Consider the following 144,179-nt stretch of genomic DNA (forward strand, 5'->3'; position numbering starts at 1 on the left):
ATTAGATTTCAACTACTGGCAGCTGCTTTCTTGAAAGAAATTCCTTCAAGGAACTTGATAATCCTGGTACTTAGTTGGAAAAGCTTAATACTGCAAATGCAGAGGCTAAAAATTGCCTCTTAGTCTTGCATTTCCATTACAAAAGTCCTTTTCACTCTTCCTATACATGGTGCTGGAACAAATGTAATGTAATGCCAATATTTTATATAACAAACTAATGGCTGGGGGAGAGGAGAGGAGAGGAGAGGAGAGGAGAGGAGAGGAGAGGAGAGGAGAGGAGAGGAGAGGAGAGGAGAGGAGAGGAGAGGAGAGGAGAGGAGAGGAGAGGAGAGGAGAGGAGAGGAGAGGAGAGGAGAGGAGAGGAGAGGAGAGGAGAGGAGAGGAGAGGAGAGGAGAGGAGAGGAGAGGAGAGGAGAGGAGAGGAGAGGAGAGGAGAGGAGAGGAGAGGAGAGGAGAGGAGAGGAGAGGAGAGGAGAGGAGAGGAGAGGAGAGGAGAGGAGAGGAGAGGAGAGGAGAGGAGAGGAGAGGAGAGGAGAGGAGAGGAGAGGAGAGGAGAGGAGAGGAGAGGAGAGGAGAGGAGAGGAGAAGTGCTGTAGGTATTCAAAGAACAGTGGGGACATTCCCATGGCTGCAGCTCCCTGGACCCTTTGTGGCTTTTAGCCAATAGCTCCTGAAAAATGATTGTTTAGAAGCCTTAGTTTAAATGCTTTTAAAGATGCAGGCTCTGCTTACTCTTTTCTATGCATGTTCAGCATTTTAAGGACACATTTTGTTTGTGCCATTGGACCAGTTATTGTCATAGAGAAGGCAGAGAAGGTGAAATAGCCTCACACATGCTAAAGCGGCCCATGTACTTTTGTGCCAAAACATAGTTTACATCAATTTTCCTTCACCATCTTTTCTGTCCAACAGATACTTTTTAAACTATCTGTTCCTCAGTATTTGCTTATAAGCTCACGGCAAGGGTTGTTTTCCTGTCCTACAGCACAGCATGTTCCGTATTAGTCCAAGGACAAAAAAAGGATAGTCAACTTACAACTTGCCACATGATGCCAGTATTCCATTGAATTTCTCTCAATTGGGATTGCAGGTAGAGCAGATGATAAGTGGCTTTATGTATTTATTTAAATGATACATCATTTTTCCTGTCATTGTCATGCCAGCAGAACCTCTGCAAATGTGAAACTTCTCACTGCAGTCCTTATGAGACATGCATTTTCAATTCTGCTCCTGTGAGCACTGGCACCTGCACATTAAGCACATCCTTCAACCTAGCCCTCGTCAACAAAACACTTAAGGATTTGACTGAGTGCTCTCCTCAACTGGGGCCCTCAGCTCCAATTCTGAGCTCATTGCATTTGGTGGAAGCTTTAATGAGAGCTGCAACTTGAGCAGCCTCAACCTTCCAGCTTCAGTGAATATTTGAAGTGCCCTTAAAAGTTTTTATTCTACTTTCCTAACCTTTACTGTTAATATCTCTTCCTACTGCAACTCTCCTTAAAATATGGAATTTTTCATGCCTTATTTGTTTTGGTGTATTAAGTGGAGGACTAATGTAGTGTTGTGGGAGAGCATTCTGATTCCTTTCTGGGGAGAGTATTTGTTGGGTAGTTGATTCTCCTCCAGATGGAAGCAGAGGCCCTACAGGTGCCTCAGCAGAGCACTGCACAGCCCTGCAGTCCTCACACCCAGTATTTGCAGCAATTGTTCTATCACACTTCCAATAATAAGGAAACACCCTTTCTTTCTCCTACTCCCCTATTTTACATCATTTTCACCAAGCACTGCAAACTCTTAATTACACAAAATCTTCAGGAAAAAAAATTAAGTGTTTATACAGCTACAGATTGTTTTCTCTATTTTTTAAAAATATGAAATAGTTACTTCTAGAGTTCTTTTATTATTGAAGACTGAGGGTGACTCATGAAAGGAAGTAAACACAGACCTGGACCAAAACACTTATAAATGGGAATTGAGCACGTGCTCAAATAAATGCCTTTATGATTAAAAGCTAAAATAATGCCCCATCAATTGAGTTGAACTTTTCCTCCAGACCTTTGAACAATGATTTTTGCAAAAAATTAAGGAAGGAGAGTAGCATGGCCTCCAATATTAAAGATAAAAGCACTTTCAACTTGCATATATCTAAAAGTGCATTTTAATTTAATTCCAGGGATGTTAGTTCTTTCAAAAATATGACTTTGAAAAGCCACTACTCTTTGAATTAATTGTCTACTGTATATTTTTAATATGTGAGTCAGATCAAGTGCAAATTGCCTTTTAGAAGTTGCCAGATCAAAAACTTGTTTTATCTAGGGCTGACTTTTCCCTTCAGGTTTAATATCTTTCTACTCATCAAAAGGTGTCAAAGTTCCCCTTTTCCAGTACAAGTATAGCAAGAAAAACCATCATTTTGTCTTTCTTGTGCTCATTGCCATTGAAGCAGTATCTACACAGCAGTATTTTCAGCACTGAATATAATTAACAATGATTTACATAACATTTAATAACATTTTAAGAAGATGAAATTTCATTACAGTTATTGAATTATTTCCCCACTTTCAAGTTCTGCATCACAACTGAACTGATTTTTTTAACATGCAAGTTGCATCCTAAGAAACGTATTTCAGTCAATTAGTATTGGTATTCTGAGGGTACTCTCATTCTACATCTCTCTGCTTTTATTCCAATTTAGAAGCAGCAAGAGGTTAACCAGGATTTAAATGAAATACAATAGACAATAATTCATTCTATTGCATGCCTGAACCATTTGCAATTATGAATAGTATTGAATTTTTGTAAACTGAATTTCTAATTGAATTTCAGGAAACATTTGCGTTCATTACATTTTATAAAGGATAAGAAGTGTTGCAGAAGGTTCAAATTTTTTAAATTAACTATTAAGCAAGGTAGGCAGTGTTACCTTTCAATCATTGATAGAAGAGGCAGCAAGAAAGAGAGATTAGCAAAGTTAATACCAGCAATAAACCCTCCATCTCAGAGGTAAATAAGATACTTAGGTAGATAAGATGTTTGTAGCTCTTCTAGACCTGATGATCTCCATTCTTTGACAGAAAAAGCACTTGCTAAAAAGATGTGGGAGCCAGCAGCAACCAGGGATTGCTCTGGGGATTCAAAGAGGAAATAGATGAAGCATCATAAATTGATCTCATAATTTTTGCTTTCCCCCCTTTCTTTAGAAGGAGAAAAGGTGAGGAGGAGCAAGGGAGCTACATAGCACTCAGCATAACTTAAACACCCAGAAAAACTCTGGAAAAGATAATTCAGCAACACATTCATAAGTAACTAGAAAATTATGAGAATAGTTGCATAAACTCTCTTCTTGACTGACTTGTAACATGTAACTTGTTTTTTGCAGATCCAAGTAACTCTTTTTACAGTGGAATAATGGCATTTGTGGGTAGAATAGGAGTGTGAATATTTTACACCTGGTTCTTAGCAAGGCTTTTCATAATGTTTAACATTATATTCACAAGTCAGCTACAGGATCATCGTTTAGATGAAAGAACCCTAACCTGCAAGCAAAACTAAGCTCGAGAAATACTTTTCAGCACTTTCTTTACAAAAGGGGAAGATATATTTATGCAACTCTGCAGGATTTTGCCTTCTAGTTTGCTTTCATTGGTGGTCTTGGTAAATTAACAGATAGGGTGCATATATTAAAAAAAAAAAACAAAAAAAAACCACCAAAAAAACAAAAAACCACACAAAATAAAAAACAGTAGGACTATAGCTATGCTGCAAGGCAGAAAAAGGAAATGGAGAAATAATCTGAAAAAATCTACACATTCAATAGAACATCTGGAAAGTGCTACACACAACCAGATATATTCTACTGAACTAAAAGGGAATGGGGAGCACAGGACTCCAGTCTCCAATATAGAGAGACTGGAGCCTTGAGCAATCATTGATGGTGTGATAGTTAACAAGTCCAAATATTGGCAACCCAGAAGGCCACCAACGTCCAGGGGCGCATCAAGCTCAGCATCACCAACTGGACTATTCTGTTCTACAGAGCCATTCTCCAGGGAATACCCTGACAATATCATGTATTTTGAGCTGCATGTGGGTCTGAAAGAAATGGAAGTACTATTCTGGGATGTATAAACTACAAGTACAACCAACACATAGAGCAATCCTTTAATTCTGCTTAGTAATGCTAAGACCCCTGTTGTAATCTTCAGTCAGGTTTTCAGCAGCATTTCCAGGAAAGAGAGGAAATGTTTCTGAACAGGCTGGAAAAGCACCTCCAGAGCAACTGTAAGGCATGCAGATGCACGTTTGAGAATCTATCCAGAAATACTTCTCCAGGCTTTTCTGAACAAAACCAAAGCACAGGAGATTATACAGTACATTCACAATTTTAGCTTTGTGTGTATTTATTTTGTGTTTCTGCTTCAAAATTTAGCTTAGTCAAAATTTAGTTTGATCCATCTCCTCATGAAGTTTAGATGTTAATGAAATATAGGAAAGAAAACACTTTTTTTCCCTTGTTCTTTCATTTTTGTGGATGAGGTTTTCCATATGGTGCTTTTGAACAACAAAATCAAATATATATGCTCATTGGATACACTCACAGTTACTTCTGCTTAGCTTTTGTTTTTGTGGTAGTTTCTTCAACAAATACAGGTTTATTCTTAATAACATACTGCCATCAACTTGAGGGGTCAAAACTGAGAATTCTGGATTCTAAGAAATTTGAAGATAATCCCCTTTCTCATAGGACTCCCTTTGGCTGTGAGACAGAAGAGTAGTGTTTTCTTCTGTTTACAAAGTTTTGCTGTGAAAATTTCTCCTGAATCTTTTCTATTAATCTACTTTCTTGGAAAGAAAACTCCTATTGCATACACTGGGTTAATCAAAAATATTTTGGTTTAACTGGAACAAATTTCTGTTTCCAAATCCAATTAAAATAAATTTGAGACTAATTTTAGATCACTGGCAATGTTTGAAGGGAATATGCAATTATTTTATCCTCACATAGAATTTGTGTATCATTTTTTCTCAGGTAAATGTCAATGGGCCTCATTTGTGCAGAATGTTCAGATTAGTATCTTTTAGCATGAAAAATATATGCTTCATTTCTATCGAGTTTGAGATCATGCAGAAAATGCTATTCCTTAGGTGTCAAATTTTTTATGTCACTTAGTCACATATTTATGCCACTTCTCTTCTGAAATGAGACATGGTATTTAGAATACTGCAGATGGAAGCAATCTCTAAATCAGTCATGCAAACTACTAGCTGTTTTATCATATAGGACATAGATGTGAGACCTTTTCAAATCCTCTTTTACATGTTAACAAAGAAATTGGCCTTTAAAAAAGTGATAAGGAAATGGAGTTCAAAAATATCTGCAAAATATCAACTGGATGGTGTCATTTTAGCAGGATTCCTGGATCCTTCTATGGTGTGGGATGCTTGAAATCCTAACATAGATTTTATTTATCTGAAGCCTTACTCACTCTTCCGTCAGCATCGATGCTGCCTCAGCAATCACCACCTGGCTCTCTGCAATGGGGAAAGAACTGGTTGCCTCCCGTGTTTTGCCAAATCTCGTGCTAAGAATTAGGGCACCAGAGGGGTTGCAGCAGGTGTTCAGAACCAGCTGAGCATTTGCTTGTTCCACTTTGGGAATACAGAAGAAAATGTGAAGCTGAAGTGGCTCTTAATAGTAAGTATTTCATATTTTTTTTTACATTGACCAACACACTGAACAGCAAATGTTTCTTGAAATGGAGAAGGGTGAAGCCAGCCTCTTAAATCTTGTCTTCTTTCCCCATATCCATGGTGGCAATTAGCAACGTGGCTCTCTAGGTTCAGCAGGCCATTACTTGTGCCCAGAATGGACTACAAAATGAACTGTCAGTGTGGCAGATTGTCTCTGACAAGGATAAAAGGATGAGATCTCTCCCAAGAGCAGAAAGGAGGATTTGGAGCCCAGGTTTTGAAGGTATTTAGGAACCTGAGGATGTAAAGAAACACTTGGTGGTTTATCCATGGTATCTGGTTCGTTATCTCATTGCCTGATAGCCTGGCCCGAGCCCTAGAATTAAATACTGAATGTGAATGGGATGTTGGCATGTCATATGTGGTTCACAGGGAAATGAACTGGTTTGGGAACACGTCTTACTGCATAGTTATTCTTACTGGATATCCAGGGAACTCATCTTGATGTGCTGCACTGTCAGTATGAAGCTTCCTGGTGGTTTCCAGGAGTCACATAGACCCCCTTGGGACCCCATTGCCTGTGCCTGGCTCTGTCTGGCCCCGGCCGGAGGTTCCCTGGCTGTGCCCAGCCCGGTGCGGGCGCGGGGATCGCTGCGGTGGGGAGCGCAGCAGGGACAGAGCACGGGGAAACCGAGGCACGGGAATGAGGGAAGGGCACTTGGCTGAGTTGCCAAATCTTTAATGACGAAGTTGGGGTAGAACAAGTGAACCAAATCTGAACAGACTACTTTTATAGGGTAGGGGGAACACGGGGAGGACACAACCTGTGACCAATAGGAGGGAATTGGGGGAGGGGTGCAGGGTGAGGGCTCCCCAATAGCAGCCAACATGGGGAGGGAGAAAACCTTACCCAATTCTGCTTTGAGGAAGGGATGAAAGACAGGGAACACTCTAGAACCAAAGAAGCATGCTATCTTTGACAGACAGGGGTAAGACAAGGAACAAGGGAGATATACAGGTGGATTGATATGTAGATTGACATACATTTTGGTGGGGAAAACTGTGGTAAACAATTCAGGACTGAACCATTAGGGAAGCCAAATGCGGTACAGAGACTGAGCCATTACAAACGTATAACAAGGAATATAAAATCATACTACAGAAGAACCAACTGTAAAATAACAGACTACCACAATTGCCCAACCCTCCTTATTTTAGTTCTTGGCAAGGCATTCTGCTTCTCAGGAAGAGGCATGTGGATCAAGAATAGGGTAGGCTGGTACTGTGGGAAGGCAGCAATGAATTGCACAGTATTAAACAGTTGTAGCTGTGCAGCTTATATCAGTCCAGGTGAAAGCTTTGATTAAAATGCCTGCGTCTCTCTGTAAGGCTCTTTGAAGATGGACTTAGAGTCTGTAATTCCTTCCACGGAATTAGATCTCCCAACCAAACCAGTCCCTCTCCAGGGCCTGTGTTACTGACATCAATTACTAGAAATATTCATTATCAGAAGAGTAAGACCATGATTCAGATTTTTTACTCATTAGTTGAGGATCTTCTTGCCAACTGTTGAGAAACTTATCAGCTTTCTTTTTCACTCATACATCCCACTTGCATCAAAATGAAGGTTTTATTAGGTGCTTTGCATTAAAATAGAGATAAAAGGAGTATGTTTGCTTGAAGCAGAACAAGACAGAATAAGCCAGATCTTCAGCTGATATACATTTGTCAGGGCTCTGTAAAAGGTAATGAAGCAATACTAATTTGCACTAGTTAATCAGCTGAGCTTCTCTCACAGCAACTCCTCTGCAGTTCTCCTGGTGATGACATTGTAGCTGGATGGAATTCTGGCTCAGATGGAGTTAATTTTCCCCATTGCAGCCCTCACAGTGCTGTGGGTTGTATGGGTGTCTAGAAAGGTGCTGATAAAACACCAGTGGTTTGGCTACTGCTGCACCAAGACTGTCTTCCCAAATTTCTCCCCTCAACAGTAGGCCTGGACAGGGGGGAAGAACTAGAAAGAGAACCTAGCCAGGATAGCTGACCCAAACTAACCAAAGGGTCGTTCTGTGCCGTATGAAATATGTTCAACAATAGAAGCTAGGGGAAAGGAGGAGGAGGGCAACATTTGTTATTATGACATTTGTCTTTCAGAGCACTTGCTGAAAGCCTACCTTCTGCAAGGTGGTTGGACATCATCTGCTGATGGGAAGTAGAGAAAAAATAATTTTCCTTTGCTTCTGTACACGGCCTTTGCTTTTGCTTTAATCAACTGCCTTTATCTTGACACATGAGGGTTTTTTTTATCTTATTTTCTCCCTGCCCTGTCCTGATGAGAAGGGGAGTAATATAGCAACTTGGTGGACACGTGGCATCCTGCCAAAGGCAACCCTGGACAGCTTCTAGCCCATGCCTCAGATAGGTAAGAAATACTCTGAGTCATGCATCTGCTGAAGGTGGCTGATAGGCAAGATTAATTTGCAAGTAAATGGTGGAATTCTTACTCTTTTTCCTGAACTGTCTTTTGATATTACTAGGCAGAACTGCTCTCCTTTACCTTTGCCTTTAGGGCAAGGAATTTGCATTTTTTCATGATGGCTTGGAATTCATCATGTATACTTAAGAATGATTCTCCAAATCTGGCTGGAGACGCACTCCAACCTCTCTGGTTTTCACCTCTTTTCTGCTTCCTCTTGCTTCTCAATTCTTAGGCAATGAGGAGGTTTTTTCTTACCTTTTCTACCCCTTTTAGCAATCTTTCCCTCTATTTCACTCAATTAAATATTCTTATGATACCACCTGCTCAGAAAGAATCAAATATCGTTTACCTTATATACGTATATTTCTGGCTGATACTGCTCTGCCTTCTACAGTAGCAAAAGAAAATAAATTTAAATAATTTGGATTTTGAGTAAGTAATATATGTTTAAGGGATTCCATTCTGTTGTATTATTCTGAAAACACAGACAACCTTTGGCTTTCATGAGCCCACAAGCTGAATCAGAACTGTCCCACTTAAATACCAGCTGAAGCTCCCAAGTCCTTTTGCGGACATCACTGTTTAATTCATGCAAACTGGAGGAAAAAGTGATGATAAGCTAAGAGAAGTGTCCCTCCTGTTTTGCCTCACCAGGAAGTTAATACAGTTTTCATGTCTTGTGACATTATTTAGTGTTCCCACGAATGGCTGCATAATCACAGCCTGACAGCTGGGGGCACTGGGAACAGACACAAGTCCTGTGACAGCAAGGCTCTGGGACAAATGATACAAAGCAGGTAATGAAAAATTTACCAGAAAAATAGCACTTTCATTCTGCTCAGAAAATAATTTTTATCTCTTCCAAACACATTATTTTAAGAAATTAAATTTTATTTTTATTCAATTTTTGTGGATTTATGTGTGAGTGTGTGAGCTGTATGAGCTGGTTTTCCACTCAGAATTCAGTGTGGAAAATTCCTGTAGGTAGTTTTCTGTCTTTGAGTCACAGTATCCACTGAGATATAATATTCATTTCATTAGGCTCATCGGTGTTAATACTGTTCAGCTCCATCTAATGAAAACAGTAAATTAACATGTGCAGTAGTTATCTTTCACTTACTAATTGATATATGATGAAAGTTCCCTTGCTACCAGCTAGTACATCATCAAAGAGAGTAAGTACAAACAGTGGCTTAAAGGATTTTAAAAATATATGTTTGTAATTACAGTGATAGCCAGTATATGCTATTTAAGAGAAAAATGCAAAAAAAAATGTTGCTGCCATTGGATAACAAAATCTTATACAAATAATTTTCTTCCCTGGAAATTTGAGCAGCTATCGTATTTATGCAGGAATGGTCTTTGAATACATATTTCAGTAGCATTATGCACTTCAACATAAGGATTATTATTCTGAAATCTCTTCTCACAGTTAGTTTTTTTTGGTGGACTTTTAACTTTTGATCGTGAGCTTGCATCTAATTGAAGAAGTGTTTCTATGACTGACTGCTGATTGCTAGGCAGGAAAGCCTTGAATTACTAGCTGTTTTCCAGGAAGTTAAAATGGAGGATAGCAGATTCTCATCTGATGTTAATCACCTGATCTGCTTAAAATTGGAATGTGCTGATTCACATCAAAGGATGGGAAAGAAACTCCTCAAGGAAGCACTGAAGAGCACCTCTGAGTCTCACAGTACCCCAGAAGCCCAGGAGACTTTATCAGGCCTCAGCCAAACACCTGTTACCAAAGGCATCTTTGAATGTCCAGTAAGGGAAATAAATGAAAAATCATAAACTTCATCAGTACTGCCTTGTGGATGACTTCACTCTTCCTAAAAAGTCAGCAACTAACTTCCCCTTCTGTAGAAACATATGCCTACAAACCTTCAGAGGGAAAAAACGGAGACAGGCGAGAATTAAAAATGCAAAAAGGAACTGAAAATAATCCATTTTGCTGTAGGAAGTATGGAAAAGACTGCAAATAGGAGCTTGCACATCTCCCAAGTCATCATGTTTTAAAAAGGGAATGGATCGATGTGAAGAGGAAGCAGCCTTAGTCACTTTGGAGCCAAATGGATCTGCTCAGTTTCCAAGAAATCTCTGACCATGTCTTGCAGCATTAAAGGTACCCAAACACTGTAAAGGCACCAAGTTGTTTAAAAGTCATGCTCCCCTTGGCTTGGTGGACCTGCAGTAATGATCTGCTAGTGACAAAAGCTGGGGCTCCTCACTCTTGTGTTCTCCGAGTTCTCGTGTCCCAGCAAAGACCTTGCTTTCCTGAGACAAAGGTGCTGCTTGCTTCCTCCTGCTCCCATCAGCAGCTCAGTGTGTGCTGCCAAGCCACATGGCCCTGGCCATGAGGCTTTTCTTGGCAGGAAAACCCTGGGGTGCTCAGCGAGGTCACCCGAGGGCTGCTGTCCTCCCTGTATTTGTTTCAATTGGGCTGAGCTGCTGTAATGCTGCCAGAAAAAGGTCTGGCAGCACCTGCTGACACAATGTGGTAGGCAGCTTTCATTTAACTAGAAGTGAACTTTGTAAATTCAAGGTGTTTATTCATTATCCCGAACGATTTCTCACAATTATTTTTTCACAAGTATCTCAATATTGTTATACTCAGTATGGGCAAGCCAAAAATCCTGTCGCACAGACAGATGGAGCAAATGAAGGAGAAACTATTATAAATGCAAACAAAATTCTTTAACTGAAGGCTTTATGGTTTTAGGTTCTTGATTTTGTACTCAGTGGAGTGTCTTTCTCTTACATGTGATAACTCCTATAAGGCTGTGGTCTGTAAAATTAGTAATATATAGTGCAATGTATACTTACATTTCTTACTTCCTTATAATGCATTTTTTCACTTAACTTTATATGTTTGTGTTTTGCACTTAACTTTATATGTTTGTTTATATGTTTGTGGGAAGACTGTGACAAAAAAGAGATTAGTCTGAGAAGTATTTCTGAAACTCTTGTATAAGTCTGTGGAAGTATTTCTGAATTTCTTCCATAAACCTTAAATCATATAATGAGAACTATAATCTATAATTTTCCAGCTGAGCTGGAATGTGGGTTGGCACAGCCTCTGCCCCCTGCTTTCCAGATATTTTCCAGAATTTTGCTCTTTATTTTGTTCATTACAGAAGAATTTCCTATTGCCGAGGACTATATTGCTTCCATTTTTAGAGCAGTGCATTGTGTTCTTCTGTATCATTTATATTTGTTGTGGGATAAATTTGGTATCTTAAGTGATACTTCCCGTCGCTGAAGCTGAAAAGGTCTGTTTCTGGAGACTGATAAAAATGGCGAAATACAGGACTGCTTCAGTTCAAATGTTGGCTCTTCTTCACAAACTTCAAGTTGAATTACCACTGAGCAAGAAGCCACAGTGATGATATTGTGAAGGATTCATATTGTTCTGTATTTTTTGAAGAGATCAATGTTATTGTGGTAAAGGACATGAAGTAAGACACTTGTTATCTCTGTCCTTCTTTGAATGTGATGCCAGGTGTTAAGTTTTCCTTTTATTTCTGTCAGCCAAACTCCACTGCTCAGGTGTTACTGTACTGTGTTTTTTCACTTGTTGTGGGAACTCAAAATGTCTCTCAGACATTTTTAGAGGTTCCAGGCCTTGGTCAGAAGCATTCTAGACCCTGGCAGACAGCTGAAAAACAGCTGTGATTTTGAGTTTGAGCCATGGAATGAATTACCAACTTTGGAGGTGGAGCAAGCAGTCACAAAAGGTTAGATAGTATAGTAAAAGTAGTTACAAAGTAGAGGGGAAATTTTTTTTGTATTGTACAGGGGGGTTTTAGCACATGTACAGGGGGGTTTTCACTTTGTACATGAGGGTCAGAAGTTCTAAGATGGAGGAAAGTGGGCTGATCCTGTTCTTCCTCCTTCTTCTTCCTTACCTCCATGTTCTTGGTGATGTTGGCATTCACAGATTGGTTTAGAGTAGAAAAACACTTGGCAACGTAGGTAGTAGGTATTGGGGAATAATTGTAAACATGTTATACGTAATATATCTTATAAAAGATAGCAGCAGCCCTGGGCGGAGAGAGAGACGAAGAAGACAGCAGACACAGAGGATGTCAGGGTGTGTGTGTGCCTCTACCCAGGCCGCTGATCAAATAGCCACAGTCCAAGAACATAATCTGTTAGATAACTAGCAATAAACTGCCTTGAGACCGAACAGCTAAGCCTGCGGAGTTTTTCTTTGGAAGCACAGGTTGGAGGAGGAATTTCACCACCACATGTGGCCCCAAAACAAGGCTGGGGTTCTCACAACTTGTAATTAAAATCTCTAAACATGTTAGACTGGAGTGTTTAGCAGCATTCCGGTCTATTTAACTGACTTCTTATGAATTGCTGGGTCAATTGCCAACTGCCAGGCCAAAATGAAATATAGGTTTGCATTTATTTTCCTAGGCATTGTATTTAAGGTTATCAAAGGCTTAACCAATTCCCCAAGGCTTTCTTGGCTGAGATGGAAACTCTGGATCTAGGGCTTCCCTGGAATGATTTTGAGTGTTTCATCCATACCCTGTGCAGACACCTGGCCTCATCCTGCATCATTCATCTCCTGGTCTGAACAAAATGGTTCAATGTTTTTCTGTTGCCCTGGGCCCAGTCAGGCAGTGTGTAGCTGATGCTGCAGCTCACTAACAGAGTAGTAGTAAACACAACCTTACCTTCTACTGTTTTACTTCTTAGCCCACAAGAAACATAAAAGAGTATTCCTAATTGTAATTTAACTATAGCAATATCTGCTAGAAAAAAAACTAAAAAAAAAAAAAACCAAATAGTTTCAGGTGCCTCCCCTTTTCCTTGTCCTTCAGAGACTCATTCCTGGGTAATGCAACATATCCTGTGTATTCTTATATTATGTTTCAATGTATCAGGTAATTTAACTGCTGAATAAAACCATTGGTAAATGTCTAATGGGGGGGAAACAAGTTCTTAACACTCTTCTTGTTGTTCATTTTAGTAAGAATATTAGGGAACTCATGTTCTAGCATTATGATAATGATGGGAATTCTGCTCTTAAGAAATTTCAGTTATCCTCTGGATTTATTATGACCTTTTCTGTTTGTTAAGTTCTTGGGTTTTTTAGGGGGAGCACTGCTTTGCATTTTACCCCTGCTTAACAGCCTATTTCTTATGCTTGTTTCAATCCATCTCTGTGAATTGAGGTTTTTTTGACTGGCCTCAGTGCACTTGCACATTGCCAACATTGTACTCTGAGGTGATATGCAGAACTGAATATTGGATCATTAGACACTCATTTTGCTAAATTACATTGTAGTACCCTGGTATGTAAAGATCTGGTATGTAAACAATTGTATTCCTGCTCTAGTCTTATTTAGTTAAAATGGGGTTTACTGCTGGATACATGCACTATTGCTCTGACTCAGTGCAGTCATTTTTGTGTTACTATTTCTTAGGGTAAAAGACTAACTCTTAGGGTAAAAAAAAATAAACTCTTAATATTTTTAAAAATTTTTGTTGTTGTTGTTTTTCACTATCTCCTGAAATCTCAAAGTATTAGGCTGAGCATAAGAACCAGGCAACTTATCAGAACTTGGCTGGGTTCCATGAGTCTCTTACTCGTTATCCTGTGCTTTAGATGCTGAAAAAGAAACCAAAGATACCCTGTTCCTCTTCCATTTCTGTTAGGTTGCATGACCACCACCTGGTGCCCCAATGCACCTCTATTGTCTTAAAGAAGGGAGCCAGGGGAATTGCATTTAGTTCTTCCAAAAAATTTAAAGGAAGTGAGAACTGCTCTCTGTATATAAATAACTCAAGTCAGGAAAAACTCAATGGCATTATACCCATTGCTGGGCTGTGATTACAGCTAGAAACTGCATATAGCTCAGCTGATTTAAAATTATCCAAATATTAGATCAATTCTTTAATGATAGTTGGCAAACCTCAAAGAGAAGTTAGTTGGAGCCAAGGAGGGTAGCCATGGTCATTCATACCCCATCCTGACTCCCTGCCAAGACGGGCACGCAGTGCCGGCTGGACAGCCAGGAGTGCTTTGGTTTGTTGGGCTGGGCTGGCTTTGGCTGGGGTAGAGGGTTTTTTCCCTTCACAGTGGCTGAATTTGTGCTGAACACAGAATTGATAATAGAGAGATGTTTTTGTTATTGCTGAGCAGAGCCAAGGCCTCCTGTGCTTTTTGTACTGCCACACAGTGGTAGAGGGCTAGGAGGGCTTATGAGGCTGGGAGGGGACATAGCCAGGACAGGTGACCCAAACTGACCAAAGGGATTTTCCAGATCATGAGACATCATGCTTCATATAGAAAGTGGAGGGCAAAAGGAGGAAGGAGAGGACATTTGGAGCGATAGTGTTTGTCTTCCCAAGTCACTGTCACAGGTGATAGAGCCCTGCTCTCCTGGGGATGGCTGAACCCCTGCCCAACCATAGAAAGCAGGGAATTAATTCCTTGCATTGCTTTGCTTGTCTGCATGGCTTTAGGCTATTAAACTGTCCCTACCTCAACTCATGAGGTTTTTTTACTTTTGCCTTTTCCATTTTCTTCCCAATCTTTTTGGTAGGGGAGTGAGTGAGTCAGTGGTTATGTGGGGCATGGCTGTTGGCTGGGGTGAACCACAACAAGGGCCTGAAAAAAGCCACATTCACTTTAGTTGCCATGCTTTAGGAAATGAGCAGCCCTTGAGGTGCAACTTCATGTCCCAAATCACTGTTCTCTGAAGAGAATTCCCAGAGTTCACTTCTACTTTACTGTTTGTGCATCCTGTCTTCTGTGAACTTCCAGGTGCCTTTCTGATAAATTCTTTTTTGTTTAATATTGAAACTTCTTTCAAACAACCTTTAATAATAAAGCCATGAGGTAGAACTCTTTTTTTCCTATCTTTTTACTGTCATGTTTATGTATGAAGCAAATTATAATATCCAATAAATTTGCAGTCCTGTGAGTTTTTATAAATATTTAAAATAGTTGCACTCTGTAAAAAATTCCCCATGCATTAGAAATGCAAGACACTGCAAATTAAATTTATATTGCATATTTGAATATTGGATGTCAGTATATGCTAAAGTTATTTGGTCTAAAGCAAGTGAAATACCTAATACAAATGCAGTGATTTGCCTTGACACGGTGTCTTGATTCATTGGCAGTTTCTACAAGCACAGAAAAAAGATGGCATGCATTGCAAATTGTTCAGCAAAATTAACAATCAGATCAAAATTGTAATTTGCAAAATTAAATAGACTGATGTAGTCATGAAATAATATCAGATTTTGAGGCTTTTATTCCTTTGGCTTCTGTTGCTTATTTTCTTGCATTATGGATTTTCTTTCTCTGTGTCTTACAATATTACCTAGTCACTAGGTACTGGAAATACAAGATATGTTTATTTCCATCCAGACTCTCATACAAGTCATATTTCATTTGCTTCAATTTTCTGTCCTTGGAAGCAAAAATGAAAAGTTCTTCTGAACAGTCTTCAAGAAGTGTCCTAGCCACTGCTGTGTCACATTAATATTGTAGTTAATACAAATAATGGAAAAGGGAAACAAAGCAAAAGCACAATTTTCAGTGCTTAAACTCTGTCCTTCATTTCCCTTCTATTTCTTACAGATTTTAATGCTGTCTTCAAAATCATACTGAGAAATATTTTCAAATACAGCAAGGGACAAGCATTTTTCAGCCTTTCCAGTTATGGAGGTTCAGTGTCCTCTTGCCAGGGTCTCACAACCAGCAATCATATAAGAAACTGGCAATTTAGTTTCTTAGCTGTTGTCCTTACCTATTTCTTTTAACCAAAACAATTTTTTTTGGCCAAGAGATCTGCAGGTTTGAGGGCTCATAATAACCAGAAACTTGAAAAAGGCTACAAGTGTAGAAAATGAATATAGGTTCAAGATTTTAAAGAAAGAACAACTGTTAGTCTGGCTTAGCTTCCTCACTGCGGAAGTCAGAGCAATCCATGCTTTTTGCCTCATGCTGATCCACACAGTTTTAGCCCCATTTAAAACAGTGTTTCAGGAGGCATCCCATCCTGATGTGGAAGCATCTAGAGATGAAAAACCCACTTACTCAGCGAACTACCTTTTCAGTTCCCGAATGCACAGAGAAATTCAGTTGTAATTTATCTGGTTGGGGTACTGTTTTGTGTGCTCTTCCCCTAAGAGATTAGAATCTTTAATATAATACTACTTTATATCTGTAATGGTAATCTCGTCCTTCTCTGTTACAGACTGCAGAGACTGAAGCACAGTCAAAGGGGTAAAATGCAGAGCATGAAGCTGACACAGAGGCATTCTTCCCCAAGAAGTCAAGTGGACATAGAGTGACAGCCACGTGGTGCTTTGGTGCCATGCAGGGCATGGAGGGAAGAGATCACACAACCCAGACTGGTCAATCACTTTGAAAAACAGGAAATCAGCTGAGTATTATCCCTATGAGACACACGTGCAGTGCTTGATTCACAGCTCTTTTACTACAGAAGAGTCAAGAAGTGTGCCTTGGAGGTGATGTCCAGAGTTACGGATCAATTAACCTTGGATGGCAGCACATATGGCAGCACTTATGGCAGTCTCTGAGCACCTCAGGTCATCATCTCTGTGTTGGTAAGTAATGGGAAAATAGAATAGACAAAATGGAAGTAATTAAGATAAAGTGCTGGGGAATTTAATAGAAAAATAGTGTGTATTTCAGAAGCACAATTGCTGCTACCTAACAGGCACTGAGAATTCTATGCTTGTGAGAGGCCAGAAATGATCCTTAATCACCTGTCCTGTAAGAACACTGATGGCCATTGAAAAAAATTACCCCAGTTAGTAAGAGAAATGCCACATCCAAAAATCAGCACAGTCAAAAGGAGAGTTTAAATTTATTCAGCTATCAGTAGCAAGACTGGTAAAAGGTTGTTAAGTATGAGTTATGGCTCCATTCCACGTACTATAGCCTGCAGCAATGGATATTTTAATAAACTTCACTTGGAAGAAAATAAAATTATTTTTGTGAAAATACCTGAGGTGTTTTGAAGATACCAGAATCCAAAGAAATATATGGCAATCTCATGGCAAGCATCCCTATAATGCATAGAAGTGGGGAAAACATAAGCACGTAATGAATATAGAACAGGCTTGAGGAAATAAGTGCTGGTGAATTTAAGCAAACTGTGTGCCTTGAAATGTAAAACAACCAAAGTATATTTCTTCAGTACAACAGTGACTGGTAGAATATATTTATAAACTGCAGAGCAACTGAACTCCCTATCCCTAGTGCAAACCCCCTGCAGGAATCAAATGTTTTGATTGAAAAGGAATGGGGCCATCACACTAAGCCCATTAACAACCAGTTTGCCCATAAATTGCCTCAGAGCATGGTGTGTACCAGCACAACTCTGCAGCAGGCAGTGGCCACTCAGGTGGAAGAAGGAGGTGGATGGAGTGATGGACTGGAGAGAAGGGGCCATGGGGATGGCAGGGGAAAGGCTGCAAGGAAGACGTTTCACCACCTCATGTTCCAAAGTTACTGACAGAATCACTGCTTGTTGCTCCCATGACAGGCACCCCAGCAGCAGCAGGGAGGAGAAACCATTCTCAAGCACAGCAGTCTTGGAACTGTGGCAGATCCAGTGCTTCCTGGCAAAAAAAAAAAAAAAAAAAAAAAAAAAATCTTCTTTCTTTTGTTGTTATTGCACTAGGTACCTCCCTGCTTGGATTAAGTCTCAAACCAGCACCAAATTAAAGGCTATTTCTACTTACTGATATAAAGTTTTGTGAAGCACTCCATAGACAAATAGCACAAGATCCTTTCTGATGCATCAGCCTGAATGCTATAATGATATCTGTCAAATAAATGCTCTAAACAGAAGCAGTTATTTTTTTAGCACCCAAAACTAAGTTAATTAGTGTACACAAAGTTGTTACGTGTGAAGCAAGAGCAAGGCAAAATGTAACAAGGCTGCGGGCAGTTGTTCTGCTCATTTGCAATGAAAGGGTGGTCCAGGGACCTTAAGTCCTGCAGTTGATGGAGATGAGCACTCTTCATCAGCTGTTCTCCCAGCCAAGTCCATGACATTAGCTGGACTACGCATAGCTGGACACTGATTATGCACTTATTTTCCTAGGAGAGCACAGCATTTTAAAAGGTGTATTGTTCTTAGGGAGATAATTCTCAGGAAACCACTTGATATCTTTACCTGTCTTTTCCCCCTGTAAACTTGAGCAGTTTCAATGTTCATTGCTGTTGCTTCCATGAGGGAGTTCATCTTACTGCTCTAGGGACCTGGAGGATCACTTTGTCTATGCTATAGAAAATAACACTGCTATGGAAGGAAAACCTCATTTTATTTTAGAAGAAATCTTACTTCTCTCACTTTTTCCTGCTGTGTTTCTCATAAGCACCAGGACAGGTGCCTCTAGGTGGATGCCAAATCTGAGACCTTGCCATGCTGCCTCAGTTAGAGGGGTGACTGACCTTTGACTTTCTTAGTCCCCTTTAGGAGCTAATGATGCATTTTGCTTCTCTGTCCCATCCCATCCCATCCCATCCCATCCCATCCCATCCCATCCCATCCCATCCCATCCCATCCCATCCCATCCCACCTTTGTGAGCCCATGGGTTTTCCTCACCATCCTTTGGGCAGCCTAGGACTCTAGTCTGTTATTTTTCTTCCCCCTTTGACGGGAGCTGTTACTGTTTGTGTATTTTAGTTTGGGTATAGGCTTTTCCTGGCTCTCTAGTTGTCCTGAGAAATTGCAAGTAGCTGTGCTGCACTGGGATGTCTGTGACTTGTTGACTTGGTTTGAAAAGACAGGTGTTTGCTAAGGAAGGCAGGAGCCTCACCTGAAATGGAAAATGTAAACCCCCTCCCTCCAAATTATTGTAATTCTGAAATTAAGGGGCTCTCAGGCAAAGATATGGGAGTAGGAATAGCAGTTATTTATTAGGGAAGAAAATAAAAGTAAAATAAAAAATGCAGTCATACAGAACACTGACAGAGTCGGAATACAATCTGACACCCTGTTAGCCAGGGTGGTGGTGCCAGTCCTGATTAAACACTGGCTGCAGTCCTCCTGGAGTGACAGGTGTGGTTCGGTTTAAGCAGTGATCCTGTGGAAGGGTGTAGTCTTCCTCTGAAGATCCAGTGAAAAAGACCCAGCTGTTCCTCTGGGAATCCAGTGGAAAGGCTGCATCTGGTGTCCTAAAAACTCAGATTATATCCAGTTAGGAATGCTTGCTCCTCTCTCTGGGTGGAGCATTTCACAATGGGATTCTGTAACTTTTATCAGTCATGCAGAGATATTCAATAGCCCATTATCAGCAGATGTCTTCCTGGAGGGAGGATTGGTTGTGGAAGAGATGAAGAAAACTGCCCACTTAACAGGAGAGAACTGCCACACCTCTAACAGAGGGGGAGAGAATACACACCCCCAGCTCCATCTGCCAACCTAAGACATGGGTTCATCTGAGCATCAGCCTTGTGGCCCTTCTGTTCCCTTGGGTGCTCCTGCAGCCAGACCTACCCACACAGTCTCTGTTTATGCCAATCTTAATACTTCTGTTACAGTTCTCTCAAATACTCAACAAAGCTCTTCAATGACCCTTGCTCTTAGCACTGTGAAGTGAATTTTTATGAAGTGAAATGAAGGCACAGATCTAATCTTACCTGTCCTTGCAATTCCTGATAATTCAGAGTACATCATCCAGTATCTGCCTTTGCAAGACAATTCAAGATGTTAACAATTTGAAATTAAGGATATCTCAGGAAAAAAACATTAAGCTTCAACACATATGTAAGAGGAAGCAGAAAATATCTGGATTCAATTAACTAGTTAATTCACACCTTCCTTCTGTTACATCTTACAGTGGTTCTGCAAAACACCTTTGGTTTGGTATTTTTCATTATTTTTTTTGGCCCATGCAGATGAATGTGGTTTTTAGAGCTATTTCCTTTTGCCATTGTTAATTTTGAAACAGAGAATAATGTAGTTTTCACTAAGTTTTTTTTGTTTTCAGCCAGAAAATATGTTCTGTAGTGCATAACTGCAATGTGTGTCTAGCTATCCAAACAGAACTCAAAGACCAGAAGCTGCAGCATGGCTCATTAGGAATTTTTTGTAAATATAATGTTAATACAAAAAGGAAAATCAGACCAAACTTTCAAGTGTGCATGAATTAAACAAATCAAGTACACTCACTAGCTTAGCAATAGCAAAATATTGTTAGTAAAAAAAAAATATGTAGATGGAGTGTCTTCATTTTAACTGGTGCCATTCCCATACACATTTTTACATACTTATAGCTACTCTGATAATATTTTTTCCTGCCATGCTCCTGTGCTATAACAGAAAATGGCTTCTGAAATGTAATACTATACAGTCTGGGATACTATACAGAGCTGAATCTTCTCTCAATAGCACTCCAGGATGTTTGACATTAATTTAGAATGTAGTGTCATTTTCCAGGAGTTATGGGTTAATTCTGAAAAAATTAAATGACCTTCAGATACATGTTGCATAAATTGTTCTCACTCATCCATATTCAAAGCAAGACTTTTAAAAGAGTCTGCATGTAGTTCATATCTGCAAGTATGATCTCAGGGAAAAATAATTGCATTCAAAATTGTACTTACTTGACTAGAGGCAAAAAAGTTATAAAATGCCTACACTTTCAACAAATCATCTTGTATTTGAAATTTATTTTCAGCTTTCCAGGTGGTTATCTTTGGCAGAGTTTCAGGAAGAAATATAATATATATGAACCATAAGTAGTGCATAATTGAGACCTCCTATAAAGACAAACCATTGTGTATGTAAACATTTCAGTGGCGCTAATATGAGTGAAGGTGTAGTGAAAAACCTTTTTATTTCACAACAGTCTCAGATTATTGTTTTCTATGAACTTGTAAGGAATAATGTATTCCATTTCATGTGATTAAAAAATACTTTTTTTTTTTTGTTAAAAAATCATTTTTACAATGTTTTAATGCACTTACAGGTACTCCTGGACAAAAGAAAACTGCCTTCAAGTTCCTTAAAATGTCTAGACCACCTTAGAAAACTGTTGGAGTTTAACACATATTCTTATTTTATAATGAGAGTAAATAAATATTTTCCTTGTGAACAAGGAGTAGGAATTAACAGATGTCTGTTTTATAGATTAAATTAAATGCATAGTAGTACTTGTTTAGGTATATAGGCCCCTCAGATGTTGAATATGAAAACCCTTCTTTGGATGAGTGGGTTTGCTCTTTCTGCTCCTGAAGACCTTGCCCCAGACTCTTTACTCCCAGAAAAATATGTGTCTCTGGCATATTTATTTTTCTCAGGGCCTTTTTTTTCAGAAGCCAGAGCCATTGTTAAGTCCTCTGTGGGAATTTATCACACTTCTAGAACAGTTTTTTTTTCATATTTTAGCCCATTTGTGCTCCCCAACAGCTTTGACAGCCTGTGAACTTCACAATGCTGAAGAGAAGGTTGAGCCTTGTGACATAATGTTTTGGGAGGTATTTTGTTCCCATTCTATAATTTTGCAACCAGTAAAATAATTTTCAAATGTATCCTGAATTTAGCAAACACTTTAAGCTGAAATCACAGATGAAAATTGGTTTAGCCTTCTGATTTTCTTTTTAAAGCTTTTCCATTTATGAAAAGTCAAAATATTCTCACTTATAAAAAAGATCAAGGATATGGAGGTCCAGGTCATCCTAGCCTGTAAATATCAATCCCCACACCAAAACAGGGTCTCAAGAGTCATAAATCACCACTCCTTTCCTGTTATGTGATCCTTTTCAGATCCTTTTCAGGCTTGGAAATGCATGTGGCTTGGTACAGAGAGAACAGTGCTACCTGCAGAGTGTTAAGGACTGGGAGGAGATGTCAACACCTGTAGTTTCACTAAATGAAACTGTGACTGAATAAAAAAAAAAAAAAAAAAAAAAAAGGAGAGAGACAGATTCCATGTCCTTGAAGACAGAGCTGGGAGCTGCCCATAGGTTTCAGTGCAGTCTGTCTGAAGCAGCAGAGGTGCAGTCTCTGCCTCATGAATGGTGTATGGACCTTAGTCCTGGGAACATGCCTGTGTGCTGGGGAAGAAAAGGGCACTACAGATCGTTTTCTGTGTCTCCAGTTGCTTGCTGTTTTTTGCAAAGAAAGAATTTATTATGAAAGAAAAGTCTTGTTCAGATTAAAATCCACCTCCTATTTTTCCTTTCCCCCCCTCCTTTTGTCATTTTTGTGGTTTAGCTGCCATTTACACTCCCCTGTCCTTACAAAAACAACAACAAATAAACCAACAAAACCAAACTAGTTATCTGTATCTACTTGTACCTACTTTTCTGGTTTTACTACAAATGTATAATTCTATCTTGTCCCTGATGGTAGTTGTAGAGACAGAGCTATAGAGATGTTCGGATAGACCTACATGGATCTCAATCCATCTCTTTTGTTTCCTTAAGTAACTTCTCACTCAGGCCCCAGTTCCCTTTCTCTAGAGCCACATGTTTGATCTCAGTTAAAGCTGTGAAGAGGACAAACTGTAAGCCCTTCACTCTGGCTTTCTTTAGTATGACACATGTCACAAGCTTAAGGAAAAACCTATTTTAAAAAAATGAAACAATTTATTCTATAAGGCCTATTCACAGGAATTAGGAGACAGTCTGAGGCTGGGACATGTGAGTTGCCTGTACCTGTGTTTATAAGAAGAGAGAAATTAAATGTGTAGAAGAAGAGGGCTTAAGGTGTATATATCCAGAAATGCTGGGAAGTGCAGGTGGCAAGAAGATCTGGTGTATATTAACATGGTTTTCTAAAATCCTCTGTTTTCCTGAGCAATATAACCCTTCTGTCCTATGCTGGTCATTGTTTCAGGAACAAGTCAGAAGTTGTCTCCACAAAGTTGTCAAAAAGAAAAAGTAAGAAGGAGCCAGGGAAAAAAAAAATCACTACCAGAATAAAGTCTGAGACTTCACTTCTTCAAAGAATAAGAAAAATCCCATGGTTATTATTCTGATCATTTTAATCTGACAGATCAAAATGATCAGAATTAGTATTATAATATTGTTCCATCTCTGTATCTGTGGATAATTAAGACATATCTTTCAAATATAAGTTTTATTTTATAATCTTCTAATATAGCTTTTTTCCATGAATTTACTTTGCATTGATATTTTTGCACCCGACATTTACACCTGCCATTTACAAAATTTACTTAATTTGAGTGTTTATTTCATGAACTGAATTCCATATTTTCAAAAATAAATTGGATGGCTGAAACAATGCACAGTGAATTTTTCATTCTCCTGAATATAAGTTTGATAACCACATTGTTAACTGTGTTGTTCAAACACTGCACAACCTGGTTAAATATGAAAGGGCTTATTTCTGCTGACACTATTTTTCTATGGAAAATGTTTTGTCAGCCTTTATTTGAGACACATTACTAAGCACCAATTTCTGATTTATTTATTGATTTTCAAGCTGTGCTTTAGTTTATTTTCACAATATTTTCAATTTAGGATAGCAAATTAGAGACAAAATAATGTACATATCCACTTTCACAGGCTATCTCTAGATATTTCTGGGTTTTCTATTGATTCTAACTCTCCATGTAAGTTTTACCAGGAGACTTATCACCTGCCTTGCAAATTCCTAAGAACCAAAATAGCAACAGCTGTACATTGTCATTGCACTATGAGCCATCCTGAGAGGAGCAATGCACAAGGGGAGAAATAAGACAAGGAATATTGACTTCCATCTGACAAGAGTCAAGCAAAGACTGTTTCCATGAAGTGTTGTAACTATATTTTTGATCACCTCCCTGTGGCTTGAGTATAATAGTCCTTGGAAACCCTAGGCTATGCTGAATGTAGGATCCTAGCTCTCTGCAGTTGACAGAGAATATATAACATTATACTCACTAGTGGCTCAAAGTCTGCATTGTAGGTTTCATTTTTCAGTCCCTGATGGGATTGTACCTTGTACTTTTAGGAGGTATCAATTTTGCAAATGCTTTACCCTTTCTTCATCATAAATACTCTTGCTTGGATAGAAATTTCAGAGTGCTGAAGCATCAGTTTTTAGGTCCTATGAAGAAATTGTGTATACAGCCCTATACCCTGCTCACTGCAGCATTTATTTGATTTATGTGACAATGAGGTTTGCAAAACCTCCACTGCTTTCTAGTCCATGGATTGTGAGAACTGCCTTTCAGAATTGGATTGAACATTGCTAATTCTGTCTATAAACAACCCAAAACAACACTCAGGGGAGTGTAAATAAACCTGGAGCTCATTAATCTGCTGCACTATTGTCATTGAGAGACTGCTCTATTTAGCAATCCAGGTGAAGTCATCTCAGTACTCCAGGAATTTTGCCTGAGGCACAGCTGCAAATATGCTGCACAAGATTTACTACACAATTACACAGAACAAAGCTCTAAGAGGAAAAGTACCTCTGAATATAATAGGACCATTTAGGATGGTGGATGGAGAAGGAATTTTGGAAGAGATGGCACAAAATCCATGTTCTCTCAATGACAGTACTGGCTTAAGTTCCCTTGTGCATCAACAAAATAAAATTTTGAACAGAAAAAATAGGCTACAATGTTTGGATTTTTCATATGTGGAAAACACAGTTAGTATCAAAACTTTTTGCACATGCAATTTAGAGGTTTCTATACCAGTGCATGTAGGACACTAAGGGTTTTCCATTTTTCCAAGGACTGAACAATAGTTTTTCCATAATTATGGGGAAATTATTTGTTTGGTTTTTTTTTAAACCCTCACTAAAAATAAAAGAATGCCTGAGTGCTCAGTGAGACTGCAAGTTTGAAATTCAGATGGGCTTTATTAATTCTGAAGCTTTTCACTGTCAATGATTGTGACTTGGACTAAGGAATTGATATCTTCAGAAATGTGACAGCACATGCCATTTCCTTTTCTGCAGGAGATTAAGGGCTTTTTCTTTATCTTTTCTCTTTTATTGCTTTAGGCATGACAGGAAGCTGACACAAAGTGTGATCACAATTGTATACCTCTAATAGGTGTAGATTGTGTCAGGACAAAGATCCACCCCATTCACTACTCTACCTTCTGGAATTTGCCTGGGGAACAAATGTAAACACCAGAGGTTGTCTCAGTCTCCCTTGTAGTAATCTGTGAATAGTGACTTCATCCTTGCATGCAAAAGCATTCAAAGGCCACAGAAAATGCAAATGGAGAACAAAACACTTGCAAAAAGGCTCTACATTTGGTTTCTTTGCATAATTTGGAACAAATTTCCTCTTAACCTAACATTCTGATTAAAATCATCAGATTGCAGCTACTTCTTACTAGTGACAAATAATTGGATTGAAATTTTCTCTTTGGGGTTCCTGCATAGCACAGGGGGAAGGAAGACCTGTGACCTGCTGGGGACACTCCACACTCTTCCTGAATGAAGAGAGTGATTGGATATACCTTCCCTTTAGCCTTCTCTTCTCCAGACTTATCAAACACAGTTACCTCAGCCTCTCTTAACATATCATGCTCCCCAGTCCCTGATAATGTGGCAGCCTTTCATTGGCCTCACCCTGTTTGCCAGTCTCCCTCTTGCTCTGGAGAACCTGGTTACAATACTCCAGGTGTGTCTGCACAAAGGCTGAATAGAGGGAACTAATATTTCCCCATAGTATCATGGTTAAATCATGGTTCCAGAGTATTTATGTCTGTGCCTGTAAACACAGTTCCCAAGAGTACCAGGAGTAAATAACATCACCCTTTTAACAATGTTATGGTCTTAAGTCGTGTTCTCAAGTCGTTGTGGTCTCATTTGCAGAAGTCTTGGTAACTCCTTGCAACAGCTGAAATCAGGTGTCTTATTTTGAATAAAGGAGATTTTATTTATTGAAGTTTCTGAAAAATTATTTTAAAATGAGGCCAGATTATTGCAATAATATCCACAGCCAGAGGATATATTGTTATTTGTGCCTTGTTTCTGGTCTTTCTGCTAGGTTGTGCTCATGCCAGAGATTGCTAAGAAGCCTGACTACAGTTTGCAAAACCCCCAGACACTGAAACAAGCACCACAGAATAGTAAGAGGACACTGCAAAATATGGAAATTCTGTATATGAAGCAAAAGCAAATCATGTCTTGTGTTGAAGTGAAAAGAGGCCACCTGTGAAAAAAATATAACCTTGAATTTTTTGTCTATATCATAATATATAACTGTCTTAGCATTTTCTATTCATTGAACACTTCTGAGCCTTTATAACATTCTTTTAGGAGTATTTTTTTCTTCTAATTTAATAATAAAAGAAGCTTGTTGAGCTAAAGAATTAGGTTGTATCTAAAGGTCAACTAATATACACTAATACAACTGTGCAGAATATGAAAAATTCCTTTTTATGTATCATCTGTTATTTATGGTATTTCTCATAACCTGCACTGAATTAGTGATATTGAAATATCCTTGCAGGATAGCTACTCAAAGGAGAATAAAACATATTGTGATACAACTGGAGTTGGAAAAAACCCACCAAAGATTAGAGGAGCCAAAGTTTTAATAAAATATAATTCTAAGTAAAATCTGAGTTGTCAGTACTGCTACTGAACCGTTTTTTTGGGCTCTCAGGTGAGAAACATAATTGAAATCTCAGATGAGAACATAGTTGCCCCAGGTCTATCTCAACACACTCCCAAGCACCGCTGCTCAGCTGGTGTTGACTGTGGCTTGACATCCAGCTTATGCACACCCTTAAAGGGCTATGGAAACCAGGGAGTTCTCCAAGCCACGTGTTTTGCTCTGGCTGGTGTTTCCTATCTACCCTAAGATACCACAAAGGGAGACACACGGGCAAACAGGAGATGCCTTACGGTCCCCTTTGCCCAGGAGTCTGTTTTACCAAGAACTGTCACTAGTGACAGAGCAAGAAGTTCTAGACTCTTCCCTCCTTATCCAGCTCCTCTGTGGATTGGACATTCAACTCCTTCTATGCCTAAAGGATTTCTAATTGAAGCTGGAGCTACAGCTGTATGTTCTCAGATTGGATTGATGCTACCAGCTGACAGCATATCCTGGGGTGTGGAGCCAATCTCAGACCCACAGCTGTGCTTTATTCATGAAAGAATAAAGCACAGGTCAGACAGGAGAAAATGAGCCCAAATACTATGGACTAGTTCCTGTACTCATGAAATGCATAGATGGTTTAAAGTAAAATACTCAGTCTTGGATACCAGATTCCTGTTTGTCTGTACTCTCTGTCTGAACAGGTGGAATCAGACTTGGGTTCCTATTTGCTAATACCTTATTCTGCTAGTTCGGTGTAGTAACCACTGAGGAGTAAAACCATAGTCAACTTCAGAATTTTAAAATTTAATAGTCTGAAACAATTTGAATGTGAGAGATGTCTCATTAATTTTTGGTTTCCTCAATCATTAAGGTAAAACTAGGTGACATGATACCTTTGGATGTTACCTTGTCCTTCTCCTTTCCCAGATTTTCTCATGCCTTTCTTATTCTTGATTGGTGTTTTTCTAACTTATTCTCAAAAACCTTCAGAATTGTCTATCTCACAACCCCTCCAAGCCTAGTCCTATGCTTCATTGCTTCATTATCCATCCTATGAGATTTTCCTCCTAATACTTCAGTTTAAGCTACTTCATATCATATCCACTCAAAGGCATGGGGAACTGATCACTATTTTGGTTATGTTTTGATATATGGTCTCAAAATTCTTTCACTCTAGACTAAGCCATTTGAAATTACCCAGTCTTTATGAGATCTATTTTATTACTTTGAACTCTCTACTCTTGTTCCCTTTTTTTTTTTTTTTTTTCATATTTATTACTGCTGGAGACACTACTCATTAATGGCTGAGGCAAAAAAAAAAAAATCCCCAGAGAACAGCCTGCTGTATTTGGTAGATTATATTCTTGTGTGTACACATACACATCAGTATGTGTGTGTGTGTGTGTGTGTGTTTGTCCTGGTGGAGTGCTTGTCTTTTTTTCCTAACAGCATGACTAGATTAATTAATATTCAGCTTAGAACCAAACCTTCCTCTCAAACTCAAATCCTTTCCTTCAGAATTACTACCCAGCCTTCTGTACATGCAGCCTATCTACCTACAGTATAACGTCTTTCATGTCTTTATTGACTGTGCATTATTTCATAAGACACAATCGTGCTAAGTTCTAACCCTGTTTTTTCCTGTTCTTTCACTCTCCCTCCAGATCAGTGCTATCTGCAAACTTCATATTCTGCTGTGAAAGTTCTTAAAAAAATTGAGTAGTAGCCATCTCAAGAGAGACATCTTCAAAAGTCAATCGGCATGATGTCTTCCATTTTGACACCAACCATTAATAAACACTTTTAGTGGTTACCAAATGCTCAAGATTTATACTCTTTAATAAAAATCTCTGTATGACAGGTTTTTTTCCTAACTTGTTTTCAGAAAGATTATATAAAACTGTCAAACCTTTCTAAAGTGAGGATATGACATATACTGCTCCTGCTTTTTTTCTCTTATGGAACACTTAAATCAAATTTACAAACTCTAAATTGGCTGGTCTACTTGTCATCATCCAGGTGTCTGTAAATTACAGTTTGATCATTTATTGCTATATTTTTTCCTGAACCCCATTCTTGCTAGCATCTAACTCCCAGCACTTCCTTTATTATTTCTTTAAAACTTGCAATATATTTGCTCATTTGCAGTCTTTTGGACCACATCTGTTCTCTGTGAACTCTGAAAATTGTTGGTGGGTTTTGTTTGAGATTGTTTCAGTCAGTTGTCTAAATGCTTTGCCATGAGGCTTATGAGGCTCAGCCAATTTTGAAGTCCACACCTTAGGTAGAATCAGAGATGTGCAAGAAAAAGACAAGGGACAACAGGTACAGGTTGCACTTAGGGGGAAAAAAATCACAGCAAGAGTTCCCATAAGTACTTGAACAGGTTTCTCAGTGAGGTTGTGGAATTTCTATCTGGGTAACATGGGGAAATGTTGAAGCTGGCCCTGTTTTGAAAGGGGTAGGGACTAGATCACCACAGAAGGCTCTGCAGTGTACATTATTCTAATACTCTGTATTGATTTTATCACTCTTCTTTTTTCCTCTGAAGTTCAAAGTTAGACTGATTTTTGTCTCTGATCAGTGGACGTGATCAAGCCAGATGTAATCATAACAAAATAATGGTTTAGTAACAACTGAGCTTGTTGATGAGCTATCATCATTTTCTGCCACCGTCCTTTATACTCAATGACAGCACCAGTACCCAGTCCCTCTGTGCCATTTGTTATTGTTCATCAGCTGGGTTCCCAACTCTTCTGGGAATAAAATATGTAGGTGACATTAGTGACAAATATTTTTAAATTGTATCACTGTGGTTATAAGATGGTGTCTCATGTTTCTAAGGCTTTCTCTTAGAATTTGCTTTTATTGTTTTTCATATCCATCTCATATTTCATCTAATTATTTTCCAGTACTATGCTATCATGTATGGCAAGGAAAAGGGTTTTCTGTGTGTGTGTTTAAAGCCTTTGTGTGCTTTATCACAGGCCTAGGCAAACAATAATTAGCATCAGTTGATTAAACAGATAAGCCAAAGAACTCTCCTTCATCTGTATAAGGTCATTTATCTCAAAGCACATCTCCCCTAGGGAGATGTACTGGGAGGTCAGCCCATGCTGTGCCATGAAGAGATCCATCACTTACACTCTAAGTAAAACCAAGTTGTTACTTTCTCCTTCTTTAGTGTACTTAGTCATGGCACAAAGAGGACCTGTGACCTGCTGAGTTTCACACCTATTTAAGAGTCTTAAAGTTGAACTGGGATTACAGTATTTTCTGCCACTCCATTTCTTTGGACTGGAAGTCCATTTTTTGCTGCAGTCAGTTCCTAGGAAGGAACACATGCCTTTGTTCATCTCTCCACCTGTACCCTTACCTTTCTGTGCACAAAGCCTGCAGCTGCTCTGCCTGCCAGATAGCTCTTCCTTCTGTGAGAGATGCTGTGTGCCTCACTGTAAATATAACCAGCCTGGCCAGCATGATCATTGCTTTATAAACCATTTGTCACAGCCCTCCGGGTATTGCATGTGCCCTTTACAATACTGAGCACACAGAGGAAGCCACAAAATAATGTATCTGATTATTTATTCTAGAAAGTAATTTCTGCTGAATGAGAGAACAGCAATGACTGCCAGCTTTTGGCAGGCTGACCAGCCCAGAAAACTGACCAGCCTGCAAAATCCCTTTGTTTGTCATCATCCACCAAGTAGAGATGCCTTTCTAAATCTCTTTTTGAGCTTGTCATAAGTCCATCTATTTTCATTCTCCCTTTATATTTTCTCCTTTAACATCTTTTTTTATTTGCCACAAACAAGCTATTTTTTCCTAGCTGCACCTCTAGCAAAATGGGAAGTTAGAGTGTACTATTTTTGGGTAGAGTGTTGACACCACTTTTTCTCCATTGAGTCTTAAGATTTATTTTTATTTTGTTAATAAATTCAGAGTGTTTACATATCTGAGATTTTGACTAACATTATACATTAACATGAAAGGACTTAACTTTCTGATTTACATCACTTTTCTCTTGCTTCTCTAGAATGTGGTAGTTCAAGTTTTGATACAAACATGGTTTATGATTGTGTATATTGTACCTGCTGTGAAGCATATTAGCTTGTAAATCCTTGTAAACAGCTAGCTTGTCTAATGTCTTATCAGCAGTTCACTCGGGTGATTCACATCTGTTCAAATGTCTAACTTCTTTTTTCTTAAATTGTTAGGCTTTCTGAATCATTATCATATTCTTTTCAAATTAACCTTGTAGGTATTTCTAAGATTACACATATATTTCTAACTTATTCCCAGTTATAATTTTTCAAACTGCCTTTTACTCCTTTCATGAAATGCATAGTAACAAATTTCCAGAAAAAAAATATTTCTATCTCTGTTTTGAGGTAGTGGCATACATTAACATACAGGTGCTAATTTCACATAGGCATGAGCAATCAAAGTGTTAAAATAGGTCATTGCCAGGGCACAAAAGCAGATGTTCTTGCACCCCCTTTGCTGATTGTGGTTTCACATAAAGCTCAATGTCTTGCTACTCATACATATGCAAAAAAAATGTTTTTCCTTTGGCATTCTTTAGGGGAAATTCAAGAAATAGGGAGCAGAGGCAAAGGATACCATTGATGTGTCCTAATGAAAGCACTGTCTTTGGCAGTCACTGATAATTGTGAGCAGCATATATACTCTGAGAACTCTGAGCAGCCTATTATTGTGAGATGGTGAACCCCTAGAATCACCCTGATACACTGTGTCCTCCAAGGTACCTTAGCAAATGCAATATCAGAAAAATCTACTGGAAATAAATACTGAGAAAAGGTGGTTCACGAGAGAGATTGTTAATAGACTTTCAGTGGTGTATAAAGGCACAGTCTGGAAAAGCAATTTATTATCCTGTGCATTTGGTAGCCTGGCACATATGCCCTTAAGTGACAGGTTTGGTTAGTTCCTGTAGAAATGATTCTGATTATTATTGTTTTTATAACACCTCTTCCAGTGGTTAGTTGAAAGTGCTGTCCATAGGCTATCCATTCTACTAAGATTTCAAATTCATTACAGTCATTTTTCAGAACAAGGAAATCCATTTTCTATTACCCAGAAGATGTTAGCTTCATGTGTTTCTGAAAGAGCACAATTGTGGTGGTTGCTGATGGTGAGTGAGTAATTGACAGAGAAACTTTTTCTATCCACTTTGGCATGATAGAAAGCTAGTGCTGTTCAAGGAAAACATTATAAGCTTTTCTTTTGTACAGAGAACTCATTCTTTGTCCAGGTAGTAAGTGCAAATAATTACATGTCATTTAGTTGAATAAAAAGATAGATGACAGAAAATAGGAGGAAACTATAGTAAAGAGAAGAAAAAAAAATTGCTATGTAAAACTTATAAATCATTTTTACCTCTACGGAGTCCTTGAGATAAGAGGTACTAGTCTGCTTAGCTACTCTGAAGAGAAATTGATCTTAGAATTAGTACCACATTCTTACAAATTAGAAGTAAACACCTTTTTTACATCCTGCTGAGACTTCCCTGGTTTGAGCCATCATGGCTTGAACTCTTCCAAGGCCACGGGATGAGCTTTGTCCCAAAGGAGGGTTAGCACAGCCCTGCCAATAAACTCTGGGGGAGTGAGTATTGGGGTAAAATATCCACGAGCATGGAAATCAAAGTGGGGCTCAGTGACTCTCCACATACAGTGCCTCAGCCCCTATGTCTGGAGCTCAGTTATCTGCTTCATTTCTGGTGCTCTTGATTTTCCACTCCTTCCAGTCTGGTCAAGGTGGTGGTACGTAGAGGTCATATTTCAGATTAAAATGCATCCTCCATAATAATTTTTCAAAGTAATCTTGTTATGATTATTTTTTGACAGTTGGAAGAGAGGAAGGAGCACGGGGTACCATGACATGACATGGCATTTCTAGCAACCAGAAATAGGGCAGACACAAAGTTGTCAAAGGAAAACAAATCCCGTTAAGCTCAGCCTGTTCATACAATGAAATGGGTTTTCATGCAGTTTGTTTTATAATACATATAATCTTATAATTTCATGACTCAGTTTCCTAAGTTGGGAGTACTGTTCTGTTCCTTTACTTAATAAGTGAGAATAACAAAACATAAATGAGCTACTCTATTGCAACATAAATTTGGATTCTCTAATTTGAAGCAGAACACAGTGCTGTAATTTAACATTGAATAAATGTTTAAGTTCAAAGACATCACAATCGGAGAATAATACATATTTGCAAGTCTGGGTTTATCAATGGCTACATAGAAGGAAGCACTGAGTGAATTTAAGTATCATTGAGGAAGATTTTGATAATTCATTAAGCATGAAGGACAATACAACAGGGAAGACTGCAAATGAAGTTTCCCAAGTGTAAGACAAGAAGAAAAGAACAAAACCCCAAATTTGTCACTAAATATAATACTAAAACTCTGATTGCAGTCTTCTTTGAGACAGAAGAGCTCAAAATGTATAATTTAATAAAAGCTAATCAGCATAGATCTGTTACTGGAAGCCCAAACTTCAGAAATTTGCTTTAATATTTTTGTATATGTTACAACAGGTGTGAAAGTTGTAACATATCCATATTTAATGAAATATTTTAAGTCATACTGAAGAATATATAGTGGCTCGGGACACAGGCACACTTCTCTGCAGCAGGTCAAGAGAGGATTTGTGTACTACAGCATGTCCTGCCACAAGAAAAGATAACCTGACAGGATGCCTTAGATCCTCTTCCTATCAATCAAGACAATCACAGCCCTCCTGACCACATATAGCAACAGGGGATTTAATCAGTCTTTTCCTTAGGATACTATGGGTTAGATTTAGTCTGCTGAGATACCTATCTCAGAGCTGTAGCTTTGGTTTTCTGCTGAAACACTCTTCCTTCAGCTGAATGCTGCTTCCCTATCTGTCAGTGAAATGTGCCTAACTGTTTTGAAGTCCTCCAGGAGGATATTTGTTCTGCTGGATCTGGTCAGAGTTGTGAAAAGATGAAGCTCCATTCATGGGTTTTATTTACAACACCTACTGCCTTGCTTGAGTAATTTAGTTCCTCTTTGCCTCACCTATAAGAATAAGCGAAAATATGCCTTCAGTCCTTTCTGGGTGCTTTTACCCCTTTATATGACAATGTCTATATTGCTAAGAAGCATTTTTTTGAAAGCACAATGGTCATTAAGAAAGTTCAGTGCTATTTCAGTACCAATAGATATTCATCAAAGAGTTGTGTTGTGTTTATTGTGGGTCATGTGCAAGCCAAGCTCTTTACATGCTTGAATAAAGGAGAAATATTTTGCCTTTTTTTTTAATGTTAGGGATCCTCTCACTGTCTCATCCTCTGAACAGTTCCAAAGTGGTAGTCTTTGCCAAAATTTTAGTGACATTGAACACTTACTAGATACTCGCCTCCTGTTTTGACAGCTCACATGATGCATATCATTCTATGCTCATTAATCAAGGTCATGCTTATGCAGATAGTAAAAGCTGTCACTGGTAACAGATTCTCTTTTTGAGGGATTTTCCTTATTCAAATGCATGATAGACATAACAATTCTCTTTTTTCACTTCTAATTTTCTTCATAATATGTTCAATTTGAAAGCCATCTGGAACTGAGTTTTAAATCAGACATGCTTTGGTTGTTCATGCTATTGCATGCTATTGCTAGATGATGTAAGCATTCACATTACACACATGGTAAGTTAAGTGTAATCAATCCTCAGTGAAATTAGAAAATTCTTGGGGTTTAGCTGTCTGTCACAGTGAATTAAAAGCCTAGACTTGCATATTTGAGGAGACTGTCTCTGATTAAAATGATGGAAGAACTCTGTCTGTGAATTGGCAATATAAAAAGTTACGCATCATTCAGAAATAAGGGTAAAAAGATGCAAAATTCAAACACTAGTATCAGGAGGTTTGGGTGCTTCAAGCTGGATCTACAACCTCCTCTGTATCCTGTGTAGCAGAGTCAGCGATTGCTTTAGAGATAGTGATGGCATTTACATGTGCAGTTTTTTCCCCTGAGTCCCAAACATATCTTCTTGTTCAAATACAACAGAAGTCTTCTTTTTGATGTTCTATTTCTGATTTCTGCTTTTCTTACATATTACAATGCTTCCTTTGGATAAAGATACCATATTCTCTTATAGGGAGTGAAAAATTATCTTAGGCTACAAGAAAAAGACCTTGTACGGGGTTCAGAGTGAAATAGTATATTACTCATTCAGTTGTCATACTTATTTACCATATTACAGTTGTCACTGTTTGTAAATGGTGATGCTATCTCATTATTTTCCAGCCTGCCTGCAATTAACCTCTTATTTTGAGTGTGGTGAAAACATGCAGTAACAGCATATAATGTTTCAAACATATTTCAAAGTGCATCTTTGTCACTTCAGTCACTCATGAGGGAATCAAATGCTTCCTTACTGATTTGCATGCCTGCTGGTCATAAATAATTCTTATCCTTAATATCATGTATTAGAAAAAAGTAATAAACTTCTCTAATGGATTATATGTTTGTCATCATTGTCTGAATTTTAATAGCTCCTGAATCTTGAACATAAGTAATGTAGGCAGTAGCAAACAGATTGAGATCTCAAAGGAGATCATCTTGACTCTGGAGTTGTCTGTGATGAGGACTGGCCAGTCTAGTCCCAAAATGTAGTCACTGCTGTCACCCTTAGAGAACTTCCAGTACCCAAATTTACTAGGGCCTCCGATGTGCAATAAATGCCAAATTGCTACTTAATTATATTTTCACCCTCACATAAACTGTGTGGTAGCATGTGGTAGCACACATGCTTTAACATTGATATCCTGTTTAAAAGTCAGCCTTGGGGACCTAAGCTTAGCACCTTACCCTCCCTCTCTAGCCAGTGACAAAACTGCTTCAGAAGGCAATTGCACTCATCCTCAGATGGTGGTTAAAATAGGAGAGACAAACTGTTGCACTGGCATTACTATTCTCTCTAAGAGCAAAAGTGGGAGTGAAGAGCTTCAATTTGGCCAAGGAACTTCTGACCTCTGGCATTGATTGGGCTGTGCCTGCTGATTTTTTCCCTTTTCTTCTGTGAGACAGCTGTTCTTAGCTAATCATCTGGTTTCCCACCTACAGACAGCAGAGAGCAAAGAGACTCTCTGGGGATGATTCATCCTCTCCAAAGATAAGTATCTGACACAGGTGGGTGTTAGTCAAAGTAGAAAATGTACTGTAAATTCATTTCTGCTGGTATTGTTCACTACTTAAGCAGTCTCTTGGGAGGAGAGCTTCTTATCTGATTCTTGCTTCAGAGAAGAGGGTAGCCGACCCACCGAATTGCTTGAGGATGAGATCTCCTGGATGTTAGTCTGAGCATTGTTTCCCTGCATAAATGAGGGAAGTGCAGGAGAAGAGGGAAAGGCGTGAGCACTGAAAAGTATTTTGGGACATGTAAGAGGGTATGTGTGAGAGGCAGTGATTATAGAAACAAATAGAAAAGGAGTTTTAGGAGAAGAATGGTACAGGAAGGCAAATAAACAAAAGATTAAAGAGCACAAAAGATGTGGGGGGAAATGAATATAAATGCCATCAGAAATGGACGGTAAATACATGATAAAACTCCGTATGGAAAAAGATGCCTCAGAGCAGGAGATTTTGAAGAGTTTATTTACAAAATGAAAAAGTAAGCTGATGTCAACTAAATAAAATAAATGCTGTTTTATTGCTTCCATTTCAGGATAAGTTTCTGACAGAGGCAGGTAAAGTGTTTGGGAAATGTTCCTGTTTGTTTTTCCACGCCAGGCAATTAGAAAGAGGTGATTTCCATATTGCCTGAATTTGAAGTGTTTGAATAATGCTTTCAGATACCTGGTGTGATTTTTGGGGTTGTCATGTGCAGAGCAAGAAACTGGACTCGATGATCCTTGAGGGTCCCTTTCAACTCAGGATATTCTTTGATTCTATAATTTACCTGTGTTTACTCTATGAAAATCACCACTGGGTCCTAAGCATATTTAGGGATTTTTCAATCTGGCCAGCCCCTTGCTCTGGTTCTAGTAGAAGCACTTTTCTGCTGAACGGATCTCCATTCACTGAAGTGGGAGTTCAGCTCCCTAATGTGTCTGCAAACACCAAAATGTGGAATTATATGTGTTAATTTTGAATGGAATCTTACTCTCCTAGGCTGTGCTATCCTGCTCACATGGACAGTTAACCTAATTATTTTTTCCTTTCCTTCATTATTGTTCTTTATTTCCATAAGGATTTCATTTATTGGACAGTAAGAAATGTTTGGCCAGAGCACAGTAGATTCACAGCGCACCATTTGTGATGTATTAGCCCCAAGTGGACAGAAAATTCTATTTTAGTGTAAAGATGAGATAAACTGTGATTAATTAAGACACATGAATGTATCACTTACAAGTAAGATACATCAGAAACTCACTGGGAGTCACTTCTGATTTAAGATCATCACTTGTCCTAGCTCTAAAGACCTATATAATGCTTTTCTAAAACAGATGTCCTAAATGCTCAGGTAGAGAAGTGACTCTAGTTCTCCAGAGAAAGACCCTGCTGTATTTAGGTGCTTCACTTTAGTGTACAGGACTTAATTGTGTGGCTACAGCCCAGAGTATTCAATTGAGGTGTTTGGACAGACAGCAAAATTCTACCTACGCTGCACCTACTGTGTAAGCTAGAGCACAGAGCTGTGTTGTAACTGTGACTAAAATAATTATTCCCAGGCTGTTTATTCTTGCCTGTTAATGTTGTTCCTGACACAACAAGAGAGCAGGCCTGATTGTGGTCCTTGGATGCAATTGTGATACAAACACAACAGTTTGACAATTAGGACGTGAATGGAGCAGGGACGCTTTTGAGTTCTTCCATGCCAGAAAAAACTTCTTAATACCTCTCTTGGTATTAAAAGTAAATCCCCTAAAGTTCCTGAATGTCTGTAAGCCTCTTTTAAGTATGCCTTAGCTACTGATATTTGCTAGCATTGCTCAAAAGTCTAAGGAGACTCCTTAAGCTGTATATCAGAAATGCCAAATGGTCAGCATAAAACTACATCAGTGTTTTGTCAAAATGCTGAGAAAAATGGAAAGGTCTTATCTTTTTGTTCCAGGCTGACAGCTGAGTTTTATTCTTACTGAAAAAGAATATGAGCAGAGTCTGTTTCAGTGCAGCAATCTGAGCATTAGAAGTCTAGCCATGACTCTGGAGTAAAACTGATCCATGAACCTAGAGAGGCTTCAAGAATAATATTAGTTTCCTTCTTTGAATTAGGTCATAGAATCATAGAATATTGGAAGGACCTTAAAGATCTTTTTTCAACCAACTTGCCATGGCAGGGATGCCATACCCTCACTACAATATCACCTGTCCCTTCCCTTCCTCCCATTAATCCTGATTGATAAGCTCTTGATCAGCTCCTTGTCCAACTACAGGTGAAGCTTCATGCTGGTCCCTGGCATAGAGGGTGCTATTCCCTCCTTGTCCTTCTACTCCTTTCATCAGTCTTCATTGGGAATGTTTTTTAGTGTTCATATTACAACTCTGCAACTCTGGCAAAAGAAATCCTCTATTTTAACATCATAAGTCACTTCTATGAAAGCACTCGACTGAAAGTCCTTTTCTGAACATCTGGGTCCAGCACTTGCAAATGTGAGTTCCTTCCCCTACAAAGCAGTGTTAGACTGCCTTAAGAAGTTCAAAGAGAGAAATAAAAGGTACCTTTGTAGGTGACTTCCATTCACATTTCAGATCTAGCCTAACTAACTTCTGCTGTTGGCCTCTGTGGCTTTGGGCTCCATCTAGGGCAAGGAGGAGATAGCCATGGCTGGCTGTCATCAAGGGTTGTATACAATTTTCAGATTTTTCCTTGTTTTAAACTAGACTCTAATTGTTGATATAACTTTTATAACAGTATGAGAGCAGTGGGCTGCTTATCAGCAGTTTTAGGCCCAAAAAGTGGGATAGATATATTGAATATGTTGCATATTTCTTGCATCACTATCTGAATCCAGCACCACACGGCTAAGGCTTGTCTGAGGAGATTGTGCTCCATATGCCTGGTTCATTTCAATGCTGTGGCACATTAGAACAATACATTGAAATAGACTCTAGAAATAATAAGATGCTTGCTTGCGCAACATAATTTAAACAGGTGCAAGCAATTTTGAGAGAATGATTTTTTACTCAGATTTGCTCTAATCCTTTTGTGCATATATTTTTACTGCTAAGAAAATCTTAGATAAATTACTATCCTTTCCTGTGGGGAGTTTGTTTCTTTTTAAAATTCCAAATACAGCAGAAAATTGATCAAATTCTGGAAAATATGTTTCAGAACCAAACATAGACATAGTTTGTGTTCCAAAGGACTTGAATCTTACCTACTTCAATAATTGTAAATAAAAAAGATGCTGTAAATAACAAAGATGGGTGTCATAAATCACAGGAATACCAAGAAGCTCCAGTTTATTACTTACTAAAATAAAATAGAAGCAACATGTCATTTCTGAGGTGGGTTAGATGTAAACTACCTAGTAGACCAAATGTAATGCTCTAAACATATCCCCACTGTCTTTAAAATATATGTGATTGATTCCCACCACATTTTCTAGTATACTCTGCTCTGTCAAACTCATTCAAGAGTTTGTTCCTTTAATTTTTGAACATTACAGAATCAGAATAGAATTTCATTACAGAAAATGCTGAGTTGCAAGAGACCCACAGAAGTCACAGAGACCAACTCCTTGTGTCAATTATGATTTTTTTTTTTTTTTCTGAGGGTGTTCTTCAACAATCAGATTAAAAAACCATTGCTTTCTCCTAAATTATTTTGGTAAAACCCTCTACAGTGATTGTGCTTGCTATCCATAATACACTGTTGGGACAATTTCTAACTTCTTCCAATATGATCTAACTATAGACACACTGAAAATATAAAATACATTCCTCTCTTCCAAAACAACTTTAGATCTACTTCTGGCCTAAAATATTTCCTGTGGCAAATGGAGGTTTATAAAGATAACATAAGGTTATAGTTCAACAGCTATCTATATTCATAGCAGTCAGAAGGAGTAATATGGTTGTATGTTTCCGTCACAGAATATTAATTTGAAATAGATTGATTTCTCCCTTACATCAATACTTTCATAGCATATATATTTTAATCTATATGCAAATTTGATGGTACCATTTGAAAAGCAATAAAGGCACAATTTATTTCTAGGTAGATCTTGAATGCTAGTTATTTTAGTATGACTACCATAATAATTGACCATAATTTTTTTTTTCAAGTTCATCTGTTTGTGTGGTTTCCCACAGTTCTTAAGGGGAAACTGTGAAAATGCTATATTAAATCCCATTTTAATTAAAGTTCAAAAGCATTTACATATTCTTGTTACTCTCAGGCAGTAAACCTCAGTACAAACAATCCAGTTAAATTATATGTTGGTCAAAACACTTCATAATAAGAGAAATGCAATAGAACTAATCAATTGCCACACATGAGAGTCTTGCTTGGGCTTTTTTCTCTCCTTTGGGCAGTAAAAGGGAGTGTCATCATCCTGCTTGTTCATTACAGATACTGGAAACCACATTTCACAAAGGCACATTTGATGCAATGTGTTAATAGTCATTGTAATTGATTTAAATGCTTGAATTGACCAAGAAAACTCATGGATTTTTTTCATTAATTGGCTGCAAGATAATGCTGATGAAAACTGGAACATTTTGTTGTACTGCACAAAAGGCCTTAGAAAAGTTTCTGTGATGAGCAACATTTTTTTATCTCTGCTGTTTTGAATATTTTTCAACTGAAGGTAAAGATTCAGGTAAATCAAAAGGTGGATGTATTGTGTTACCCTAAGCATTCACTCTATGTATTTTTAAAAAATGGTAGTCTAACAAAATCCAGGATTTAAATAAGCAGTGAGAAACAATATCTGTCAGCATATTTCTTCAGCTTGAAATTTCCTCGGAATGCCACAGGAAGGATCATACTCTAGTAAGCTACTTTTGAAAAGCTAAAAACATATCTGTGATTCTTGGTGTGCAGGTGAAACCTTGTCCCTTTTCACCTTCAGCACTGCCAACACAGAAGTCTCTTGTGAATTTTTGAGACAGCACTTAAGGAAAGAGTGGTTACAAATTCAGATCTGGGGGAGAGGATCAGAAAATCTGAGTCTGGCAGCATTTAGATAGCAGGGTGCTGACAATGTGGAATAAGCCTGATACAGTAAATCACATTGCTTTTATTGTTACTCATTGAGGTCAGTAAGCGATATCTAAGGTAATAGATTGGTTTCCACATAGATTTTTCTCAATTGTGCTGAGCAGCTTTAATATTAAAGGGGTTTTGATTTATGAATATTGATAGGTCATATTCTGCTCTCAGTTATATCAATAATAAAATTCAATTCCACCTGTAAAAATCCGTTATGCCAATAGTTAACCTATATAAAAATAGGTGGAACTGATGGTGGCATTTTGATAACTAAATTCAATCTGAAGAAATAAAACACCTTTATGCATTTTTTGAATCATAAATGTCCTAGTTAGATCTACATCTACCAATGATATGCCTCTGGTAATTATCCCAGGTGTTCCAAAGTACCGGTTTCAGAAGACATCATATTTTATTTTATATGATAATTTCTATGTCTTTAGGAATCACTGATAGTAATTTGTACTTGATCAGGTAAGTGTTTCTATAACACCCAGTAAACAAAGTGAGAAATTGTCTAATTAGCATAAATACTGCATAAATTAATTCATTGCTCTTCCAGTAACAGCATATGTTACTTTCTAATTGCAGAACTTTTGAGTTATACCAGAAATTCAGTCTTTTTATAATTTATTGTCAAATATATTTTCATTTGGAACAACTTTTAAACACTGGTAATGATTTCTAATATTTAGGATTTTCCAGGATATTTTAGCAAAGCCCTCTGGACTTTATTCTGACTCTCAAGTTTGTTTAAGCTGCCCTAGTGCCCACAGTCCTAATTAAAAAATATATTGAATCTCAAGCTATTAGTCAGAGTGTTCTCAAAAGAAGATTCTGTCCTCTTCTAAACTTTATGAGGAAATGATTAGAACAGTAACAATATCCATAAAAGATAAAAGCAGCTAAAAAGCCTCTCTAGAGGATTAGAAAAATTCTCAAAACTCCAGTTCTCAAAACTTCAATGCCAATGCATGGCAATATAGGCTACTTAGAAATATAAAAACAGCTTTTATATTTTCAAAATGTTTCCTCAGTTATAAGTTGTAAGGTAGGAATGTTCAACAGTCACATTTGACAAAGGGGGAGAAATTTCTCAGTTGCTTCTCCCTCCACTGAAAGACAGTCTGCTGGGTAAGCAGCAATTTGTGCTGGATTGTCTCCTCCAAAATCTAATTTTTTAAATATTTTAGCTTCCTTGCTGATACCTTAATTAATTCAGTAACTAATTTCCACTTTTCAGAGAAAGGATGTCTATGGATTACTTTTTGCCTAGATGAGAAATGGGTATCAGTGCAAATGCATACTTTTCTCCATAACTGAATTTGTTGACAGTTATTTGAATCCACCAATCAAGTCCTTAATGAGTAAGTTGAGTAAATATCTTCCACCAGTATTAACTAAGGTGTAGTTAAGTTCTGGTTTAGGATGGAAGAGATGAATTTGTTAGCCTCTCTAATGCTATGAGATGTCCTTATCTGTGCACTCTGCTCTATATATTGCATAATATTGTAATTTATTAATCTTTGTGCCTTCCTAATTCCTAGACTATGGAGTTCAATGCCTCCATTTGCCAGACTTTTACTTACAAGCTAAGCTTGTGTTATGTGGCACAAAACCACTGCTTACAGTCTTGCTTCAAAGTTTGGGGTTTAGAGAGGATTTTGCCAACTCAGCTGCAGTGAGTGCAGAATTGAAACCACCTAATCCTCCATGCAATAATTTGGAAACCCCCAAGAGTTTCTTGACAGCTGCACTCAATTCTGTACTGCCTTGTGGTTTAGAGATCCAGTAGTCTCCAAACACATGCAGGAATAAATGGGTTGTTGCTGAGATTGGTTGTTGCTAAGATTTGTGATCTGAGGTAAATAAAACTTCCTCACTATTAGCAGTATCCCAACTCCAGTAGAAGAAAGATCAGGTAATAAAATAAATACACAGGAAACTTCTCTTGCAACAAAAAAAGGAAAGAGATTTATTGTCCTATATTGCTTATTTGGGGAACATACTGCCAGATTTGGGGGCAGAGCAAAGGAGCAGGAACTGTGAAAGAAATGTGGACTCCTTGGCAGGGGTTACACAGATTCTGGATAAGAGTGGTGAGTTGCAAAACTCTCACTAGGGATTCAGCCACATAGGATGAAAATTTTCATTCCTATCTTAGATACTTAATGAAAATTTTATCTTTTTTATAAAGTCATATTTTCCATTTTCAGTGCTTATAGCAAAGACTCAGCTGCAGCCACTTGTGACTTCAAAGCCATATTAGGTATGATCTCTATCTCTTGTGTTGGCTATGATGTTAATCAGAAAACAGACTGCAGGAGATCTCTTAAAATGTCCATTACTGTTGTAAGGATAATTAATCTTGTTCTACTACTACCTTTTGTCTGCTGATCTGGCAAACACATCTTCATTGCAACTCAAGAAGGACAGACTCTGATTTTTAAAAAAATAATTAAAAATGTCTTGGAGTACCTCATCACTCTCCAAGATTAACACCTTAATATTTTTTCAATTCATTCTCAGTCCACTTTGTGAATTTTCTCGGAAAACCCTAGTTTTGTAGCACCTAATATAGACCAGACTGTAATACCTGTTTTAGGAGCTCAGTTGATGCCAGGGCTTCCACAGAGTCTGGTGCTTAGACAGGCATAATTTTCCAGTGCCTTGTCTCTCCCCTCTGAGGGGAAATAACTAGTTCCTTAAGTTAATCTATGTTTAGCTTAGCAAGTAGTACAGCGTAATAGGAGTTAATCAGAATACAAGGCATTTTGTGTGGAGGATCCTTCATCTACTCAATGTCCTCTGTAATGCTTTAATCTACACTAAAGTTAGCCAAGCCTGCTGTCCCAAGCATGGTCATGCTACACAGAGCTGGAGGGAATTGCAGCCTCACTTCTGCACCGTAGGTACTCTGGAGGAGCAGATGCTGCTCCTCCAGACTGTCCTTTCCTCAGGGAAGAAGACAAGGGCCATGAGATTCTGATAGTCTTCCCTGCTACAACTGCTTTTATCCTGGTTCATATGGAGTTCTGGATGCAGCAGATGAGCTCAGTAGTGGTAGAAGGTGGAAATTGCATTGTCTGTGGGATGGACAGTAACTGGCACAATACTTGTGAACACAGGAGGCCAATGAAGAGCTTGTGCTGTTATTCCACTCTCAGTGAATACAGCCTTGAGGGACATCCCTCTGTTTAAATTAATGGCCACCATTAATTGACCTCAGCACCTGCTGCTTGGTGGATAACTGTTTTTGAGGACAGCAAGCACACAGAGAGGAAAGTGATGAGGGAAGGTTTAGAAGCCATCCTCCAAAAGCTTTTGCTTTTTTTTTTTTGGGAAGTGAAATATCAAGATATGTACAACAACATCAATATATCAACAAATGGACAGAGAGCTGAGTGGCACTCCCTGATAATGAATGTTCCTAGAAACGTTGGAATACATGCTCAGCCCTCAGCACATCCTGCTAGGGCATGAACATTTTCAACTTCATGTTCAGCTTTATTAAAAGTGTTGGCGTAATTTGATTTCTGGTTTAGCCTCATTAGTTTTATGCAACATACACAGTATTTCCACTGCAATAAACCAGTTTAGAGATTTAACTGAACATGTGTCGATAGGGATAGGTATGTACAAGGCAGGTTTTGAAAGAAAAACAACATAACTCTTGAGGTCTTTGAATAACTGAAAACGTTTGGGGAAAACTGGCTAAAGAGAAATCAGTCCTTATGCTTTGGAGGTGTTAATGAAAAATACTGTGCTCTTCTCTGTGTTTAACATGTGTTTACACTCACAAAAAAAAAGACATTTGGATGCTAACAGAACTGTCATTGTCGCTATTGGACACGAACTGAGTATACAAACTCTTGGTAAGTTCAAAGGCCAAAAAAGAGAACATTTTATTCGCACATCTGGTATTTATAGAATTCCAGAGCTGACTGTGGATTGGAGGATGGAATTACCACCTCTCCAACCACACTGATCAAACCAACAGTCCATCTCTCCTCCCACAAACAATGCAAAACAATAATTATTTACATGAACAGTGCATGGAACTCCAGTAGAAATATGTAAACATATCAGAAGGCTGAAGAAGTTTCATGAGAACTTTAAAACTTTCAAAACAGCTATAAAAGAAAACTTAACACTGTTAAAAATCAGGGCAACATCTCATTGTCATTTCACTTTAGACTTTTTATCAAAACACTTAAAAATTTGAAAGGGTATTTACATGTTTATGCCCTTGCTGTGCTATAAATATAGCACTATCAATTATGGGGGTTTACAGTTGCAGTGGGTAGATGAGGGCCTTCAGGCAAGCAATGAGCAAATATTCTAACTTGTACTTTTTTAATTTGCTTTTTCTTCTACTTTTATATCACTATTATCATTACTATCATTATTATTGTTGTTTTTATTACCATTACCATCATCATGACCATCCTCATCCATAATAATCCTCTCACTGTAGAAGTTGAAACTAGTGAAAAAGAGATTTGATAGCACACCTGCTCAGTGATTTTGGAGTGAAAGGATAAAATAACTTATTTTCTGTCTCCTGCTGCCTTTGCAGTTAATCTGCAATTGACTTCCCTCTCTTCTCTGCACAATTTGAATCTTTTTTAATGTGTATTGTTGATACCATCATGAAGCTGGAAAAAAGGACATACTGCAGAAAGCAAAGGGGCTTCCCTCTATTCAATTATAATGTCCATCACCATTTACTCTACATTCTGCCTACACATTTTTTCTCCATTTATCTGGTTCTGGAATGTAAAGTCTTTTTGAAGCTATTTCTATCACAGGAACTCTGAAAAAATCGACTAACAACATGAATAAAAAAGAAAATAGTTTAATAGAGTATTCCAAATGTATGATGGTATAAATTTCTATGATTTTTTTTAATAGTTAATATTTGGGCAAACATTCCTTGAATGTTTCTCCCTGGTTATTTCTTGTGTTCTTGTAACATTGAAAGCATCTCATACATGGCAGCAGGACTGCTGTCAGTGCTTCTCTAGTGTAGTGTGAGAAGTGAGTGAAAGCTAGATGCATTCTGGCCCACAGAAAAAATGGTCATTGCAAGCATTGCAAAATCAGAGCCTGCCTGTAAGAATCTATTGCTGTATTAGGATTATTGATTTGCTTAGAAGATCCAAATAACATTAAACTAATTTTTCTGTACAGTGAATTAAAGATAGATAAGTTATCTTCCACATCTAATCAGGTTTGCAAATCATTAGCCTGGCAGCTGTGAAAGGCTGTGAGAAAATAGCCCTACAAAGTAAAAAGTAATAACTGCAGATTTGTTTGAATCACTTTTTTTTCATCTTTGTTCTTCCTTGGTCCCCAGGTCAGTGGTCACTTTAGTGTATCCAAAAATATGAATGTCGAGTTGCACCAAAGTCAGGGAGAATTATTTGCCTTTTCTGTGCACAGCAATGCTTTTTTTCTTCAGTGAACTTGGACTAAAAAATAAGCAGCCACCTGTAGCTGTGGATCACGTTGCTTTTTTAGCTTCCAAATGCCTACACCATTCTTACCTGGGTTATTGTAGAGTTCTCTGTGACTAGCACAAACAATCTAAAAGAAGAAAATTATCCTGTTCCTTAAGAATAAATTTCAATTAGACTGTACTCTGTATAGTCACTGGGTTGTACAAGCTAGAGAAACTGCAATATTTAAAAATAATGGCTTGTAACAGTATTCCCCCATGGATTTTCTCCTACAAATTCAATTTTCCCAGAGAAAGAAATGAAATTTTTTTTTTTTTATGTTCCTTACTTTGTCTATGACTTTCCAATATCCTTATGGTGTTCAAAGAGCATCCTTTAATTAAGATTTCTTGGTCAAAGCACAATCTTCCTGCAATGAAAACATGCAGGATATTACTGTGCCTGGTGTGCAGCAGAACATCTGTAGCCAGTGAGCAATATGTCTCAGCACAGTTAGTGCTCTAGAGAGGTCTAGCATACTGCTAAAAATAGTTTAGCTAAAATATTTCTGATATAAAAAATAAATAATGAGGAGTAAATAGCAGAGAAAGCTTGGGCAATTCCAGCTTCATAGCAATCTACATAAAGTTTTTAATTTGCCTCAGTAGCTTTATCTTTCCAATTTTTTCTTTGTAGTTTTATTTTGGCCTAAATATGGACATTGTTCTTGGGATTTGTCCTTTATTTTGGCAATTCTTCTCAGAATCTAGAAAAATCTAAGCCTTAGATAGCATCACAGTGGTATCTAAGGAAGATTTTCTCACATGCAGGTGCTTGAAGAAGTCATGGGAAAACCTGGACACTAACTTAAGTCTGCCTGAAAGAAGTGAAGAATATTTATTAATTTTTTTGTGCAAAGTTGCTTCAAAATTTGCATTGGATCAGTTTGGAGCAATGTCCCAAGTTATGTGGTTCAGAAACACTGTGGAGATGGAGTTAATCTTAGATGGAAAATTGCAACTGCAACATCCCTTTGCAATTCTTAATGAATACTAACCCTCTTCTTTCCATCTTGTTTTCCTCTAGCAAAAGAGGAAACTCACACTGTAATTCTCCTATCAGAACAATAAAATACAATTACCCCTGGCTGCAAAGACATTCCTGAAGGAATATAAACCATTCCTTCAAACATTGATGGTGTAATGAAAATGAAGACCAAGAGGCAGAAGGAATATAACCTTATTTAGATGGTGCTTTATAACTTTAAATGACACTAAGGAAATATACAGCAAGTTATTACCAACACTCAGAATATTTCAAATCATCACAGTATGTCAGCAAATAAAAGCATGTGTTTTCATTTGAAAATGTTCTCTTTTTTCTCCTCTCTGTATGTATTCATAAATTTTCATTGGTGCTGTAACTTGGAGAAAACAGCACTTCTGCTTTAACACTGTGTATGGAATGGTTGGAAAACTTAGGTATCAAACACCAAGTTAAATTCTTAATTTTCAGCGCCAAGACAGTGCACATCTTTAGACTTCTTAATATACTTTGAGCCTGAAATGGAAAAGACAGCAGCTGCTTTTGATGATATCCACTGCAACTCTGACAGATGGCGATGAACAATGTGAAATCAGTGTTTCCCAAAAACATTTTAAAATTGAGGATCGTTACTGCCTGATTTTCCACCAGCACTCCAGTGAAAACATGTAGATTTATGCTGTAATACTGCAGTTGGTCTTTGTGAGATGTACTTCTTAGAATTTCATTCATTGATGTGTTGGAGTGGCTGACGTCTCCAGCACAGACTGCAAATAAGTGAAGCTGGTATTGTTCTTGCAGATATGTGCAGGACATGGAAACAAAGAACAAACTTATTTTAAAAAACAGCTGTGCCAGCAGAATTTTGCTGCCTTGCTGAGGGATTTAAGAAATTTCACTTGCTTAATTGTTTCTTTCACCTTGGCTGTTTCATTTGTCCTACCTGGTACCACCTTGTCTTTTTCACTTAGACTAAGTAAAAATGAATCCTTCAAGGACTTTTCTAACACTCCCAGTGGTACAGAACAGAATAATTTTTCCAACATTTCTGAAATGTGATCTGAGGTGTCAAAACCAATCACTTCCCAGAACATAGAACCACACAGCCTTACTAAGCATTTTGTCTGTGCTCAATATGTTAAATATAGATTACCTTTTGATGTTTCTATGACAGAAATTCTATAAATGGGGTAATAATTGTATCACCCAAAATATAAATTAAAGATTAAAGAAAAATAAAGAGTGCCTACTTAATCTTCTCTTGGAAGAACACTGAGAGTGAAATTAAGCACTTGGAATATGTTGTGCAGCATGCTTTTTCAGTTCTTGGTATGGGTATTACAATAAAGAACAGGGTGCTTTGAACCCATTGAAGTGAATATTGGGGTTTTTTTTCATATTCGTGTCTACTAAGGTTTGAATTTTGTTAGATGTTGGTTACAACAGTGCTAGAATAAAAAAGTTGGGTGGATTAGTTTCAGGAAGTTAAAGGCAACATTATCTAGGAGATATTAATATTATTGTGGGCAGATATATCTGTTGTGATTGCCTTATTAACAGATGTTGAAAATCAAGAAGTATTGAAAGAAATTGGTCAAGGCCTTGAAATCCTTGAACTACGTTAGACTTAAAATCTGCACAATCCATTTAATTTACCAAAGAAACAGTTAAGAAGAGGTTTGACAGTTATCTGTGCAGAGAGGTTGCAGAGAGGCTGTCGGAGTCCAGGACATCCCTCTGGATGGCCTGGCTGTCTCAAGACCCTGGTAGGTGTCTCAGAGACCCTGTCAATAAGTCAAAAAACATCTGTGGCTTCAATTTTAGCCTGTGGAATGCTGCCAACTCTGGATGAAGTCTCAAGGGTTTTAGCAGTGTGATGTTTGGGCTGACACAGGGTGGAAAGGTGAAATTTTGGGATCTTTAGAATGAGGTTCAAGGGGGTGATGGAGGATGGAGGAATCTGGGCATGTCCTAGCCATTTTCTCCTTCTTGTCCTCGATGTCTTGCTGTGATAGTGACTCTTTTCTATTGGTTTAAGATAGAGATTCACTGTCTAACATAGGTGATGGAAATTGAAGAAATTGTAAGCATACACACATAGTTTTGAGTATATAATGTGGGAGCTGCCCAGGACTCGAGGCCAGACTGCTATGACTTCTGTACTAGGTGGGCCATGGCAGTTCAGAGAAAGAATATAGAGATAAGAAGAAATAAACAACCTTGAAAAAGCAACTGAAAGCATTCCAAGACTCCTCATTTAACCATGGTCAGGCTAGGGAAGCACAAAGACTCTTTTAGGATCTCTCTCTTGGGGTCACCCTGACCTTCAGGAACCCCGAGAGAGAAATCAACAAGAGGTTTTTGGTGGTAAGGAGTTCTTTCATTTAGCAGACAATGTATAATGCAATTCTCTGGTTGTGAGTGGACACTGGATAAATTCAGCTGGAATTAAGGTTCAGGTTTCTAGGCAGGCTGTTGCTGCAACAACTCCAGGGGAACTATGATGAACTCACTTGGTCTCAATAAGTCTCAGCGTGAGATGTGTCTTGGAAGTATAAATTATTCACCTAATCAAACTGGAATGAGAAATTATTTTAATTAAATTCTGTGATCTGCACTGTGTGTGACATGAGACTGGGAACATTATCTGTACCTCCTGGATCTTAAATCTATGAACCTAGAACCAAAATACTTAAGGGCTGATTTTAACATAAATCACAGGTCTTTAACACAGTTGTGGCAGAATAAAGTGTTCTTTAAGTGAGAGTAAATGTAATTTATGCACAATTAAAAGGCACTTTATACTGCCTAAGTAGTATGAAGACGACTTATAATAGTGACAATAAATCCATACTTGTTTGAGAATAAAAGGGACTCTCATGATCCTGTAGTGTGAGTTATGGCAGAGCACAAGCTATAGAACTTCACAGAGTGTTTCTCACATCAAGCCAAATGATATGTGCTTGGTCTTTTGGAGGGGAATTCTGTTTTATATCTTCATATCAGCTTCTTGGTTCCCTTCACTCAAAATCTAGCACACCTTTAAATCTTTCCTTCAGAGACCCCTCTTATGTCAGGAGTAGAAAATTTTTCACTGCCTTTGACATTCACGGACAGACTGGTGAATTTAAGAAAAATGAAATTAAAAGTAGGTGATTGGTTTTTAAGAGAGGGACTGAAAAATGTACTTTCTTCTCTGCATTAATATATTTGGTTTACATGGCCAAGCTTTGATAGGGGGGGAGTACAGGAGTAGCTTCTGTGAGAAGCTTGCCAGAAGATTCCTGTGTGTCTGGTAGAGCCAATTGCTGGTGGCTCCAATAATGGACATGCCACCAGTCAAGGCTAGGCAATTTAGAAATGGTGGTAATACCTCATGTTGAAGAAGAAGAAATTGTTGTTATTGTGCAGTTGTAATTGCGGCCAAAGAACAAAGTGAGAAGATGTGAGAGGAATAGCCCTGAAGGTACCAAGTGAAGAAGGAGGGGCAGGAGCTGAGATTCCCCTGCTTCCCGTGGTGCAGACCATGCTGAGGCAGAGGCAGCTGTGCCCCTGCAGCCCATGGAGGGTCATGGGGATGCAGAGATCCACCCCATGGAGCCCGTGGGGTGCCACACCACATCAGGTGGATGTGTAAGAGGAGGCTGTGACCCCATGGGATACACATGGAGAGAGAAGCCGCCATGGAAGCAGCCTGTCCTTGAAGGACTGCAGCCTGTGGAAGAGCAACCCACATTGCAGCAGTGTGGGGAAGGCTGTTGCTCACGAGATGGACTCACACAGGAGAGGTTCATGGAGAGCTGTCTCCCATGGGAGGGGCCCTACAGTGGAGCATGAGAGGGACTTTTCTCCCTGAGCAGCAACCTGTAATGAATTGACCATAGCTCCTGTTCCTTGTCTCCCTGTGCTGCTGGGGGATGAGGTAGAGCTGGGAAGGAGGGAGGGGTGAGGTGAAGGTCTATTGAAGGTTATATTTTATTTGTTATCCTGCTCTGGTTTTTTTAGTTCTATACTTACACCTGTGACAGTACTTGATGAGTGATCTCTCCAGGTCCTTATCTCAATCCATGAGCCCTTTGTTATATTTTCTCTCCCCTGTCCAGCTGCAGAGGAGAGTGACAGAGCAGCTTTGACGAGTGCCTGACATTCATCTAGCATCAACTCACTACAATTAGTTTAGGTTATCTTTCTGAAATTTGTAAAGATGTTTGATTGTACTTTTCTGTTCTGATTAAAAAGCTTACTTTTGTTTGACTGAGCTACAAAGATGTAAATCATAGAGCTAAGAGTGCAAGTGGTTTTGAATAGCTGTTAAATGACACTGCACTGCCTTACTCTGAGGCATGCTACAGTTTTCTTAAAACATCACCAACTTTAGGATTATGTTGTGTCCCAGTAGTGTCTAGGGGATCAGTTTATCTCCTGAATGTAACTGACCTGTTGTGGGAGCTGGATCAGACTGTAAGTAAAAATCTATTGCTTTTAGATGGTTTCTCAAAATAAATTTGCCACAAATATGAACTCATATTTGGCAAAAGGTCTCTCTGCTCAAATGTCCCTTTCAAGTAATATTATTATTTAATTTATTGTAATTCATTTACTTTTATTGCACCTCTTTTGTACTGCTGATGTGTCTTGTCCATTTGCCCACTGGCTTCCATGGCTTTTTTTCTTCAGAAGGAACAGCCTTTACCTTGTGTCTAAAAATAAATACTTGCAAAAGACTTGTGAGGGGTAATGCTGGAAACCACATTACGTTAAAATGTCATACTCTGAAATGAAGTAACAACATCTAAGTCAGCAATAACATCTATCATGAAGTTGTGAAAAGCTGCAAAAATCTTAGACTTGTTTAGAGGAACAATTTTAGTTATAGATTTCATTGCCTTTCCTATCGCCACTGAAAAAGGCTTGGAATTAATGTGGAAGTCATTTGTGACAGCTGCACCTTTGCCTGTTGTCTTACTATCACAGTGACTTAGATATCTATGTGTTTGATATCTATGAGCTTGTGGGGAACAAGTGTTTATATGTGTTTCTCGGGTTTGTAAGACCTTCACTGAATATCATCTTAATAACCATGGTAACCATTGAAAGCTGATGGGAAAACAATTTTCAAGTGCAAATAAAAATCTCGTGGACCAGAGTAGAATGAGATTTCATCAGGTGTAGACCTCTGATTTTTAAATGCATTAATAAATATGAATTATTACGATCTTTTGTTTTCATTTGCTACCTAGACAAGTTCACATAGCTCCTTTTTCTACCTATTTGTGTAGCAGTATATTGTTATCAATGGTACATATTTTGAAACTAGTTTTTCATACAAGCTGTTAAAACTCTAGGTAGGTATAAAGATGACAATCACCATGAAAAATATGTTGTACATATTTGAAAATCTCAAATTAACTTTTGAAGTGTTGCCAAACAATATCTCAGTGAGGTTTATGGATTTAGTGTACATACAGGATGCTTTGCTTGGGAAAGTTCAATAGATCTTGATCCAGTTCCTGAATCCCTAATTAGTGGAGTACTTTACAGAGGCTTTTTGGCTGAAGGCCTGTATAGAAGAGAAAACTTCTCAGACAACCATAATGAACTTTATGGTACTTTTCAGACAAAAGCAGTGAAAGAAAGATCCTGGAAGGACAGGAGCACCTCTTGCAATGCTTCTTTCCAACTTTCTCAAACTGTGTCTGGTCTCTGCTGAACAGTGTGCTGGAAGAAAAGCCTAGAGCTTTTCCCAAATTTCTTCCTTTCTTGTGAGCCCCAGGTTTGTTCCATAAGAGCTGTAGCTTTTAAATCCAGTCATAGGATGCTTGCTCACATTTTAACCTGATTGGTGTGGCTTACTGGATATTACTTAATGCCAGATAAGCAACCAGGGAAAAGTGCAATCCTTAGAGAAACTAATGTTTTTGGAAGGGAGATAACACAGAGAAAAGTTTTGGTTAAGGATAAGAAATACAACAGTTGAGATGTAAGAATAAATTATCACATTTTTTCACCTAGGAAAGCTTCTTCAAATCTGCAGGAAAAGAATGTATTTTAATGTGATAATTCTTTCATGTAGATACAGTCCAGAAAATTGAATTCATGTTTCAAACCTTTCTAGTTCAACCTACAGTGAAACTGAGTAAAAGATGTTTCATTAAATACTTACCAAATAATTAATTACTCTGCAGGAGAAGGCTCAAGGCATTCTTTCTTATTGAGCCACCATTCAAATCCTTTTAAACCTTTACTGAAAACTGCTGCTACCATCTAACTTTTTAAGAACTCTCCATACAGTGTGTATCAGTATTCCACACTGAAGAAGAACCCCTTTTCAGACAGCTGCAACTAAGACAAAAAAATGGCCAGATAAAACCTGGTAGAATAGAAAGAAAGCATCAAGAAGACCGCCTGATGTTTATCCAGAAAATTTGTACTCAGAAAAGTGTAATGTCAATGACATTAAATGATTTTTATTGGATAAGAAATAGTCATGTTTATCAGTTCTGATCAGTTAAATATGAGAAATATATACTTCTATTCTTTTTCTAAAATGCTATATCAAACTGCTTGACTAAAAATTTCAAAGTGACAAAGTAAGACTAATGCCAAAATATTGTATTCTCATAATGGTTTAGAAATAGTGGGATGAAAAAAAATCAGTAAATGCATGCTAAGTTACAGAGGTCATGAAATTAACTTTTGGTCAATGTTTTAGTTCAAAATATGACAACGGGTCATTAGCCTAATCAAAATTATGATACTTCACTTTTTAAAAAACTAAATTAATTACAAGGTTTCTATTTTAATGAGATTTTTAATTTTTAATTTTAATTGGAATTTTAATTTTTAATTTTAACCTCTTGCAGTTAGAAAATCATGAGCTCATGTTGATTAGATTTAATGAACATTAAGCAAAACACATTTCAATTCTATCAGTTCCTTGGAGGTCCTTGAAGTAGTAATTAAATATTTCTTCCAACAAAACTAGGTGTGAAATGAGATGCAGCTCACTTCATCTGATTTTGTAGATCATTATTTGTATTCTGTCTTTCCCACTTGCTTAAAAATTAGCCACACGATACAGATTTGAAACAGAAACCTTTTCCTAAGCCTTGGTGTAATATTGAGTACACATAGATGTTCAGGGTATAGATTTGCAGTAGAGAGAGCCACAATGAGTATTATAATGCTTAAAGTAGTGAAAAATGTCCTACAACCTTGCAGTTTCTAACTTCCTTTTGAATAGAGATCTTGGGAAGTAGAGTTAATTTTTTTATCCCTTTGTTTATATGTGTGCAAACTTTCACTTGTTTTTTCCTTTTGCCTTGGTAAACTGGCTTATTTCAACCTACTGGTTGAACAGGTTTTCCATTTTATTCTCTTGCCTGTACCAACAGGAAGGGGAAAGAGGGGCTTAGTGGGCATCTGGCACCCAGCCAAGGTCAAACCACTACAACATATTACAAAAATCTGAGTACAAATGAGGAGTACAACCTAACAGTCTGTCAAGCCAACTGCTGCTGCTTTATGTTGATTTTACAACTACACCCTCAAGGATGGAGGCATATCTCCAGGCCCCTATTCTTTCTTTTTCCCTCCCTCTACGCTGTATTTCCTCCTTGTTTCTTCACTATAGCTATAGCGCTCAAGTAAAGGTCTTGAAGTTCACAAAGTTATGTGCTAGACTGCACTGAAGACATATTAAAGCAGACTTTTTCTTTCTTTGTACTACATAATTCTGCCCTGTTACTCTCTGTGTAATATGGAAGTTCCCTGACTGATGAATACCATCAACAACTTAATATGAATATCTGTGTAATACCATCAGTTCCCTGACTGATGAAGAGGAACTGCCACACTTCTACAACTGCTCTAAATGATCACCATAATACTTCATTTTTTGCCCTTAAGAATCAGTTATTTACAGTCACTTGGGTCTCTGAAGTTCTTTTTTGGACTGGAAAATAATAGACAGTCTTAGAGATGTTTTAGACCCAGATAAATGCAGGATTAGGATCTGTGATATCTGCCCTGGACAGAGGTAGATGTGGAAAATTTATCTCTGCTCTGATTTAATTGGTTTAATCTGAGGTAGATAGGAGTAGTCATAGACCAATTGTTTATCAAGTCTATTTATGCTAAGTTTCCTAATTTTGTTTTCCAGTGTGTATTTGGGAAGACAATTTAAAAAGTCATCCAGAATAAATCCTTTCAGTAGTTTTTGTAAATATGTTGTCTTTCATTTGTTTTTGCTGTTGGAAAGATGAATGCCTTGTTTTGACATAAGAGAAACATGGATTTTGTACATACTAATAACTGTAAGAACTGGAATTTAAATGCAGAAGCTGGTCTTTCCTATTGGATTAGGAAGAAATAGATACCATTTAATGACTGCTATGGAGAAAAAATATGAGCTATATATCTGACCTTTTTCAATGGACTGTTTTTAATAATGATATATTGAATTTGGTCTGATATCTTGTGTTGTCTTTGGCAAACCAAATTTTATCTCTGTGAAAATGATCATATAATATGTTAACTGGTTTGAGTGTTCTTAAAGCAAAACAAAACTAAACAGAAAGACCTCCACAGGGTGGTTAAACCAATAAATAATAAAGCTTTTTGAAAGCAATATTTATAGCAATTTTTTGAAGGGCTTGCTTTTACATTTTCCCTAAATATATTTGCTATATGCAATTTACATGACTTTTAAGTATAATGGAATTAAATAAGACAAGAAATTTGTATGTAACATAAAAGTGACAGAAATGAGCTCTGGTTTGCAATCATACCTTCATGCAATCCATACCCATATTGTTTCAGTACCTCTTTTTAATTCCAGAGGGGCAGAATGCCTTTTAAATCCTCAGCCTTAACTCATCAAGAAATGTATTCTCTGGCTTCTATCTGCATGCATCACACAAAGTTATGATATTTCTAAGTTATAAGATAGTGTAAATCTTTGGCAAATTAATAAAAAAAAACAACTATTATATATATATATGTGTGTGTGTGTCTGTGTGTATGTATATATATAATTGATGTTTAATGTTCATTTAAATTCATAATATGATGAATCTGTAATAAAGTTCAAAACCTAAGAGACATAGTGGCATAAATTTACCTTAAGAGCTAATTTTGAGTTTACATTTTCTCATGCAAGTCTGACTTTTGAGAAGAAATGTGTTGGCTCAATGGCATTGCCTTCACTGTTTTGCAAGTAAAAATACTGATAGGCTCAGAAAAATACTGTGCATTTGAGTGTACATTTAAACTATTCAGAGAAGCTAAGTAATTTATTATACTTCTGCTGGTCTTGACTTACCAAATATTCTCTGTGAAAGCATTTAGTGAAGCCCTAAAATACTTAAACATAAATAACTAAAGATAAATACTAATTATTTCTCTAGGATAGCACATTTAAGGAATCAATACAGACCATTAGCTATTTTAATTAAAAATAGACAATAGATGGCTTTCAAGTAAAAATTCAACAGCTTCACCTACCTCTCCAATCTGGTCCTGCCAGAAGAATTAATATTTTCAAAATATGAACATTTGAAAACCAATTGGTGTAAACCATGAAACACCAATCAATGCCTGTGCATCTTCAGGAGATAATCACGATTGCTTAATTTAGTTATTTTCTTGGTTTTAGTGCTCTATCATATTTGTTTCTTGTTAAAGTTTTATTGATCTTCCACCACACGGCAATTTTCAACTACTTAGCATGCTGACAGGGCAGCACTTGTCACAATGGATACTGGCAATTAAGCAGCCAACATTGTGAGAGGGATACAATTTACACCATGTCACTTTTTATAGATAATGTTATTGGTGAGGAGCATGTACCTTGAAGCACAGTTATTGGGTATTATTTAGGAATTCAAAAACTAGCTAAATCATATGCTCATTTTGTCACTGTTAGCAATTTAGTTTATCCTTAATTTAAGGATGTTTATTTTGATCTTTAGAAGTTAAATATGTGCTAAATATGTGTTTAACTCTTAAGGAGTTAAATATCACCACTGACCTAGAAACCTATAAGGTATGTTGGGTTCTTTCATACCAGAGATATTTATAATAGTTTGCATCTTGCCTATACTTTGCCAAAGAAATAGAAGCACTAAAATCTTGTTATCCCTTCCTTAAAATGTTCAAAGGGCTGACAGCTTGTTAATGGCATTTCCATACTTCTCAGAGACTTCTGTAGTGTGAATAGGAAGTTTCACAAGCACTGACACACATGACCTAACTTTTTCAAAAACTAATCCAGTTACACTTCCAACACAGTCAATTTTCTGCCTCCAGCAATTCAACCACCTCTACCTTCCTTCTCTGAGGAAGTGGACCAAGCCTCATGCAGTCTCTCAATGTTTCTAGCTGAAAAAAACATCAACAAGGAATAAATAAAGTCAATAAATTGCAGTTCATTCAGCACAGTAACTATCAACAATATTCCTGGAGTATCTCCAAGAGTCATGAGTTACATGCAGAGAAGTCTCAGAAAGTGATGGAGCCAGATTAGGTCTGCAAATTAGACATGTCAGCCTGGCTGGTTTCCCTTCCTCTTCCAAATAGGGTCCAAAACTGGCAGTCTGCACTGCTGTTCTCTACAATTTAACATCTTTGGGGACAGCCCTTTTCTGTCTGCCTTTGTTCCAAGTCCTAAACTGCAGGTGTTCCCTCCTCTCTTCTTGTGGTGAGATACTGTGATCCTCAAGAGGAGTGAGGACAGGTGGAAATTGTCTCTGTGATCCTGAAGGTTGCAATGATTTTGTGCCCAAAAGTGGCTACAAGCTGAACTGAGCTGGAAGTAAGGTGTTACAGCTACACTGGTCCTACAACTAAATCTCATTTCTTCACTACAGACCCCCTGTTCAAAGTAGGACTGCTTTGAGAGGTGAAGCATGAAGACACAATGGAACAACAACCTCACAGGCACCTTGTGGGGTCTAGGGAGGGCTCTCAGTCATTTCAAGACACCAACAAGGTATGAAGGGATCTGTTATAGCTGTTAAGCATGGACTGTCCCTTTCCTATGGGGAAGGAAAGAGTGCAGACAACATGAATTTTTCACCCAGGACTGAAGAATACTTAGCATTAATTTTCAGATGACTGAAAACTGTGCTTTCTTTCTCTAAAACAGCAGTAGTTACCTTTAATATTGTACATTTGTAGTGAAAGCTCAGGTATTTACAGTCTGTAGTTTCTCTCCACCTGCCGAAGCTCAAATATATCTCCCCAGAAATACACACTCATCACCATGGCTAAGTCATTAGTGAATTCCTCTTTTCTCCTATTGAATATATGCCAGTGTGAAAGCAATATTGACCTGATGGTGATATGCAAGGAGAGGCTGCCTGAAGGGTATGGCTGTTGTAGCCTGGAAACTAGGGCACTTGGTTGAAAGCAGAAAGTTTGGGATTATCTGGTTACTATTCCCAGGTTCATTGCTAGGGGGGTTATATATGTCCAGAACCAAGCTCATATGGAAGCTTTATTCAGGTTTGCTTCAGGCTTCTACATTCTATCTAGGTCCTAGTTTAGAAATCTTCTTTCTTCAAAAGTCTATGTTTTGTTTAATCCTGGGCATAGCCAAACTATCTGCCAGACACCTTTCAGCTATGCATTTGCTGGTGTCCAGGAGACAGCCTGGGTGTGCTGCTGCAAGAGAAGGCAAAGTATGAGAAGCAAGGATACGGAAAACGATCTTTTTCTTTTCACACAAAGAATTCGAGTGGAAAATATACTATTTGCTGTGTGCTTGGAGAAATTGTGTGAAAACTTGGAAACAGACTGACTTTTCCATAAACTTTTTCTGGTAAACTAATGTAACTTCTTTTAAGTAGTTCTGGATCTATTAACTTAGCAATAACCTGTTGTGACTAGGACATGAAAGGAGTATGGGAAGTACTCATGTGAGCCACCATATCAGATGTTCTCCGAAGTTTTTTACATAATGGTTTTTATACTTGTTTGGTAGGCACCAGAAACTCATCTAAAATAGTTCTTACCACCTACCTACAAGGCACTGACTTGCAAAGAAATAAGCATTACCATGTTTCAAGATCCACTCCTTTAGGTGTGTGTCCTGGTTTGTAAGATAAGCTTGTATTCTATTTGCCATCTGTTGGAGGTTGGGCAGGTTTGTTATCTCTCAAGAACAATGGTTTGCTCCGAAGAGGTAATGGTTTGTTAATGGGCCATTGACTGACTCACTGCAGGCCTGGTAACGTAACACCATCCCATTGTGAGGTGCTCCACCCAGAGGGGGAAGCCAAGCACTCTTTTATTGTATAAAGTGGTACCTTTTGGGGGGACAGAGCAGCTCTCTCTCTTTGCGGGATTCCCAGAGAAGCAGCTCTCTTTGGCGGGATTCCCAGAGAAACGGCCCCTTCACTGGATTCCCAGAGGAAGACCGGCCCAACTGCCACCAGATCTTCAGAGAAAACTATACCCTTCTAAAGATCACCACTTCAGCTGCAATTCATCAGCCACTGCAAGAGGAGCAGCTATCATTTCAACCGGACTGCTACCAACACCCTGACTCCTCAGGGTGTCAGGTTGTGGACTTTATCACTAGTTCTGTTTGTACCAATTGCATTTGCCTTTTTAAATTGTTATTTAGTTTCTCCTAGTAAAGAATTGTTACTCCCATTCCCATATCTTTGCCTGAGAGCCTTTTAATTTAAAAATCCTGGTAATTCGGAGAGAGGAGGTTTACCTTCTCCATTGCACAGGAGGCTTTTGCCCTCCTTCACAGACTCCTGTCTTGTCAAACCAAGACAGTGTGGTAAGAGAGCTCAAGGTACAGTAGGGAGGGTAGGCCAACATGGAATTGGGTTCCCTGTTTTTGTATATTTTCTGTCTAAGACAGAACAGTGATTGAGTGGTGCAGTGGATTGAATAAGAGATTGTTTTGACAATGACTTCCAGGTTCACACTTCCACTTATTGAATAACCCTTAGTCAACTAAACAGCATGCTAAGATTCTGCTAATATTATTTCAGCATCATTCATCATCTGCTTATGTTCTTTTAACAGTAAAAATCTGTTCTCTCTTCAATTCCTATTGCATACAATGCTAAACAGAGTACTCTTTACAGCTCCTCATTTTAAAAGTGCCTCTAGACCTTGATGAGCACAGATACCTTATTATAATTATTAAACATTTACTATTTTTTCAAGTCAATATATGCAACTCTAGAAGCTACAACCTGACAAATAACAGAAATATTTTCATCCCCCACAATGGGAAAGAACCGTCTAGACACAATTCTGTGCAATCCTCTAAGATGACCCTAACTGAGTAGGGAAGTTGGGCCAGATGACCCACTCCACCTTCTAACCTTACCCATTCTGTGATTCTGTGATTTTATAAAAAAAAAGGAGACTAAGTATGGAAAAGTTATTAGTCCAGTTATTGTGGGGCCAGCCATTGACAAAGCAAGGACTCTAAACCAACAGCTGCAGTGCCTACAAAAATATTGGCAGGAAAACAAGTGAAAAGAAAGGGCAAAGTAATCATTGATCTTCTCTGGTGACATAAAAGAGGAATGTGTTAAAGTGGGAAAAGCAAGATATTTCAGTGCAAATCCACTCAGTTAGTCTTGGAACCACTTCTTTTAAGGACCTTTGTTGAAATTTCTAAAGAAACAAGGATGAAAATTGTTGAAGCCTAGATCTTCACAGACCATCTCATTGAAGTATGTTAATGGCTAATGATCAATTTAGCAATTCATTTGTTTATAGTCTCTTTCTTCCATCCAATGGTCAGACAAACTTCTCTTCAAAAATTCCACTAAGTTTTATAATTTCTGTTTGTTGACTACCTTGAATCCTTTATTTCCAGCCTCTTCTGTCTCCTGAGGAAGATCTTCAAAATTACTCTTTTTTGATTATGTGTTGCTCCAACCCATCATCAGGGAGTTGAATTAGTGCAATACATCATAAAGTTGCTTTTCTGTTAGTCACTAATGTAACTACCTGACAACAGCACATAGAGAACACCACAGTTTTATATCTAATGTTTGGCTTCAGAATTCAAGTATTTAAAGTTGGTGTTTTGTTTTGTTTTTTTATTTAATCAAGAGTCATAGTGAAAGAAATAGGACTCTGGTAGAAGAAGCTATTTTCAGCACAGAAAAAAACATATGCCTTTTAGATTGGGTCCAGAGGAGGGCCATGAAGATACTTAGAGGGATGGAAGGAAAGACTGAAAGAATGGAGTTGTTGAGCATGTATGAGATGTCTCCATGCAAACTTCAATGCAGCCTTCCAGTATCTAGCAGGACCTTACAAGAAAGGTGAAGTCAGATTTTCTTCTCCACAAGTACAATGGTCTGCTTCAAATCTGCACTGAATGTGCAAGATTTTAGCAAAAGAAAGGCACTAGTCAGGTGAGGCTGACCCATCCAAATATTGCACCACAGACATACTTGACACTATGAAATTTTTAGAAGAACGTTCAACATTCTGGTTGAGATGTCTACATTCCCCAAGGACCATTTGTAAAACAATGTATTTGTAACTCAGTGAGATTGTCCCATAGCACTTTTAAGAAATAAGTATAACAAAGAACTTGAGGATTCTCAAGAGCAATATGTCCACCCATGCAAAGGTTGTATCCAACTTGTATCAGCTCCCTGTGCTCTGAGTTAATATTTTATGTGTGAATATTGTTGTTATATATTGTTATGTATTTTCCAGCAGCACATATTAAGAAACAAAGTTCTAAGTAGACCCACACTTAAATTGCAAGTTGCAATTAAATTGACTGTTTATTATTCTCCTCCTCAAGCAGCTGCAGATAAGAACTAAGATACTTAAATACAAATGTAAATGGTATCAATAGAATACATATGTTCCCTGTGAGTCTGTGAATTAATTCTCTTCATGGGGAAAATACCTTAATAACTTATGCCAAGTTATTAAGTCTTCCTTTCCCTTGTGGTGCAGTTTCCACAACTCGTGGAGTTCATTAAAGGGTTTACGTAATATAGATCATCCGCAGAAAATAATTAATCCTGTTACTTGTTTGGTAACCTGTGTGTTCTACCTTATTAAATATGCCATATAAGTATTAATATTAATATTCCAGGAAGAATGCTTATGGGAAAGCTAAAATTTCTGATTTTGTTTTTATATTTTACTGGGGTCTTTTGACATTTTGAGGTTTTTTCCTTTTTTTTCATTTTCTTTTTTGATTTTTTAAATATGACTCTATATGCTTATTGTCAGGACATAATTTTGGTAGCAAAATAGGCATTAATAACAGCTCATTGCATAGCAAGGCTAGTCATACTTCATTGACCTCTGTGAGAGATTTGCTACTGATTTTAGTGAAAGCAAGGTCAAGCATTCTGAGTTTCAAAATAATTGGTGTAAATTATCCATTAGAAAATAAAGGACATTATTAATAATTGGACACCAAAAGGCTTTCATTTATCATTAGATTAATATTTTAAACTGTCTTGAATGCAAGCAATACTCAAGAAAGAAAGCATTGCAGCTTGTCTGCATAGAAGTGTGTTGTTAGATGATTAACCCATCTGAACCTGAAGTAATGGTACTTTATACCTAATTTGGGAACAACTTAAAGCCATAGGTAATATTTTTTCAGAATTTTCAGAAATTTTGCATAAGTAAAAGATATGCTATATTTTTATGCAATACACATTCATGGAGAGCAAGCTAACATAGAGTTTTGGATAAAGAATAATCTCAAACATTTTTTAGGCTTAATTGAAAAAATCCTTCATTTATCCAGGAATGATAAATTCATTCATATTTTGTACTGAATGGGTGAAGCAGGACTTCAGCTTCATAAGACCATACAGGAAGTAAGATGATGGGTTAATAAGCTCTTGCATGCCATTTTGAATGCAAGTATGTTGAAAATGTGTTGCCCACATGACAGACCATCTGAGAATTAGCCAAGCCAAATCCTTGCAGACAATACTGTTATTTATTGTATTCAAATATTCTTCTTAGCAGTAATTAAGTTCATGACTCTTTAGGTACATCATTGCCAGGGATTGGCTCCCATCAGTATCCTTCAGTTGCTTTATGAAATGGGCATAAGGATTGCATGGATTAGAGGAAAAGTGTTCTAGGCGGGTAAAAACATCAAAGGCAAGAAAGTATTTCATATCTTTTGATGTCACTCAGCTTCAGGTAAAAGAGCATTACAGCTTGCAAGAGTGCTAATGAAAACTGATAGTTACTTCATTAACTTCATGTGCCTTTCAATTAGCTTACAAAACTTGCCATTCCTGACAAGAGGAAGTGTCTAAGTCCATGAACATGTATGATTTATAAGTCTTCCTTTTTTTGCCGTGGAGACGCAAGTGTAGTGATCTTGGATTGCAAGAGCCAAGAGATGGAGCTGTACATACTAATCCTGAGGGCATGGCACTTCCCACTAGCAAAGTGCATTTTCTTTTCCTGAAACTTTTAGGGGAGAATTGATTAACCTGAGCGTGTTATCAAAATTGTTTTCCTTACAATTGCTTCTAACAAACAATGTAATTTCTAGTACAGGACAAAGCTGACACTGACATCACCTCGTTGGAGAATGATTAGCAGCTCTGTCTTGTTAGTCTTTCCCGAGTCACAATACTCTCAAATACACCTCAAACTTTCTCTAATGCTCTAAAGTAGATATTGTTGCAGGGAGTGATGTTATATTCCATATTGTAGTTTTGACATGAATGTGTTATTAACCTGACATTGAACATTAGCTCCTGCTGTATTTCCCTGTCTATTATAATGATCTATGGCTAAATACTTTATCCTTAAATTTTATTTCTTAATTTCATAGAATCATAGAATGGTTTGGGTTGGAAAGACTTTAAAGAGCCTTTAGTTCCAACCCACCTGCAATGGGCATGAACACCTTCCACTAGACCAGGTTGCTCAAAGCCCCATCCAACCTGGCCTTGAACACTTCCAGGGATGGGGCATCCAGCTTCTCTTGGCAACTTATTCCAATGCCTCACCATCCTTACAGAAAAAATATCTTCCCAACAGCTAATCTAAATCTGCCCTCTTTCTGTTTGATGATTTTCTCCCTGTCCTCACTGCATGCTCTTGTAAAATTCCCTCTCCAGCTTTCTTGTAAGCTCCCTTCAGGTACTGAAAGGCCTCTAGCAATGAGTTTGCTGTTGCTTTTCTGAATAAAATACCATGATCATAAAAGCAAAGACACTGAAAGTGTCTGAAACACTGACAATACTCCCAGCTCTTAACTTGCAAGATACATCCGCTCCCATTTGAGCCTTTCTCCTTGACCTGAAGGATTAAAGATGAAATCATCTGAGTCATTGCATCTCATTTTTTCTCCCAGAGCTCATTAAAAGTCCTATTTGCTCCATATGATCCTGAAGAGTGTCATTGGTGCTCATGTTGAGCAACATGAGAAAAAGGGGTGGACAAGCCGTAGCAGCCTCTGCAACATGGCAAATTTCCCTGTGAAAGAAAGCACCAAACTTCCAGTGACAACAGGCCTGCTTAGCTGGTGTTGTCTCCCTGCATCCATCCACAACAACCACATTTGGTGCTGAGTTTTGGCTCAGGCTCACTAGGCTTCTGGAGTTTGTCTTGATGGAGCTTGATCCTCTCCACTGCCTGATAGAGCACTTTACTAATAAGTTCAAATTTGAGAGTGCAGAAGGAATGTTGGTCCTCTGTCAGAAGTCAGAAATCTCCATCTTTCCCCATGTTGGGACTATTCAGCCAGCACTTGCTCAAGCCTCCAGCTGTCCTTCCTTCCTTTCATTATGTGGCTCAGGATATCTGCAAGGTTTCTGCAAAGACCCTGCCTCTAATTCACAAGGGATCTATCTGAGGCTTACCACTTGGAAGTTTCTGAAATATCAAGTTATTCTGAACCATACTGTTCTGCCTCAAGAAAATTGCTTTACATATATTAAGTATATCAGACTAAGCAAAAGTCCTTTACTTCAAAATCTGTTCATATCCAAATGCCATCTGCTGCTGGGTGGTTTTTTTCATGAAATAAATGATGTGCGACAAAGGTCATACATACTGCTCTATTGATATTTCAGCATGACACCCAATTTTGTAAAGGAATCTCATGCAGAAACGATTTGTTTTGCTACAGAGATGGTGTAAAGTTTAAATGCTCTCTCATAAAATAAAAGACAGCTTCTATACCTTGGGCACATGGGAATCAGCACATTCATTAATTTTAGGACAGCTGCATGCTGGTGTTACAACAGTGGAAGTTATTGATATAGGGAACCTATGGAGAACACAGGGACAACAAAGCATTATGTAAATTGCATGGTGTTAGTGATCAGTACTCTTTTGCTAGCTAATTTTTATGATCTTTTTATTAGACTTTTAGGCATCCAAGTAGTAGCTAATTCCTCTGATTCATTATTACATCAAAATATGCCTTTTCAATGGAGGTTATGTATATTCTTTCTAGTAGCACAAGATAATATTAGTCTGAACATGTCCTAATGTAAAATGTGAACTTTAGTACTGCAATGTAAACAACTCAGAAATATTCTCAGGGCAATATCCCAGTTCCACTTATTTCTCTCCAACATGATGTGTTGCCATCTTCTGGGCAGAGCTTACTGATTGAAAAGAAGGAGAGAGCATGAGTGGAGGGGTCAAGAGCAGAGAGCACAGGAGTGGGTTAAGGGCATGCCTCCGAAAGGAAGCAAGCATGACTATGATTCCCTGCAGTTCAGACATAAGCTCTCTCACTGAGCCATCTCATGGCAGAGTGACAAAGGCAACAGGAAGGCTATATTACAGGATGGTGAGGCTGCCATGGTGACTGTAGCAAGGCTTGCTCTGGGAAATGGACACACGGAAACTACTGGTACACTGCTTTCAGGGAAAGAGCACTTACTCACCTGGATCCACAGCCAGATAAAATGTAAAGGCTGATTTCAAGTTGTTCAAAATTCAGAACAATTGATGCACATGCAGGTGCTAAAATGTCAAATACTGATAAAGTTACAAAGTCCAGGAAACTCCTTAATTAGGAACAGCAGAAGATTTTTGAAAACTGCATTATTTTAGGTTTCTACACCATTGCCTTTAATCTCTTCACAGAAATCCTGTTCCTAGTGGAAAAGTTACAGATAGAGGGAGAAACATCTGTCAGCTAACAGTGGCACAACTTAGCTCCATTAAGAGAGTTTTCAGATGCTTAGAGGTCAGTTTTTTTCATTTAAACTAAGTGAAGTATGTGCTGTGTAAGCGTATTAAGTTGAGGAAAATCTGTATAGTTTAGAGTACCTAATGACATCTCCACAACACAGTTATGACAACATTTTATGTTGAATCTTTTTAGGTATGCAATCCCACCATAAGTATATAGACATTCTACTCCTGTCTCTCTGTAAACATTGAGTCATGGTGACAAATGTTCAGGGGTGCAGGCTGCATTGTATTTTTACTCACATGTATATACTTTAATAAACTATTCAGCCTGGGATATTAATATGGTAACTATAACCCAGGATCTTCCAGATTCATTCTTTTAAAGTAGTACCTGATAATTCCTCAAGCTAGACAGTGCATTATTTTCACTCTCACCTCCTTTAATTAATTAAACAGATATTTTCATCAGCATCTTATTCTAAGTGCATGCTACTTCTACTAATTGATTGAAAAATAACAGGGTAGAAATGCCTGTAGCTAGAGAAGTATGTAGGTATTTCCATGGTAAGGGTATTGCATCTTCAAATTTTTAAAACTGCACTCTGCTCAGAGAAAGTGCCTATGTAATCAGTAATACCAGTGATGCAACATGTTAAAAGAGAGAGCTGCATCTTGTTCTGTCTGAAGGATTATTTTTGTTGCTTCTTGCTTTATAGCTTCCTTTAGTCCTGAAAAAACTAGTATCTGTAGGACTGAGAAAAGCAGTACTGCTATAGAAAGGAGGCTGTCATTCTTCTCAGCCCAGTATCCAAGGCAAAGGTATCAACAGAAAACAAGAAAAACACTTCAAAACTATGAGGAACTGGTGATCTTTTAGGTTAATTGACACTGGATGTACTTTTAACAAAATGAAAAATTATTCTGTCTTATGAATGCTTTAGGATAATAGCCTGAAGATTTCATATAGAAAATCTTAAGGACCTCGCCTTCACTTAAAAAAATAAATCTGGTTTTATCTTGGAATTCAATCTTAGTGGAAGTAATACCCTAGTGCCTCATAGTGAGCTTTTAATATTCATTGTTTGTGTTCTCTGGATTCTCAAATATGGAGAGGAAGAAGTAGATTGTAAACACTACAAAAGAGTGATAACTTCAGCTGTCATTTTACACCATCTGTGCATCTCAGTACTGCACATCTCAATGAATTGCTTAATCCTTCAGCAATTTGCTGTTTTATTTCAAGAAAAAACATTCTGTCTTTTCAAGCAAAGCAGAACTTACGTAGTACTTTCATCTTGCCATAACCATACCTGCTTTAAAATGCTCCCTGCCTCCAGGGTACTATTCTGCTAAGATGTGGACATGTTCCTGATTTTTTCAATGGAATCTGTCTGAGATGCTGTCCAGATCCCAGGCCTTGGCATCACACAAAAGCTCTTATGAGGGGTTATGCAAATATTTTACAGCACTATTGCAGGAAATCCTAAAACATACAAACATTTATATTTTTATTATTAATTCATTCTCAGAACACTGTCAATTTCTTTTTTATATCTTTGCATTTGTATTGGGTTGCATTTGCATGGTGAGGTTTTGGTAAATGGAGTCCAGGGGTGGTTGCTGCCAGAAGCTGCCAGAAGCTTCTCCAATGTCCAACAGAGCCAATGCCAGCCAGCTCCAAGACTGACCCACTGCTGGCCAAGGCTGAGCCCATCACCACTGGTGGTAATACCTCTGGGATAACAGATTTGAGAAAGGGAAAAAGTTCCTTTGCAGAAATAAATTGTGGCCAGACAAGAGTAGGAGAAACAGTTCTGCAGACATCAAATTCAGTGAAGAAAGAGAGGAGGAGGTGCTCCAGACACTGCAGCAAAAATTCCCCTGAGCTCGTAGTGGACATCATGGTGAGGTGGCTGTGCCCTTGTAGCCCATGGAGGTCCATGGGGGAGCAGAGATGCCTCTCCAGCCCCTGAAGGAGCCTGCACTAAATCAGGTGGATGCCCAAAGAAGGCTACGACCACATGGTAAGCCTGTGCTGGAATAGGCTCCTGTCAGAATCTGTGGCTGCATGGAGAGAGGAGCCCACACTGAAGCAGTGAAGCAGTTTTTTTGGTAGGATTTTTGGCCCCAGAAGGGATCCACGCTGGAACAGCCTGTCCTTGAAGGACAGCACCTTGTGGAAGGGATCCACAATGGAGCAGTGTTTGAAGAAAGGCACCTTGTGGGAAGGACTTACATTGAATAAATTAGTGCAGGATGATTTATCATGGGAGGGACTCCACACTGGAGCAGAGGAAGGATGTGAAGAGTTCTGCCCCTGAGGAGGAAGGAGCAGTAACAAAATGTGATGAAGTGATTGCAGCCCCATTCCCCATTCCCCTGTGCCTCTCAGATGGAAGTGGAAGAGAAATTGAGGGTGAAGTTGAGCCCAGGAAGAAGGTAGTGGTTAGTGGTGGGTGTTTATAAGATTTGGGTTTATTTCTCATTACTCTAATCTGATTTAATTGGTAATAAACAAAAGTGATTTCCCTAAGTCTGTTTTGCCCATGATAGTAAATGAATGATGTAACTGAGTAACTGATGCTGAGTGATCTCTCCCTGTCCTTACCTAGACCCATGAGCCCTTCATTACATTTTCTCTCCCCTGTCTGGATGAAGAGGAAAGGGAGAGAATGGCTTTAGTGGGCACCTGGTGGCGAGCCAGGGTCAACCCACCAATCAATAAAACAAAATAATTCTCTGCTTATCTGATGGGTTTGTTTTGCTTTTTTTTCTTGGAGGAAGTCTCCCTTCACCAGAATCAAAAAACACAATTCCAGACATCCTGAAAACTGTGTGAAATCCACTATATTGGAAACCTGAGTTCCCTACACCTTACAAGTGTCTTTAATTTTTCCTCTTGTAGAAAACAAAAACTACTATCCAAATCCTTACACAATTAGAGAGCAATTTAAACAGGTCTTAATACTAGCTACCTCATAACTGGAAGGAATACTAACTCAGGGAAAATGAGTCTGTCTCATTTAAGTGCTAGAAGAAGTTCTCTGCTTTTGTGCTTGCAGAAGTAGACAAAACAAGAATGAAGAATCACATTTCAAACACAATCCTAGGCTTGTCCTTTTTTTCCTGTTTCCACTTTTGCATATTTTCAAGGCTACAGAGACATAAAGAAAACTCAACTCATTGTAAAGTGATGCAGAACTTACTTGAGAAATTTATCTTCCTTCTAGGAAAAAAAACTTTTCAATTTAAATATTCATTTCATTCAGCATCATTGTCTTGAGGGATTTTTACATAGATTGAACAGAGATGAAAACTGAAAATCTGCATTTAGATAGAAGTATCAGAAAAGGCTTTCTTTACAAAATAAGCAGTATTGCTTTTTTCTTCCTTATAATAAGACATGAAATAATTCTACTCCTCCATTCTCTAAATAATGACACTAAAGCAGGACTTCATGGTGCCCTAAACACTGAGAGTGAAGATTTTGTAATAACTCTAATTTTGTATAATGAACCAAACTTCCTGCATGGAATGTCCAACAAGATGTATCTTTCTGTTTACTATAAAGATCTTCTGTTCTTCATTCACATACGATGACCACATTAAAGGTCAACAGAAACAAATAGGAGAGCTAAGAAATAACACTTCTATTATATTCTTGCACAAGGTCTTGCTGCAGTCCATGTACTGGGAAAGAAAGGTTAGAAATGACTGATGAATTTTTAATAGGTTTTCCTAGATTTCAGTGGCTGTCATTTGTTTTCAGCCAATAATTCACATGGTTCCAGAAGACAATTGATTTTTAGTGTAGTAGTTCATGGGAAAAAGGATTGTAAAATGCTTCGTAACATTTTACACATGCTGGGACAAATTCTGCCCCAGCTCAGATCCTGGTAATATCACTGATTTCACAAAGGCTGGATGAGACTCAGAGGAATGACACTGGAAGCAATGCATGTACAATCAGTAGGCTAAGATCCCCAATATCCCACTCACTCCTGGAGTAGCAGGTGCAAAGAGAGAGAGGAAGAACATTATTTGAGAGCAAGTGAAATTCTTATGCCCAAAATTATCCCATGCACTCCACTGGAAAAATACTGATGCACAGGAATAGAACTTTTCCAGTGAATTTCACAGTGAATTTACCCAGCCTTCTGTTTTCCTCCAGAATCCTGTAATCTTTGCTTAGAAAACAAATTAATGAAAAATCACTGCTTAGCACCAAGAATGTCAGTGAGTTACAGCAAAATGTCTTTAATGTGGCCAACATGGTTCAAACCAAATCTACCAGACAGTAAAATAACAGGCAGATTTAATGAGGTGAATTCAGAGCCAGAAAGTTACTGGAACCAAACATGACTTGATTGTTATTATGATTTCCAGAGAAAACAAGTCAGTCATGTAATTGCACTTTCATTAAATAATGGCATGTGCAAAAAAGCTTCCTCAGAGTTGTGTTTCAAGCATTATGCTTATGATAAGGACAAATTTAAAGCAGATGGTTCCCAAAAGGCCTTTGTTACAGAAAATTAAAGTTGGAGATTACAATTTACTTTGTTTTAGGAAAAAAATACAGAGGTTGATGTTTAGCATGTTTTTATGTTAATGAAATTTGTGATCTAAAGGCAGGAGAAAGCAGCTTGATTGATCAGACCCTGGAGTGATGCACCATGGTAGGTAATGATGTCTCTGAAGGACTCAGTGTTCTGGATGCATCATTAACAACCTGCAGGTGTAGAAAGACCCATCGTAGTGCTGCTCTTTGGGTAAAGAAAAACAATTTCATCATCTTCTTCTGAAGAAATGCAACCTAACAGACCCAATATGAATGACCTGACCAAAACCTCTAAAAACATGTTGACATGAACATGTGATATTAGAAAATCTTATAAAAATCACTGAGTGCACAGGCTTTATAATGACCTTTGGTTTTTTAATGAATTTTATGGCAAGTTTAGAAGCAAGGGAGGTTGGTGATTGCATTGCTGTCTCTCTCCCCATTTGGGAAACAAACTTGGAAGTAGCCAGAGTTCAATTTATCTGCCTTATAGAGCCAGGAATGAATGGAATTCCTTCACGGATTTACTGTGTTAACTGAATATTTTCTTTGAAATTATTGAGTCAAGATATTAGCCATTCACTCTGAAAGTACTGCAACCTGAAGATAAAAGCTGTTGTAATGAACTTCAATGAGCTTAAAAGCATTGCAAGGACTGGGACTGCAGATTATTTTTATGCTCTATTGTTTATTTATCCTCATCAACATATTGATTGCAGCAGTGTGGTACCTGAGCAGAGAGAAGCAGATGAACAATGAAATAGAAGCATGGCAAGGCTTCTTAACAGATTGATTGTGCTTACAGGTTGTAATTAATCTATTGAATCCGATGGTTTCAAAGGTAAAACAATTTAATGGCATTTAAATGCTCACCTGACTGTATTATGATTTAGGACATTTAAACCCTGGATATCTGATTACATTAGTTATTAGGTAATTTGCATGATAGTCACAAGTTATCTAGCAATTCCTTTATTTTCAGACCTCATGATTTATAGACAAGATAGAGGGGAGGATAAGAAAAATGTTAGTAATCAAAGTATTGAAGGATTTCTTGATTGTGCTTGTGGCCTATTGCAGCACTTGCCAGGATGTTAGTACCAGGCTGCACTGCATCACTGGATATAAACCATTCTACCGAGTCTGAATCTCATCTTCCCAATAACTATGTATTTCAACACTCTCTAAAGTTATCTGTAAAGATGTTACAGGAGAAGGCTCTATCAACCTGCTCTGGAGCTAAGAGAAACCAGATTTAACTGATGGTGGAAGTTACAGGGTACAGAAACATCAAGAAGAAAAGTGACATTTTTTTCATCATAACAGTTTCTCTAAATGATATTTATATGCTTCTTATGAAGCGAAGGGTCTGAGAAAACCAAATGCAAAATGTATGCCTCTCATTATTCTATCTCCATTTATTTTAAGTTGCCTGCTTCTTCTTCAGTGCAGGCTTCAAGCTGCAGTATTGGGCTCTAAATCCTTCTAAATCTTCTAAGAGACTAAAGGATAAGGGACTTATAAAAGTAATGTCACACCACTGATCTTTGCCTTGCTAAAATGTTCTTCCTCCCTCCAGAAGCATGTAGTTCACAGCAGTGAACCACTGCATTAAAACTGCTTGACAACCTGGCCAAGCCAAGCTATAATAGATACTTCCCTGCAGGGTATCTTCCCAGGCATTAAAGAAAACAGATAACCAATATTTAAAAAAAAAAAAAAAAAAAAAAAAAAAACAGAGAAAAAACAGTAAAGGATTTTAGTGATACACTTACTGTATTCTTCCTGGGCTGATAATATAAGTTCTATGATATTTATCTGGATCCTGAACCTTCACAGAACCATTGAGTTTTGAACAGACATCTGGAGACCAGCTTGTGCACTCTTAATCTGGTTTAATCAGGCTCAGCTAGAGACAGTGATCCAGGGCCATGTCCAGTTGGGTTTTGGTGTTTTCCATAGTTCCACAACTTCTCTGGGGAATTTAAGGGTGTTCAAGCACCCTTAGAGTAAAAATATATTTTGGCTGTTCAGAGACAACCTCCTGTATTTCTATTTTGCTCATTGTCTCTTGTTCCCGCAGTGAATACCACTAAGAGATCAGCTCTGTTTTATTTAGTCCTGACATCAGGTATTTATACCCATTGATAAAATTCCCCCTGAGCCTCCTCTTCTCCAGACTGAGCAGTCCCAAATTTTTCATTCTCTCCTCATATGTCAGATGTTTCAAGCCCTTTGTTATCTCTGTGGTCCCTAGCTAGACTGATGTGTATATCCATTTCTCCCTTGTGCTGGGGAGTCTAGAACTGGAAGCAGCATTCCAGGTTCTCCTCACTAGGGCCAAATAAGGGATAAGGATCACCTCCTTTGACCTGCTAGAAATGATCTCCCTTCTGCTGCCCAGGATGCTGCTTACCACTGTTGTCACAAGGATGCATTGCAGACTCATGGTCAGCAGTACCCCAGGTCCTTCCCAGCAAAACCCTATTATACACTATTTAAGCATTAAACACCATTAAAGAACCTGTAAATGGTTCCATTTTTTCTGTCTGAACAGGTTATTTTCTGCAACAGGAGACAGATGCTTTAATTGTCTCCTATTAAGACAGATAAAAAAGTTTTTGCTTTTTTGTCAGCTAAAGAATAAAGAATTTTTAATTCTTCAAAATTACATAATTTGTGATGTTATGTCACAGGCTATAAAGTTCTGCTTTCACTTAACCTATTAATAATAAGCCCTTTGATTTAGTTAGAGTCACAATTGCTCACTAGGGATTGAAGATATCTAAACTGGAAAATGAGCCTTTCAATCACTCAGTCTTGGCTCTAGATGAGAAATTAGTCTGAAGCTTGTTCTCTGAGAACATTTTTCTTATTCCCCAGAGGTTCATTTATAAGAACCAAGAGCATTAGTGCCCAATATGAAACTGTCTAGATGGATTTCAGCAAGAATCAAACCACTCTGTGTTCCCAAAATATTTTATTCAGTACAGGGCTGAATTAAATAGTGTTTTTTCAGGAAACAAAAATGGAGGGTAGGTCAGCACAGTACCCCTCTCTGTTAGCACTGCCCTCTTGTTCTCATGTCCCAGCACAGAAAACCAGCCCAGTGTGATGTGGATTTCTGACTCCTCTGGCCAGAAGATGCAAGGCACCAGCTGTGCAAGGACAAGGCAGTCTATATCCTAGCTTGTTTGAAGTGTCCTGCCCCACAACACATTTGAGTACAGGTGGGAGGGGGTATCCCTGACACAGTTGTGTAAAAGCACACAGCCCCTATTCAGGCAGCAGTTGTACCTAATCCAGAGCACATAATTAGGGACCCACATTTTTCCTGGGCCGTGTGCTATATGGGGCTTGATGGAAGCAGGGGGAGTGACTGCACAGCCATCATTTCCTTGCAAGATGGAGTCATAACCACTATGAAGAAATAATAAGGTATTGTGTAGACACTGGAAAACAGCATCTAGCTTGTTATGAAGACTCAAATGTCAGATCACAGACTGCATCTTACAGGACAGGTGTCTCTGAGCTACCCAGGCACAATTCGTTCAGTCAGTGTTGTGAAGGAGAATCCAGGCAAGAGTTTTCATAAAGCTGATACAACCGTGTGGATGGAAATATACATCTTTGCAAAGTCTCTTTCAGTACAAAAGGCCATGATGCTGTACTCAGGGGTTGACCTGAGGGCTCAGCCATGGCTGCTGATACCATTGGGATGCCTTGCATTAACCAGGCTGCCAGGAACATGCCTCACAACCAGGGCAGAGGAGGACAAGGAATCAGGCCCCCCTGTATGCCTGGAAAGAGGACCTTTTCAACTGTCTGGCTTAGAGCATTAGGTCTGAAAAGCACATCAAATCACTGTTCATAGCATCTCAGAGAGATGAGCAGGCTTCTTTCCACATATTTTGCTTGTCTGGTTTGTTAAAGCTCCTGATTTAATGAGATCTTTTAGGTTCCAAGCCCTTAATAATCCAGGGCTCTTTCACAGCCATCCTTTTAAATTTCCCCGGCAAAGGGTTTATTCACTGACATCTTTAAGCTGACTGATAGGTGAGCATTGCTCTCCAGCTGGTTGTCTGTCTTGTAACCTGACACGTAAATGAACCCCTCTCTGTGGATGTGTATATATCAGATTGCTCTTGACAGACCACGTTATTCTGAAGTTCTTTGGTAAATACCATAAGCAGCAGCCGTTTGCTACATTCACTACACCCTTCTCTTAAGGATTAACTTATTGTTAAAGGAGTGCTGTAAATAACCACTGCAGATCTTTCGGGACATTTTATTTGTTCTGTCACATACACCAGCATGGCAATATTCATGCATGAGACAGATGTTTATCCATGATAGTTTACATAGAGTTCCTGACTTCTGCAGTTTGAGAATAAAATGCACTCCTGAGAGAAGAACAAGTTTTGATATTTTCTCTCCTCTTGCCTCCCTAAGGCTTTCAGAAAGAATAGAAAATGCTCATTGAAGCCTTAATTTTGAGGCAATTAAGACTATTCCTAAGCCAAGTGAAAAGGATTGATGAAATGCACAGACCTAGGCTACTCACAAAGACAGTAAATTCTTGTGTGAAAGCAATTAAGAGAAGAAACACACATTCTCAAGACAGCAAGGAAATTCTAGTGTGACAGGAAAGAACGTCACATGATCTCTAGAAGTTAAAGTATCTCAAAGGTGTTCAAAATATTTGCTTTGAAAAAACTGTAAAAATTGAATAATGGTGCTTTTATCTGAAATTTTTCAAAAACCTCTTGATCTTTAAATAAATACATCAGGAGGACACAGACAAGACTTCCAGGAAAAAGTAACATATGAAACATGTTGTATATATGTCATAAGTATTCTTTTGCCCCCTTAAAAAAAAAAAAAAAAAAAAAAAGGAGGAAGATTAAGAGAAAGGGGAAAAGGGGAAGAGGAAATTTAAAAAGACAAAAGAAAACCCCACCATTTTCTTACATGTTGGATTTCAAATAATCAAAGGCATTCAAAGTTTTGGTATAACAATCTTGAGAAGTATCATTTACCTAAAAACCCAGTAAGGAATACTGGCAAATTTTCCCCAAATTCCCAGTACAGGGTATTTAACAATAATTGAGGCAAGACAAGTTGAATTTTGACACTGACGTAGAAACAGATCATCTTTCTCTATTTTTCAGAAAAATTCTTTCTATTGCTTCTACAATTTATAAGTATCATATTGAAGGAGTAACATTGAGTCATTTTGACATTGAAGTATCATAAAAAAACAGAAATATAATGAAACTTTAAAACTGAGAAAAAAAATAGGACACCAAATGATTAAACTTTTAATTGTTATGAAAAATGTTAAAACTTTGTGCTAGTGTTTCTTTAAATCCCTTTAAAAGATTAAATTATTCACTTCAATCAGTTTAAGATCCCCTGTTCCACAGTATCTGGCTCTTCAGAGTGGTAAATCTCCCAAAAATGTGTTTAAAAGACAGGGAATTATTAATCAGACCAAGCATGAAACCCTAGTTACTGTATAGGGAAAACCTAAAAATCAAATTTTCCTTTGCCCAGTGATTCCAATTTTCTGTGGGCTTTTTTAGAGCTATTTTACACATGGGTTTGGGGCAAAAAAAAATTTAAATAATTTGAACTAATTTTTTTCATACAATAATACGCAATATATGAAAACCCAAATAAAATAATAATTCCAATTACTACTTCTTCAAAAGGAATGCATTTGTGATTAAATTATCACGCAGTGGATTAGTGGATTAAATACAGCTAATAAGCTGCATTTAATTTCAAAAGCTTAAAACTGTTTTTCATCAAAGATTTTCAATTTTTAGCAGGAATAACAATGACAGAGTGAACTATATGAATGTGAGAAGAATGTCACATTCTTCTTCACCCATTTACAGTGGCTTTCAATTTTGGAGGGCTAGCAATTTGAAATGTCTTTGATCACAGTATAATATAGTTTTAAAAAATGAGAGAAACACAGCTCTAAACTTTCTGCAAAATGATGCCAGGCCCTAAAGGCAAAAACTGTCACTATAAATATCTGATATCTTGTGTTCTATTTCATCTTCCTCTTCCATAATTTGGCCCAGTCTGCTACAAATTGTTTTTATTTTCCCTTCAAACTTTTGCACTGTCAAAAGAATTATATTATCTAATGATTTTAACTCATAATAGCATTCTACGGTTGTAGGATAAATTAATATATACAAATACTTTAAATGTACTATTAGAAGCTTGAAGTAAACTGCCATCTTTTCCTGAAAAATACTCTCTTAACGGAGAAGATATTTTTCTCTCATTTAGTATTGCCTTAATGATACCGGATCTTAAATTTCTTTGACAACTTTTCCCATTTTTGATTGGCCTGAGTTTTATTTTCTAGTTCTTTGTTTGCTAAAGGAACAGAAAGGTCAGACAGTTTTAGGATGTTTCAACACAGGTTCATTGAGCTGGCCAATATAAATCTTGCTGAGAGTACTTGTGCTGGGTACACAACTGCATCAACATTTAGCACTTCAGATTGGAAGGAGGCTCTGGAACCAGGCAGAAACCTACACAGCCACCCTTCCCAGTGCCTGTGGCAGGTCTTGGGGCCCAAGTGACAAAGGAGAGAAGAAGTTCCCACACAACCAGCAAAACATGGTGGAAAAGCCTCACCCCTGCTCCCACCACTCAAACCCTCCAGTATCCTTTAAGAAGGTTGTTTTCTCCATTACTATTATTCCTCTCCATGACTTCTTGTTAATCAATTTTACCTTCACCATGCAGTGGCTCAGCATTATCTTCTTACCTCTGAAAAAAAAAAAGGATTAATTTTTTGTTCCTGCAAAGCAACAGTTATTGGTTTTAGGAGGTTGCACACAAAGAAATTCACTTTCTGAAAAGCTTAGGGGGAAAACTAGGCTCCCTATCACCATAAGCCCAGTACTTTTACAGGAATGAAATGCCATGCAATTTTCTGCCTTAGAAAAGCCAAACTAATGTTGAAATAGTGATTTTAGAGAAATAGTCTGTAGAAGACCTTGTCTATAAAAGACATATATGTAAGTTTTACCATTTTTCTGGTAGTGATTATTTTCATGATGCATAAATCAGCTTTAATGCTGGAAGAATATAGAAGAAATTATAGGGTCATAGCTCAGTGGTCCAATAAGGAACCTCTAGAGATGTGCCATTAGAGTGCCTCAGCAGCCCAGTAGTTAACTGGGGCTTTTCCTGGCGAAGTGGAGAAGGCACACAGTTAGCTGTGTCCAGTAAAACAATCCACACTCAGGGGTCTCAGACAGATATGCAACCTCTTAACTAGCTCATGAACTTTGAATTATAGAAAATCTTCATTCCTTGATCCTGCACCTGAACTTTTAGTACGTTAGGATTGACATCAGCCCCTACCCACCCTCCCATGCCCTCTCAAGCATCACCTGTCTGTGCATAGCTCTTCTCACAGAGCTTCTTAGGATGTTCTGAAGGTGAATGTCTATTTCCATGTTCATGCCATGAAATAGTTTTTTTGGTGCTTTCAGCTTACCTTTAAGACATGTCTGTTCCGAATTTGTTTAGAATTCTTCTTGAGACAAACTTTACTTATTTTCCAAGGCTAATACTTTCTAAAGCATTTTTCTTTCTCTCCACGTGGTCTGTGCAGTGCCATGGCTTTTTCAGTTCTCCACAGCAGACTGTACCAGAAGGACTTATGCTCGAAGTCTTCCCCTATCAAGTTTTGCAGCTGTGGAGAACTTGCTCTTACAGTCAGCATTTTCCCTCTTATTGCTATTGCCACCAAAAAATATTTTAGTTATTCATTCAAAAAATTACCTGATGTATGCAACTCCCTGGAGAGTGTTGGGGTTTTCTTTACCTTTCTACACATTCACCTCATGCAGACAAGAACTTTCAATGACCCAGAGATTGGCAGTTTAATGTTCTTTAAGAGATTCATTCAATCCAAGCACAGCACTTGGGTTGTCTTTCTGTTAGCTGAACATACTGTAAATTCAGTGGGTTCAGGACCAAAGCAAGCAAAAACACTCAAACAAACAAACAAAAACCCAAAATATCAAAAAAACAAACCAAACCAAAAAAAAAAAAAAAAAACAAAACACCAAAAAAAACAAAACAGGGTATTCATGCATGTTTTACAGTAACTAGTGTGACTGAGGCACAGTCACAGCTCACTTGCAGAGTCACTGAGGGTGTAGCATCATCCCCACTCAAAGCAGACAAGCATCTCTGCAATAGTAATTCTGCAGGAGATAGATCTGAAAGCTGGACAGATAAAAGGATTAACTTTATACAAAGAATAAAACTTCTCCCTAGGGAAATGAGTCACTGAGATTGTTTGTAAATATCCAGATAGGCTTTAGATTGCAGAGTGCAAGATCTCCATTTCATCTTTGAAATACAATCTTACACATTTTGTAGCACTATCAATAATGAACAATATTTGGTAAAATCAAACAAGCTGAGAAACAATTTGGTATTGATAGCATGAGGTAGTGCAGTACCAAAGCATACTTTCACAGACTGTAAATTCCTCTGATCTGCCTGCAGAATCAAAAAGCTGAATGGACTTCAAATACCCTAACTAAACATTTTAGCTAATTATTTAATAAATTTCTTACAATTTTATTGAAAAACATAATTTACTACGATTACAGTTTAATTATTTCACCCTCAAAATACTCTTTTATGATAGCTATCAGATCTAATTATTTCCTTTCCATTTGAGTTTAATAAAAAAGAAATTGGGTCAGTGTAATTACTAGAGTAAATCTAGATATAGTGGAGTAACACAGCTGAGTTTTTATCATGCATCTACTGGGGCACTGCTAGCTTAAATTAGGAAAATTTGTACTTTGGAAGACAACCAGAAATTTTAGTTGAAATAAGACCGTTCAAATGCCACTACATTTTTCCTTAAAAGCTTCAATGAGTAGATCTAAATCTCCATATAAACCAATGAACATGTATTGTGATTGCAAAGCAGCACAGGGCATCATTAATGACCTGAAAATGAAGCTGACTAAGCTGTTGCAGCCCTGTAAGATATAGTCAAATCACAATTTTTGGAAAACTATCTGGTAGCCTCAAATTTCTTAGTCATACAGTGTTCTGATAGTATTGTTGGTCAGGAAATTTCTTTCAGACATACTTTTATAATTGGCACTCCTCCAGCTTTGATATTTTCACTACAAAAAAAATTGTAATAATAAAGTTTAAACTACTTGAATTTGCATTTGTTTGTGATGATTTATTTTTGCAAGGCACTGAGGCACTGGCATTTTCTCTGGCCCCTTGCTCAGAAGGTACAGGATGGTTCAACCTCTGATCTGGCAGGACCAGATGTCCTGCATGTCATGCGGTTGCAGATGCACCAGCAGAGATACAGCTTCCAACAGCCACCTGAATTCCACATTTCTGGAAACAAGGCAGCAATGAAGATGCAAATTAATGATAAAACTTCTAGAAAATAAATATTTTCAAATAAACCCTAGGAAGATGGCAAAAATATTATTGAGCTGAAAATGACAGCATGAACTGTTCTGTTTCATGAAAGTCTTGTTCTGTTTTGGTAGAAAATATAAAAAAGAAGATCTCCTTGATTTCTAATGTCCATTTTGTGCCCTGCAGACATACCAGCATTTCTTATTGAAGCAGAAGTCTAGTTTACAATCTGCAGTGGTCATCAGTAACTTTGGAAAAGGATTTTATTTGCTGAATAAAAGTCATAACATTGATGATATCCTTAACTTGAAGGTCCAAAGTGTGGAATTGGGTTGGGTTTTTTTCCCTCTTCTTCAGAACAGTAACTTCACATTCTTAAACTCATTTGGTGCTTCTGAAGATTGAGATGTATTAGTTGTCCTTGCTTACAAGCATATTCTCATTTTTTCTCTTGCTAATTTTGCCTTCCCAGTTTGACCCATTGTACATGGCAAGGTTTTGGTATAGGGTGTGGCAATCACGGTGACTTCTCTAAGAAGCTGCTGGAGACCTCCTCCATATATGACAGAGCCAATGCCAGCCAGCTCCAGGATGGACCCACTGCTGGTCATGGAAAAGCCTGTCAGCAATGGTGATAGTGCCTTTGGAATGACAGATTTAAGAAGGGGAAAAAGGTTATTGTGCAGAAACAAATTACAGCCAGAGAAGTGAGGAGTGAGAGCATGTGAGAGGAACAGTCCTGCAGCCACCGCAGTCAGTGCAGCAGCAGTGGTGGGTGGAGAGGGGGGATGCTCCAGGTACCAGAGCAGAGATTCCTCTGCAACCCATGGGGAAGATTGTGGGCGGCAGCTGTTCCTCTGCTGCCCATGGCGGTCCACGGGGGAGCAGAGATCTACCTGCAGCCTTTAGAGGATGCCACAGGGAAGCAGCTGGATGGCCAAAGGAAACTAATGTCATGAAAAGCCCACACTGGAGCAGACTCTGGGCATTTTCTGCACACTTGTGGACAGAGGAGCCCACACTGGAGCTTGGGGGACCTGTGCTGGAGTAGACCATTCCCAAAGGACTACACCTCATGGATAGACCCATACTGGAGCAGTTCAAGAAAAGCTGAAGCTTGTGGAAATTACCCACGCTGGATAAGTTCATGAAGGATGATTTGCCATGGGAGAGACTCCATCCTGGAGCAAGGGAAGAGTGTGAGGAGTCTTCCCTCTCTCTGAGAAGGAAGGTGCAGGAGAGACATCAGATGATGATCTGACTGCAGCCCTCGTTCCCCATCCCACTGTTCCACTGAGAGGGAGGAGGTAGAGAGAACTAGGAATAAAGCCTGAAAGGAGAATGAAGCAAAGGGGAGGTGTTTTTAAGATTTTGATTTATTTCTCAGTATATCCTACTCTGATTTGATTGGTAATAAATTAAACTAATTTCCCCAAATGGAGTCCATTTTGCCCATGATGGTAATTGCTGAGTGATATCACCCTGCCATTATCTCTAGCCACAAGCTATTTGTTACATTTTCTCTCCCTTGTCCAGCTGACAAGGAGTGTGATAGGGCAGTTTCAGTGGGCACTTGTCATCCAGAAAAGGTCAAAACACAAATCCCATGCAGTTTCATGACTTCCTTGCAGTTTTCCCAACTGCTGAGTGGAATTTGTAAATATTTGTAAAAATTAGGCTTGAGGCTATTTCAGAAGGAATGCATTTTCCCCTTCACTGTGCAGTAAAATATCTTTGCATTCTTCAATGGTCTTTGCAATGTTATTTAATCAGTCCATTATCCACAAAATAACGTACATGTCAAGTCATCTTTCTCAAATATTCTAAATGTGGCTGAATACCAGTAAGATGAAAAATTCCGCAAGTCTTAAATCTCTGTATTACTACATATTTGTCACCCTTTTATTCTTTTCCTTGAGTTAAAACCATTGCTCTCTGTATTCTCAATTGAACAACAAACAAGTATGACATACTTGGCCTCAGTTGAAAAATTTTCACTTCACTTTTGGCTTTTCTACACAGAAATGAAATGGGTTATCTGGTCTTTAATGAAACTGCCTGCAGATCACCAATCTGTTAAGTTTAAGATTAATCAACACTTATTTACTTCAAACAAGAGTAGAAGCTGGATTTTTAAAAGCACTCAGCAGCAGTTCTCTCTTTGTCCTCATTGAAGTCTTTTGGCTTCTGCTGATGAATTCAATGAGCTGAAAAAGCCATTTAAGAAATCCCAGTCTGTGCCTTACAGAAAAGACTGTTGATTAAAGAGCACCTTCATATGATAACCTAGGTCATTTCAATATCCAGAACTCTGAAGCTTATTGCAATTTCCGCTCCATACAGAAGTTTTGATATCTTCTCAAAAAGGCTTTCAGAATATTTCCCAAATTTCTCCATAAAGTGCAGAATTCAGTGAAAAAAGACAGCTTGAACTCTACTGTTACCCATTAAAAAATATTTTCAGGGTTCTGCAGTTTTGATACCTCAACAATTTCTTTTTCTTTGTTTGCTATGGAGAAAAGAATATCTCTGCAGAAGAGAAATTAAACCATTCTGATAACTCTTGTCATCAGATATGGCTCAAAACTTTTAATTTTCATAGCATGAAGAATCAGAACACAGAGGAAATTGACACATTTTATGTTTTTAACACTTTTTTTTATATTTAATTTTGTCTTTTAAAATCACATCTTTCCTTTTACCTTTAGGTAAGCATATCATCAGCTAATCTTCAGAAACTGAAATTATTTAGGTCTTTAAGGAGTCCTGTGAGTAGCTTAAAGAACAGGACATTTTATACCTGTTTGTATGAGTACCATTGGGATGGACATATCCAAGATTTTGTCTCACAAACTGAAAAGTTTTTGTACAAAAAAAAATTTATTGTAGAATGGCTTGTCTCGGAAGGGACTATAAAGATCCTCTCTGTCCACTCCACTCCCCACTCCCTTATCCTTTGCCATGGGCAGGGATTTCACCCCTAGACCAGGTTGCTCAGGGTCCCATCCAACCTGGCCTTGAACACTTCCATGGATGAGGCATCCACGGCTTCTCTGGGCAGGCCCTTCCAGTGCCTCACTGTGCTCATATTAAATTTCTTCCTATCCACTAGTTTAAATATCTCCCCTTTTAGTTTAAAACCATTTCCCCTTGTCCTATCACTATCTGCCCATGTAAAAATCACTCTCTCCAGTATAAGTGATCTGAGGTCTTTGTCTTGGTTAAATTTGTTCTTAAATTTTAGAACAATAAATTCCACTAAAATTTGTACTAAAAAAAGTAACTGTAAATATGGTATCACACAATTTCCAGGACATCTCTAATCACTTATGCTGTTGGCTTTCCATCATTCTTCTCTAAGTAAGAAAATATTAAAAGTTACACACTGTGAGTTTTCATAAGATAACAACATTCTGTTCTAATTTTAGAACTCATCTCTTCCTTCATTTACAGCCATAAATTTAATAGATGCTATTCCCTCCCAGGTGGAGATGCATTGGACTTCATCACTGCTATCACCAAGGTTTTTTTCCAGGGAACAACAGCATTCAGGTACATCTCAGGTTCTCTAGCAAGGCTGCCAGACAATATTGTTCAGAAATTACACTGAATTCCCTGGGGTTACCAGGGAGAAAAGGCAATCTGTCCATTGCCACTGGGTCCTTCATTAACTTCCATCAATTTTAACATTTACACCCGCCATTACTTTCCTGCTGATAGAGTCTTGGCAATGCTGGCACTTCCAGGGTATTCCTGCCAGCTGGGCTTTCCTGACAACATTCATTAGCAGGTAATTTGCCAGTTACTCTGAAGGACTATGTTGTGTTCTGTGGTTTGAAAATCTCTACCATACACCTGGTGTGGCTAATTGAATTCTAGCAATCCTTGTTATGGTTAATTTCATTAAAGGATGTTTACAGTCTGTTAAAGGAACACATCCTTTTCCATTTGCAGTTTAAAAAAATCTGCTAGCTTCTTATCCAGCTATGCCCAGTTGCAGATATTGGAGTCACACCAGCCTCTCTTGCTGTGAGACTTTCATTATGTTTCCTTTTTACTTTGTTTTACTTGTGCTTACTTTGTTCTGCTGCCACTGTTCATTCTGTAAGATCGAGCTTCAGAATTATAGCATTCCTGTTTTCCAGTATGTGTCAAATGTTTATGTCCTTTATGTGCAGTGAAAGCTCTATTCAGAGCAATATTTTAGAGCATTTTTATTTGAGAACCACCACACCTTTCAAAACCAATTTTTGCAGTGCCTTTGGTTGAGGTCCATTCATGATGCAAATTAGGTTAAATTGTTAATATTATTTTCATATCATTTGATACTTTTATTACATTGGTAGAAATACATTTTTTGCAGATTTTTTTGCAGGCATTCCATAGGACACAACCCAATACTACATGGAACCTCTGTGATTCACTGAATACAGATTGTGGAATTTTTTATTTAACATAGCTCAACCATAAGCCAGGTAAGTCTACTCTTGCAAATCCAAATACATTGCTGGACATGATAATATCCAGCCCTTTCTGATTTTTGAAGCCATTTAAGTGCATCTGTGTCACCGCCCCTCCTATTTAACAAAATATTTCAATGTCTATTTATAAAGCTACTAACACATAAAGCACATGAAGATTTCCAACTTCTTTGAGAGAAGAAGATTCCAGCCTCAGTGGACACCAGATGAATCATAATTTCTGATGTTATTTTCCTTTTCTCCTTTCTTTTTTTCATCACTACAAAGCTAAAGAAGTAGGTTTGTGTGTACAAGTTAGTTTAATGTAATTATTACTGTAAGATTATTTTTAAATCTGCTTTCCTATCCCTTTACATAACAATTCCTATTCTCCATGATTATATTTTTTTGCCTTTTGGAATAATACAGGCAGTGCAAAAAAATTTATAATAAGACAGAATTAGAAAAATATAAAAAGTAAGATATAAAATTTATAATAAGGCAGTTAGAACTTCTATGCTGCTCTCCAGTACTGTGATGGTCCAGTCAGACTTTTCTCCCAAACAGACAAAATTTGCACTTGTCAACAAAACCCAAGGAGAAACACTAAGGTTTATATAGAAAATATCCCAAAACTGATATGGAAAGCTGTACTCAGTAATTCTTTGTCTTGTTATGAAGGGAAATAATTTTTTTCATTTTGAAGTTTTGATAGCAGGGAACAATGAAGATGGCATGCAAGAGCAATAAGAGCAATGATTTCCTTAGCACCTTACTGCCCCATGTAAGGTTGTATACTTATTGAGCTTTCCTTAAGCACTTGGTACAGATATGTCCAAGTTGCAGGGAGTGATATCCTACATTTGCAGATATGTTACAGCTGCAGGGAGTTATTAGACCACCCTTTTACTGTCTGATGCCCACTCCAGTAGGAGACTCCAAAGTGCAAATGTCCTGGGAAGGGGAAATCAAAAGGTACCCTGCACTCCACCCTCCTCCACACACACATCAGAGTGTGCCTGTATTTATGGGAAGCAAGTTTTTCCCCACAGCTCAAGGCCAGGTTGGGGCTTTGAGCAACCTGGTCCAGTGGAAGGTGTCTCTTCCCATGGCAGGGGGGCTGGAACTGGATGATCTTTAATGTTCCTTCCAACTCAGACCTGTCTATAATTCTAAGATCTCTCCTACAGAGTTGTGTGGGTGAGTGGATTGAACCTCTCACTCCCAACAAATCCTGGCAACTGCTCCCCATGGTGCTGGTGATTGTTTAATAGTTTAATAAAGTTATAGCTCCTTGCAGTGCCATATATTTTAATGGTTACACATTTTCCAGCTGTCATTTCCACTTTCCAAAAGTCTTTCCCAGGCTTGGAACAGGAATTAATTACAATCCTCCTGTTAGGAGGGTCACAGTGCTTGCCAGATTCATTCAAATTCTGCTGCTTCCACCAAAAAGCTGCATCCAATAGTCTTGAAAGAACAAAATGAGGAAGCTCTGCTCTTAGAAAATCTATCACCTGCTCACATACTGCTACAAACAAACATCAAGGTAGATTATGGTGCCAGAATTGAGAATTGTACAATTCTATCATAGCTGAACAAATTCAGTTTCTGCTAGTGATGGAAATACCTGGAAAGATGGAGAAAACAAGGAGTCAGAAATAAAAAAAAAATAAAAAAAAAAAAAAAGCAGCAAGATTACTTCGTCTGCAATGGAATAAAAATTGAAAATAAGTAAAAATTAAGCACTTCCTTTGATAAGGAAGCTCGAGTCAAGGAAATAATTTCTCCAATATGTCATCTTTGCTATTCCCTGCTTTCGAAACTTCAAAATTAAAATATTCTTTCCCTTCATAGGAGACAGAGAAAATACATTTTAGATTATAATTCAAAATAATAGGTATGTCAGGCAAGGAGCTGTTTAAAGTTGTATCTTACTTCCTTGCTTTTCTACTTCACTCCTTTCTTTCACCCATAATCTTTGATTGCAGAGGACTTGTGAAGGGATGTAGGGGTACATATCTTGGATAGTCCATTTTGAGTCCTAGGGAAACAACAATAAATTCTGTACTCAAAGCGGTGAGTGAAATACCAGTTTCTGTTTCAAAAAGCACCACAAATTCAGGGACAGATGCTTCTGAGTAGTTCTGGTAATACCATGAAGTAAAGATTACTCAGTCTCCACACAAAAATTTGAATTGTGCTGAGTGGCTTGTGAAAGATTCTTCATGGTTATATAACGCTTTACAAATTTTTCCCTGGAAAAAACTGTATTATTTTTCCTTCTTTTTCAGTTTATGAAGACAATCAGAAAAGTTTGTCCCCCCTTATTAGGTTATAGTGCTGAGGCAACTGCTCTACTTTCTCTTTTCTCAGATTTTCTGTCCTTTTACTCTCTTTTTCTGTTAATAGTTGCATTGGGATTGCACAGCCAGGTTTTGGTAGCAAGGGGCTATAGCACTTCAGGGGTGGCTTTTGTGAGAAGGTGCCAGAAGCTTCCCCCATGTCCAACAGAGCCAATACAGTGGGCTCCAGGATGGAGAGAGGAGCCCATGGTGGAGCAGGCTTCCTGGAAGGACTTGTGACCCTATGGGGGATTCACACTGGAGCAGCCTGTTCTTGAAGAACCAACCAAATGCCATGGAGAAGTGACCCATATTGGAGCAGTTTGTGGGGAACTCTCTCCCAGGGCACAGAGAAGCAGCTCTCCTCCCTGAGCAGCAGCAGGAACAACCTGTGATAAACTGACTGTAACCCCCAGTTCTTGTCTCCCTGCACTGCTGGGGGGAGGAGGTAGAGCCTGGGAAGGAAGGAGGGATGGAGGAAGCTTGTTTTTAAATATTTTTCTTCTCATTATCCTGCCCTGGTTTTGTTAGTAATAAATTAAATTAATATCCCCTGTCTGAATCTATTTTGCCCATGTTGGTGTTTAATGAGTGATCTCTCCCAGACTTTTGACGTTCCCCCCCTCACACAGCCCCCAAAATATCCTAGGCTAGCTCAGAGGTAAGCAGGCTGTGAGGGGAGGAATATCAGGAGATGGCAAAGATTTCCAAAAGATGCTCTTACCCTGAAATACGTTGGTTCAGCTCTCTTTATTCTGTGGTGTCCAAGGGGAGAGCAGGGCAAAAGAGGATGAACAGGAAATGTCAGGGGTCTATACAGACTTTGGACAGGGTGGGCTTCCCTGGCTCTCCACCAACCCCGTTGGGGCAGGAAGGAGGGGTCCAGGGTTATCTTGATCAGAGTCACAGGGTCCTGGGGAAGGGGAAATAGAGTGCCCATGAGCTCACTGTAACAGACCTTATCTCAATTCACAAACCTTTTGTTATATTTTCTCTCCCCTGTCCACTTGTGGAGGTCTGTGATAGAGCAGTTCTTGTCGACAGCTGACACCCAGCCAGGTCAAACCAGCACAACAGTGAATCCCTTCTGTGAGGTTTCCCACTTTACCAGAAAGAAGGAAATATAAGCCCGCTTCAGACTTTGAGTGACCACTTTTGTTTAAGAAAGCAGGCATTTTCCTCTCTGGTGGGGGCAGGATCTGGTACAGACCATAGGGGTGGAAGGAAGCAACAACCATCAGACTCTACTGCTCCTAGGCCAGTGGAGAGGCAGGCTATCCCACTTCTTAAACTGTATTTTCCTGCCATAGAAGCCTGTGGGAACCCAGGACAGGGGGAATGTCTGCCCTGGGGTGCTCTGACTCACAGAAAAATTACTTTGACCCTCATTCATGGAGAAGGCCTCAAAAGCTTCAAAGTAAACTAGAGACCATGAAAGAGTGAAACAGATTGTAGGGATTGTAGAGAGTAGTTTAGTATGTTGCATGGGTGAGAAATTTAGGTTTTAGGATTTTTAGCATATTGTAGATGGGTACAAGATGAAGGATACAGGGTATTGAGTTCTTCTTTCTTCTTCCTTCTTCTTCATAGGTTTGGGTGGTATCTTGTCATTAGGCAGAAAAATCCACATTGCAAGTCTTTAGAGGTCAGTTATTGATTTAGAAAGAGAAATAATGTAGGTGTCACTTCTTAATTGGGTAGCTGTAGAAAATATTAGGCTCCGGCACGGTGTGGATGAATGGAGGCAGAGATCTCTGAAGTTTGCTCTTGGGGAAGGAGGTTTATTGGGGGTGCAGGAGGGTCCTGCCTCGTGCTCCCAGGGGCAGCACATGGCCGGGCCTGAGTTGGGGGGGAGGAGAGAGACAAAAGGAGGGTTTAGGAGAGGGGAAGCTCCAAGAGGGGATGAGGTTCCAAGAGGGGAGGAAGTTCCAAGAGAGCGCGTGGCCCCTCAAAGCCTACTTATCAGGGGCTTCGAGGAGGGTTGGAATAAGGCATATCCAATGGGGTTGCATGCACTAATGTTTTAAGGGAGGGATAGAGGTGTGGGGTGAACCATACATCTTTTGGGGGGTGGGATGGAACAGTCCATTTCACCCCAGGACCCATCCAAAGGCAGGGGTGTCATCCGGCTAGCTGGGAGAACTGTTCTCATCCCGATGTGTTATTTATGAACAATCATATTTATCTATCATCCACAACAGGTAGCTTAGGTTTTAATTTGACTTTAAAAGGCCTTAAAACACAAAGTCATTAACCATTTTTGTGCTGTTTTCAGGCATGCAAGGTTTAAGTGCAGACCTAAAGTCATAATAAGATAACAATAAAACAAGAACCTAAAGACCAAAAAAGTCCTGTAGATCTGCTTTTCCTGACAAAGAACTACTTCAGAAGGGTTTTCCCCTGTCAGGAGAGTCCTCAGGGAGATGCCCAGTGTGAGGCCCACAAACTCACAGAAACTATCAAATGGACATACATTCACTATTTCAACATTTGTCCAGATGTTAAGAAAGCTCATCAGCATTTCTTTTTCCTCTGAATACCAGACAAGTAGATCCCAAATTACTTTTTTTCTCTTTATGTCTAGACTTCATTCTGCCTGCATTTTCACCACCACACTCAGGATTTCACAGTTATATGTGACTAAGCCTTTCTCTATGAACTACTAAATCACCTGATCTCCATGGCAACTTGTCTTATTGGACTGCCAATTTACTGACCTCTGGGTTTATATAGAACTGGTGTGTATTATATTTCTTTCCTAGGAAGGAAAGCAGAATCTCCCAAGCCATCCTTTTGCCAGAAAAGGTTGCAAACCCTTCCACTTAATCTACCATGCAGCCTCTCCAATAGGTTCATTTGGAGAAAATTTAATACCCAAAAACTAAACCACAGTACTGACAAAGTTTTCTTGCCCAGAAATAAAGGAAAAATCTCATGTTTTATTCTGTAATGCAGCTCTCTGAGTTCTTAGCAAGGGACCAATCCAGACCTAGATATCAGTTACCTACACCCTGTAGGTTTATTTTCCAAACTAAATGCTATGACCCTTCTCTGATGCAGACTCCAACAGAGAAAACAATGAGCCTCAGACCTTCATTAAACAGTGTGTGGCTAAACACTGCTTTTTCTTCCTCAGCTCATAACATGAGGCAGCTGTCTGGTGGAGAGAGAAGAAGAAACTGGATGAAAAGGTGCCAGACTGTTTGCTTCCCTTCCTGCCACTCCTAAAGTATAGCTTTAATAGGCAAAAGAAAAGTGCATTTGAACCCAAGCCTGGTTTTGTCTTTTGTTTTAAATGAATGCCTTTAGTGTTAAGCCAAGACAGTTCATAAAAGCTTTTATTTCTTGTAAAAAAAACCCCACCATATACAAAAAACATGAACAAGGAAACATTCCTAATACTATCTTTGTCTGAGCTATCTTGGTGCCATTTCTTCTCTAGTATTTTTTCACAGGCTCTTAGATTTGTTTTTTTCTTGACTGGGAAGTAAATCTCAGACCTACCTTTGAATCGAATCTGGAAATGCTGTGAGAGTTCCAAATAGTGCGAAAATAGTGTTCAGACCCTGAAAATAGTCTGAAAAGCAAGTCTGTGGACATTAAACATTGTAAAATCCATGATTCCAGGACACATCAACATTGATTAAAAATCCATTTAATTATGTCATCTGAACTTGGATATTCAGTAAAGTCCACTGGAATTTTCTTGGAAAAATTCCTGTCATTGCCTGCACTTTCAATGGTAGCTTATAGATGCAAAAGAATCATCTTTAATTAAAATTGTTTGCTTCTTCTGAGCTAAAATACCACAGTCCATGAACTGTCATTTCATCATCCCACACTGTAATTGTAAAATTGTTGTCTGTTATAGAAATTCCTACAAGAGTTTTGAGATGTCCACTTTAATTTTTTTGTTGCTGGGTTGTTTTTTTTTTGGTTGTGTTTTTTTTTGGGGGGGGAGGGTTTCTTTGTTTGTTTGGTTTGGTTATTGAGATTTGTGACTTACAGGAACTTATTTTAAAAAATATTTCTTTAAAATATATCCTGCATTTTTCTTTCTTTCTGTTTCTGGTCAATATCTGCCTTCTTTCCACCCTCAGACATGGTATGGTATTAATATTTCAGTCAGCTTTTCTAGCAGGAGTCATATACTTCATTTTCACTGCAGAATAAGGTATGCTGCTCAGTAATTTACTGAGAATCCTGGTTTTTTGGGGGTTTTGTTTTGTTTTGTTTTGTTTTGTTTTGTTTTGTTTTCTGGGGACTCTACATTTTTCCTTGTGGTTCGGAGTGGCTATATGGTTTACCTTGGCAACTGTTCAATACAGTTCAGAACACATGAACATATGCATCCATTATTTTAAAATAATACTATTTATTTAATTTAGCCAATTTATACCATCACTGCTTTCTCTGATGTGAAATTTAGAATAGAGTAGAATAGAATAGAATAGAATAGAATAGAATAGAATAGAATAGCTGTGTTGTTTTCCCTAGAAAACACGTTTTATAGTACAATCACAATGCTATAGTTAAGCTGCAACTTCACCCATGTAATCCCACAAATTCTGATCTCATCCCTACATTTTTACAGGAAAAATGGTAAGATGGTACATTAAGGAGAGCAGGAAACTTTGATTTTTATTTTCCAAACACTAAAATAGATGAATAAGCACAGCAAAGTTGCTACAGCCCTTTGAAAAGAAGAATGTGAAACATCTTGTATGCACAGGTTGGATGAGAACACAAATGAGAAGAGCAGCAGAGAATCAAAGAATACGCTGAGTTGTAAGGGACCAACAAGGATCATTGAGTCCAGCTCCTGGCCCTACATGGGACCATTCCTAGGGTCACACATGTGCCTGAGAGTCACAGCATGTGACTCAAGAATCACGCCAGGTGCCCAAGAGCACTGTCCAAATACTTCTTGAACTCTGTCAGGTTGGTGCTGTGACCCCTTCCCTGGGAAGCCTGTTCCAGTGCCCAACCACCCTCTGGATGAAGAAATTTTTTCCAGTATCCAACCTAAACCTCCCCTGACACAACTTCAGGCCATTCCCTTGGGTTCTGTCACTGTCACCATAGAGAAAAGATCAGTGCCTGTCCCTCCTCTTCCCCTCATGAGGAAATTGTAACTGCAGTGAGGTCTCCCCTCAGTCTATTCTCCAGGCTAGAAGACTCTACAAGTATTCAGAATAGTGGCAGCAGATCTGGTCTTGTTCCAGTTATCCCAAAAGTAAAACAGGAACAGAAAAATGATTGGTCACTTTTACAAAAGGAGTGAAAGGAGAAATGTCCATGCCAGCTGAGCTCACAAAATATTGAAGTTCCCACAGAGGTCCCTATAGAAGAACAAGAAGGTTCTATAGAAGAGTTAAGGCTGTTGAATAAAGTATCCCAACTGCAGAGCACTTAGTATCTTATTTAAGATTAGATTAAGCAGTGAGAACACAGAAATCTTACAATGACTGTTGAACTATCCCACCAACTCTGCAGAACAAGCATTGCTAAACACATGTCTTTTGAGCATGCATTTTCTTATCAGAAAATGTTGTTATGTATAGAACACCGGCTGGGTATAAGAACTGATAATAGACTGAAATATTCTAGTGTTTTAAAGTTTTTAATAATTCATAGGATTTTAAGAATCCATATACTCAGATACCCAGAAACTGCTGAGGATTTTGGCAAAATTTATCAAAAATTATTTGAGATATGTGTAAGATTTATAATCAAATGCAGTTTCAAAGTCAGATTCACAATCCTAACTGAAGGCATCCTCTTTGTGTCCAAGACCATCTCCTGAAATACTGACTCAGGATTCAAATGTCCAATTTTGAAATCTTTGATCTTAAAATAAATATAGGGTAAACATCACATGTCATAACAAAGTTAAGGACAAAATATTCTCCTATGAAAGATCAAATAATGTAAGGGCTATGCAGTCACTAGATGGTGTACACATACACAGCTTATGAAGCTCTAACTCTGCTATGTCATTATGAAACAAGGGAAGATATAACAAAGTAATCTCTTTCTGTTCATCCTATGAACAAATATTCAACATAAAAATGGGATAGATCCTGGAACTCTGAGTCCTGAAGCTGGACTGAAAGGGACAAACCAAAGGAAAGAATGCTGCAACAGGAAGCTCTGAGCACAGCAATGCAGTTGTAGTCTGAGTTGTCTCTTGGTAACCTGCAAAATTAATGGAAATTTTTTTTCTTCTGTACCAAAGGTATGCAAACTCAGTTACTTGTTTAAAAAAATAAAATAAAGTCCCTAAGTTTCATTAAAACTCTTGCTCTTACTTTGACAACTTATTATTGTGTCAATAAAAACCCTGTTTTTCTGCAAAGTTTGATTATAATCAAATTGAAACTAGGGTGGCATAATGAAACCCCCTCAAATGTCAGTTATCCAGGAGTTATCTCACAGCCCTCCTTAAATGAATGTTGCAACAAAGCTGCCAGATCTGAGCTTATCATCTTTTTGGCAACTGTAAGCTCTGTGGCTGCAGCTTTTATGTTTCACAGGATGTTATACTGACATTGTGGCTCAGTGTGTGCTTTTATGTGTAGACACATTAAATGCCAATATTTTATTAATTCAGATACATAAAGTATGGGCTTGTCTGTCTAGAGAGACTTCCTACAGGAAGCAGAGTGGCACGTTGACCTATGTCATATTCACAAAGTAGGCATGATCAGTTTCTCACTACTAATTAGCTTTCTGGTACAAAACTTACTTTATCCCAGAGCTCCAGACAGAGACTATATAAATGTTAATACCTGAATGGATTCTCTCAACCTTTTATTATAACTTATAACCTTTGCACTAACATTTAGTAGTACATTTTGAATGTGAAATCCAGAGAACTGATCTACAAAGTGCACTTATATTAATACTGAATTTTAAATAGTCTTTACCCACCAGCTAGTCAGAAAACCCGCATTGCTAATGCTAGAGTTAAGCAGCTTTAAAAAGCTGAATTTTAAGGTCAGAAATAACTACTGAGCAAAGAATCTTTCTGGAATCAAATACTAAATACTTAGTAGGGTGGGGATCTCATGTTGCACAGTTCTCCAGGCTGTGCAAAGGATCCACCTCCTTAGGAATTAATCCAACCTTCGGTGTTGTCCCTTTTCAGAAGAGCCACTACAGGACACCCACCCACTGCAAGTACCTTTAATCACAGTGTGGTGACTGAAAATGCTTCCAAAGGGCAGGAAACATCCTGCTCTCCTTTGAGTGTTGGAGGCCAGTATGGACTTAATACACATACAATATATTTTTAAGGGTAGGTGGAAGCAAGCATCTGATTTATTTAGTTATTTAGTTAAGGACTAATTAGTATAAAAGGAATGAAAAAGCAACAATGAAACTGATAGATGGAAAGGAAAAGGAAAGTGACCATAATGATGACCAGAACTCTTTGGCTGGTGATTGGTGACCATTAAGGGAAATGTTCAGGTACAGCCTTGAGGAGGGTCACTTGAACAGTGTAACTAACAAGGAGGGAAAATATAATTTTGAACATTGGGGGAATATTTCAGGAGACTTCTTAGAATGTTCTGACCCTTTTGGAAGGGTCTTGTGGCATTGTGTAAAAGGTATTGTGGAATGTTTAAGAAAATGTTTAGGCCAAAGGAAGGGTCATGCTGCACCATGGACCAACAAACACAAGAGAAAGGAGAAGAGGGAGGAAAAGGGATGGTCACACATCAGCAGCCATATGCCCATGGCTGAGTATGGTCACTATAGGGGGTATGCTTGCAAACAGGTAACGAGAAGGGGGACTCTGCATACTTCACTAGTGAAATTCAATCCTGACTCAGTTGCTGGTAAGAAGACAACATGAGCATAAACATCTAGGGAGAGGACATAGGAGAGTTTGTCAATACAAGACACCACATTTCTGTAGAGGCATAGCATTATATATGGAATAATGTGATTTGACAGACTTCAGAGTGGGAGATGACCTTGTTGACACCATGTGAAAACTGACAGCAAAGCCCCCACACTCTTCCATGGAAAGAAAATAAACCAATTCCAATTGCTGCATATTTGGCATCATTTGAAAAAAATTCTCAGCAGGCAAATTGCTAAATAAATATCTCATAAAAGAAAACCTTTTTGCCTATATTGCTTAAATGAAAATATTTATTCTGAAAGAACATTCCTTTAATCTAAAACAAATAAAACTGTTAAATCTTCCTGCGCAGGTTGTCACAAAACTGGCACAAATCCTTTGTCAACAGTTTTCATTAGCATAGTATGTCAGCACAGAAAGAACCATAACTTTATCCATCTGGTATTAGAACAAAAATATATACATGTATATTCAAAAAAATCAGCTGACTTTAGTACTCCCCAAAGTATTAATTTTCAGACTGTTGCTTTGAACACTACCACATGCATGAGGACACAGCTTTCATAATAAAGAAAAAAACATTATGACTTCTGTGTATACTTCTGTGTATATTTTTCTGGTTTTTATCTTACTGCAGAAAATATCAAATGTAAGAGTGAAACTATGCTTCTGCAGTTAGGGCAGAAACCTCACTAGCTTTAGGTTGCTAAATTTGAACAATGAAGGATCACCAATGTGTTTGAAAATTATGTCCTGCTAGGGGGGATGTCAGGAGGTCAGCACCAACCTAAGCCATGTATGGCTATAAAGCACTTTTTATTCTCTAATGCAGCTTGCAAAGGGTTTGTCAACCACAGATAGTCTTCAGCTCAGAATCACAGAATCACTGAGACTAGAGGGAACCCTTGGAGACTGAGCAGTCCAACAGCACTACTCAGAGCAGAGAGCCAGCTAGAGCAGGTTGTTCAGGACTTTTTCCAGGCCATTTATGACTATCTATAAGCATGGAGACTCTTCAGCCTCTCAGGCCAACCTCTGCTGGTTTTTGACCATCCTTAAGGTAAAAGTCTCTCTCTTAAGTTAAAATGGAATTTTCAATTCCATTGACTCCTAACCCATTACTGGATGTCACTGAGAAATGCCTGGCTTAATTTTCTTAAGTCCCCTCACCATTTGTATTTGTTGATAACATCCATTTGAGCCTTCTGTTCTCCAAGCTGAACAGTCCCAGTCTTCTCAGCCTCTCCTCAGATATCAGATGCTCCAAGCTCTTTATTGTTCATCCCTTTGCTGGATTCTCTGCAGCATACTCATGTCCCTCTTCTACCAGAGAGCCCAAACCTGGACCTGGTACTTCAGAGGTGTCTCTTTGGTTCTGAGTAGAAGGAAAGAATCACTTCATTTGACCTGCTAGCATTCCTTCTCCTCCCTTTTTATTTATTCATCCCATACTTTACTAGTTTTTCCGTATGGACGTTATAGAAAACTATGGAAATCTATATCAGAAACCTGCTTATGTTCAGCTAAATAACTTGCACTGGTCTGCCTTCATCCACCAGCCAGAAATCTCTTTGTAGAGTCTATGAGGTAGTTTAAACATGACTTCCTCTTTGTAAATTCACACTGACTTCTCTCAGCACCCAGCTTCCCACTGAGCAACCTGGTCTAGTGGAAGGTGTCCTTGTCTATGGCAAGGGGCTTGCAACAAGATGATCTCTAGAGTCCCTTTCAACCCAAGCCATTCTACCATTTTATGATATGTTTGGAAATGGTTTCCAGGAGGATTTGGCTTATACAGACTTGTTAAATGGTGGGTTGGTTCAGAATGTAAGTATATATGTTTTAGCCAAGCAATTTAGGAAGAGTAGGTAGTCAAAGCCCACCTGTACATGAGTTGCCTAGAGGAGTGAATTAGACTGTTCATAGAATGTAGTTATTTTTGACTGATTAAGGCATTTCAGTTATTCTTATACAAATAAGTGGGGGAACAGCATATTCTTCCAATATTCATTTCTTGGAGACTAAGTTAAAGGTATTGAAGCTTTTGAAATGGCACAAATATATTCTGATAAATTCTGGTTGCCTCCAACAGAAATGAAGTCCTTTTGCTATGGGCATAACATTTGCATATCATGAAAGTGGATCCTGGACTTTGGCTGTTTTAATATCTTTGTTGAACACAGCACCGAGAATAAGTTTGTCAGAGAAGGAACTTTTTTTAGTCCAGGAATTGAAGCAGTAGAGAACAAAAAAGGGGAAAATAATGGGGAAAAAAAACCCAAACCAAACAAAACAAAACAGAAGGTGTATAGGTGTTTTTACATGAAGACTTTGGTGTCCACCCTCCTGTTACTGACAGTGTTAACCTTATTTCCGTTGCCAAAAAATAGACAGCCAGTGTTATTTGAGATATGTCTTGGACATGCCTGAGAAATGGTGTGAGCTGGTAAATGAAGATTCCTCCAAATTAAAGAAAAAGTGGGACCCATGGCTGTAATGGGTCTTTTGGTTCCCACTAGAGCATTGCAGCTCTAGGTTTGCCAGATTTGCCTGAAATTCTACTTCTTCCCTCCTTGTTTAGTTATCAGTCAGGTTCTAAAGATTGTATCTGTGCCTCATTTAACATCAGTCCTAAAGGTGATGAAATGTATAGTTTATAGTTTGCTAGGAAGAGAAAATCTCAGCTGAATAACAAAATCACACATCCATTTCAAAATACTCAACTCAGGTGCTTCTGTGTGTTCTTTTGTATTTAGAAATTTAAAAGTACTACATGTACTTTTGTATTTAGAAATTTCCTTTGCATGTAACGGCTGACGCAGATTAATTGTTTGTGGGCTCAGCAAGCCCATGAAGAGGAATAAAAAAATAATTAACTAAGAGTATGATTAAAATGTATGATGTAAGCCACAGGTATTTATGCATAACAGTTAGGTGCTCACTCAAGTGTTTCTGTTATTCAGAGTCAGTATAGTGAATATATTTCTTTCCCTTCTCTGCAGCTCAACAATGGAATGAGATTTCCATTTTTGTGGAGTATTAGAGATACATGTCACTGAGAGGTTTTGGAAAGCAGAAGATAAAGAAACACATCCTCAGTTTAGAAAATTCTTGGACGAACTGAAAGATGAAAATTATGGAGGTTCAAAAATCATTTTAAATTAGATCTAAGGTTCTTTAATACTGAAGGTTATATAATCCATCTGATGGATTTTGGGGGCAGAGTTAATCTTTGGTATTAAACAGTTTAGCAAGAGAATTTCTTTGCTGTTTCTATTTGCCAAAATTCCTCTTCTGCAGCACTTTTACCTTGGTCTGTTGTTCTCTGGGAACCATCTTCTGCCTAAGATCCCATGCCAGGAGAAATGCCATGATAAGAGGGATACAGAGAGATGCCACCTGGCTCACCTTTAGCAGCAAGACTGTCATGGTACAGAGTACTCCCTCATTCCCTTCTCAGGAAGGGTGGGGGTCCCAAAAGGCACCAGGAACTGCAGCCCAGGAAAGTGTGGTGCTGGAAGGGAAACACAAGGCAAGGGGCAAGCATCAAACAGGAAAACAAGACCTAACACAAAGAGGTGAAGAAATAAATTCCATGCTGTTTGCTTCCTATTCTTCCCTTTTTCTGTCTTCCAGGCTATTTTTAAACTCTTCCTTCTAAAGAGCAAGTCTATTCATTAATCTTTTCCCCCATACTCTATAAAGTGTTGAAAAAATATATTCTTGGCTAGCTTTTCCATACTTTAAATCTTGATTTCCTTTGTTCAACTTCTCTTTCTTTTCTTCCTCAGTATATTTTTCCTGGAACTCTTAAACAAGTGTCAGCCTAGCCAGTCTTTGCTACAATTTTAGTGCTCAAATATTCTGAGTGAATCATCTTTTTCGTGTAATTCCATTTGTACCAGGAAATAGGACTCTGTCATAATAACATGAAAATACTTGCCTAGAAATTGTTCTGGTATTTGTAAAGTCCACCAATTTTCTTGACTGCTTTGTGTTTGAGGATTTTGTGCTGTACTGTTACTGTATATTTTTACCAGTAAGGTTAGCAAACACTTCTAAAAAGTGTAGTCTCCAGAGATTAAGCTGACTGATTAGTGGACAAAACATATAAACAAGAAATAATCTTTTAAAATTTAATTCAAGATAAAAAAACTTTTCTTGCTACTTTCACATCACACCAGATTTTCTCTGTGTTTGTCACTATAGTCCAGTTCTGCTCAAGAGAAACAGAGAAAAAAGCACTGTCCTGCTCTCTCAACAGGCTAGAACTAAGTCATAAAGATTAAAATTAACCCACCCATGTTGGTAACAATTGGCAATTTCAGCATGTTTAAGTTCATAAACACATTGTGATCTCTTCTACTTTCAGGTTAGAAGCAAAGAGGGCTTTTTGGATCAGCATGGGGATCTTGTCTTCCTGAGCAGGGAGAAAAGTTATAAAAGCTCCCTGTTAGGTAGAAGGCAATGTTTCTTAATTTCTTCAGGGAGCTTCTTCCCCTCAACAATTATAAACTATGTTTAGAAATACAATTTCATCTTTCTAAACCAGGGAAAAGAAATACCTCTTGCAGTCACTGTACTGTCAGCTCAGAAAGACATCAAAGCTGGGAAGGAGAGGCTGTTTTCTAAAGATTATTGCCAGTTGCATCTGCTTCTTCATTAACACTGTAAAGATCAGAGAAACTTTTTCTGCTTCACCTGGTCAGCTGAGCCACTAGAACTCATGTCAAGAGACATCTTGGATTCTGCATTTTGGATAATGCAATCAGATGGCTTTTGGAAGTTGAAATAGAATCAAATTTATTGTTTCAGATAGAAAAATTCTGCAGAAATTTTGAAAACAGACTGATTTATCCCCTTTCTCCATAGAATATATACCAGGCCAGGCTGTTCCTACTTATTGACCATCTCCCATTGGAGATGCCATAGAGGAAAGCACTTGCCATTTTGGCTGAAGACTATTAGCTGGGTCATATAAAATAAATACCTCTATTTAATAAATACCTATTTATTAATAGGTATTTAAATATTTATAAAATAAATACCTCTAAAGGCTTAAGCAACTGCTGGCTGCCCAATTATTGCAACTTACTAAATAAACACTCATCAATGCAAGCACTATAGCACATTGGTGCACAGCCAGATACCTTTAACAAGCAATGTGTGGGCTCAATCTGTCCATCAGCAGAGTTCTCATTCACCACCCTGGGAAGAGCTGGTGTCACAGCCAAAGCAACATCACAGGTGTTCTCCTTCACTACTTCTTAACAGCAAAAGTCTCCTGAACAGCCCTTGCCTTCTCTCAAACACTGTTGAAAAGCTAAGTTTAAGTAGCACAGTAGAGCTATATGAAGGAATTAATCTATGTGGTGGTTGACCTGAGAAACTTTCTCAGTTGGATCCAGCCAAGCCTTCAGTTTTTTCAAAGGTTTGAGTTTACTTCCAGCAATCTGATTTTCAAGAATTGTAATACATGATACCTGTGTCCCTCCTTTGCATGCATTTATTTTTGTTCAAACTGTGCTCCATAACAACAGCCCTGGAAGATGTTCCATGCCTTTTTTTAATACTGAATGTGTCAATGGACTGGACTCTAGACCATATGTAGCCATATTTGTCCCCATGGTGATCAACTGCCTCATCCCTCTGACAGAGTAATGACTCAATGAATTGTCCAACCACTCAAGTGGTTGGTTAGTAGAAATCAGGACTTAAAAGTAGGTACAACAGCTGAATAATCCCAGTGAGTTTTTAATTTTCAGTACACCTCTTCAAAGTTCCAGTCAGTCATTACACCAGTGTGTGACAGTTTTATAAGAAAGCAAGCAAACCTCTGTCTGGTTCTGGCTGGAATACAGCTAATTTTCTTCATAGTTACTTTGTTTTAGGTTTGTGCTGGAAACAGTACTGGCAACACAGGGATGTTTCTGTTATTGCTGAGCAGTGCTGCTCCCCACCCCATCCCATCAGCAAGCAGACAAGGAGTGCACAAGAATTTGAGAGGGGACACAGCTGGGACACTGACCCAGCTGACCAAAGGGAGGCTCTATACCCTATGGCATCATGCTCAGCATATAAACTAGGAGGAAAGTTGCTCAGGCACTATCTGGGTATCAGTTGTTTGATGGTGAGTGATTGTTTTTAATTGCCTCACTTGTTTTTCATGGATTTATTTATCTTTTTTGTTGCTGTTATTTTATTTTTTATTATTGGTATTATTACTATGTATATATAGCTTTAATAACTATTATTATTTTATTTTATTTCAATTATTAAATCCTTCTTATCTCACCCCACAAGTCTTCTGCCTTTTACCTTTTCAATCCTCTTCCTCCTATCATGCTGGATTAAATGAGCAAGCAGCTGTGTGCTACTTAGGTGCCTGCTGGAGTTAAACCATGACAACCACAATAAAAAGAAAAAAAAAGAAAAAAAAAATATCCCCCAAAAATGTATCTGACTTGAACTCATTACATACAAAAATTGCCATGATATTACAAACATTTTTTCATTTAGTCAGAGAAAAAACAGTGTATTCATCAGATTGCTGATCATTGCTTTAATGCTTTTGTGCTTAACCTAGGACTTTCTTTTCCAAACTGCTTTGCTGGCAAAATAAATGCCAGTAAGAAATGTTAGGACAGTTTAAAGAAAGGTTTTTTCATAGGGCACATTGCTGATTGCTGTTAGGTTATTCTCATATGGCAGGACACCAAATCTTAAGAGAGAAGAGTTTTAATTAAGTAGGAGAGTACACTTATTGCCCGCTGGAGACAAACCTTACAAAAAAGTTTTTAATTTAATTTGGGGCCATCTTTCCAGTGTAGAGGGGTCCTTTGAAGCCTATGCAGTAATTGAGAGATGCTCAGGTGCAATGCTGAGAGAAAATGTCATGAAAAATATTTTCAGGAATGAGTCAGCCCTAGTTCTGATCAGTAATTCAGACAGAGTTTTTCATACAAATGAAAATATAATCATTGTGCTGCTGCATGGAGTGATGTGCTGGTGTAGAATTTGCCATCAGATTTAGCAGTAGAGTACACAAACCTCAGCCAAGACTCTGGTAGGCACTGTACAGACTCCCAGGTACATCCACTCCCTGCCACACCCTGCTTATATTTTTTGCCTCTGCAGATTGTTTTTCTGAGCATACCAATTTCAATCCATTGCTGTATTTCATTTTTAAATGAAAATCACACATTATAGCTTTGCTATGGGTGTTTTAATACACCACAGAGAGTAGAAATTTGCTTGAATGCCTTTCGTTTTGTTAATGCAGAATAGCCAGCTGCCCTTCCCTCTTTCCTGCAGTGACAGGGAAGCTGTAGCAATAGGATGAACAGCACTTCTCTGCATTATGTATGTGCACACAGGGGCAGTAGCAGCCCTTAAGGAGTGCCTACAGCCTGGCAAGCAGTTACTCACTTTTAAAACACTATTATGGCAGAGAGACAGGCCAAAAGGCTAATTGCTCAGCAGCCAGTGCAATTTTACACATGAGTGTTATGCAAACATCCCCACATAAGTAATACTGTCTCAACAAGAGTGTAATAGCAATAGTTTCAGCTGTTGCAAGGGAGAATAGAATAGTTACAGCACTGGTGCATCAACTCTTGCTTTTTAACTCTGGCATAGTTGTGATGTTAAATAACAAATACCTTTTAAGTGATATCACAGCTGTTGTCATGAGGTAACCATGTAGCTGTATTTTGATGAGATAAAACAAATTTCTTCTTATAAAGCAGAAATATAAATATAGAAGGCTGGCATGATGAATTATTCCATTTGAGGGCTCAGTGTTTTCTACAATAAAAAAAATTATGCAAACTGCCAGTCTTCAAATTTTGCACACACTTTGGTTGAACTGTTTTAAATATTTAAAAGCAAATGTAGAATAAGGTTTAAGCTTATTTTGCTTAAGCATAATTTGCAATAAAGTCAGCTTCTAACTAAGCATTGGCTCCTGAAAGTGGTTCCAGGATGAAGGACATTTCTGTCAATTCCTTTTAAATTTTATTTGTGCTAAACTGGAAAGGAGAAAAGCAGGACCAATTCTTTTTACAGCATAAATCTTACATATGCTGGAATTTAATAGTTTGAAGACAAAACCGAGTGCAACTTCAGGAATATAATCTGATATCCTCTGTCTACTGAGCCAAAGACAGAAACAGCAGACCTACTGGAAAGTAGTCAGTTCTGGAAAAAAATAAAAACACAGTATAGTTCTTTTGTGATGTGTTCATAAAAATCCCCTCTGAGTTTTCATTGTGATATATACATTCACATGCATCTTTTTTTGCTGGTTAGCAGAAACAACCATCATTACATAGTACAGAAGTTTAAGCAGGGGCTCCTCATATGATAAATAAAACATAATGTGTAGTGAGCAGCAACATTCCCCAGTAATCTTATTAGCACATAAGCCTTTGTGTTCCTTGTTCATCACTCCTTTGGAAAAGCCCAGATCATACATTCTGATTTAATAATAGAATAATTTAGAATGAAAAACACCTTTTTCCCTTTTTTTCTTAATATCATAGAGTCCAGTCATTAACCCAATACTGTCAAATGCAGCACTATGCCATGTCCCTAGATGCAACAGCTACATGTCCTTTAAACACTGCCAGGGATGTTGGCTCAATCTTTTCCTAATGCCTAACCGAGCCCCCTCACACACCAACACAGCTCCAGGACATTCCCCTGGGTCCTGTCACTGGTCACCAGAGAAGAGATCAGCGCCTGCCCCTCCTGTTCCCCTCACAAGGAAGTTGTAGCTGCAGTGAGGTCTCCCCTCAGCATCCTCTCCCCCAGGCCAAACAGACCAAGTGACCTCAGCCACTCCTCACACAGCTTCCCCTCAAGGCCCTTCACCATCTTCATTGCCCTCCTTTGGACAACCTCTACAGTTTAATGTCTTTCTTATATTGTGGCACCCAAAACTGCCCCAGCACTCGAGGTGAGGTCACCCAGAGCAGAGGAGAGCAGAGCAGAGCGGGTGCTTGCCCAGCTGGCCATGCTGAGCCTGATGCTCGCCAGGACAGGGTTGGCTCTCCTGGCTGCCAGGGCACTGCTGACTCATTTCCATTGACCAAGACCCATCCAAGGTGCAAAATCTGGTACTTTGTTAAAGGTCATCTGGTTGGTGATTGCCCTGATTTCTGGAGGTTTCTCTTCAGGGTCTTCCTGCCTTTAAGGGAGTCAAGAGCTTCTCCTAATTTTGTATCATCTCTGAACTTTCTCAATATCTCTTCCCGTGTCCAAGTTACTTATGAAGATGTTGAAGAGCACACAACCAAGGATGGAGCCCTGTGGAACCCCAGTAGTGGCAGGTCATTAGTGTGATGTCACCCTATTCACTAAAGCTCTTTGTGCCCAACCCATGAGCCAGCTGCTCACACATCATATGATGTGTTTATCCAGCTGTGTGTTGGACATTTTGTCCATCAGTATACTGTGAGAGACAGTATTGAAAACTTTACTGGAATCCAAAAAGAGTACATCAAGATACACAAAGATACATGGCTTCCCTTAGTCAACTCAGGTTTAGATATAATTGCTTCTCCTCTATCTAAATTCCAGTGCAGCATGAAAAATAGGAAGTTTGAGCTGATAATCAGCCTTCACAGAACCCTTCTTGACATCTCTACAATACAAAAGTTTTGCTTTTGTAAATGGCTCCACATAACAAAGACAGATCTATATGACTAAGTAATACTTCAGTAATAGGAGTACAGTAAGCATTAAGTAGATTTAATGGAATTAAATTAATCAATTAAAATTTTGGTTTGTTTGTGAAAGAAAACTCCTTCTGGGAGAGTAATTTATGAATGTCACTCCATAATAATAATTTCTTTTTTTTTTCTCTCCAAATTACACGTAATAGACACATTTCTTCAGGAAAAAACTGAAGTGGTTAAATCACTAGCAAATCTATCCCATTGAACTATGTTGGAAATATGTTTGACTGTTGGAAAATTGTCTGGACATTCTAGATTTTCCCATCATATGGTATATAGTGGAATAAAAGATGCCTGAAATTTCACTGAAACTATCAATAAACTTGATTGCTTTATTGTGATATTTGTAATTTTAAAGTTTAAACAAATGCTGCCAATGAACACTGAGCTTTACAAGCAAAACCCTGTAACACTGTTACAGGGTTTGTAACTTTGTAACCCTGTGCTTTGAGTTGATCAAATAATTACTATTTTTCTCACAAAATAATTTGAAAAGCCTTCAATTAAATTGGGTAAAAGAAGATAAAATATTTGAAATAAGAAAAGGTTTATAGACAAGAAAATAAAAGGATACCTGAGAAAAAATATTAGTTCAAACTATTCAGCTTACATGGCATAATTATGTATTTCAATGTGGTATCTCATTTATATGCTGCTTTATGCACTCCTGATGTCAAAACAGAAAAAAATAAGCTCTCAAATATTCTTACAACTGCCTTCCAGTAGAGCAAATGCAATTACACATGTATTTGCAACCTCTGGCAATAAGGAATAGCAGTAGTGATTTGATTTTTAATTCCCCTCAGCTTTGCCTAAGAAGCATAAAGATCTCCTTTTACAGTGATGTAAATGGTTGGCTAAAATTCAGCCCAAAGAAAACCTCAGAATGCTATTCTGAGAAAGAAGTGGGCATTCTGACCACTGGAAGCAGGACACAATATATTAAAACAAAACCTCACAATGAAAGAGAAAATTGAAGCAAATTTGAAGTCTAATGTCCTTGGGTAAAATGCAACATGCTTCATAACTGCAAGTGAAATGTCCATGGTGTATTCTACCTGTCCTGATAAATCTCAGACTCAGCTTGTCTTTGCAATAGCTGGAGAGAGCATTAAAACAGGAAGGTCCTAGGAGAATTTTGAAAGTGTTATTTTTCTTCTATTAGTTTTGAAGTAATAATTTTTTTTATTTATTTAGTTAATGCATGAATGAAGGAAAGATTCAGTTTGGGGCTTTGGAGGTTCTTTTTATGGGTGGACAAATATCCTTGGTCTGCCATAAAGAGCATGTAATACTATTGTGGGTATATTGCAAGCCCACCCCTGCTCCAGGGCATTAAAGAAGACAGAATATTTCTTAAGGAAAGAGGATAGGGCTGAAGACAGTGTCTTGTGGTAAAATATCTAGGCTGATTTTTTTACCAAGACATGGTGTTGGCATGTAAAAATATAGAGCCATTGATAGTTCATGGATATGGACTAAGGGCAAGAAGTTTGAGGAGCCGGCCTCCAGGAGAAACTAGCTGGCACTTTAATGAAAGAACGCTGCTTCTCTGTGGGTCAGCCATGACACCACAGGACATTCCATGGCAGATAAAAGAGGACAAGAGAATAGAACCTCAGGTCCAAATCACTGAGGAGCTGTGCCACACATTTTAGCTGTAACAAAAAACCCTAGGATATTTTAGAGAGACACAGCTTTCAACAACTGGCTCATTAGGGCAAGACATTTTGTCCTCCCTGTTCCAGAATGTCAAGCAGAGGAATTAATTAGCAGAAAGCCTTTAAGTTAGATGATTGTTTCTGCAGGAGCAACAGTGGAAAAGTTAGGTCCCTAATGTATCAGAGTCATTGTCATGAAGGCTTCAGATGGAGACTTTAACTCTTATGAAGTGTGAGGATTTATGCTAATTAATTTGAAGAAAAGGTCAAGTTCATGTTAATAACCAAATTGAACTGGTGCCTCTGCATAAAGGTCGCTGGAAAGGATTATGACTTTACACAGTTTTAATGTAGGAACTGCCAGCTTCCTCACAGCTTTGCAGCTCTTCAGCTGTGTTTCTTCAAGAGCTGAATTTTACAGAGCTGCAGGAATTTGAGAAGAGTTTTGCAAATTGAAAAATTCTGTATCAGAATAACTGAGGAACATCTCTTCTGGGAAATCATATCAGAAGATTGTTTTATATAGTTGGGTCACTACCACAATGTTTATTCTTCTACACTCATGAAAGCCCTTGTCTTTAAAACATGGAATGTGTCATGTCCTCTGCAGCTATTCTCACAGGGCAGCATATTCAGTAACCCGCAGCATTCCAATTTGTCTAAATTTTAACTAGATAGATATAAGTTTTCTTGCTTTGGAAAACTGGGGGGAAAGGGAGGGGAATGTCTATTATTGTATGAAAAAGCAATTTCCTTTGCCAGTAATCTTTTGAAACCCCATTCCTATTATTTGTGATGCTTGTGTTTGAATAAGGTCTCTATCTTTCCCCTTACAACTCTTATATAGATGGAATTATTTATTTCCCTATTAAATTGCCTATTTCTACCAACAGTATCTATAATTCAACCTGATTTCCTTTGCATGGTTAGTTTTGTTAAAACTCAGGAAAACAGATGCTCCTTCAAGTGTAGAAAAGCAGAACAAAATACTTTGAAAAACTAACTGGTCCCTTTGAAAACAATGAAATGTTTTCCAACCTTCAATAGTAAGTAAAAAGATCCCAGAGAGACCTGGCAGGAAAGAATCCCCACAGTAGATCCACAGTAGATCCACAGGCTTCTCCTGGCTTGGGCTGAACACAATGTCAAGGACATGCAATGTCAGCTCTATGGACAGAAAGACTCCTAAACTTCAGAGAGGTAAGCAGGACCAGGACAGCCAGGTGTGCCTGCTAGTTGTCCCTTTCTCTGTGCATGCCTTCAGAGGCAGTGCACCACAAGTGGGTTTTTTTCACATCCATGCTTTCTACCTTTCTTCTACCCAACAGCTCACTGAGGGCATCTAAGAAGCAGATTCAATGGCAAGAAATCCAGCAGTCTGAGGTTTGTGCCAGGCATTTTTCCAGGACAGCTGCTCCTGATGAGGTACATACCCACTTTGCCTTCAATGTTGCCCTAAAAACCATTTGGTTCTTTCTTTTCTGTAGGTTATGAGGAAGACGCTCTCATAATATCTCCCCTAGCCTTCACCTCCATGCCCTAGAAAAATAGAGGATAGGAAAACAAAGAGCCTTATTGCTTCTTCTCTTTTAAGGGAATAAAAAATTCCTGTGTATAGGAGTGAACTGTCAACAAAGAACAAGGAGAATTAAGCTGGGAGAACTCAATTGTTTGATGCTAATTGTAATACAGCCATAAGGACATAGAGGGGAGAGTACAGGGAAAGGTAGAGGGGGGAAAAATGGAAGAGACAAGGAAGGAGAAAGGGACCATATGTAAATCAGAGATTTGAAACAAAACAAAAAACCAAACCAAACCAAATCAAAGAAAACGTTAAAAAAGAGGAATCAATATAAGGAAAAAGGAAATGTAGTCACACAGAAAAAAATCCCCCAACATTGAAAATATAGAATAAAGTATCTCCTTTGAATATACTATGGAAAGAAAGAAAAGCTGAGCAGGGCAGGAAAACCACTTTACTACTACAAGGTGCATACCTTAAAAATAAGTGTTGAAATGTTCTGCATCTGTCATGCCACATGGATGATGGGCTAAGCACTCCATGAACTTTCATGTATTTGACTGCTCTTTGGCTCACTCACTGTGTAATTTTACTTGGGAGATACTACATTGTTAAACATTTATAGAGAAAAGCCAACCCTTGCCTGACAGCAAATCAGATATTACACCCAAACCTATCTGACATTTGGCTGTTCTCTCCAAAGTATAACTTACCAACAATTTATTGCCTTTTTCCACTTAAATTTTGATAGGTATGTTTTCAAATACCCACTGATGGAGGTCAGCTGCAATGTTAGAAACAAGGTTGCAGGACAGTGTTCACTATTGTAAAAGCAGACATTTTGGAGAAAATTTGAAACAAGAGCTGAAAACAAGTATAAGAAACAGTTGAACTGCAACTAAATCCCAGATTCAGAGGAAAATAGTCCCCTTATTCCTCTATAAAAGTTCCTTGTTTGGAACACAATAAGTTTTGAAGGAGTAAGGGCTTAGGCTCAGTGACACAATAGATAATCTTCAGTTGCAGTGAATCTAGGTAATGAGCATGAGGGTGAGGCCCAAGATACCACTACTCTATAATTCTCCTCCTGAGTGACAGAAAGACTGATTCACTGGCTTAAAGCTGTCAAGAAGAAAGTGATGGATCTAGGCTTATGTCCAATACCTCCTTAATAGCCCAAGTGGAGTGCCAAAGCTACATTTGCTGTCATTAAGGAATTTCCTGCCTTTGTGGGAAGCTGTTGCCCTGAGAGGAGGACCTACTCCATACAATGGCAGATGAAAAAAGGGATAAAAGCCAGGGGAATATTAGTGTCTGACTTTGAAATACAGTGGCATGTGAAAAAAAGTTCAGGCTGGTCTTCCTACAATGTTCACATGTGGAAAAAGTAAGTAATTACTGCAAATGTGCTGTTAACATGACCACAAGCCAGTAGTTTAAGTGCTGTTTAATTGTGTATGAGCTCCTTCACCCCAAAACAGATGAGGTCAAAGTGTGTTAGGCTGTTCTCTGAAGTTCATTTCCAAAATAGATTTTTCTCATTTCCTAACAAAGTCTGTTCCCTGGTTAGCCCAGTACTACCTCACTCTTGACATCTGGACTAGATCCAAGAGAGGTGGCACATATGTAGGCCTGAGTCCTCCTGGAAACTTTCTGTTGCTTACGCACTTTGTGACACTGAAATCTCTGAGCACCAGAAAGTCCTGCTGTCAAGCATTCGCAGAAATATCCCAGTAATAAGGGGACAGCTGAGATTGCTTAGGCCCAGAGCATAGACAGCACTTACTTTTGCTGCTTTGATTTAGCAGGTAGTTCCAGGGGATGCCTGCAGACCTGGGATCCCTACAAAATCCAAGCCCTTCAAATATGCTTTTTTTCTGTTTTCCAGCTGAGTGCTCTAACCACTAGTTACATTCTCTTTTCACTTGATCATGCCTGGAAGGGAAGGCTGCAGGCACCATTAATTAGGAGAGGAATCTGGACTGCAGGAAATGCTGTCTGATGTTCTTACCTGAGGAATCAAATTTAAGATACATACACGGGATTTGCACTTTCTGCCAGGTAGTATGTTTATTATGCATTTTTGCAACATCTGAAAATACAGCAAGGCAGTTCCTAACTTGTGACTCTGTGTGTTCTATTTTCTCTTCTGGCTGCATGCCCCTTGCACTGTTCAATACATTAAGCTGTTCCTCTGGGCCAATAATGACATGGGAAAATGTGAAACTATGAAGATAATGCATTAAGCCCCTAATTGCTGAGAATGTGAGAAAGGCAAAGAATTGATGGGCATAGTAGAGGAAGGCTGAAATCTAATTAGTCCCTCTTCCAAGACAGCAACATATTTCTTTACAACCAGATCACGTTCTACGAGTTATATTCAACAGTTGTGCTAATCTGCTCTCTCAAGAGGATCCCAATTGTAGCTCCTCAACAGCAGCTCAGTACCTCACACAACTAACTGCCAACCCTCCTCCAGTGTTTGATGTTCAACAGAGGACTTAAGAGCAGAAGAAATCACTGGTATTATTGACCAATTTTTCTAATAATCTGCTATAAAGGTATGACACTGGTCTTGAAGTCCAAATATGCACCACTCCACAAAAAAAAATCTGTCTTCCCTACTCCCATAAATAGCAATGACATTCTTTTAATAAAAGCAGATTTTTTTGCTTTTTAATGATTAATGATTTATTTTTGAATTCTGAAAACACATTTATTAAGTTTATTTTATGGAGGGGGATTCATTTTTGGTTGTGGTCTTAGCCAATGGAAACTTTCGGGTAAGAAAAGCAATGTTATCTGGGAAATTCTGTCTTTCTTCAGACTCACATAATTACCATCAGTTTTAACATTCTGTGTTTTGGTTTCCAGAGAAGGATGAATGTTATTAGACATACAAACCAATTTGGAGACTCAGCAGCTCTGCTTACTAGGAAAGGGCATTTGCTTGTCAGGAGCTGGACTCACACAAATGCATTTGTTTAACAGGTAGAAGGGAAACTCTCATGAAACACCTGTATTGTTACTCACTTTCTGCTCATGGTTTTCACACCTTTAGACTAGACAGTCCTGCAAAAGAACAAGTTCAGACCAATGAAGATTCAGACAGGAAAAAAAATGTTGATTTCTTGTGTTATTCAAAAGAGTGACTGAAATACCAGCACATTTTCACAAGTTTTTCCATACTAGGCTTTAACCCCGTGCTTTCTTTTAAAGAATAGCAAGTACATAATAGTCCCCCAAAGTTTCACCAGACTTCTAATAAAATTCAAGTGTGCATATTGCTGCCAAAGAAAGAATGAAAACAGAGAAGTGTGTGAATTCTCAGGTATATCACCTTGAGTCTGAGGCAATTCTATATATTTTGTACCAAGTAAAACAGACTTGGGGATTACAGAAGACCACTTTTTTCAGAACATGAACTTCATCAGGAGTGATTGTCTATCCATTGTACCATGACAAAGTCCGAAGCCTCAGTTAAAGAGCCTGAAGACACAGTGGTTCATGAAAGCCAGGCTGTGCTTGTTCACTTCAGTGACCACACTAGAATCACTCAAGTGGCCCTGGGTGTTACTCTGCTCAGACTTTATATGACCCCAAAGACCTCTATCTCAGTAAGGATGCAGTTATGTCCTATATGAATTTAGACAACTTTATTGTTTGCATCAGTGTTCAAAACTGTGTTGTATAGCATTCAACAGAGAAAAACAGTTTCATGCGTCATCATGCATAGAGGGTCACAACCAAATAACTCAGAATACTTTTATCCACTGCTGATGCAAATAGTTGTTAATTAGCAAGGCCAAAAAAGAAGATGACATTCAATTTAGCAAAGAGATATTTTATTCTCAATAAAAAGGAAAAGTATTTATTCTGCTTCAAAAGAAACTCCAAATTATAACCAATAAAGGAGAAGTAAAGTTGGCTTCTGGGAAAAAGATATCTGTCCAGAACTGATCAACAATTCAAGGGCAACATTAGCTAACAAGCTCAGCTAGCACCAAGTCCTCACTTATGAATGCAATTCGAAACAAGAGGCAAGTACAAGAGAAAAGGAGCTTCTGACAGCCGTCTCAGAGAGAGCCTACAACAGGTCAGCTGAATAAGGAAGGAAGAGAGAGATGTACCTTTCTAATTAGGTCTTACCAAAAGTAGATCAAGGTAGGTGTTTCTTCTGTTTCTTTATCCATGTCATTTTTAAACATAAGCGACTGTTGTGTATTTTGAGTGGTGTAAAATGTAAAAAAAAAAAAAAAAAAAAAAAAAAAAAAAAAATTAGCTTGACTGGAACAAGGAGTTATTTTGAGGTAGGTGTATAACAGCAAACCACTTTGCCACTAGGAATACTGCTGGTGATGCAAAACTATAAAGTTTAGTTCCAGTACTCCCTATCAAGTGTCCCAGCTTTCCATAATCTGTCTTTTACAGCACTCCAAGTATAGCAGAGGAGTATCCATGAAAGCTGGCTAAGCTGAATGGAGAATGAATGGTTGGAGAGGGAGAACTATTTTCCATTCCCTGAAATGCAAGTAGGCAGCATACTTGAACCCCAGGGACAATAATCTCTATAAAGACATTCATAAGGCCAAGGCTAACTCACAAGTTATTATGGATTATCACAGCTCTTTCACAGCCACTACAGCACAAATACTTTCATTCTTTTGTTTAAATAGTGTTTTGCTGACTCCAAAGACAGGCTTATTTTAAATTTGCTGCTATTGGCAACAACCATATTTTGTATTTGATGCACATAGATGATGTTCACAATTGTTTCAAAGCAGTGGTACAGAGGTCTCTCTATTACTTGCTGTCAAAAACATCTATATTTACCTGTAACTCTCATCATCATGTGTCACCTCTAAGAAGTCAAAATGGGCATCGGCTGCAGTCCACAGAGAGTTAAGGTAAAATAATGCTGAAGCTTCTGCAACTTTCAGGAATCTTCTTGCTCTCCCTATTATAATATCACTTCCCATTTTAAAAACTCTGATGTCAGCTCATAGTTCCGCAGATAGGAATTGAACTGCAGATTTCTGCAAGAGATGTGAACATTAATTTTGACTTTGTAAAGGAGAAGGTCTTTAGTTTGCCCTTTAGGTTATTTTAAAAGATGCTGGGCAAGTAGCAGAGGATCTTCATCTGCTGCCTCAAAAAGCTATCAGGTACTTTCTTGTGTGACTGAAATGAAACTTCCCCAGCTGCTCCTAATATTGCCCAAAGCAAAGGCAATGCTAAGGAGAAAACAGCTGAAAATTATAGGAAGCCAGGATGGAGGGTTAACCAAAATACAAGTGCCACTATGCCAGCTCATTTTTCATAATGTGTGAAAAAGAATGGATTTACCAGTAGTTAGTTGTGGCTCTCATTTATTTTCTTCATTTGTACATTGGGGTAGCGTACTGGGTCGATGCTGGCTGGATGGCAGGCACCCACCAAAACTTCTTTATCACTCCCTTTTACAGCTGAACAGGGGAGAGAAAATATAACCAAGAGGTCATGAGCTAAGGATCAGGAGAGATCACTCACCAGATACCATCACTGGCAAAACAGACTAGAATTAGATATTAATTGAATTTCTTACTAAGAAAATCAGAGCAGGATAATGAGAAGTAAAAAAGAAAAACCCTTCAAGACAACTTCCCCTCACCTTTCCCTCCCTTCCCAGCTCTACCTTCTCCCCCAGTGGTGCAGGGAGACAGGGAATGGGAGTTCATCACAGGTCGTTTCTCTCACTGTTCAGGGAGAGGAGTCTTTGCCCTGTTCCACCATGGGGTCCCTCCCATGGAATGCTGTTGTTCACAACTTCTCCAACACAAGTCATCTCACAGGCAACAGCTTTCTGCAAACTGCAGCAATGTAGGTCACTCTTCTGGAGGCTGCAATCCTTCAAAGACAAGCTGCTCCCATGAGTGTTCCCTTCTCCACGGGCCTCCCATGGGGTCACAGCCTGTTCCAAGGCAGCCACATACACCATTGTGGGGTGTCCCCAGGGGCTGGGGTGGATCTCTGCATCCCCAAGGTCCTCCACAGGCTGCAGGGGCACAGCTGCCTCTGCCTCACCATGGTCTGCACCACAGGCTGCAGAGGAATCCCAGCTCTGGCACCTGGTGCACCTCCTGTCCATCCTCCACTGACCTTGGGGTCTGCAGAGTTGCTCCTCTCACATGTTCCCACTCTTCTCTGGCTGCAATTACAACTATGCAATAACTTTTCTTCCTTTCTTAAACCTGTTATCACTGAGGCCTTACCACCACTTCTAACTGGCCCAGCCTTGACCAGTGGCACATACATCTTTGTAGCTGCCAGGGGTTTGCTCTGCTGGACATGCAGGGAGCTTCCAGCAGCTTCTCACAGAAGCCACGTGGCCCTGTAGCCATCTGCTACCAAAGCTTGGCCATTCAAACCCAGTACAAACGCAGAAAGAATTCTCCAAAGCGGCTGCATTCCAACAGCATATGAACACAAAGGTGGGATGGTTTAGCATCTCCTGTCTGACAAGAGGAGATACCATTGCCTATTGAAAATAATCTGTGTACTTGTCCTGGTTTGTAAAATAAGCTTGTATTCTATTAGCCATCTGTTGGAGGTTGGACAGGTTTATTATCTCTTCCAAGAACGATGGTTTGCTCCAAAGAGGTAATGGTTTGTTAATGGGCCATTGAATGACTCACTGCAGGCCTGGTAACGTAACACCATCCCATTGTGAGATGCTCCACCCCGAGGGGGAAGCCAAGCACTCTTTTATTGTATAAAGGGGTACCTTTTGGGGGACAGAGCAGCTCTCTCTTTGCGGCATTCCCAGAGAAGCAGCTCCTTCGGCGAGATTCCCAGAGAAGCAGCCGGAGCGCGGTGAGGCGACGGCGGAGGAGCTCGGAGTCAACCCCGGCGCAGAGGAAGACCGGCCCCACTGCCACCAGATCTCCAGAGGAAAACTATACCCTTCTAAAGATCACCACTGCAGCTGCAGTTCATCAACCACTGCAAGAGGAGCAGCTGTCATTTCAACCGGACTACTACCAACACCCCGACTCCTCAGGGTGTCAGGTTGTGGACTTTATCACTAGTTTTGTTTGTACCAATTGCATTTGCCTTTTTAAATTGTTATTTAGTTTCTCCTAGTAAAGAATTGTTACTCCCATTCCCATATCTTTGCCTGAGAGCCTTTTAATTTAAAAATCCTGGTAATTCGGAGGGAGGGGGTTTACCTTCTCCATTGCACAGGAGGCTTTTGCCCTCCTTCACAGACTCCTGTCTTGTCAAACCAAGACAGTACTGCACCATTAAGACTGGCATTGCCTGGCAGGACATTGCAAGAGCAATATTATGTGATCACAAATAATCTGAATCATCCAAAATTTCACATGACACAGAACAGCTTTAGGATAGAAGATCAAAAGTCCTATTTATGGTTTTGTACTCAAGAACTACCTGAAACCATAGGTTTATGAAACAGTAGTGCTGGAGCCCACACCAGCTTAAGAATTGGATTTTTCCTGTCCCTGGCCTAATTCTTGCCTTTTTCACCAGAGTATGCCTTGGGTTTTAGGCAGTTAAATTTTTTAACTGGTTTGGCCCAATCTTAAAAAAAATAATAATGCTTATTAGAGATACCATGCTGCTATGGAGGAACAAGTGGAAGCAGACATGCACAGAAGTTCTTAAATTGACACTGCTGCCAAAGCTACCTTAACAGGAAAATACATCTGAATTTGGGAAATTAAGATTTCACCTCAAATAAATTCCTGTGTTTTTGTTAACAAGCCTGAGGACAGGACTTGTCAATGACTGTATTTCAGCTGTGGGGAACTGTTTAAAATGCCCTGACAGATAGTTAGACAGTGTGCTGTCTGTAAGTCACCTAGAATATCCTGTAATAATCTAGTTTTAAATATAGAAATGTTTGTGTACCCTTGCCTGCTCCTTTACGGTCAGATAAGAGTGATTTCAGGAAATCCAGAAGAAAGACGTGAGATTACAGGACATGGTGATCCAGAGAAGAGCAGAAATGTTTACTTATGTCCCCAGGATCCCATCATGGGCCAGCCTTCCCTCAAACTGTGCAAGTCCCTCTGCAAGTCTGCTGCTCCTGCACATATTCCTTGGATGGCATATGCCAGAAGAGGTTCCTTCACACTCACCAGGCTATGGGAAATGCCAAAGCTTCCCTCAGAATCATAACAGATGTTTTCTGTGCAAGTAAATACTACTGATATGTGAATGTCACTGTACTGATCTGCATGTTCTGTCCTGCTGCTCAAAATGCATCTAATAAAGATTTTTCTGCTTACCCTCAGACAGATCATGTGCATCCTATGTCTGTAGGGCATATATTTTTTTACTTGTTTTCAGTTCTGACATTATTCTGTGGCAAAGTATGAATTAACATCAAATATTTATTACCTCAATCTTTTACAGCTGGCCAATTCAGCAATGAACAGTTGGTAGAAAAATAGGGTTTGCATAATAGATATTTGTATGGAAATAAGCACATGGTGATTGGCTTATCTTCTGCTCAAGGCAACAATGTCTTCCAAAGATATATGCACGTAATATACAGGCACTGCATTCTCTTTGCTTTAATAAGACCTCCACTACAGTGTGAACCACAGTCCAAATGGCTGTCCCCCAACCTTATGAGGAATAAGAGGAAGGAACAAACAGAGAAGCAGTGGCAGAGCTTCTCAGAATCATTGAAAGCAGTGATTCTGCTGGCAAAGGAACTGGCTGTACTTTGTATTTACTGTAAGGAAGACTGGGCTGTGCCCCAGAAAAAGGAAAAGGAACAATATGCAACAGAGAGAAAAAATAAGGTTCTAGCATCATTGCTTTCTAAATATTTGAAATGTAAGGACTCACAAGACAAAGTAAAGGATTAAATCCAAGTAAAACAACACAAAATTACCTTAGATGTTTTTATCAAATGTGAATAGTGTTTGTGTAACCTTATATAAATGCCTAAAGCCTCAAGTATGCTTCTTTTTCTTTACATATTCTTCAGAGTTCTGTTTTTTGCACCTTCTGCTCTGAGTGTTTACTTCACACCTACAACAACATGGCCACGGGCACAAGGTGGCTTTCTGTCTCAGTCCTGGAGGGTGCTGGGTCAAGCCCTCACAGCACATATAGGACCACTTCTGTTGGAACCTGGGAGTTCTGGGAGTTGCTTAGACTTACCCAGTAAATGAGAGGCCTGAGTTAAATATCTCTGCAACTTGAGGAAATTGAAGACATTCAAGTTTCAAAGTTGTTGCATTGCTACAAAGAGCAGAGAAGGGAGGCTGCATGAATAGGCAGAGGAAGTACAAACACCATCATGCAATCCCAGAGTAAGTCTGCTGTCTGCAAAAAAATGATAGGGGACACAAAATGCATTTTATCATCTTAAATGGAATTTATCATGTTATTCTAAAAGCATGCTAACTTGTCTATCAGTCTTCCATATAAAACCTAGCTTGTGTGTGTCAGCCCAGACTGCGAGCATGTGACAGCATCGCTCTGAATTCAACCCTTTTCATACCTGTTAGATTTTTATTCTTTTCTGTCATACCCCCTTCCTTCCATGTCTTTTTTTTTTACAAGTTCAAGAATTCTAAATCTATCTAATCTTCTCTGACAGGAGAATGAGACACATCTGTCCTTCATGAACCTGTACTTATATGAAGATTTTCTAGTTCTAAAACTTTCTTATGAAGAATGATGACAGATACATGCAATATTCAAGCAGTAGAAGGAGTTATGGATTTGTACTTTGGCTGCTACTGTAATAATACTTTTTTGATTTGTTCTCCAATCTGATTCTATAACTGCATTTGTTTTTTGACTGACATTGAATAACAAGTTCATCCAAACAGTTTTCACAATACTGTCTGTAATGGTGACTTGCTGAGTGATAATAATTTCCTTTGAGCTCTCTGCTGTGTGTTGGTATAGCAGGTATTATTTCTGCCATTGTCACTAATTTGTGTTCATCAACACTGAACAGCACCAGATTTCTGCTCACCCCCACAGCCTGTACTGAGAGAAGCTCCTGCAGCACTTTTTGGTAACTCTAGTTTACTGTAGGAGTTATCTAAGATCAGAAAACCTCACTGCCTTTCCAGACCACTAATGAATGCTGATCAACAAAGTCATCCTACCTTCATTGTAAAATGTCTTACCATTCCTATGTAGCCTTCTTGATTTTTTCATCAATCCACACATGGAACTTTCTACTTATACTTATACAGCTTATTTTCTATGTTTTGTAACAGACCTACTCAAACTCTTTGGAAATGCCATGCACAATGTAACAAATAGTTCACTGTTATCAGTGTGTTCATTAACTTTAAAGAGAATTATACATGACTACTGCAAGAAAATACTCTTCTTTCCTATTGTATAATTTTCACCAACACTTGTATTAATCCTGCTCTTTATCATAGTTTGTATAAGTTTTCTCAATATAGTAGTCAAACTTAGTGTTGTTACCTAAATCTCACCACAATTTGGATGTCATATTTGATAACTGACATTTCTCAGGTACCTTGCATGACTTGAACTATAAGCAGGTCATGGTTACTTGGCAGTTAGGTGCACAGGATCCCTCAGAATTCTTGGGCAAACACTCCTGGGTCTCATATATTAGTTCATATTGTTTTCAGATGCCACTAATAGCTTGACTCTTTATGTAACAATATAAGAATTCTTAATGCTAACTATGAGTGTTATCAACTCTGAACAAGGAATAAACACAAGATTTTGTTTGATGGAGTTGTGGCTGCTGCTAAAGCTGGTCTGTAGAGTGACCATCAGGAATACTAAAAGAGTATCAAAAAATCAGGTGGTACTTCATGGCTGTATAATAAATAGTGATACAGGTGAGGTACATGTCTTGAAGACCAAAAGAGAGAAAATCCTGTGCTTTTCTAAAATACATAACTACTCCCAGCCCTTAAAGTTGCAAGAGATTAACTTCTGAGGAGTTATTTTTAGCATCTAATAAGATGGTGCCTAGATTAAGAAGCCTGATATCCTATTTGGTTATTCGGTAATAAATCAAGTTTCACACATCTTCCTCTCATTAGCCTTTCACATGACATATCTGCCGGACTCCTCAAGGTTGTTCAAACCAGCTGGGATTCTACCTACTTAAAAACCATGCAGACACATACTGGACTGCTGTGGTTCTGATGGTCTTCAGTGTTTCAACATGAATTCAGCCTAGAGCTTTATCCAAATCACCATAAAAAGTTGACATTGTCCTTCATCTTTCCCTGAAACATACATCTAACCAGCCCTCCACATTTAGTTTTGCCTGAGCAGGAAATCCTCTAGACTCACAGGAGTATTATGACATTTGAAAGAAACAAGGCTAAAGATCAGCAGAATAGACCTGTGTAAGAGAGGATTGGCTACAAATCCCTCAGTTTCTCCTGGGCTTTTACAAAAATATTAGCTAAATATTTATGTCCTTAATTGATGCTCTCTTAATATAAAAAATGTATTCATTTTTTAAGTAAAACATAAAGTAAATACACTTTTTCAGTAAAACATCACTGGATATATATTATATCCAGTGATAGATAGTATGAATATATTTTTATATCATTGTGTACCTTATATTTCTGTGAAAGACAGAAATATTTACCTCAGAAAAACAAAAGGACTTCAAATCTCATTTTTACCTTTCCCCCTCTTCATCATGATAAAGGGGCTATTGGTATTTTTACACTAGAAATTCATTAAAAAATGAATTGTTTGGTGAAAGCCTGTAAGAGTAAACCAAATAAATCTGAAAGAGCTACAAATGTGGGGGCAGGTTATTAGACTGACTCATGGAAGCAGTCTGCTCTGACAACCATGTAATGTCCTCTGTGTTTCATTTTTCTCTGCTCACAATGGTGACTCTTTCTTGACCAAATGTTTTTGCTTAGTGAAAAATCATTTTTACAGATTCTCAGTGTCTTAAACAAGGGATTTTGGGATTTCCAAAAAGCCCTCAGTGTTGGCCAAATGCTGCTCTGGGTAAGTTGAGTGTGGTTGATGCTTCAAGAAGAATCATGAGACTAAAAAGTACCAAAGAGCTTACGAGGAAGGGGATATTGGTCACACTCTTCTGTGGAGTAACCAGGGTGTAGGGCATATGGCTGGAACTTCCTTCCAAAATTTTAGTCTAGCAGTTACATTTATTTTCCCTATTATATTCTTAATTGTTCCATATAATGCATAGAAATTTTGCTTGATTTATAGTAGAAGGAGATTATGCAAATAATTCAAACCTTGCTGGTCTCCAGTGTCTCACTTAAAGATAAGTGTTGTTCCAGGAGCTGCTCTAGGTCTGCAGCCTTGTTAGATGCAGGCCCACAGCCAGGGTATATGACAGAATCATGAGACTCTCCAGCTAGAGGAGGAAAAGAAAAAATCTCCTGTAAATTACCTTTCTCACCTCTCAGTTCATGTGAAATGGAAGTGGCAGTGGATGTTGTTTCCATATCAGATGCTTCCAGCCAGGAACAGAGGGCATCTCTCAGCGGTATCACTGTTCAAGGTCACAGGAGGAACAGTCTGCATATAGATACTCCAGAGCTCAGTTCTCCTTCTGGCTCTTGACTCTTTCCTGTCTCCCAGCCACAAACTCAGAGATTAAAGCAGCCCTATTATGTTGGCACTGTGGTTTGTCAGAAGTGGAGGAAGAGTCAAAGGGCACAAAGGTCTTTGCCCATCCTAGCAGAGCAAGAAAATGTGAGATGTAGCACAGGTTTTGATGGGTTACATGACTGCAAAGAGATAGCTGTGTAAATTATTCTGTCACCAAGCAACTGTAAACAGAGTGGTGTTGAGTAGCAAGTTCAGCATGACTTGTCTAATGGGGACAACAACCATTTAGTCTCTACAAACCTTTTCTTGTTTTTGTTTTTTTTTATATAAAGGAAAATTGTAGAGTTAAAGCATTTAAAATCTAAATTATGAAATAACTTATTTTTACTGTATCTTAAACACCTTTTCCCTTCCTCTGTAAGGACAGAAACCTGTTGAGTGACAATCTCTTGTAGGCTGAAATTATCTTTAGCCACCCTATATCCAGGAAAACTTTAGCAATCTGGATGTGCTGTGGAAATTGCTGCTATTTCAAAATCAGGTCTGCTTCTAATAAGTTAAAAAAAATACAAAAATTTAGAAAGGAGAAGGGAAGGAAAGAATAGGGAAGGGAGGGAGAGAAGGGAGTAAAGGAAAGAAATAGCAGCACAGCAAAATCTAAATCTCTGCCATTGTACAGATTAGCTCATTGCTGCAGAAAAGTCTGGTTGCAGCATCATCTTATCAGCAGCCTCAGAACCTGACACATACCTGACATGCCCAAGTCAGGGTAGGCCAGAGTTTTATTAGCATCTCTGATCATGCATAGCTCATGGCTATGTTGAAAAAGTTGCAGCTTTGACTAGCTAAAAGATAGGGAAGGAAGAAATCATATAAGAAAGCAGAAGGGGAAGAGTGGTAACTTAAGTCCCAATCTCATATCCAGTAGTTCATGGAAGCAAGACAGGTGGTGATGGGCTCAGGTCACATTCCTCTGACTTGAGTTTGCCAAGAGGTGTCCTGTCAGATAAAGTAATAGAATGTCAGAGCTTTTGACTTTGTCCCAGAGTCATGAGAGTTGTGAGAATCTGTTAACAGTGAATTTTTTTGCAGAATGGGACAGAATAAGTCCTGCTTCTGTATAAAATTTATATATTGTAACTTGCATTTTCAAGCAAGAAGACAGTAGATGAATTATAATCTCTTTGAGTACATGTAACATAATTTCTAATAATTTTTTACTTATTACTCAATTTAGAACAAAAGAACAACAGCTATATCTAAAATACACTTAAGGACATCTCCATCGAGTATACTTCACATTGTATGATTTAGTTGAAGTTGAAGCTAAATTCCAGATTTGGATCCTTTCCTGAAGTTCAGTATGACAAAGCATTTCCCCTGCAGCATGGGGTATGCCTCCTGAGATCATTTGAACATATTAGGTCCTGCCATTTTAGTCTCGAGGCTCTGCTCTCACTTTGTCTGCAGTACACACTATAGTCTGAGGACTGAAATGTTTTACTTTAATTCAAGCTGATGAAGCTCACATAGAGTATCTCTGTGAAATTTAATTGCCTGTAAAACGCAGGTCAGTTTAGATGATCTAATGGTCCCTTCTGGCCTTAAACCATACAATATCTGTCAAGCAAACCATTAAAATGTTGCTGTGTGTAATAATCACAAAGATAACTACAGCTTTTGTAAATGCCCTCTAATTTACATGGTACCCTTTATAGTCCACGTACAAGCTCTAATTAGCTATTTTAATGATGCTCCTAAATGTGGTAAGTGGTTTGTATAACATAGAATTTAATAGTTACTGGTATAGCAAGGACTGATCTATACAACAAAACTCTCTTGTCCTCCAAAGCTGAGGCTGCGCCTCTCAGAGCAGCGTAATATTTCCCAGGCCTTAAAAACTCAGATGTTCTCCCAGATTTTATCTGAGTGACCAGCAGCTGTCCTGTGCCAAAACTGCACCTAGAACTATATAAAGAAAACTACCTGTAGGAATGATTGCACATGCCTTTGTCCCTTGCTCTGTTCAGTTTTAAATACATATTTTTTTGAAACTAAGATATAATTTGTATTAATGTGATGGTAACTTGGAGGAACAGGGAGGAAGAGGGAAGAAAGGCTCAGAAATAAAGTACTACTCAGCCATCTCTAGGAAGTTGTTCAGACAATGACATACCTGTTGGCTTCTGTGTCACTAGTTAATGTTTTTTTTTCTTTTAGAACCTTATATTCAAAACCATGGAGCACATCATTTACAGGGAGTTTTGTTCCACCCAGATGAGGGTGAACTCTAACAATTCCCTGAGGATTCTGGTGAAGCCAAGTCTACCCAGGTCTCCCAGAAGGGTAAAATGAATACAGGAGTAAGATGGACATGGCTTTTAACTATACTATGTTACATCTATTTCTAGAAAAAAGTCTGTTTCTACAGAAAAATCTGCTACAGAATACTTTGCTTCAGCTGGTAAATTAGCAGAAGTATTTTTTATCAGTGTGTGGTTTCGGTCACCAGGGGAGAAATGTAAATACCTGAGTACAGCGAATCTACAAGTTCACTTGCATGCTGAGGGGTGTGCAGCTGTGGACCAGGGCTTTTCTTTGACAAGCCAGTGCTTGCTTTGGGTAATGCTTGTAACTATTGTCCTGGAATGAGGCACTCTGCTTTGTTCAGAGTCTGCCTTCTCTGTGCCTTCTGGTACCATAACACAGCTCATCCATTTGTGACACAGTTTGCTCAGGCAGAAATATTTGGCTAATGAGATATTTTCCTCACTGAGGAAAGCAAATTAAACAGTACCAAGGTATAGACCCAGGCATTTTGACTCTCAACTGCTGGCATTTTTAGGTCATTAAAACAGTCCCCAGTACCTACTGTCGTGCAATTACCAGAATTTATTCATAATGACTAACTGGATCTACTTTTTCTGTCCACAATATATCTGAAAAACATCAAATATATAATAATTTAGGTTATAATTAGTTGCACTTAACTCTAACCTTCAAAAGTAAATGTTTAACTCCTTTAAATTGTCTAAAAGTCTTTATGACCAACCTAAATAGCAACTCTAGACTGGAAGTTTTTGAATAGTTAAAATCAGGTGACATGAATTATCCTCTCCCTTCTATGGATTATTTATGTGAGTCATTTTGAGCCTTTGTAAGATGCCATATAGGACTATTTTTATGTGATGGGTTGCCCTATATCCCAAAGTAGTTTGCCATCCTTTTAAGGAAGAGGAATTAGAAAAGTGTTCAGTGTAATTTTCACCTTTCAATGTTTTGGAGGTTGCACTGGATATTAAATTTAATTTCACTGCACAAAAGATCTTTCTTTCTTATTTCAGGCTGGCTGGTTTCTTTTGTAACAATGGGACAAGTATGACCAAAACCAGGTTTACCAGGCATGCAACAGATATTGCAAGCTGTTTTCTGTCTCACTGTCTAAGAGAGGGACACTTGTGGACAAACCTGTCTGCAAAGCTTATAGCCAGACCTTGGCTGGTGCCTTCCTGATTAAAAAATTGTGTGAAGGAAGCTGTACCATGTCTGCAGCATCAAGTGGACTGCTCTGAAGCCATGTGAACAATGATGTCTTGTGCACATCAAGAGCACTGTGCTGCAGATTCAATGGACATTTCTGCACACAAAGTCTTCTGGAATTGCAGTTTTCACTGCCTAGGTCTTCATGCCAGGGAGGTTGGCAACTTTTGTGCCAGTTCATGGGTGCTGAAGCCAATGTTGCAGTTGATCTAAATATGAAAATATGCCACCTTCTTCACAATAGCTTTCTCTCTATTATCAGCTTAAGTATTTCTGGCTATTTCTTTGTTGTGCTCAAGTTATTTTTCTTCTTGTTCCAGAACCATATAAAGGCTTGCAAATAGCCACAGGCCAAGTTCCATTACAAATTTTAATTCAAATATTTATTTGTGTAGAAATCTGAGATACCAAATAATAGAAGCAAATAGTCATTTTATATATGAATATTCTGAAATATATTTTCTAAGTACTTTTTTTTGTACGTCTAGTAATAATAGCACTGGCTCATTAAATTGAGAGAATGCTCAATTCAAATGCTCCTTGGTATTCAAAACAAGATTTACTACCTATTACCATTAGAAGGTATCTTCTGAAATTACACACCAAAAAAATCCCATTTTTATTATTAATTTTCATGATTAATTATTTCCATGAAGAAAAGTCCTTGAAAAAGATAAATTCCTTGCCAATTGAAATGACTGTGCTGTAGTTGATTCACTAACTCTTTCCACAGATTAACTAAATTAATCATTCTCCCCACAGCAATATTTCATATTTATTTTATCCAAAACTTTAATCCAGTTTTCATTATATGTAAGCCTATGGCTCCTGTCCTGTGGGAAAATAAGCTATTCCTACCATAGGGCTGCATATCTTTAAAAAGAAGAAATTGTGGGAAAGTCTCCTGTTGGTTAATGTAATTACCATATTTCAGTTTTAAACTTTTCTGTTAAACCTCAAGGCTTAAAATAACTGAAATTACAGGAAAATTTTAAACATCCAAGAATATCTAGTTCTATGATGAATTTTAATATTTTAAAACCATATTAATGAGGAATTGAGAATTTATTGTTTTTCAAATATATGATGATAATATGGAGCTAGGTAACACAAAAGTAAACACACCTTTTCTTAATTTTTAAAAATTTATCTTGTCAGATTAAGTAGTTTTTTTATGTTGGAAATGGTTTATTATAGAAATCCCTCAGACAAAAGCAGAAATTGGCAACTGCTGAATGTAAGCTAAACACACACCATGAAATTTGTTTCCTGCAATTATTTGTGTCTATACATTTGGAACAAGTTTATGATGCTCTATTAGTGTCAGTGCTGGGAACTATGAAGTGGTTTTGAAATTTAATAAACATAGAAATAGGTTTTAAAGTCATGAGGAAAAAAGTTGCAAACATTTTCTTATAGCAAGATTGGAACTTCTTTTAAATTCCAGATATGATTTTACATTAATATCTCTTGAGAAAGCAACCTTTCAAAATCAGCCTTGAAAACGTTATGGTTGTCATATCCCAAGGTAAATAACAGATTTGTTGGTTGTATCATCTTGGAGATCAAGTTTTACTTGTTTGTTCAGGTAGAACTCCTAGTCCTTACATAATTTAGAGAATTCTTCCAAATGAAGAAAACTCCTATAATGATCTTATGTTTCCAAGAAAGTGGATAGATCATGAGAAATGGGAGCCAAGGCTTCCAAACAAGGTTGCAGGTGAATTGACTAGCAAGGAGAGAAATAATGATAAAATGAAAGCCAAGAAAATCCAAAAAAATTAAAATTCTGCTTTTTCCTTTTTGATCTCATGTAGGTGGAAGTATTGTGATTTTATCTGCAGCAGGAAATCTCAAATTAGAAATACATTAATATATATGCAAGTTATGGAAGATAAATATTATTTCTTTAAGAAATGCCTTAAATACTAAAGGGAGAAATAGATATTTCCTGGATAAGTAAATGGTTCATAAAGACTTTATCATGTATTAAAGCCAAACAGTATAGGAAAATAACACGGAAAGGTGTTTCCTATTTTTGAGAAAAGAACAAAATTCCTCCTGTAGGAAACATATGGCCTTCTCTTTTGCCACTGGAGTACCCTAATTGCTTTCAGGGAGGGAGACATTTGAGGCATTGTGCCCCAAGGCACTCAGTGTTTTAGAACAACAATTTGGGAAACTCAGGCTTCTCACTCCCAGTCTCCATTTGTTCAAACAGCTTCCCAGGACATGCAAATTCTTTACAAACAAACACATTTCCCAAATATTACATACCTGACACAAAAAAAAAAACAAAAAACAAAACAAAAAAAAAAACCACCAAAACAAAACCAAAAAATTCCTTTCTTTAAAGAAGTAAAAATCCAAAAATCAATTAAAATAAATTGTATCTAGCTCTACCTTGTGTCTCAACCAATGATCTGTTGTTGCAGGTGGGAAATAATGAGTAAATACAAAGTTCCTTGGGGAAAAAAGAACAAAACATCAGAAATCTAAGCAAAGGCAATAAATTTACTCACTAGGCCCTTGTCCATGGTCTAAAGGTTAAGATTTATCATCTGCTTACCATTCGGTTCAGAGAAGCCAGACGCTTGCAAAACCTCAGATCATAAATGATTTGTATCTCCTACACAAGTGGTTCGTAGATCACGACCAACTTTTCTTCTACCATGAAGAAACTTCTCCTTGGACCTCAGCCACTGCCTCTGAGCAGTTACCTCATGGGCCATAAAATCTAACCAAGTGAAAAGGTGGCCACACATTTCAAACTTAGCATCTCATGTGAAAAATGGAACTCTGAGCAAGTAACTGATGAGTGATAATTGTGCTGTAACTCAACATTAACCATGCTGTAAAGACCTGTGTGAATTCTGCTCTTAAAGGGCAGAAACCTTCCCTTAGAAAATCAGATTTTCAGAGCAGGCAGACATAATACTTTAAGTCATGTCATCTGTCCTCTACAACATTCCACTCAAACCAGTATGTGGCCTTTCACGTAAAGTCTCCATTCCATACATATTTTAGATTTTAGTGACTGTGTCATTTTCTTGGACAAGACAACTGATGGCTTTGCCATTAGGTAAGGTAGTACACTGACCTTCTCAAAAACACACAAAAACAAGCTCAGAAGAGAATACATTAAGCAGCCTCTAATCCACCAGCAATTCAAATGTAGGTTACAGAACAATTCTTTGCTGAAACACTTGGAAGAGCAGCACCATATTTTGTATGTTTAAAGAAAGATGTAATGCTTTGGAGGAGAGACTGTCAAAGCTCACCAGAGAGAAGGCAGCCCCTCACAGGGATAGATATCACAGTTGCTGAATTATTGCAAAAACATCCTATTGAAAGTATTGTCTTGCTGTTGCATGTGGTTCAATGGCTATTTTCATACTGGCTCAAGCCAATATGTTAGGCTAAAGATTGTCCTGCAAGTCCCTGAGCCCACAGTGGGTCAGCAACTTGCCTTCTCTCTGCTGGGGCCTTTTTGTCTCTACCATCATTCAAAGTAAAAACCATGGATATCATGATTTGGTTTCGTAAGGGAATACTCTATGGAAAACATTGGAATAGTGGCTGAAAATGAAGACAGAAGCAGCTTCCCACAGAATCTCTCAGAAATAAAGTGCAGGCAGTAACAAGAAAAAACTCCACAGGTTCTTTCCCTAACGTTTGCAAGTGGAAAGGAGATCCCTAAGAAAATCTAAAAAGGGACAAGAGAAAGAGAAGCAGAAGAAAGAGGGACATTATAATAAAATCAAACATATGCTCAGCACATAGTGCTGTCCAGTCTGTGAAGAGTTTTTACTTCTCTTTCTTGGTAACAACTGGTGTTGTGAAGGATATGTAAATAATCAATGCTGATAGCTCCCTTGCACTAAAGGAGCTGAATAAAATTCACCAGGCTTGATAAACTTCTCAGTGAGTTGCAACAAATTTCAGTGTTGCCTCTTTTGATTTGTCATTTATTATTACCATTAAATACCAGTTCAGCACTGCTACAGTCAGTGTCTTGGTTAGCTACCTGAACCTATCATTCCAATGATAAAGCATCTGCTAAGCGCAGAAGAAAAGGCTTGCTTTTGTCCTACTCTAATTTCAAGCACACAATCAAAACCTTGATCACCAAACTCATTAGGAACCTACTTGCCCACCATGGAAAATTTCCACCTGATTTTAATAAAAAAATATGAGTTGCAGTTGAGAGTTTTATGTTTCATATTTTAAAGTACAGAGTGATGGGTGTTTCTCTTTTCCTTTTAAAAGATGCATTCTAATTTATTACCATAAAACAGAGGTTGTTGAACAAATTTGAGCAATTTTAGAAGCACAGTACAGCATTTTGTTGCTAAAAGCATTCTGGTAAACGAAAAAATGTGGGTGGTGATTTTAGAAAGAAAACAGTAAGGTTCAAAAAGTACAGATCTTGAACATAGGGTTTATAAAAATATATTTCATTTGAGTGAGTTTAAATTAGACTTCCAAATAATAGCATTTTCCAGGGTAATTGCATTACTATAATATACTTTACAGTTTCAAAAATAGCAGGCAATGATCACTCAGAAGGCAACGATTTTATTGAGATAAGTCAAATATTAATGGAGGCAGTAAAAAAAACAAAAGTCTCGCTTTCACATAAAGTGTTTCAAGATTACTTTCAGCCATCCTAACTTTCTACTTTTAGCAAAGCTTTCACATTTAAGGCCTGCTAGGGAGAATAATACTACATGAAAGGAGAGTGTAGTGAGAAAGAGGTCGGTCATTTCTCCCAAGAAACATCATCAAGTTGCACCAGGGGAGTATTGCATTGGATATTAAGAAAATTTTTTTCATGGAAAATGTCATCAAGCACTGGAACAGGGTGCCCAAGGAAGTGGTGGAGTCACTGTTCCTGGAGGTATTTAAAAGACATGTAGATGTGGCACTTGGGAACATGTTTTTGGAACATGGCAGTGAACTTACTAGTTCTGGGTTAAGGGTTGGACTTGATCTTAGAGGTGTTTTCCAACCTAAATATTTCCATGACTTGATCTTAGAGGTTTTTTCCAACCTAAACATTTCCATCATTTCTATTCCATGAATAGAAATATTGTATTGCAAGATAGTTTTATCTTGCAATAATTGAAGGATAATTACATATTTGTACTGGAAAGCAAATAATACATTGCATGGAAATGCAGCTACAAATATTTTCAGTCAGAAAACCAAACTTTGAAATATACTTTCCATGACAATATTAAGTGGGGTGACTTAAGTTTTAGAGCATTTGTATCAGGGTATTTTGCAAACAAAACAAGAAAACTCTACTCTGACCATCTCTCGAGTCCATGTTAGTTCTGTTTTGCACTGTGAAAGGAGTGTAATGTAATTTTTTTTAAATTAAAATATAGCCTTGACAGCACAGTTTTGCTTGAGGATGTGGATTTGACAGAAAATCCTCTGGCTGTGAGTGTCCTTGCTTGTAGTAAGTCACCTCCTGACAACCCCTAAATCACAGGTTGAAATTAATATGACTAAATTGTATTGAATGTCTCTGTCCTAAAGTTGGATGCATTTTATTCCTTCAGTTTTCCTTCCTTCTTTTGGTTCCTTTGTCTTCTGTCATCTTCCATTTTTCTAAAATCTTTTACCTTGTTTCCTTGCAGAAAAACATGCAGTTCTTAGAATGGAAAGGTAGGAGATTTTTTCCCTTTTTACCATTTAAATACTTCTTTGTCTCAAAAAATATTTAAGACATGACTAAGAACTTTGACTAAATTAGGTTCTAACTTAATTCATCTCTGGTCACTCCCATCTGTCTTTTCTGCCTCTTTTTAATCACACTATTTTTAAAGCTTCTGTCATGATCATATCTTCTATTTATTCCTTTTCCTGAATAAGCCTTTACTTTTATTATTATTAGCTATCTCTTTGTTTCTACTGTGTGTTTTAATTTACTTTCCCTTTTCAGGGTTTTTTTACCCCTCAGAGGTTGTGCTCTCTGCCTCAGCTGTACTGGCAAGACATCAGTCATGGTCTCAAGGGTTTGGGTCTGAAATCCTCTGGGATGGAAATCTTCCGGGCTGAAAGGTGGGCTAGAAAGTCTCAAAACCCTGTTCACTTGAACCCACTCAGAAGAATCAGTGAGAATGATGAAGTCACTGTGAAGGGGCTCTCGCTTGGGCATTGAGAGACTGAAAAGTACAAACCACCCCAGCATCTCCTTCCCTCTCGACACCCTCTCTGGCCTCCAAAACTGCTAGTCTTTTATTATTTTCTATAGTGCAGGCAAAGAATTATTTACTGCTCCATATCCTAACTCCTGTAGAATACTGCATTATTCCTCAGTCTTGCCAGTTTAACATTTTGAATGTGTATCAAATTTTCATGGCAATGGCTCTGTTGTATTTTCTCACCCTTAGCTTTTAGTTAAGAGAGAACAGTAGCCTAATTCAGAAGACTGGTAGGCTGAACCAGTAGGAAAGACTGTAATTGAAAGATTGCAACTGCAAGATTGTTTCTCAGTATTCTTAAGCTCATATGTCTTTGCTTTGAGCAAAGTTTTAAGCAGTTCTGTTCAGGATTTTTTCAGATATGGTAATTCAGCTTCATTCTAATACAATACAATTCAGCTGAGGAGTCTCTCTTGATTCAAAAGAGAGTCCAACATTAATCTAAAGCAACATAAATTAAAATATTGAAACAGAATTCTTATTGAAATTATTTGGAATAATAAACTAAATTATTTTCATAAAAGTATTCAGGCTATTTTTATTGTGGTTTGTGTCAGGAAAATTTTTAAATCTCAAAAATGCTTACAGTGGCAGATGCAACCTTGCTCTTTTGATTAGTTTTTTATATATGGTACTTCAGTGCAAATTTTGTAATTGTAACTATACAACTACATTTGTATCAATTTGATTCCACACTGTAACAATGCTTACTAATTTGCTTTCCATGCTTGTCATCCTCATAATCATTTACCTTACCTATGTCCTGGTTTATTGAACAAAAGCAATTTAATACCTCAATAATGGAATAAATTATACACTACAACTCCAGTTTTAAATGCCTATTTCATTAACACTTTATAATTTTATTTTCTGCATAAGATTTTCCATATAACTCCTTGTGCCTCCAATAAATCATATTACAACTTTATTCAGTATTTGACAATTATATTAAATTTATTCTGTGCCTCATACGTGGAATAATATTAAATATACCTCAGAGAGGTGTTTCAGATTTCATTTAATGAGCTCTTAAAAGCTCACAGATGAACATATATGAAAAATTTACCTTCTGAAATAGATTTATGAATATTTTGTGTCTATAACTATAACAATCTGCCACAAATTGAAAAGGGCATGGATGAATAGGTAGCATTAGCATTCCTACACCTCATACACAACTTTTACTACTACTTAAAACAGAGAAGGGTCCTCACAATGACAGAATACCTCATTTATTTAACCAAATACTGTGTTTCAAGATTTTTCTAATTTCATTCATATTCTGTGTAGGGACTATTGGTATATCTCCTTTTCCTTGTTTTTTTTTGTTTGTTTGGGGTTGTTTTTGTTTTTGTGGGAGTTTTTTTGTTTTGTTTTGTTTTGTTTTTTTTTGTTTTTCTTCTTAGCTAACAGCCAAAATCTCTAAAGTCTCTAAAGTTTTCAGACTCCTGCCTGAAAACTTCAGCCTTTCCTTCCTGAACTGTGCTGTTTACCTGCCTTGGGTTTGCTGTCTTCAGGGGCAATAATGCATTAAAGGCCAGAACCATGCACAGGCACCTACAAGTAATGTAGGCACCTGGACTCCAGCACGACCACCCACAGAAGCCCTGGAGACTGATTTGGTACCCACCACAGCTGGACACCATGGCTGGGCTGAGGTGGTGCATCTGCCTGGGAAATGTCACATCAGCACAGCTGGATCACAGAAAACGAGGGACTATGGCTTGTGCAGATGAGTAGGACTGCTCAGATGGAAGCATTCAGGCTTGGGGTCAGACACCCTCCCAAAAACCTATTTCTGCTCCCCACTGGGTTCTAGGCCTTCTCTAGCTTGCCCCTAGCCTCCCTCTCACAAACCCCACTAATCTTGCCTGTGTCCAGGCTTCAGAAGAAGCAGCAGAGTCAGGTAATCCTGGAAGGTGTTTCCTAGCAGAGGATGGTGTGGAAGCAGTGACCTTCCAAGATTGATGTTCCCACCTCACACAGCCCCCTGAATAATCAGGCTAGCCCAGAGGTCCGAGGCTGTGAGGGGAGGAATATCAGGAGATGGCAAAGATTTCCAAAAGAGGCTCTTACCCCAGATATGTTGGTTCAGCTCTCTTTATTCTGTGGTGTCCACGGGGAGAGCGGGGCTAAAGAGGACAAACAGGAAATGTCAGGGGTCTATATAGACTTTGGACAGGGTGGGCTTCCCTGGCTCTCTGCCAACCCCTTTGGGGCAGGAAGGAGGGGTCCAGGGATATCTTGATCAGAGTCACAGGGTCCCGGGGAAGGGGAAATAGAGTGCCCATGAGCTCACTGTAACACAAGATATTCAGCTGGAGGAAGGTCTGCTTCTGGAGATACTGTGTCACCAAATCCCCTTATCCCTTCCAACAGAGCTCAGTTTCCTACCCCAATTTGGCACCTCTCCATGATACTAACATGTCTTCCTAGGGCTCTGGACAGACCTACAGGAGAAAGAGAAGCAATCACATGATCATAGAAACATAGAATCATTTGGGTGGAAAAGGGCCTTTAAAGATCCTATAGTCTAACCTCCCTGACATGGGCAGGAAAACTTCCACTAGTTAAGGTTTCTCAGGCCCCCATTAAACCTGGCATTGAACATTTCCAGGGATGGAGCATCCAAAAATTCTCTAGGTAACCTGTTACAGTGTCTGACCACCTTCACTGTAAAACACATTTCTTCCTTATATCCAATCTAAACCTACCCTCCTTGAGTTTAAAACTGTTGTCCCTTGTTTTTTATCACTACAGGATTTGGAAAAAAGTCTGCCATATAAACACCTTTCTGTAGTGAAAGGCCACAAGCAATCCTAAATTCTTCTGAGATTACCAGAACAGGAAAAAATTCCTTTCACATATTTAGGCACCAAGACAAGAGCTATCTGCCTAATCTAGACTTTTTCCACACTGATATCTCTATATAGACATTGTTATCCATTCATAGCCAATGAAGAAAAATTGGATTTTCTAAAAGACAGTGCATCACAGAATCATCAAAGCTGGAAGACACCTTCAAGATAATCTAGTCCAACTATGAACGTGGCACCACCATAATTGCCTCTCAATCATATCCCCAAGTGCCACATCCAAACACCTCCTGAACATGTCCAGAGACTTCCTGGGTCACCACTTCCCTGGGTAACTTGGATTCCAACGCCTAACTACTCTTTCATTGAACAAACAATATCTAACCTCTGACCTAAACCTCCCATGGCACAACTTAAGCCCATTTCCTCCTGTTCTTTGAACTTGAGTCATGGCAGAAGAGACCGACCCTCACCGGGCTACCGCCTCCTTTCAGGCAGTTATAGAGTGTAATGAGGTCACCCCTGAGCTTCCTTTTCTCCAGGCTACACAACCTCAGCTCCCTCAGCTGCTTCTCATAGGACTGGTGCTCCAGACCCTTCACAGCTCCATTGCCCTTCTCTGGACTCACTCCAGCACCTCAATGTCTTTCCTGAATCGAGGATCCAAGTTAGACACAGCACTCAGAGGGTGGCCTCACCAGTGCTGAGTACGGAGGGACAGTCTGCTCCTGGTCCTGCTGGCCACACTTTTGCTGATACAGGCCAGGATGCCATTGGCCTTCTTGGCCACCTGGGCACATGCTGTACTGATGTCTGAATAGACAGTATCCACAGACTTTCCCTCAGCTGACTTCAGAGAGTAAAATATTTTATTATATAGGCAAACACGGCCTTTGTATTTTTCTTCCCAGCACTGTGAAGTTTAAGTAGCTTCAAGTGAATGTACATATTCTGTCCTAGAAGGTGATCAAACATGTTGCAGGAGAATATATTACTAAGAGAAAATTCAGTTTTACTGTATGAAATTCCAAGAATTGAAATCTATTAATCTAACACACAGTCTAAAGTAAACTAATCAATTTTTCATATATATCAGAGGAGACATGAAATAAACTGACAGTGACTCACTGAAATAGAGGTATTCACTTCTTTGAAAAGACAGTAAGATGAGCTTCTGAACAAATGTACAGGGAGTTGAAAGAAAGGACACAGGCTATGTTCTGGGCACAAAGATGTGATTGTCTAAATGGCATTTTTCCATTGCAAAGTTTCTACTGTTCTTGAAAAAATATAATACTTTATTCTCAAAAGACATATGAAAGTTGGGAGGAAATTAGAGCTGAGAAATAGCTACTGTTCTGTGTTTGAAGGGTATTTTAGCTCATCAAATGTAACCTTTGAGAGAAAGGTAAAGACACCTTTTATGCTTATTAGGGAAAAAGCTTACATGACATTTCCCAGATTTACTTATCAAACTGTCCAGTCAGCTGCAACAAGTACCAGGACCAGCAGAAAGCCAGGATGGCTGCTGTGTCTTGTCTCCCAGAATGTCACATTTTCAACTCTCATCACTGCTGTTTCTTTTTCCTATTTTTTATGGCCATTTGACAGAGCTGGAATAGATTAATTTTCTATAAGATCTGGAAAAAAAAGGCCATATCTATGTATTTTTTGTGTTTCAACATAGATTTAAAGGCATGGTGAATAGATTAATAGGTGGAAGAAAATATGGGTCCTTTTCTAAAGAATGAAAATTTCAGGGACTGGGCTAACAAGGTGCTTCTGGAAAGAGTATGAAGAAGGAAGAAAGATGAGGGCTGAGGGCTGCTTTGGGTCTCTCTCCCCTCTGTGTAGACCTATTTGTCACCCTTTAGGCCACTGCAGGTAAGCACATCTTTTCTCAAGCCAAGTGAAGAAAGTTTGTGTGTGAAGTTCCTGAAATGAGGATTTGCCATCACTGTGCCTCTGTCCCTATTTTCAAGTGGATGTTGAGTGTCATTTTTGGTCACAAGACCACATAGAGAACAAGAGCTTCTAAAGCAGTATTTTAGGGGTTCATTCATATGGAAATAAATGATAATTTAAAAACACTATTAGTCTTAATCAGTAAATCCCACAATTTACACAATCCAGAATTAGAAATTATGGTTGCTTACAGGCTTTTATCTTGCTATCATTATTTCTCATTTCTTACATAACAAACAGGACTTGACACACTTCCTCTTACCGTTTATAATCCCACCTTCCATGTACCCTTCTATTTGTTTTAAAATTAACTACTGAGGGGGTTTTTATATGTTTTTCCTCCTCTTATCACCTTTCCTCACAAAAAATTTATCCCATTGCCTGTTATCTCTAATTTAAAACTTAAATGCACCTATTCATTTGAGGCTGCTATCCCTAGAGCAATAGGACAGTGTTTGCACACTATTAATGGCCACATTTTTGGTTTTCTTTCCCATCCTATAAATACAGTCCTGATTTTTGTCACTTCTGTCCCTTAAAATGTAAAAATTATCAGTTTAACAAAAAAAACCATTTCTCTTCTGATGCTGATAGCAGCAGCTGAATGCCAGCAATTCTGAGTACAGCTATGAATATATATTGCTGCTGTCCTCTACTAGTGAAAGCAGGAGCACTTGGCTCTGTGAATGAATATTTCCCAAATAGTGCTATATTCTGTATACCCAGTAATACTATATTATTTGCATACCAATTTTGTCATTAGAATGAAAACATGTCACTTTGTTACAGCTCTGCACTGAACCATTTTTACACCACTAGAAATTATCTCATGTTACAAAAAATATTTCGTGATAGAGAAGCTGATGATTTATTAAATGAGAGGTACTCCACCTGAAAAACAGGTGTTAGTGCAGATTCCTCAGCCTCCCTGGGATATTGTTTCATATACACTTGAAAAGACCAACAGTAATAATAGGAAATAGAGGCAGAGGAGAAATATGAAGCAGAAGAGAAAGGTGTCTTATCTGTATCTTCAAGTACACATAAGAATTAAGTACTTATTTACATATTCTGACAAAGTGAGACAGTTGTGTTTTAGAAACACAACTTCTAGATAAAATTTATGCTGTAAATAAAAGAAGCCTAAAAATGTATGTATCACATAAAATAATCAGCAACACGAGCTCATCTACACCAACAGAAAATTTGTCCTTCATCATTCAGGTATACCATTTCTGAGGATACAATTTCTTTTCTATTTTTTCCAAGTATCTATTGAAGTTTGAAGGTCAGAGAACGCTTGACTCAGGTACAGTTATCTCAGGATACTTTTTTCTGACCTTTAGGTAACTGATGAGTATTTCAAGCCTCATGGGTCTTATTTATAAATTATTAGAAATTATAAAGTATTATATATTATATAAAAATTATTATAAATTCTAAATTATTTATAAAACCCTTATGGGTTTTATTTATAAATTCCCATGGCATTTTTTTAGGAAAGAATTATTCCTGATGTTCAGCATTTCTGTATTTCAGACTACCAGGACTTCAGCTATCATCATTGCTCCAGCTCACTGCTCAGACAAAGAGAGTTGGATGAGGTCTGGGCCATCCACTTCTCTTGACTGACTGGTTAAGTTTATGAATTCTTGTGGTCATAGGTTTTAACTTTTTTACAGCAATGTCTTCAATTTCCCAGTACCTGTTCTTTAACTTCAGGCTTGCAGGTCTGCCTTGGTGACAAATGTCTCCATTACAACAGATTCATTTTATTTTTTCAGTCTCAAAAAGGTCTTAAAGATTTAGGAACTAATAGAGCTAGGCAAATACAGCAAGAAATGTCAGTGAATGATTAGTTCAATATTTTTTAATTAATTCTTTTAATTTGTGTCTAGCAATAGTCCAATGTGTGGGTTTCACAAGTTGGTAGAGCTAAAGAATCAGCAATTTTTAAATAAGTATTGGAGTATAATATCAAGACTCACTTTCCATAAAATACGTACACCAGAAATCAGATTTTAAGAGCTCTGAGAATTTATTAGGGAATTGAAGAACTTCTGTTAGTGTGAAAAAGCTAAGGAAGCATTGCAACTGTATTTTAGTAAAGTGGAAGTCACCCCTCAAGATAAGAATAATTGCACTCTTCAGAGATGGCAGGAGCATGCTGGCTCTGCAAGGCAGTTGTTCACACCAGCCTTTCTCATTTCCATTTCTGTTCGAGCCACTTCAAGCAGCAGTAAAGAATGTACATTTTTTTTAATAGCACACATTGAACTATTGTTAAAAACTGTGAGCTACACATAAGTCACGTGGCAGCTTGGGAAGCTCATCAGTTTACAACAAGATTTATCTGTTGTCAAATCAGAAGGAGCTGTGCCTCAGTAAGAACTGCAGTAATCTGATCTGAAAGGGCATGTTTAAAGATTTCATAATTAGTTCATTATCTGTGAATGGGCTATGGGCTATTTTCCAATTAATCTACTCATTTTATTCAGGGACTAGATACTAACAATAATAGATCAAAAGAAAACGCATTCCTCTTGCTTCAAGTACTTCTGTATTGTGTTTGTAATTTCCTCTGCTCTAGAGTGATTTATTTCTTTCCTCTTTCTTCACTTCTGGCCTGCCCTGAAATATCAGTTTGATTAGGGTGTCTGAGGACTCAAGTTCTGCCATTGGAAGTGCAATACTGAAAGGGCTTTTCTTCTCCAAACCAGAAACATTTTCTGAGGCTAAAGGTAGATTAAAGGAAATCTGAGGAGTTAAGGAGGATGGGAAGAAGCTCAAATTCTAAGAGCAGTGAAATAAAGCACCTCTTTATTGGCAACTTTGATCAATATTAGAAGGGAAGAGAAATCAGCATTCATCGCTTTTGCCAACAGTTTTTCCAGGAGTAGTAGCTCTTTTCTTCTTGATTAGGTGTGTATCAGATATAAACCTCAAAGAAAATATTCATTTTAGCCATCAAAGCCTATCACTGTCCAAATGAAAAATAGGCAACAGAATAACTAATTTCCAGTTTAAAAAAAAAAAAAAAAAAAGTCCAGGGAATTAAATAACATCTGCTTTAAAGAATTAACAAATTTAAACAGGAGAAATTCTGCAATAATGCCCATACAAATGCCCAGTATATAAGTGACACCATCATTTATTCTACTTATGACTAGACATCCAGTGGTTCATCATGTTTTAAACATATTTCCTCCAGTCAGTCTCAGTCAGCTAAAGGAATAAGTCACAGTGCTTTGACATAAATACTTTCCTTGGGCTGCACCTTTAAAAAAAATTCCTGAATTATTCTAACACTAAGCAGTGGCAAACAAAGAAAGTGAAATAAATGATAGTGGAATACTATTTTTATCCAATTTAGAAAATTTCCTCAGAACACTCATTATTGTTTCATATTTTTGCCCACTTAGCTGTTAAATGGGGAATGTGCCCTGTGCTAGAAACATAGGAGGTTTTTAGCTGCTCTTACACAGTATGGAAAAATTATTTTTATACTACAACCTAGATGTTCAAACTTTGGAACATTTCACTATATCTAGGTGAAAGGCTGAAACATTAAAATACACAATGAAATATGACATCTTGCAGTTGCTATGTGTTGTCTGAATGGATTAGGGGAGATTTTTTCCTTCAGCTTTTCTCCTTATCTATTAATATAGGCAAAGAGGCTTTTTTTTCAGGAAGATCTCTGTAGGAATATAAGACCACAGGCATTCATGTCAGCATGACTGTTTTCTGGTTTTGACCACTTGTCATTTATTACTCATTTCAGCCAGATGCACATAATAAGAGCTGAGTCTCACATGGTTCCCTGTGTAAGTGCCAAAGTCCAAGATGTCAATGTTTAGGACCAGAATTCCACAGGGACACTGCCAAATCTGTCCATTCCCAGAGATGCCTCAATGGGTTGATGTCGCAATTTATCAGCAGAGCTCCCATATATATATAAATGTATTCACATTAATCCACATTTGATTTTTTTCTAAAAATAAGCTGCTTGTTTGCTTGATTTAACAAATAGAATGGGATTCAGCTGAGAGTAAGATATCTTAATTTATACATCTATATACAAGGATTCAGATATGACCAGGTGAGACCCTACTAAAGTTAAGACACAAGCTATCAACCAGATATTGAAATTGTAAAGTTATTTAGCTGACTAGCTGCTACAGTAAAATTCAGCAGCCTAAACAGAGGCGTCCAGTGTAATTTCAGATGCTGTGAATGATCTTTCTTGTCTTCAGTTGCTGCCACAAAAGTGTGGAGGTATGCTGTGCCTGCCCTATCTGCCTGCCCTGTGCAGATCTCCTGGCATTACAAGCATCACAGGAAGCCTGTGCTCAGGAAACTGAGTCTCACCCCAAGCAGCTGCTCCTGGGATGAGGTGAACTGCTCTAGAGGCATTAATGACTGCATTGACTGTCACAGAAGCCTAAACTCCTGGCTAATGCCTACTTGTACAAACTGTAGTTCAGATACCTTGGTTTTGAACTGAATCCCAACCACAAGCTTCCTTTCTTCTTCCTTTCTTCTGAAACAAACATTTCATTCCAAGAAAGTCTAGGAAATTACAAGGCTGTATCCCCAGCAATGCAAAGAGAAAAAAGGACTATTTCCTACTTTGTTTTTTGACTTACAGCATTACAGACTTGTTTTCTGCTGCTGCTTTTGAGGATTGGACTGCATATTTCCGATTTGTAGATGTGATGTATAGGGAGGACTCTCCCTCTTTTCAACCAGCAGTTCCAATCTTTGTAAATCAAGCCTGGAAATCCATCATCACCCAGGGAGCTTCCAAAACAGTGGACAAGAATATCATTTTTATGTGCTTTTATACTGCTTGTCAATCTGTACTTAGTTTATGCCCAGAAGAGCAACTTTAATAAGAAAGACTTGAGCTAAGGTTTCAAAAGATGAAGCATCCAGGAGTTTTAAGATATTCACACCCTACAGCTCACTCCTACCTGGTGATGAGTGCCATTGCTCTTTTGTGGGACCAGAATAGCTACTTGTGTGGCTTGTGACATAGGAAATTACCCAGCTCAAAAAATAAGCCAGAAATTAAAGAAAGCCATTAAAGGAAAGAGAGGTTATTTCAAATCAAAATCAATAGATCCAATTTACAGTGTAGCCACAGGAAGCAGAGTTGAAAAGCAAGTACATGGGGATGAGAACAGGGAAAAGGTCCTAGAGAGGGATGAGATATGGAAGAATAGGGCAAGAATATTTCAAAAGGGTTTTGCAACACATTTCTTTGTCATAAGAAACTGCAGTCTGAAATAACCTCATTTCTAAACAAGCTGTAGCCTGGTAGTTGGTATGTGCACCTGAAAACTAAGACACACTCACTGAACTCCACTCTGCAATTTCCATCAGGAAAGGTTCTGCCCTCTCAGATAAACCCTTTAATAGAGTGAAATTAGGTGGGGAACCAACTACATTTACAGAGATTTCTCTTTCTCAGGCATCTCAAGGATAGATGGACCTACTGAGTTTCTCTGCTAAGGAAGCAAATATCCTTCCTTCTGTGCAGGAAATAAAAAGTCAAAACTTGCACAGCTTGGGTACCCAAACTGGTTTTAAAATTTTGAGGGAAGGTTGGGCTGGGCAATCCCATGTTTCTGTCAGCCCAGCCACATGCCTTGCCAGAGGCTGATTCAGGTCTGGTACAAATGTGATGGTGCAAGGCGATGGAGGGGGACACCCTGGCCCACACATAGTCTCTCTGTGTCTAGGACTGCACCCAGGCTGTATCACTGCATGCACAGAGACAACTGCTGGGGCCAGACTGCCAGTCACCTAATTACCTGGATATGCAGTCAAATCCTGCCTTCTCAATGTGGGGAATACCTCCAGGTAGTCTTCAAGAAACAAAAAACACATGTATACCCAGCTTTTGGGTTTGCTTGGTCTTGGTGCAACCCAGGAGGTCACTGCTGGGTGATGTGGTCACACTTAAAGCTGCAGTTCTTTACCTATGTTCTCTTCTGCTAAATTGATACTGTTACCTGAGATAAATTTGACATTTCCAGAAAAAAAGCAGATTTGCCTCTAAAATCATCATCTATTCCTAATTTCTTTGTCAATTAGAGAACAGCTCCCAGGCTTGGAAGGGAACAATAGTCTCTCTCTGAGGTGATAACTTTATGACATGCTACACTGTTCAACCCCTTGCTTTGCTGTCATGGTGTTCACTTTATCTTGCCATGAGCTAGAAGCCTTAATTACAATCTTGTGTCTTCCATTGTTTGAGACAAATGACTAAGTGACTTATAAAGACAATTAGATTTCAGTCTGGTCTAACTAATCTCTTTCCAAGTGTGAGATCTTATTAGACACACCAGGCCTTTTTCTGAAGAGAATAAGGGAAGATGGGAAGGGGAGAGCTGCCTTTGAAATTGTTTCAGGGACTAAAACACTGAGTAATCAATTGTCATTGCTGAGTCTTCTTTGGTTGTCACCAGCTACCTTTTCTATTCCTGCTGCACTTAAATACATCCAGTTGAAACTAGATCTACAAGGGTAACAGGAAGTGGACAAGAACAATAACTCCAAGGCACTGTTTTGTGAAAATGAATTTATTAGCTGTTTTGCAGGAGCCAGAAGTGAAATTCTGTCATGGTCTGATTGTTCTTGTATTTGGGGAGAGAGGAGAGCGCCCAACTTTCCATTCACTTTGAGCTTGTCTTACTGTCTTTAGGATCTCACGTCTGATTGGTGCAGGGGGACATGAACATATTTGAATATCACATAACCTTTGCTCTGAAGAGATCATTAACCAGCCCATTACACCAAAATGGAATTCACAGAATTCACAGAATTACTAGGTTGGAAGAGACCTTCAAGATCATCCAGTCCAACCCATGTCCCAAACACCTCAGCTAAACCATGGCACCGAGTGCCACACCCATTCGTTTTTTAAACACCTCCTGCCACCTTGGGCAGACAGTTCCAGAACTTTATTACTTTTTCCATAAAAAAGTTTTTCTGATATCCGGCCAATATTTCCCTTGGCGCAGCTTGAGACTGTGTCCTCTCATCCAGTTGCTGCCTGGAGAAAGAGACCAACCTCCACCTGAGTACAGTCACCTTTCAGGGAGTTGTAGAGAGTCTCCTCTTCTCAAGACTAAACATCCCCAGCTCCCTCAGCCATTTCTCACAGGGTTTGTGTTCCAAGCCCCTTACCAGCCTCGTTGCCCTCCTCTAGACACGCTCAATACCTTGAATACCTTTAAAACCAGAAAAAACACTTCTTAATTTTCTTCCTGATTAATTTCTAAAAATTCGTATTTGTCTTTTTAACTCACACCTTAGTGCTGCATTTCTTGACCCTTTGGTTTTCTTTGTGGACAATTCTTCTCCAGGTTGACTGGATAAAGGATCAAGCATAACAGATTTACACCAGAAATTCAGGAGATGGGGCAAGAGAAACACAAGAAGCCCAGCACCAGAATAGGTCATGGAAGGAGATGATGAGATATTTTTTGAGAAGTATATGGGCAAATTTTTATCAGACCTGATTTTGATGAACTATTTTCTGTTATGAAATGCCAGAGGACATCCTAGGCAGGCAGAACTAAGCCTGGACCTGCCCCAGCATCACAACCAATGCAGTAAATTATTGCTAGACTTTTCTTCCTCCTTGTGGTGCTGGGGAAGCTCCCATGGCCCAGCAGCAGAAGAAGATTCCCCTTTCTGTAAGCTACTTTGCAGGGCTCTGCTCTCCACCAAGTGTGCTTGAAAAATATTACTCAGATAGATTTAGCTGCTGGAGTTTGAAAGATCTCTCCCTCTTCCACCCAAAAGTCATATATACTTAATGAAATATGGAAATAAGTAAAAATCAATTTTCTATACACTGATATTCAGTTACTGATGCATTAAGTTATTGCTTTCATTTAATTGTTTATATTAATTAAACATAATAATTAGTTCTTCCTTATTTATGTTGTCTATTCATCTAAAAATGCCACATCTGGTTATCCTAGTGTTATTAAATCACAGTAACGAGACCTGAAAGACTGACAGTCTACCACTTTCAATGAACCATCCCAAGATGGAGGTACACATAATTTTCCAAGTTTGAAAAAAATTCCACCTCAGATTAGAACTTATTTTAGTTCCCATGTGTTAGCTAAAAAGGTACTGCACACAGGAAAGAACAAAATATTTTCTGATACGTGTCTCTAGAATATACATTTTTTAAAAATACCTTGTATCAATTTTATATATCCTAATATAAATGATTTTTATATATCATGACTAATCTTAAAGATCATGAACCAATTTTTAAAGTGCTTTTCTGAATCTCACTAAATAACAATCTGGATCTTAGGCTATCTTTGCGAATTATGTCTATATCTATAGGGCCCATCATGTTTCCCACATTCAAATGATAAAACAATAATGTATTTTATTCTTTTTACTTATATGAATTAATCTTGTAATTTGTAAATGTTTTCTGAGTTCAAGAAGTGTGTTTGCAAATTTAAATTGATTGAAAACTTAGATTGGTTCTAAATATAACATAACACAGAATAACATAACACAATGTCTGGAAATTTGTGACTTATATAAAACTTTCTTTATGAAGCTTAATGTACCAATGAAAAGGTTTAAAAGAGTCAATTTTCATTTCTAGTTGAACAACCAAAAATGCATTTTAAACTTGGAAAAATAACCATTCACTTTATACTACTTCAATCCTATGTTTTTATAAATTCCTTTTACTGAGGCAGGTGAACTTCTTCAGAATGAGGACCCCTGGGAATTTTAAAATAACTTCACGAAAGACCTTTGCTTGTAACAAGAAGTGTTTAAGTTCCTAGGCCAGATCTCTTGCTCTGCCAATTGTTCCAGAAATTCAGAAAGACATTTCAAGCACAGAA

General features: G+C 38.3%; 3 long non-coding RNA genes across 3 annotated transcripts; all 3 read left to right on the forward strand.

Annotated features, from left to right (window-relative positions):
* The first annotated feature begins 575 nt into the window (after positions 1–575).
* LOC110478606 (uncharacterized) lies at positions 576–50,997 on the forward strand. The gene is made up of 3 exons (XR_002466793.4): positions 576–5,695; positions 16,399–16,771; positions 26,145–50,997. It is a non-coding gene; the product is annotated as an uncharacterized LOC110478606 (long non-coding RNA).
* A 30,599-nt stretch (positions 50,998–81,596) lies between these two features.
* LOC146767835 (uncharacterized) lies at positions 81,597–115,311 on the forward strand. The gene is made up of 2 exons (XR_014953644.1): positions 81,597–85,038; positions 87,436–115,311. It is a non-coding gene; the product is annotated as an uncharacterized LOC146767835 (long non-coding RNA).
* Positions 115,312–129,416: 14,105 nt separating this feature from the next.
* LOC146767836 (uncharacterized) lies at positions 129,417–131,325 on the forward strand. Its single transcript, XR_014953645.1, has 2 exons — positions 129,417–129,959; positions 130,237–131,325. It is a non-coding gene; the product is annotated as an uncharacterized LOC146767836 (long non-coding RNA).
* The last annotated feature ends 12,854 nt before the right edge of the window (positions 131,326–144,179 follow it).

This window comes from Lonchura striata, chromosome 3 (assembly GCF_050655825.1).
Source record: "Lonchura striata isolate lonStrDom1 chromosome 3, ASM5065582v1, whole genome shotgun sequence".
NCBI classification, from domain to species: domain Eukaryota; kingdom Metazoa; phylum Chordata; class Aves; order Passeriformes; family Estrildidae; genus Lonchura; species Lonchura striata.